Source organism: Mustelus asterias, chromosome 7 (assembly GCF_964213995.1).
Source record: "Mustelus asterias chromosome 7, sMusAst1.hap1.1, whole genome shotgun sequence".
Classification (NCBI taxonomy): domain Eukaryota; kingdom Metazoa; phylum Chordata; class Chondrichthyes; order Carcharhiniformes; family Triakidae; genus Mustelus; species Mustelus asterias.
Genome location: NC_135807.1, coordinates 72064495 through 72208673, shown reverse-complemented (window position 1 = coordinate 72208673; position 144179 = coordinate 72064495). Strand labels below are relative to the sequence as shown.

At 43.8% G+C, this 144179-nt stretch overlaps 3 protein-coding genes across 3 annotated transcripts; all 3 read left to right on the top strand.

The window, feature by feature from the left end:
- The first annotated feature begins 15419 nt into the window (after positions 1 to 15419).
- Positions 15420 to 53710, top strand: ttpa (tocopherol (alpha) transfer protein). The gene is made up of 5 exons (XM_078217084.1): positions 15420 to 15718; positions 38830 to 38983; positions 49683 to 49876; positions 51257 to 51367; positions 51787 to 53710. The coding sequence occupies exons 1-5, from the start codon at positions 15518 to 15520 to the stop codon at positions 51958 to 51960; spliced, it is 834 nt and encodes a 277-aa protein (XP_078073210.1). The 5' UTR covers positions 15420 to 15517; the 3' UTR covers positions 51961 to 53710.
- A 16165-nt stretch (positions 53711 to 69875) lies between these two features.
- Positions 69876 to 101059, top strand: LOC144495482 (gamma-glutamyl hydrolase-like). The gene is made up of 5 exons (XM_078215498.1): positions 69876 to 70068; positions 72953 to 73059; positions 97188 to 97281; positions 100657 to 100794; positions 100938 to 101059. The coding sequence occupies exons 1-5, from the start codon at positions 69876 to 69878 to the stop codon at positions 101057 to 101059; spliced, it is 654 nt and encodes a 217-aa protein (XP_078071624.1).
- Positions 101060 to 109426: 8367 nt separating this feature from the next.
- On the top strand, positions 109427 to 143658 carry LOC144495778 (gamma-glutamyl hydrolase-like). Its single transcript, XM_078216253.1, has 9 exons — positions 109427 to 109638; positions 123488 to 123599; positions 127324 to 127374; positions 127762 to 127846; positions 130088 to 130226; positions 133658 to 133764; positions 138791 to 138884; positions 141442 to 141579; positions 142694 to 143658. The coding sequence occupies exons 1-9, from the start codon at positions 109533 to 109535 to the stop codon at positions 142819 to 142821; spliced, it is 960 nt and encodes a 319-aa protein (XP_078072379.1). The 5' UTR covers positions 109427 to 109532; the 3' UTR covers positions 142822 to 143658.
- The last annotated feature ends 521 nt before the right edge of the window (positions 143659 to 144179 follow it).

Genomic DNA, 144179 nt, shown 5'->3' with positions numbered 1-144179 from the left:
GTAAGGCCCTGTAAAAGGCTGTTGTTGATTACCCATCTAGACCTTGCAGGGACAACCTGGTTCCACTAGGGTGCACTGCAGGCACCTTTGACAATGTGGCCCTTGCCCCTGTGTGCTAATCCATGATATGCCTCCAATAAGGTCTGTTGTATTACTTCTGGGGCTATTCTACCTTCCCTTCTCCATATGCTGTCTCGACTTCTCTGTCCTCCATGTTTTTTCCATTCCTGTTTGTCTTCCTCTAGCGCCATTCCTGTATCTGTTTCACATTGGTGTCTGTGACTTCCCTGGCTTGTACTACTGCCACATTTGCTGTTTGGAGTTCTTTCAAATTCTGTTCTAACCGGGTTTTAGCTGCCTTATTTGCTCTACTGTTTTCTTCTTGGGCCTGGGTGGAAATCATCTGATGGACCTGTATTTTATTACTGCAGTTTCTAAGGAACTGTGAGCTGCCTGAAGTAAATTCCTGATTAGATGTTCATGCTGGATATGTCCCAAATCCCCTTCTTCCCCAAGCGGTCATGTAGTCATGGACTACGCCAAAGGCGTATCGGCTGTCTGTGAACACATTTACTCATCTTCCTTTACCCCATTCTAAAGCATTGGTCAAAGCTAACAACTCTGCTACTTGTACTGAATTGCTCCCTGGGATTTGTTCTCCTGCAATCACTGTTCCTTTCTCATTCGCCATCGCCCATGCTGTGCAAGATTGGCCATTGACATACTTCCTGGCTCCATCTGCATACAGATTGATCACTCCCTCCCCGGTGAGTGGTTCCTTTGCTCACACCCTTCGCTCGCTTCTTCTGTCATTTCCACTATACATTCATGTTCTGTTCCTTGCACTGTTAACCCTCCTGGAGGATTTTCTCTTACATCTCTGCTGATCTCTACATGTTTGTCTCCTGGCAAAAGATTTGCCTCCCACTTTGAACGTCTTCCATCAGAAACTCTTTTGAACCTCCCTGCTTCTAAAAGCTGAACAACTGTGTGTGGGCTGTAGAAAGTTATTTTTCCCATCAAGATAAGTGGCTTGAACACTCTCTCGGCCCAGGAGGCACATGCTAAAGCCCTTACATATAGATGCTTTCTCCTGGCTACTGAATCTATCAATTCCTATGCCGTTGGGTTACTACCGCAGCTTGCACTCCGTCACTCTCCTCACAAAAAATGTGAAATAGCTTTGTAAGATCCGGTAGACCCAGGGCTGGGGCTCTTGCTTTGGCTTGTTTTAAACTGAAAAGGTTTGTGCTTCTGTGTCTCCCCATACTACTTCCTCGCTACTAGCCTTTCCTCCCTTAATCAGGTTCTGTAAAGGTTTGGCAAATACAGCATAATCCTCCCCAAAATTCCTGCAATAGTTAAAAGGCTCCAAGATTTGTCTTACCCCTTCATGATGAGAAGTCTTTGCACATAAAATATAACCTTCTTGAAGTCCTCTGGAATTCTTCTTTTCCTTACTGACTTCTACAACATAATAACATCTTTGAAACAGAAATCAGACCTTTCAATTTGATTCTGGGCAGTAACTTATTTTGGTTGCTCCTTCATCTTCTTGAATAACACCACCATTTGTTAAGAATTATCCCAAGCTCAGAAAACAGTGTTGTGGGCTTTCAACTGTCCATTAGTGCCTATTTTATCTCTTTTTTTTAAAGCTTGTTCCTTCAACCATAGTTAAACTGTGTTTTACTTCTTAGAATCCCTCTAAATGTCTCTTTTTATTCCCAATATTGTTCTCTATATTCACCAAATGAATCCCACCTTTAATCCTATTCTACTCTGTCTATTATCATCTCTTCCATAATGTCTCTTTTATTACCCTGTTCACTCCCACATCTCATCTATACCTCACTTACCTGTTCCTTTCCTTTAAGTGTTCATTTATTCCACTGGATCATTTCTCTCACCTCTTTCTTATTACCAATCTACCAATCATTAAACTCACGCTCCCATTCTACCTTATGTAACTCTTCACTAAATGCCTGAATGCTCTCTTTCCCTCTGCTATATTTTGATTTAAGCTAATGATTTTACTATTTACAAGCTACCCCAAAATCTTAAAACACAAAGATCCGTTCTGTGCGGGACAGAATAGGTTAACTTTCTACTTGCTTCAAAATGGGACGTAGGATATTTTCTCAAATGAATGTCATCACATCAAAACCCCGTACTTCTGAATAAAAGATTAATCCCTATCTTTCCATTGTTAAGATTAATCCAAAACAAGATTTATCATCACTTTTAAATATCCCGATTTTCAACCATACCTGCTAAAAACTATCGCACTCTCTTCACCAACTTACAACTATTCAGACACAATATTTTGCCATTTTTAGACCAATGCAAACACAAAGAGCCCAAATCTCTGCCAAATGCTTGTCCTCTTTTTTAAAGAATGACCTTGGCCATTGATCACCCTCAAACAATCGAGGAACCTGAGAATTTAGTATCTGAAAGTGTTTGTTTTGGTCTTAATTCTGCTGTCATCTGTAATTCCCAAGCATCCACACAAGGGTGCTCTCGCTCTCACCCAAAGCCTGTCGACCGCTCTCTCTCTCTCCAAACCAGATCCCTCTCTGCTCTCATTTTTTAACCCCTTACTTCCCTCTCTGAGAGTTTCTCACTGGATTCTTTCTCTCTATTAGCTCTAGCTCTCTCTCCCCTGTCCTCTCCACAGGCTGTCGGGTCACAGCCTGTTTGACTGTCTGTCTCTCTGTCTCTGTCTCTCTCTGTCTTTCTCTTTCTGTCTCTGTCTCTCTCTGTCTTTCTCTCTCTGTCTCTCTCTCTGTCTCTCTCACTGTCTCTGTCTCTCTCTTTGTCTCTCAAGGGGTCTCTCAACCCCTGGAGTCCCACTCTAAGCCCACCCAGGACTCTCATTACTCGCCTGTCCCTCCCCTCCTTGGGGATTTCTCACTTTCTTTTTTATTTTTAACACCCCTTGGCACAACCTCACCGTTGTGCCAACTTTTTGTTTGAGTCACATCACCTGATGTGGTGCGGTTCCCTCTCTTTTTTGGAGTCTCGTCACCCAATGGTGCGGCTCCCCGTGGGCGTGGCTGTCTCTGGCTCTGCTCCCGGAACAATCCAGGGTCTTTTTCACACCCGGTCCTCCGTATTAAGTGCCCCAAACTCCTTATGTCTTCTCCGGCTCTCAGTAACACTGTGCCCCACAACCCCTCGCAGTGATTCAGGTGAGTCAGCTTACGGTCCTGATGGCCTGACAGGGGCTGCTCTAACTAATTGGGGTGGTCAATATAAAAACATACTCACCCCCACTTAGGAGTCCTGTCCTGCCGTCTGAAGCCAGTGACATCACCCTGCCCTGCAGCGCCAAATTGTAGACGGGGGCTTCCTCTCCAGGCTATGTATAGCTACTAAAGCTAATACAAAGACTCAAAGTACAGTGTATTGATGTTGAAGACATGACTTTATTTAACCAAACGATCGAATGGGAGAATGATGTGAGGAAGCCCTGCACTCAAGGTATAGAATACGGGCAACCAGATATCAGTCTGAAGAACAATGCCCCTGTGAAGGCAATTATACATCCCCAAAATCATATTGCTTAATTACCCAATAAACATTAATACAAATCAGTCAATAATCATCCTGTCATTAACTCCAACCATTAACAATACACATCATAACCTAATGGGATTTCATTTGTTATTAAATTACGGATGTTACCTCCCTACTGTTGCCCAGCAATATGGGATGCTGGACAGTGAAATGGGAGAATGATTCACACCAAACTGAACCCACGTGACTCTCGTCCGACCCTGAGAAATTCTTCATGTCTGCTCGTCACCTGCCTTATCTCTCGGAATTGTATGACCCTATTCATAAGGCTAGCATTGGTAGCTATCTTGTTCCCGACCACTGCAGATAGCATTACTGCTTTCAGTGAATCTATTGTTCCTGCCCTTTCCCTGTATTTTGTCACTGACTGAAGTTTCACAAAATGTAACCAAAAGCAAAACACATCCATCTTGTAAATTCAAAATAAGTGTTTTAAATGAGAAATATTTGTTAATTATGCAGCTATCGTCTATGACAATAGCCCTGGCTGGCTTAGGTTCCCATAATCCAAGATCATTCATTCTAAAGTTAGTGTCGTGTTAGTGCTCCTAAATCTATGGTTATGTGTTCATTTGCCTAATTAGCCCCCCTACATCACTCTCAAACTTCTTTTGTTCTTTATACTGAGCTTTCTTCATACCATATTAGTGATAATTCAACGTTACCAATACAATTGTTCCGATTTGACATCTTTATCCCCGCAGTGTCTCTTTCTCTGCTCGTACGTACACACTAATAGATGCCAAAGGTATCACACCTTGCCAGCACTATTTCTGCAACCCTGTGGCTTTACCATTGCATCGCCTTTCTCAAAAACTGCCATTACAAATGTCAGCAGATAGCCTATCATTCATGATCTCTTTGCAAAACGGAATAATCCATTTCATAATCGCAGCTTTTCTTTAAAACATCCTTTCTTAAAAATATTTCTACTTAAAAGTATCTCTTCTAAAAAATACAAAAATATAAACTCTTCAGCAAACTCAACCTGCACCATCTTTCAGTTTCTCACCTTAATTCGAGCAATCTAGACATATGTTCTTTTCTGCATAGCTGAGTACTTGCAAATTGCCACTAACATCTTAACAGTCACATGTTGACATCTATTAAGCAAGGCCAAGCTTTGCTTGAACTTAATTATGAAAGATCATTAAAAACCCAAAAGAGATAAAAGAGCAACAATTGACGAACCTTACAGTGGCTCACCGCCACCTTCTCAAGGGCACTTTGGGATAAACAACAAGTCACATTCCAGTGAAAGAATTTTTAAAAGGTTTTTTTTGCATCATGGATGGCCAGTTGAAACATATTGCTTGCAATTTCTGCACCATATCAGAACTTCTGGAGACTTCATTGGGTGATCTTATCATTGCGCCCCACCGGCCAATGGGCGAGGCGAGCCGGTAAGATCACAAGATAGCCTAGAAATCAGTTTCACGACTGATTTCACGCCTCTCGGGATCTTACTGGCACTAGATATCTGGCATGTTCAGCCTCATGCCCTAAGTGAGCACGCGTTTGCTTATATTATTTAAATTGATTAAAATCCGCATTTACATGGAATTAGCGAGCCCGGGACGGTATCGTCTGGGCTCACTTGCCTCTGCAGCCTCGCTGGGGAAGGTTCTCTCCGGTGAGGATCATGTATGGTTCCCATCAACGGGGATCAGACGTGATGTCCTCCCCAGTAGAACCAGAGGCCATTGAGGCCTCCCTGGGAGGTTGTGGACAAGAGTGAGTGCCTGGCACCCTGACAATGCCCATCAGGCACGCTTGCACTGCCATTCTGGCACCCTGGCAGTGCCCGCTGGGCACTGGGCAGTGCCAAGGAGGCAGGGCAGGGCCAGAGGAATCTGGGGCAGGACCAAACCAGGGGTGGGCCATTCGGTGGGGGGAACCACTATGCACCCTGCCACAGCGATTGTGGGGGAGGGGGAAACCACTGCGCACTCTGCAATGTGCGCCACTGTGCACTGTGCACAATGATTGATGGGGTGAGGGGACAGCTACGCACTCCGCAATGGTGATCGATGGGAGGAGGCTGGTCATGATTTTTCCAGGCGGGGGATTGCGATCATTCTGACCGAAGGAGGGGGGGGGCGGGGTGGTCACGAATAGCCGTGGGGCCCATGGTCATGGGGGTGGGGTGCCAGGTTTAGGCCATGGAGTCGTGCTGGCTATAGCAGCAGAGGTAGTGACAGGTCTCTACTGCTTTCAACACAGAGATATGCACGTGCACAATGGCACCCTTTGCTGCTATCAGCCGGCTTTCATGTGATTTGGGCCATGCCCACTCCCCCTACAGGTGGAAATTAGATTAAGGGCTTTTTCATTGCACAGAGTGCATATGATTCAAGTGGTGGCTTTGCCAAAAACACGGATCTGAAACTCTACCATTTTACCTCCCGTTCTGGACTTAGAACTTTTTTGGTAAAGTCCCCCCCTCTCCCCCACCGCCCATGTGCCTTGGGTGACCACATGTGCTGGAAGTGTCTCCAGTTGTTTAAGTTGGAGCTCAGTGTATCTGAGCTTAAGGGGCAGTGGAGTCACTGACCAGCATGAGGGTGGCAGAGTGTTGTGTGGCACTACCACTGTGCTAAATGGGATAAATTGAGCATCCATGAGACACTGTGGGTCATCATCAGCAGCAGAATTGTTTTCAACTGCAATCAGTAACCTCATGGCTTGGCACATGTCATCAAGCCAGGGATTAGTGAAGAGCACAAGAGGACATGCTGGGAGTGAACCAGGCATACTGAAACATGAACTGTCAGCCTGATGAAGATAGAATCGAGGACTACTCACATGCCAAACAGTGAATACAGCATGCAATAGACACAGCTAAGTAATCAAACAACCGACAGATCAGATCTAAGGACTACAGTCCTGCCACATCCAGTCATGAATGGTGGTGGACAATAAAGAAACTAATTGGAGAGGGAGGCAGCTCCACCAATATTCCACCCTCAGTGATTGGGAAGCTCAGCACGTCAGGATGGTAGTCTGCCTACCTGGTGCTGGGGTCACGGATGTCTCCGAGCGGATAGGAGGCATATTAAAAGGGGAAGATAAAGGAACGGATGTCATTATACACATTGGTGGAAATGACGTAGATAGGAAGAGTAGGGGGGTCCTAAGAGAGCAATTCAGGGAGTTGGGAAATAGGTTAAAAAGTAGGGTCACTAGGGTGGCCATCTCTGGGCTGCTCCCAATGCCTCGTGCCAGTGAGGCTAAGAATAGGGAGTTGGTTCAAATGAATGCCTGGCTAAAGGACTGGTCCAGGAGGGAGGGCTTTATTTTCATAGACCAATGGGAGGTTTTCAGGAGAGGATGGCACCTGTACAAGAGGGAGGGGTCACAACTAAGTTGGAAGGGCACAAATATCCTGGCTGGGAGCTTTGCTAGTGCAGTTCGGGGGGGTTTAAACTAGTATGGCAGGGGGGTGGGGATCAAACTATTAGGTCTATAAGTGTGGTGGCTGGGGACGAGCTTGGGGCTGGGACAAGGCTGGCAAAGAAGAAGAGCACTCTGGGGGAGGACGACCTCACTGAGCCTGGGCGTCTGGAGTGCTTATACTTCAATGCAAGGAGCGTAGCAGGTAAAACAGACGAACTTGGGGCCTTAATGCGCACGAGGAATTTGGATGTGGTTGCGGTGACAGAGACTTGGTTGAAAGAGGGACAGGACTGGCAGCTGAATATTCCAGGGTACAAGTGTTTTAGGCGAGACAGAGGAGGGGCCAAAAGAGGTGGGGGAGTAGCGGTATTGGTTGGAGAGCATATTACAGCGGTGCAGAGGGAGGACAATTCGGAGGAGTCGTGTAGCGAGTCACTCTGGGTGGAGCTTAGAAACAGGAAAGGCGCAGTCACTATGTTGGGGGTGTACTACAGGCCCCCCAACAGCCCAAGGGAAGTGGAAGAATGGATATGTCAGGAGATACTGGATAGGTGCAGGAAATATAGGGTTGTTGTAGTGGGAGACTTCAATTTCCCTGGTATAGACTGGAAATCGCTGAGGGCAGGGACTCTGGATGGGGAGGAATTTGTAAAATGTGTACAGGAGGGTTCGTTGGAACAATATGTGGACAGCCCAACTAGAGAGGAACATGTGGCAAATAGTGACCACAATTCTGTTAGCTTTAGGATAGTGATGGAAAAGGATGAGTGGTGTCCCAAGGGTAAGGTGTTGGATTGGGGGAAGGCTAACTTTATTGGGATCAGGCAGAAATTGGCAGCTCTTGATTGGGAGAGGCTGTTTGAGGGTAAATCCACATCTGGTATGTGGCAGTCTTTTAGGGAACGGTTGTTAGGGCTACAGGACAAGCATGTGCCTGTAAAAAAGAAGGATAGGAAGGGTAGGATTAGAGAACCGTGGATAACCAGGGAAATTGAGGGACTGGTCAAAAGGAAAAGAGAGGCGTATGTTAGATCCAAGCAGCTAAAAACGGAGGGAGCTCTGGAGGAGTACGATGAAAGTAGGAAAATACTCAAACGGGGAATTAGAAGAGCAAAAAGGGGTCACGAAATGTTCTTGGCAGACAGGATTAAGGAGAATCCCAAGGCATTTTATTCATACGTTAGGAACAAAAGGGTTGTCAGGGAAAAAATCGGACCTCTCAGGGACAAAAGTGGGGACTTATGCTTGGAGCCCAAAGAAGTAGGGGAGATCCTAAATGAATACTTTGCGTCGGTATTCACAAAGGAGAGGGATGTGTTGACTGGGAGTGTCTCGGAGGGGAGTGTTGAACCGTTGGAGAAAATCTCCATTACAAAGGAGGAAGTGTTAGGTTTGTGAGAGAATATAAAGACTGACAAATCCCCAGGGCCTGATGGAATCTATCCAAGGCTGCTCAGGGAGACGAGAGGTGAAATCGTTGGGCCTCTGACGCAAATCTTTGTCTCGTCACTGGACGCAGGTGAGGTCCCAGAGGATTGGAGGATAGCCAATGTGGTCCCGTTATTTAAGAAGAGTAGGAAGGATAACCCGGGTAATTATAGGCCGGTGAGCTTGACGTCCGTGGTGGGGAAGTTGTTGGAGAAGATTCCTAGAGATAGGATGTATGCGCATTTAGAAAGGAATAAACTCATTAACGATAGTCAACATGGTTTTGTGAGAGGGAGGTCATGCCTCACTAACCTGGTGGTGTTTTTTGAAGAAGTGACCAAAATGGTTGACAAAGGAAGGGCCGTGGATGTTGTCTATATGGACTTTAGTAAAGCGTTTGACAAAGTCCCTCATGGTAGGCTAGTGAAAAAGGTTGGATCTCATGGGATAAAGGGGGAGGTGGCTAGATGGGTGGAGAACTGGCTTGGTCATAGAAGACAGAGGGTGGTAGTGGAAGGGTCTTTTTCCGGCTGGAGGCCTGTGACTAGTGGTGTACCGCAGGGCTCTGTATTGGGACCTCTGCTGTTTGTGATTTATATAAATGATCTGGAAGAAGGAGTAACTGGGGTGATCAGTAAGTTTGCGGACGACACAAAACTGGCAGGACTTGCAGATAGTGAGGAACATTGTCAGAGGCTACAGAAGGATATAGATAGGCTGGAAATTTGGGCAAGGAAATGGCAGATGGAGTTCAATCCTGATAAATGCGAAGTGATGCATTTTGGTGGGAATAATGTAGGGAGGAGCTACACGATAAATGGAAGAACCATAAAGGGTGTAGAGACGCAGAGGGACCTGGGTGTGCAAGTCCACAGATCTTTGAAGGTGACGTCACAGGTGGAGAAGTTGGTGAAGAAGGCATATGGCATGCTTGCCTTTATAGGACGGGGCATAGAGTATAAGATTGGGGTCTGATGTTGCAGATGTATAGAACGTTGGTTCGGCCGCATTTGGAATACTGCGTCCAGTTCTGGTCGCCACACTACCAGAAGGACGTGGAGGCTTTGGAGAGAGTACAGAGGAGGTTTACCAGGATGTTGCCTGGTATGGAGGGGCTTGGTTATGAGGAGAGATTGGGGAAACTGGGGTTGTTCTCCTTGGAAAGACGGAGGATGAGGGGAGACTTAATAGAGGTGTATAAAATTATGAAAGGCATAGATAGGGTGAACGGTGGGAAGCTTTTCCCCGGGTCGGTGGTGACGTTCACGAGGGGTCATAGGTTCAAGGTGAAGGGGGGGAGGTTTAACACAGATATCAGAAGGACATATTTCACACAGAGGGTCGTGGGGGCCTGGAATGTGTTGCCGGGCAAGGTGGTGGAGGCGGACACACTGGGAACGTTTAAGACTTATCTAGACAGCTATATGAACGGAGTGGGAATGGAGGGATACAAAAGAGTGGTCTAGTCTGGACCAGGGAGCGGCGCGGGCTAATTGTTCCTTGTTTCTCGTTTCAAGGTTTCATTCTATGATCATCTTGCTGGTGCCAGTACAGAGCGAGACTGCGGATAGTTGGGAACCTGTCTCGGGGGCAGGGAATTCATATGGTGTTCGTGGAAGTGGAAATGACTAGGGTTGGGAAGCATTTTCTGATCAGGGCCATTGGTGATCTCCTGGACTCGTTTCGATCGCCTCAGGGGGTCGGAGAGGAATTTCCCAGATTTTCTTTCCCCATATTGGCCCTGGGGTTTTTCGCTCTGGGTTTTCGCCTCTCCCTGGAGATCACATGGTCTGGAATGGGGGGGTGGGGGTGAGTTAATAGGTTGTAATGAACAAAGCATCGTAGCTGTGAGGGACAGCTCGGTGGATAGGATATTGGTATGTAGATAGGCTGGAAAATTGGGCGGGGATCCTGGATTCAGGATTCAATCCTGGACCGGGGAGCGGCACGGGCTTGGAGGGCCGAAGGGCCTGTTCCTGTGCTGTATTGTTCTTTGTTCTTTGTCAATGTAAAAGACAACACTGAAGCATTTGCAACCATCTTCAGCCAGAAATGTCAGGTGGATTATCCATCTTCAACTCCTCCTTAGTTCCCCAGCATCACAGATCTCAGTCTTTGGCCAATTTGATTCACTTTACATGATATCAAGAAACAGGTGAAGACACTGGATACTGCAAAGGCTATGGGCCCTGACAATACTCCGGCAATAGTAGCTCCAGAACTCGCCGTGCCACTGTTGAGTATTAACTAAACTAGGCACGGTGAGTACTTAATCTTCTAAGCTTTTATTACTTGCTAGCAAGGAGAACAGACACAGTGAATTTCACTGTGATGTTCTAACAGAGTTCGGCAGAACAGTGTCAGTTATAACACTTTTTAGCCAATGAGAGAGAACATGCCAGGTAAAGCACCAATAGCCTTACAGTTTGGTGTCAAGCAATAGAATTTAACATCATTTCAATCCTTCATTTGCATCCTTATCACCTATGCATGCAGTTGTGCAGAATCCTTGACATTTTTAAAAGGCAATGTTCAGTAAACATCATGATTTTCTTTAACCACAATCAGCACTTGGAACATTCTGTGTTTTCTCAAGGACCCACTCATGCTGCAAAACAGACTCTGACCCTTCACCTGCTAACAACTGGTTGCAACTTCCACACACTAGCCAAGCTGTTCCAGTACAGCTACAACTCTGGCATCTACCCAGCAATGTGCAAAATTACCCAGGTGTGCCCTGTAATATAAAGAGCAGGACAAACCAATCCAGTCAATTACCATCCCATCAGTCTATTCTCCATCATCAATGAAGTGATGAAAGGTATTGTTAACAGTGCTATTAAGCAGCACAGGACCACCTTCAAGATTCACTCCATCCACCATTGACACACAATGACAGCAGTGTGCATTATCAACAAAATGCACTGCAGTATTTCACCAAAACTCATTCAACAGCACCTTCCAAACCCACTATCTCTACCATCTAGAAGGACAAGGGTGGCAGATGCAAGTGAACACCACCACCTGCAAGTTCCTCTCCAAGTCACTCACTATCCTGACTTTGAACTGAATCACCATTCATTCACATTTTCTGGGTCAAAATCCTGGAACTTGTTTCCTAACAGCTATGTGGGTGTACCTACACCACATGGACTGCAGCAATTCATGAAGGTGTCTCACCAGCACCTTCCCAATAGCAATTAGGGATGGGTAATAAGTGCTGGCCTAGCCAGCAATGCCCACATCCTGTGAAAGACTTTTTATAAAAGCTGGGGTTGTTCTCCTTGGAAAAGGAGATCGAGGGGAGATTTGATAAAGCTGTACAAAATTATGACATAGATTGATTCCTCCATAGTCTGCTGATGGAGCAAACAGCCTCTGGAAACTTTGGCACATATCCAAACTTTCACCATGTTGCTCCAGCATCTGTTGCCTTGACGATGTCTCCCAAGGCTCAGTATTGCAGGAAAATGAGCATTGCTGGACTAGCCCTCAGTCCTCGGACTGTCCGAAGTTGTTTTACCTCTGCCACCAGCTCCTGTGCACATGTGCAGTGCTCACCAGCTGGTGCCACCCACTCTAAATGCACATAAGTGCGCACTGACATAGAAGAATCTGTGCTGGTGGAAGGTGCACTGGACAGATGTGATGCTGCCTCCTCAGATGGCAGCTCCTACTTCATGTCTCATGTCCTTCAGATGCTATCAGTCTAGCACAATCACCATTAGCTGAACAGGCGAGACAGGAGTATTGTTAACAACTTCTGCCTCGACCCACAGCCTCCTGCCTGTCCATGACCTACAGTTTCCTGTGGTCATCAAGGGCCAGTGGTGATATTCATTAGAAGTTTTGGTGCCCACAACCATCACTTTCTTCACTCTCTCTGCACATGGTGCAAAACATCCAATTTTCAACATATCTTCCTCTATTTACAAGACTAGAGGAATGAAGGGTAGGCCATCTACTGTGCTTCTCTGCTCCCTTGCATTATGAGCATGCTTCTCCTGTAACAACAGTAATACACAATGTCACATGACTCAGCTGAGCTTTTTTGGAACGTCACTTTCAAGGTTCAACATCGCTGTATTCGAAGGACAACTGCAAGTAGCACCAGTGACCTGGGTTCAATTCTGGCCTTGGGTGACTGTCTGTGTAGAGGTTGCATGTTCTTCCCTTATTGCATTGGTTTCCTCCGGGTGCTCCGGTTCCCTCCCACACTTCAAAGATGAGCAGGTTAGGTGGATTGGCCATGTTAAGTTGCCCCTTGGTGTCAGGGGGATTAGCAGGATAAATACATGGGGTTACGGGTTATGGTCTGGGTGGGATTGTTGTCGGTGCAGGTCAATGGGCCGAATGGCCTCCTTCTGCACTGTGGGAATTCTGTGATTCTATGTAAGACATATGAGGTTTCTATCTTGCCATTAGGCATACCACTCGCCTTGCCAAACCTCATAATGTCACTCAATCGCCTTGGGAACTGCTCATATGATCATCCCTTGGCTGCTGACCTCCTCAGGTACCTCTAGCCACACCTTCTCCGTAAAGCTTGCTGGGCTCCTCCTCCTGGAGCATCTCCAGGGGCGGCACAGTAGCACAGTGGTTAACACTGCTGCCTCACAGCGCCAGGGACCCAGGTTCGATTCCCAGCTGTCTGTGTGGAGTTTGCACATTCTCCCCGTGTCTGCGTGGGGTTCTTCTGGGTGCTCCTGTTTTCTCCCGCAGTCCCAAAGACGTGCTGGTTAGGTGGATTGGCCATGCTAAATTCTCCCTCACTGTACCCGAACAGGTGTCGGATTGTGGCCACTAGGGGATTTTCACAGTAACTTCATTGCAGTGTTAATGTAAGTTTACTTGTGACACTAATAAAGAAAACTTTAAACTTTAAGGGAGACATCACTGAGACATGGTGCAGCCCTTCTTCTCGCAGCAGATTTTTCTCCACAGGCTCACGTCCCCTGTCATTTGTGTGCAGCCTTATGAGACTGGTCATTAAACATGGTGCCACTGCTGGTACTAGCTCCCACCCACCACCTGGCATTGGCTGACTATCCTGCCAGCCGGTTTCTGGTTGACTGCATATCGGAAGCTTGCTGATGAAATCCTGCCACCGGCCCATGAGACCTCATGGCCCACAAATGACCCTGGACATCAACTTGTTTGGTAAAATCCAGCCCAGTGTGTGGGCAAAAGGAAGTGAATTCTGCAAGAGGCGTCATGCTACAACCTCCTGAACCTTGTCTGTCCCTGTTCTGAGCATTTATGGCTAACGGATTATAAAGATGAATAAATGGGGAGAAGAGTAACAAGAGGTGGGCAAGGGAAGCAGAGAGGGTCATTGTGATACAAGAAAGAATCTGAAAAAGTGTTGAAAAATCCTAAATCTGTGAAAGTGACATGAGGGGAAAAAATTAAATTAACTAAACAGAGGAGATGACATTAAAGTGTTCTGAACTTATTCCCTCATTCCTCTCGCCGTCTGTCCTCTTGAGCCCCCCGCCTTCACTCCCTCAACATTGTTGCGCCTTTCTCAGCCCGTGTTTTACACTGGCTTCCAGTTAATTGGCCAGCTAGTGCGAAATCCCGATTGAGGATTCGATCACCCAGCACATTGGGTAGGATTTTCCGGTCATGCCCACCCCGAGACTGGAAATTCCAGCCCGAGGTCAATGGATCTGTCAATGGTCCATCAAATTTTCCGTTCTCCCCATGACAATTCCTGCGGTGGGCAGGAATGGATGTCTATTTTCAGGCCCACCAACACATGCCCAACAAGCGAAACATTCACGTGGTATATTTTCATATATTTTTTTAATACATTACAGCTAACAAACATCTTTTAAACAGGCATCTGGCTAAAACAAGAATATAACACTCAACATCCTCATTCCAATGTGACATCAGACACTGAATTGCTACTGGTTTAATTCAGAAAGACCGCACCATGACTAGTCATCGATTACTCACAGGCATAGTAACCATCTTATACAGATGTGCAAAACAAGTATTAGTTTGTGCTTGAATGTGGGTGTGAGAGAGTCTAATTGGGTGCTTTGGATTCAGGCTATAAATTATCAATTGCAATTTCATATCTTAATTCTGTGTTAAAGTTTATTTATTTAGTCACAAGTAGGCTTACATTAACACTGCAATGAAGTTACAGTGAAAATCCCCTAGTTGCCACACTCCAACAGGTACACTGAGGGAGAATTTAGCATGACCAATGCACCTAACCAGCACATCTTTCGGACTGTAGGATGAAACTGGAGCACCCGGAGGAAACACACGCAGACAGGGGGAGAATGTGCCAACTCCGTACAGTGACACAAGCTGGGAATCGAACCTGGGTCCCTAGTGCTGTAAGGCAGCAGTGCTAACCACTGTGCCACCGTGCCGCCCAACAGATAAAAGTTCTTTCAAAGCACTTAGTGAGGCCTGTCTCCAACTGCTAGTGAATCTTAAGACCAGTTGACTTTAGACTGAACCCTGGAGGTCACACACTCCAGGATACCACTGTGGGGTCTGAGAGGTGGGCGCATTCCTGGAGGGGGTGGGTCATGTGCCAATTTCACTAATGAGACTGAAATGCAGTCAATCTCATGCTAACCACCCTCGTGCCCTTTCCGGGCGAGAATGGGCACGAAACAATTCACGACATTGGAAAGGGGCCGGGAGAATTGCAAACTATTTTATGCCAGGTACAAAACAGATTTTTAGGCTCACAAGCTATTCTCCGCCATTGGTGGGATGTAATAACAGCGTGAGGTCGGAAAATCCTATTCCCCTCCGCGCTTTAGCTCTATTCTCTCTCCACAGGTGCTGTGAGACCTGCTGAGATTTTCCAACATTTTGTGTTTTGGCTCTTCTGTTGCTCTCTGCACGTTGGCCAATGCCTTGTTGTAGCACATTTCACCCCAGCTACTAACAACAAAACAATCAGGGTAAATAGAAGTTTAACAGGCGTTTGAACGTCGCCTGGGTTCCGCCCACAAGTTAAGTTCCGGCGTAACTTTCAGATGTTATGGTGCTGAAAGTGTCAGAGGTGGAGAAGGGCCACTAACCGGGCGCTTTCAGAGTGGCTGCTGCCAACTGCACTCTGACAATACTGGAGAACATGTCGGCAGAGTGTAATCCGCAGGAAGGGAAGCCGGATCCGAGTGAGGAGCAACTTTACTGCCACTCGATGCTTGGCTCTATTGCGGAGCTCCGGCTCCGAGCGCTGAAGCAGAGCCCAGACTGGCCACTGGGGCTGGAGAATGAGTTCCTTCTCAAATTCCTCAGAGCCCGGGACTTCGACATCGAGCTAGCGCTGAAGGTGAGGCGACACAAAAAGGGAGAGCAGGAGGGAGGGGAAGGGGTAAGAGTGAGGAGGTGGAGTGGGGGTCCCAGGATGTGAAATGTCCAGCTCCCCATCTCAGCCGTACGGAGCCGCGAACAGAACATTTTGACACCTTCTCTCTGTTTCCAGTTGTTGACACCTGCTTCGGGTGCCGCAGTCCCGAGCTGGGGATAACTTTGAGTACTCTAAATAACAACACTGCTGTTAGACTGCTCCTGGGCAAAAATTGAGCGAGAAATGTCTGTTTGCCCCTTACTCCATTCAAAGAGTTTCCACAACACTGCAGCCCACGCACTATAGACAGTGATGATAGAGGCTCCAATTTCTTTCCAACCATGGCTGACCAGGAATCTCTCCCTTTCCAATTGCCATTGACACACTTTGGAAGAATTGACACAAAATGCACCTTCCTTATCTCAGAACTTCTGGCTCAGAAGCAGGGATACTACCAATTTGTGCCTCAACACCCATTGAGTGCCCTTTAGGAGCTGAATGTGTGTGCTGTGCAAGTTCCAATCACTTCCACAGTCCATAGAGCCTAGAGACTTGGCAATGGTAAAGTTGAAATGATTTCTTTAGACAGTTAGGAACAGCACTGCTTCTCTTTGCTCTTTGCTCCACATAAATAATCTGTGCTGCAATTGCCTGGAGATCCCTCTTACTGCACACTGATTCCCCTTGCCCTACTCTCCGCCCCGTCCCCGCACTGCTAGTCATATTGGCTCAATATTGACTAGTCTTAATCCACCCTTAAGTGATGCATTTTGGAGGAAGCCAGATAAATATATGAGGGAAAAAAAGAATAGGAGGATGTGTTGATGGGGTTAGATGAAGCAAGGGGGCTTTCCTGTAACAGAACCATTGGCATGGGGCTGTTGGACTGCATGGCCTGTTTTTATGCTTTATGTACCATCCGACTATGGAGATATGTAATCCAACAAGCTGCCTCTACCTGGCACCCTGACTCTGTCTGGTCAAGTTAGGTTAGGTGGATTAGCCATGGTAAATTTCCTCCTAGTGTTCCAAGATGTGTAGTTTAGATGGATTAGCCATGGTAACTGTATAGGGTTACTGAGATAGAACAGGGGAGAGGACCTAAGTAAGATACTCTGTCTGAGAGTTGGTGTAGACTCAATGGACTGAATGGTTTCTACTGCACTGTAGGAATTCTATTAATCCTCAAAACAGCAGCTCCTGTTCACCTTGGATATGATTGACAGCCGATGCTGCCAGTGGAGTGGGCAAAAGTCAGCATCACCAGCATGGTTTATTTTTCTGGGTACATGGTTGCCTGGTCTGATGTGGTTGTAAGTCCGATGTTCTTCAAAGCCGAGTGAGGATAGTAGGTACAATTTATCTCTGAATTGGCAACACTATTTAAGTATGATTTCGCAAGTTTGTTCAGTTTTTCTTGACTGGGGGCAAGGGTTAGGCCAGATTTCCAGTTTAATTAATAACAGATCTACAGATGTTCTTTCTTGCTGTGTGGTTTTGTGTAAGGTGTCACAGTATATCCATGCTGGAAGAAAGTTTCCAGTTGACAGTTCTGATGCTCTCCAATGCTTCACCTGTCAATTTTTAGCTCAACATTTTTACTTAGGATTCTATTTGCTAACAGGAAATAGATGAAAATTTTCTATACAGGAAATTACACTAACCTGAACATTCCAATCATGCACAGTTTCTGTTGCAAGCTGTAAAGGGCATCATGTCTGCAGCCATTTCTGCTAAAGTCAAATATCTGAGATATCTCAAACTGTGATCCACGGTCTCTGGGGGTCTGGAGATACTTTACACTTTTCCATGGAATAATGTGATTGGGACCCGTTGCTGTCATAGTGCGAATCGGGTCAAGTTGTTGGCTGTTACTTCAGCTTCCCTCGCCCACTTGGGTGGCGCAGCTAAGAGATCACACACCAAGTTGGATTTCAGGCCACAGGACCTGGTGCCCCCTCATGGTGAGACACTGGTGGGAAAGCTCTGTGGTAGCTCTCCAAAGGGGCACAGAATTAGTACAGCCCCAGACTGAGAATTCTAAAAGGGGACACAAAGCTCGACAGGATCCCCTGGAATGGAGTTCAGGGCTGGTGTTGGGGAACAATAGAAAGGAGACACATTGTCTAGGGGGCTGGATTTAGAGTTGCCAACTGTGATTAAATGTATTCCTGGAGACTTCATCATATGACTTGCTCCCACACTCTGGCCATTAGTTGGCCAACATATCCATCCTTGTGATGCACTGCCTTTTTACTGCCAATTGGAAAGCGAAAAGACTCATTATCCAATCCTGGATGATGCTTGACTGTCAGGCAAATAGCTTTTTAAATCTATTTTCAATATTTTTATATCTGGAGAAAGAGAAATGTTCAAAGAAAATGACATTTAAAAAAAACTTTGTTAATATATCGGTGATATTTCTCCAGAGTGGCATGCAGCCATGACCTGGAGATTTATTTTCAATTTCTGGAGACTGCAGGCTAATCCTGGAAGATTAGCATCCTAACCTGGAATGAAGATTAAGCCAAGCTTCACCCATTAGGTATGCCAGCTGGGCCTGTACCTAGGCCCAAACTAAAACCAAAATTCTGCACACCAGATAGTGTGAAAGATGCTATTCCAGTGCAGCCTGAACAGTAAACAGCAGAGAGGGAAGAACTGTAACCTGGAATACTCAGCTGCTGTGCAGTCAGGAGGTAGGCGAGGAACTAATGAACGTCATCCCACCCTAGAAAGTGCAGGGAGATGTGGTGAAGTATTCAACAGGACATGTTGATGAATTTATAGGTGTACCTTTCAGCTGAAGTGAAAATAACCATTTTCTAACCACCAGTCTAATCAGTGTTAACCCGATTGGACTGCTCTGGCAAAAAAAAAGTCCATTTAACAGGATATTAATGAACTTTACATTCAGAAATTTAAATAGGCAAGAAGTTTATAGTACTTTCATTTAGATGGGGGTGACCTGTGATGCTAATCCATTTGAGAAACAGTCCTTCAACTAAAAAGATCTGAGAAACATGGATCTGAAGTTTTTAAAATACTTTCACTGCTGGTATTCTTTTGAGTGAGCCAGAGGATTATCCTTTGATTCCCTTCATATTTCAGCTCCGGGATGTACTATAGTAAATGAGATTATAAATGTTAAAATAGATGGAGATTTCATCTTGGATAGAATCAGAAATTCCAACATAGATAAGGCCAGATGACATCCAGCCAAGAATGGTTAAGGAGATGGGATTGGCGCTCAGTGAGCCCCTTACCTATATCTAGAGTCAGAATCGTTCCTTTAGACTGGAAGGTAGCTTGTGTATCTCCAGTTTTCAAAAAAGCAGACAAATCAGGGCCAGAGAACTACAAGCCCATCAGCCTAACATCTGTCATAAGCATGGCAGGATCCCAAGAGCTATTTTTGCTGCTTACTGGAAGAGAGAAAAGGCCAGTAGAGATACTCAATAAGGCTTTCAAGAAAGAAGTTTAACTCTGTTTTTTAAAGAAGCTATAAGGTTAGTGGATAAGGTTAATCTGATTGACATTTTCAAAAAACCCTTGATAATGTATCACACACTAGGTTGCCTCACAAATAGAATCTTGTACTGCCAGTGGAATTTGATACACTGGATTAGGAATTGGCTCCAATTTGACAGGATTAAGTTATATTCCATGGCTGTAGATTATCCCAGAGGCAATCCAGGGATTGATATTCACTGTTTTCTGAAATGACCTGAGTAGTGGAGTTGGGCTACGTTCAGCAGGTTTACAGATGATATTTGAATTTTTACAAGTGTTAAATCTGTCTTCTTATGAAAGGAAGATTTAGCTGCACTGGGAGAATGGGACACACAATGGAAAATGATAAAAACAAAATACTGTGGATGCTGGAATCTGAAAAAGACATAAAAAGGCTGGAAAAACTCAACAGGTCAGGCAGCATCGGGAAAGAGGAAAATAGAGTTAATGGGTGGGATTTTATGGCCTCACTCATCCCGAAACCGTAAAATCCCACCTGAGGTCAATGGACCTTTCTGTGTTTTGTAGCTCACCTGCTCCAATTCCCGTGGCAGGCGGAGTGGTAAAATTCCAACCAATGTTTTGAGTCTGTATGACTCTTCAGAGCTGAAGAGGAGTAGAAATGTGATGGATTATAAATTGTATAAGATGGGGTGGAACAGCTGGAGTGGAGTAGAAGGTCAGTGATTAGTGGGAGCTAGACGACATTGCAACAAAGATGCATTGGTCACAGGACAGAGGAAACATTAATGGCAGAGAGAAGGTTCTAGTAGTTACATAAAGGTACAATATAAGAATTTGCTAATGGGAGAATAAAGGTCAGTGCTCAGTGAAAGCAAAACTAAAGAACAAGTGACAGATGGCCCGGTGGGGGAGGGGAGGGGATGTTCACTGGGACAAAAATGTTTTGGATATTAAAAAAGTGGGCCAAGGTGGAGGAGAAAGATCACAGTCTAAAGTTGTTGAACTCAATGTTGAGTCCTGAGGGCTGTAATGTGCCTAGTGGAAAATTATGTTTTAACTGTGGTGCGTGTAGGTAAGACCAAGACAAAATGCACTTATCATTGATAGGGAGCAATACTGAAAGTGGTTGAGTCAATCAACTGGGTTTAGCCATTCATTACCAGATCTGGGTGGGCCACAACAAAGTCTGTATATCAAACTGCCCACTGTTCCAGCATCGTTCTGGAATGTAAAGAAAACCTTCCTTCATCGCCGGCTGTTTTCTTAAACCCTGCTGTTTCCACTCTCAACTTCAACAACAAGCATGACGTGCTCATGGACCATTTGTCACTAAGATTGAGACCATCTGTTCAGCTGCCTCTGCTTCATCCATCCTTTCCACTAACCCACCGGACCAAATATCCCTCAATGTTCCCCACTCTACCCTGCCCCTACACTCTCAACTTTCTTTTTTATTGGGAACATCAAAGCTATTACTGAATTTTCCCAATTCGTTGGAAGCTGGCTGGAAGGTGGGAGGGCTAGTAATATGGTGGGGAAGGTGTTGGGAGCAGAACCAAATATCTTCCGACTGTCATGTCATACTGCCTGCTGTGGAAACCTTGGCAACATGGCCTCCCATTGAGCAGCTGTTTGAGCTACTCAAGTGACCAATTAAGCGTATCTTCCCACCCCCACGGACATTTTGCTCATGTTAGGAAGGCCCACTACCTGACAAGGAGACCATCAGCTAAATCCTGGCAGCCTCCCACCAGGTTCCGGGTAGGGGATACTGGTCCTCCTTGAATGACACTCTATGGTCCATGGAGGGGCCCCTCAGTTGCAATGCCCACACCTACAGAAACAGTGCTACTAGTGCACCACAATTTCCCCCTCACCACCAACCCCCTGACTGCATGGCCTGTGTCTGGTCTTGGCTTGGCCTGGGGCTGTCAAGCTGCCAACTCTCTTTTTGGGCTGCAGTTCTTGAGGATGGCAGCTGTGATGGTGATTGCTAAATCATCTGCTGCCAGCAAAATGCCACTCTATGGTCCTGTCAATCGCTAGAGCATGGGTGGTTTCCATTTTGGCTCCGATGGCAAGATTTGACCATGAAAGACAAAATTCAGCCCATTATCTTTAACCCTGCCACAAACTCTATTGATTCTCCCCCCCCCACCCCCCCAAAACGTGGCTGCTCCCCCCCCCCCCCCCGCCAACTTGGCTGCTGTTTTAAGCTGTACCAGGCTGTTCCCCATCTCTGCCCGGTTTAATTCTGTGCTGGGCTTCTGGCCCCATATACTCACGATCAACAAAGTCACCACTTCCCACATTCATGATATTGTCCATCTCAATCCTTGCCTCAGCTCATTCCCTTGGTGGAGAAACATTAATTTGTGCCTTTCTTGCCTCCAGATTCAAGTATCCTAATGCTCTCCTGTCCGGCCTCCTATTTTCCAACTAAAATAAATTTAAGCTCACCCAAAGCTCTACTGTATCCTAATTTGCAACAAGTTACATTCTCCCGTCACTGCCCTACTTACTGAACTATGTGGGCCTTTGGTAAATTAATGCCTCAAATTTTAAAATTTCTTCTTTGCATTCAAATTCCTCTGTGGTCTTGCCCCTTCATAGCCTCTGTGTTACCAGAGTGCATATCCAATATCCACCAGTCTCTTGTTAAAGATTAAAAAGGCAAATGCTATTGTCTTTTATCTGTTCTATAAACTCTGCATGCTGGCCACCAATGCATCCCACTCTGTCTCAAGTTGAGCCACCAGACTTGGCCCCAATCTGAGATTCCAACCCTGTATACTGTCCGATCACTCTCATCCAGCTCCATAACATCATCCACTTGCACGATGGCCTCCCACCACCTTCAACTGAAATTCATCCATGCCTCGATCATTTCTAGACTCAACTATTCTAAATCTCTCTTGGTCATCCTCATAGCCCCCACCCTCCCCATAAACGCATGAAATCAGCTTGTCCAAAACTCTGCTGTCCTGTCCTGCCCCAAGTCCTGCGCACAGAACACCCTGTGTTGCTAACTTATATTGGCCCCAGCTTTCTCCAACACCTCAAGTTAAAAATTCTAAACTACTTACTGAACTATGTTGGCCTTTGGTAAAGTTTAAGTTCCACCATGGTCTTTTTCCTTTCTAGCTCTGCAAACCCATTAAGCCATTCAATCCTTTAAGCATTCTGCATTCCTCCAATATATGGTTTCTAATGAATCCTTTACTCCCCTTTGTCTCACCTTTGAATGCTATGCTGTACGCTGGAGATCTCTCCACCTTAGTTTCCTCCTTTAAGAACTTCCTCCTGAATGCCCACCTTTTGATTCAAACATTTGGCCAGCCCTCCTACCATCTAATTTGGCTCAGCGTTCATTTTTGAAACTTGCATCGCTGACACATTGACGGACGCAAAAAAGCGAGCCAGTGGCATAAGAGTGACCTTGACAACTACTGGCTGAATCATGTCAATTCTAAAGTTTAGCTCCAAGTCAGATTGCAACATTCAGCGTAACTATATCACAGCTTTCTTGGTGAGTCCTAGCTAATGTATATAACGTTCCTCAAAAAAGTCTAGGTAAGTTAGTCTTTTGTTTTGTATTCTGTTGACAGGCCAATGGTATGTGGGACCAGTGACCTTCTGTTGCACTCTGGCTTCTTTCTTCCTCAGAAAGCACACAACATAAATCCTCTTCAGCCATTTCTTTATACTTCCAGCTAAAATGTTGCAAAATGTTGTCAATGTCCGAGCTATCTCTGACCTCTCTTTTGTACATTCTTGCTACCTTTGTTTTCTGTCAACAAGTCGTACAACATTTACAACTAAATAAATATGCAATTTCTCTGGAATAACAACTATGTGGAACAAAAGGTCAAAGTTTCGTTCATTATTATTCAGAGTGCGCTTTCTGAAATGGGAAAGTGTGAGGACATAAAGATAAGCTTGAAGCTGATCACAGTATAGTACAGTTTATTATTGGACTAGTAATCCAGAGGCCTAGTGTAATAATTTAGACAATTTACATCACAATAGTTTGAGAATTTGAATTCATATTAAAATCAAATCTAGAAATAAGAAAATGGTAACAGTAAAAGATCATAGAATCATAGATTCCCGGTTCGATTCCCGGCTCGGGTCACTGTCTGTGTGGAGTTTGCACATTCTCCTCGTGTTTGTGTGGGTTTCCTCCGGGTGCTCCGGTTTCCTCCCACAGTCCAAAGATGTGCAGGTTAGGTTGATTGGCCAGGTTAAAAATTGCCCCTTAGAGTCCTGAGATGCGTAGGTTAGCGGGATTAGCGGGTAAATATGTGGGGGTAGGGCCTGGGTGGGATTGTGGTCGGTGCAGACTCGATGGGCCGAATGGCCTCCTTCTGCACTGTCGGGTTTCTATGATTTCTATGAAAAGTGACCATGAAGCTATGGGATTGTTGAAAATCTAACTGGTTTCCTGATTTCCAATGGGGAAGGAACATGCTGGTTTACACACGACTCCAGGCCTACACCAAGGTGATTGGTTCTTACTTGTCCCTGAAGTGGATTAGCAAGCACTCAGTTCTATTAAGCTGCGTAAAAATAAATAAGGATAGAACAGAGTGGACAACCTGGCTGCACTTAATATGCAAAGGCATATCTACTTCAGTTGGTTATGCAAAAAATCTCCTTACTATAATCTAAGGATTGGTACCAAAATTGGGAGAGCTGCTGCGTAGACTAGTCAAGCAACAGCTAGATATAGTCATACTTACACAATTATATTAATCACTGTAGCCCATCAGATTTCTTCATCAACATTCCTGGGTATGTTGTGACCCAGTTCAACATCGATCCTGGATTCCAAGAAATATCATTGCTTCAGGTTGAAGACAGCCAAGGAAATTGTTTTACATTTACCACCTACTGCCCTCCCTCAGCTGATAAATCAATATTCCTTCATATTTAAAACTACTTGGAGGATGCACTGGGGTAACAGGAGCACATAATATGCTGCTCTAGGTAGGGGCCCTCACCGAAAGCGGTGTGTTAGTACCACCATTGACTGAATCCTGAAAGACATAGTGGCCAGACTGCACCATAGCTTTCAACAAGTTACAACCAAATAAACATGAGAGATTAACCTTCTTGACCTTGTCCTCACCAGTCTACCGGTTGTACATCTCTCTGTCCTTGACACATTACTTGGAGTGACCACTGCACACTCTGGATGTCCCTTTTCATGGTTTGTCCCTGTGCTAGGTGAGAAAGATGCAGGACCAGAGCTAGTTGTTCAAATCACAGCAACCACAAGGTGCTGTGTGTCATCTGCAGCCGCAGAATTGTATACCAGTATCCTTCATTTATCACTATCAAGCCAACTGACAAGCCCAAATTCAATGAGGAATTTAGAAGAGTATGCCCGAAGCATTGCTCGGCATCCTGAAAATGAGGTATCAACTTGAGAAAGCTACGACGCAGGACTACATATTTTGTGAAACAACAAAAGCAGCGTATGTCAAATAGAATTATTCTACTACCAACTGATCAGGTCAAAGTTCTGTAACTATGAAACATCCAGTTGCGAATGGTGGTGAACAATAAGCAACAATAAGGGAGGAACACTCTATTCCAACAGTGGCACATGAGTTAAAAAGACAGACTTAAGCGTTTTCAGCATCTTTAGCTGGAAGTGTCCAGTGGATGGTATTTCTCAACCACTTTCATTACTTTAAATGATAGAAAGAAACAGTTGAATTCACTGCAACAAAAAAATAAAGACTCAGATTTATATAACATCTTTTAAGACCACCAGCTATCTCAAAGCATTCACAGTCAATGAAGTACTTCTGAAGTGTAGTCACTCCTTTCTATATTCTGAAATACATGAGTGTCAAATATTGGTAGCAACTGCAGAAGATGCATTGTAATGCTACTTTGTATAACTTTTGAGAGTGCTTTATTCAAGAGTGAATGAGGGGCGGCACAATGGTTAGCACTGCTGCCTCACAGCGCCAGGGACCTGGGTTCAATTCCCGGCTTGGGTCACTATCTGCGTGAAGTTTTGCACATTCTCCCTGTGTCTGCATGGGTTTCTTCCGAGTGTTCCGGTTTCTCCCACAGTCCAAAGATGTGTGGGTTAGGTGGATTGGCCATGCCAAATTGCCCCTTAGTGTCAGGGGTACTAGCTAGGGTAAATGTATGGGGTGGGATTGTGATCGTTGCAGACTCGATGGGCTGAATGGCCTCCTTCTGCACTGTATGATTCTACAATATTGCACCTCTATAATATTAAGGTTTCTCATGAGGGCCTGCCCTCTCAACCTTACTCCTCGTTTGAGGTGTGATGACCCTCAGCTTAAAATCAGATGGTGGCCTGGGTAAGATACTCTGTCAGAGAGTTCTTTCAGATTCGATGGGCCAAAATGCTTCCTTCTGCATTGTAGGGATTCTATGGTTAATGTTTTACAACTCACAATAAATTTCAAACAGTTCCTCTTCACAATGTAAACAAAAGGCTACATTAGGTGTGGCACTATTCACTTTTTGTCCTCTTTACATAAAATTAACATACAATATTTCCCAAACTATTTTTAAAAATAAAGACAAAAAGAAGAAATAGTAATGCTGTAAATGTGAAACCAAAAGAGAAAATGCTGAAAGCATACAACCCAGTCATTCAGGATCTGCAGGGGAAACAATAAGAACTGGAAATCACAGCCTATCCTATAGAAATGTTAAAATATTCTCTCAATATTTCCATAATGATTGCATTGAACTGTAGTACGTAGAACTTGGATTGTCTTAGTTTAAATCACATTGCCAAGAGTGATGAACAATGAGATGTGTTTGATACATAAGCATGCACAAAGGAATTTGCAGGTTGGATGCAGCGGAGTGCTGTCAGTGGTTTTTTATGATTACACAGGGTTATACCTGCCATTTTGTGTGGCCATCTTACATTGGTAGGAGATAGTAAGAAATCTCACAACACCAGGTTAAAGTCCAACAGGTTTATTTGGAATCACAAGCTTTTGGAGCAATGCTCCTTCATCAGGTTAGTGACCACCCTATTAGTCTATTCCCAATCATCAACAAAGTGAAAAAAGGAGTGTGAAAAGTGCTATCTAGCACCATCAATTTGGACCACTCCATTCCAGACCACATTATAGTCTTGGGCCAAATAGTCTTGGACCTAAGTTCCAGAGCTGAGGTAAGACTGACTGTCATTGACATCAAGGCAGCAATTGACCAAGTGTGGCACCAAGCAGTCCTAGTAAGATTGAAGTCAATGTGAGAATGTTTGGTTGTCACAGTCATACCGAGCACAAATGATGATAGTAGTGATTGTTGGATGTGAGGTCCAAAACATTGCTGTAAATGTTCCTCATGGCAGTGTCTTCAATTGCTTCAACAATGATCTTTCCTCCATTATAATTTAAAGATTAGACTGGTTTGCTAATGATTGTACATTGTCCAGTACACTTTCAGCTCCTTAGATAATTAAAGTAAAAGTAAGTATAAAGTTTATTTATTAGTCACAAGTAAGGCTTTACATTAAGACTGCAATGAAATTACTGTGAAATTCCCCTAGTCACCACACTCCAGCGCCTGTTTGGGTCAGTGCACCTAACCAGCACATCTTTCAGATGGTGGGAGGAAACCAGAGCACCCGGAGGAAACCCATACAGATACGGGGAGAACGTGCAAACTCCCCACAGACAGTGACCCAAGCCAGGAATCGAACCTGGGCCCCTGGCACTGTGAGGCAGCAGTGCTAACCATTGTGTCACTGTGCCGCCCACAATTAAGTTGTTTTGGCTCATATGCATCAAGATCTGGACAATATCTAGGCTTGCGATGGATGGAAACAACATTCACACCACACAAGTATCAAATAGTGCTCAACTCTAACCAGAGAGAATCTAATCACTTCACATAAACCAGCTCAATACTTTTCAGAACAAACTCGCCTATTTGCTTGGTATCTCCTCCACAATGCTGCAGCGTGGCTTCAATATGTATTATCTATGGATGCATTGCAGTGACTCACCAAGGTTGTTTCAACATTACCTTCCAAATTCAAAACCTTCATGATCTAAAACGACAAGGGCAACAACTACACTTTACCTTCAAGTTCCCCTCCACATGCCATCCTGACTTGGACATATATTGCCATTGTTTCATCGCTGCTGGGTCAAATTCTTGGAACTCCCGACCTAACAGCATTGTGGGATGCCTTCACCATATGATTCAAGAAAAGACCCATCGCAATCTTTGAAAAGTCAACTAGGGATGTGCAATAATTGCTGGCCATGCCAACACAGCCACATCCCAAAAAATTATTTGAATTAAAACAATCACAGGAAAGAAATATTTTTATAAGTATGTTGAGGAAACTGGAATTTGTGACAGCGAAAATGCTTTGTAAGGAAGCACCTCATTATTTACTACAGCTTCAGCTGTAGATACAGGAGCCAGGCAACTACTAGTAATTATCTGTGAGCTGAAATTACAGTAACCAGGGAGGTAAAAAAGTAGATGGCTTACACACCGAGATGGCAGAATTTGCAGCATATCCTGTTTGTGCTCGATCTCCGTCCCCTTTAATTCATAACAAACTCTGACTTGGGAGAACTGGACATGTGTTCCACCCATTTATCACCCCCCTCACAACCTGCCCATCCATTAAGTGTTGGGGATGTGTCTGAGGATCTTCCCGGGCTACCATGGGTATTGCATCAATATTGTCCTCATCAGGAGGCTGCAGATGTCAACAGGGACCTACCATGAGAGCCTGAGTCTCCTGAGGCACCAGTTCTCAGATAGGTTGGAAGAGCTAATCCTCTACCTATAGTCCCGGTATCTTGTCTTCCTGGAGTTGGATTTTTATGTACGTCCCCTCTGTCCAGTGGAGGGAGGGTTGTGCCTGAGGAGAAGGCAGCTGCTATTGTTGGTGCTGGTGTTGCTCCTGGTAGTGTTGTTGTTGTTCTTCTTGCTGCTATTGGTGCTGATGCTGCTGCTCCTTGTTCTTCAATAGAGGTACAAGGGACAGCTGCATAAACTCCTTCCATGCCATGGTAGAGACTGGCAATAGGGAAATGCAGCTGGAGATGAGGGAAGTACAAAACAGATGATGTTTCCAGGAAGTTGGAAATCATAGTGCAAGTGCGTGTTCAGAAAGAGTGCTGTGAGCAGCATCTTCTCACCTGACCATGGCTGCAGCTCATTAGATTCATTGATGAAAGACTTCTTCACTTGTCAGTTTCATTGAGTGATCCTGGCGAGTTGCTGACAGCTCACAAAATTGATCCGTTGTCTGTAAAAGTCCTTGGCTAAAACAGCATTTAATAATCTATTTGAGTTTTTTAATGATTTATCAGACAACTCCAAGGTAGTTCAGCCCTGCTCACCTTCAGTCAGCCCAGGTAAAACTCGGAAGGGGATAGGATGACTCCCAATCTGACATCACTGTTAGGAGATTCAACTCTAACACATACCCAAATCTGCTTCACCTTGCACGTCAAAATTCCCCCCATCCACTTTGTAACCATATATTCCCCTGAATTTGCATCTTCCCACTAATTTTGGGATTCTGTGACCTCATTGTGACATTGACAGAAGTAGACATTTGCAGACAAAGTTCCCTCTCTTCTCAAAGTGCATGTGCAATTTGTTTAAGTATGCACGCCCACCTCCGCCAGCTGCCCCATGACAGCCTGACCACATCCTGACTGTTTATCTCACCCCCACCGTGTATCTGACCTCTCCCACCCAAAAACAATATTTACCTGGCAAACCTACCTTCGCCCTGGCTTGAAAGTGGCTGGACCTTAAAACCTTTCTGATTTACAGCAGCTGGTGCTGTAAAAATAGGATGCATAGCCTCCTCTCCTCTGATCTGGAGTTTGCGATAAAAGGCCCTGGGAATGCACTACCCTTTCTCATCTGGCCTGAGTTGGAAGATCAGGTGAAAAAGGATCAGAAAGACTTCAAGATAAAAAAGTAAAGTTTAAAGTTTATTTATTAGTGTTACAAGTCGGCTTACATTAACACTGCAATGAAGTTACTGTGAAAATCCCCTAGTCGCCACATGCCGGCGCCTGTTCGGGTACACTGAGGGAGAATTTAAGCATGGCCAATGCACCCTAACCCAGCACACCTTTCAGACTGTGGGAGAAAACTGGAGCACCTGGAAGAAACCCACGCAGACACGGGGAAAACGTGCAGACACCGCACAGACAGTGACCCAAGCCAGGAATCAAACCTGGTCCCTGGCACTGTGAGGCTGCAGTGCTAACCACAGTGCCAACGCGCCATCATCTGACTCTGATTGCCACTTCAATGAAACTCAGATCCAAATATCCATCTCACAATTGCTTCCCTGCCTTTCTTTGTACGATCAGCAAATTAGGCTACAATACACCCTAATCTAGTTTGTAAATAGTTGATGCTCCTGCACTGATCCCTATGGCACTCCACTATAGTTACAGTTTACCAACCTGAAATAAAGCCATTTATCCTGACAGTAACTTCATTGTAGTGTTAATGTAAGCCTACTTGTGACACTAATAAATAAACTTAAAACTTATTTTCCTGTTAGTTAGCCAATCCTCTATTGATGCTAACATATCACTCGCTCCACCATGAGCTCTTATTTTGTGTCATACTGAATCAAATGCATTTGGGAAATCCAATATGCTACATACTCTAGTACCCCCCCCCATCCATCCTGCTTGTTACATTTTCAAATTCATTAAGTAAGAATTCTCCCATCGAGGAAGGCTAAAAATTCACCAACTTGACAATGGTCACCCCGGGGATGAATTTCTGTGGTTTTTCCATTTGTCTTCTGCAACTTCAGTAAATGAGTTGGGAATACCCTTAAAAAATGGCATCAACGGTGCTTACGCAGCTTTCCCGGAGCTTTCTTGGCTTTTCTATTGGAGATTTAGCAGATAACCCCCACAAAAATTCACTCCTATATAACTACATAAGATGATACCTTAGCAACTTCTTAATAACCGGAAGAAGTACCTGTAATACTGGCTGTAATCACATTTCAATTACTAAAAACAAATGCATTAGTGTCTTGATATTAAATTTCTATGTCCATTATGTTAAGAAAAGTAGTAATTTGCATGGATGTGGACACATTTGCCTCCATGATCAAATTCCCAATATACCTGCTTAGCATACACGGTCCTTTGTTAATAGTGCAGATTTTTATAATTAAGTGTGGGTTTTGTTTTAAGAGAGCTCCTTAAAATAATGGGCTGACTTCTCCGATGAAAAAAGATGGAAAATTATAGGCCAATTAGCCTAACCTCAGTTGTTGGCAAAATTCTAGAATCCATCGTTAAGGATGAGATTTCTAAATTCTTGGAAGTGCAGGGTCGGATTAGGACAAGTCAGCATGGATTTAGTAAGGGGAGGTCGTGCCTGACAAACCTGTTAGAGTTCTTTGAAGAGATAACAAATAGGTTAGACCAAGGAGAGCCAATGGATGTTATCTATTTTGACTTCCAAAAGGCCTTTGACAAGGTGCCTCACGGGAGACTGCTGAGTAAAATAAGGGCCCATGGTATTCGAGGCAAGGTACTAACATGGATTGACGATTGGCTGTCAGACAGAAGGCAGAGAGTTGGGATAAAAGGTTCTTTCTCAGAATGGCAACCGGTGACAAGTGGTGTCCCGCAGGGTTCAGTGTTGGGGCCACAGCTGTTCTCTTTATATATTAACGATCTAGATGACGGGACTGGGGGCATTCTGGCCAAGTTTGCCGATGATACAAAGATAGGTGGAGGGGCAGGTAGTATTGAGGAGGTGGGGAGGCTGCAGAAAGATTTAGACAGTTTAGGAGAGTGGTCCAAGAAGTGGCTGATGAAATTCAACGTGGGCAAGTGCGAGGTCTTGCACTTTGGAAAAAAGAATAGAGGCATGGACTATTTTCTAAACGGTGACAAAATTCATCATGCTAAAGTGCAAAGGGACTTGGGAGTCCTAGTCCAGGATTCTCTAAAGGTAAACTTGCAGGTTGAGTCCGTAATTAAGAAAGCAAATGTAATGCTGTCATTTATCTCAAGAGGCTTGGAATACAAAAGCAGGGATGTACTTCTGAGGCTTTATAAAACACTGGTTAGGCCCCATTTGGAGTACTGTGAGCAATTTTGGGCCCCACACCTCAGGAAGGACATACTGGCACTGGAGCGGGTCCAGCGGAGATTCACACGGATGATCCCGGGAATGGTAGGCCTGACATACGATGAACGTCTGAGGATCGTGGGATTGTATTCATTGGAGTTTAGGAGGTTGAGGGGAGATCTAATAGAAACTTACAAGATAATGAACGGCTTAGATAGGATGGACGTAGGGAAGTTGTTTCCATTAACAGGGGAGACTAGGACGCGGGGGCACAGCCTTAGAATAAAAGGGAGTCACTTTAGAACAGAGATGAGGAGAAATTTCTTCAGCCAGAGAGTGGTAGGTCTGTGGAATTCATTGCCACAGAGGGCTGTGGAGGCCGAGACGTTAAGCGTCTTCAAGACAGAAATTGATAAATTCTTGATTTCTCGAGGAATTAAGGGCTATGGGAAGAGAGCGGGTAAATGGAGTTGAAATCAACCATGATTGAATGGTGGAGTGGACTCGATGGGCCGAATGGCCTTACTTCCGCTCCTATGTCTTATGGTCTTATGGTCTTATCTCATTCATTCCTGCTCCTGCTGCCAGCAAGAATGGAGAATTTGGCACTCAGCCAAAACTCCATCCACTGCAGCAGCACCGGAGAATCCCAGCCGCGGACGAGGTTGAATGTTTCCAGTGAATGAGTGAGTTTGATAGGGTAGACATAGAAAAACTGCTTCCACTTATTTCAGTATGAGATAGTCACTAAGAAATCCAATAGGGAGTTAAAGTGAAATGTCTTTTTCTGAGAGAGTGATAAGATTGTGGAATTCACCACCGCATGGAATGGTTGAGACAATGGTGTGTTTAAGGGGAAACTACATAAGTGCACAAGGGAGAAAGGAATAGAGTACATTGATAGGGTTAGATGAAGCAAATAGACTGGGAGCAGGTTCATGTGAGGAATCAGTACCAGTGTTGGGCCAAATGGTTTGTTTCTGTATTTTTAGTTCCTATTGAAAATAATAAAATGGAAGCAGGGAAATTTTTAAAAAACAAAAATGAAACACAGCTTAGTTTATGTTTTTAAAAAAAGCAGCAGTCTGGTTAAAGTAAATCAGTACTTTTGTTTGTAGGCCAGTGGTTGTGAAATCAGGGCCAGAGCACTAAAAGTCATTTTGTGTTCTGATTTATACTGTGCAGTTTGAAAACTTTGCTCGGTGAGAGGTTTAGTCCTGTGTAAAGGGCTGTACGCTGTGAAGTTCATACTGTGCTTGGATAGTGTGCACTTTAACAAAGCATCAAATAATTCTATAACCAGAATCCCCATTTAATCAGCAGTTCTGGCAGCATCTGTGGAGAGAAAATTGAGTCTGAGTCAAAAGGACTTGAAACATGAATCGGAATTTTACCGCCTCGCTCGTCCGAGGCTTGTAAGATCCTGCCCAAGGCTATCAGAGAATGCTGTTCTGCGAGCCTCGCCACCCCAATTCTGGGGCAGGTGAGGTGGTAAAGTTCTGGCAATAAACTCTATTTGCTATCTCCACAGATGCTGCGTTTTCCCTGCATTTTTCTGTTCTTGTTTCAGATTCCAGCATCCACAGTATTTTGCTTTTATCCTCATTGAATCAAAGCTTCATTTCCCTCAATACATGCTGTCTGATTTTGTGCCGTAAGCATAGCCAATCAGTGTGGGAGCTTTAGAAACCAGAAGCATTTGAACCTATTCATGATGACAAGGCAGATCCTATGCAATGTAAACTCTTGTAGTTGAGTCATTGTGATTGTTAACATTAAAAAACTGGTTAAACAGGATTGATCATCCGCAGTGTTGGTGTAAATCTTCCATCACAATGTGGTGTAATTGTTTTCAGAAAGTATGTTCTAGCTTTTAATATTTGATATCAGAATGTATCCAGAGTGTGATATTAACACAGCCACATCATGATTTCACAATACAATCTATAATTTTTGGTTAATTACCCTGCACAAGAATGGTAGGGTCTGAGGAGAGCTGGATGTTGGAACTTGGACCTCATCCCCATAGCAATACAAAAGGAGGTCACATAGGTAAGTGATTGGTTGCTGTGAGAATGGTCGAGCTGGTGATGAGGAATTGCATGGCTTGGTGGCTCTTGGGAGCAAGATAGAAGATCTCAAGAGCCCAGAAATTAGCGATTTTGTTCAGAGAGAGATCAAAAGTTGCATTAAGTCCTAAAGGTCAGTGATCTGGGGGCCAATTGGACACCGTAATAGGGCCAATCGGGAGAAACCAGTATTCTGCAGGGAACTCAATAAGTGTTAGGTCCCTTATTTGCATTTGCCAAGTGCTTAACGTCTGTTTCAAACATGGGTGAAGGACACTTCTTGTTTGCTCTTACCCAACAGGGCAGGAAGCACATTTACAGTGTGTGTGTTCTTCCTGCCCACCTTTTGGTAGACTAAGGAGACTGCATGGTGACTTGAGAAGCAATCTAACTCCCAAGCTCCTACATCCAGTAATTAAGTGTCACACTGGCCTTGACAGGTTCAGCTGCAATGCTGTGTTTATTGTGTAAGTGGTTCTGGGTTTATAATTCAGAATCAAATCATGGATTATTCCAGTTCTGTAAAGAATTCAGTTTTGTGTAATATTTTTAAACATATCAGACTAGTTATTGATAAAATGTATTGACCATGTCATTGCTCATTTCTTTTCTCCCTTCTTAAGGCAGTTCCATCATCATTTAAAAACACTTTGTCAAAGTGACTATTCGTTAATCAGCTGAAAAATGAGTGTTGTCAGGTTGCTTAACCACAGAGGAATCCTGTGTTAACTTGCTTTCTTAGTCTTGTGAAAGCTAGTATGCAGAAAACAGTTGAGAAGGCCGTTGGTATGTTAGCCTTTATCTCAAGAGGATTTGAGCGTATGAGTAGCAAAGTCTTGCTTCAATTGTATAGAACCTTGGTTAATCCGCACGTGGAGTACTGTGTGCAGTTTTTGTCCCCTTATCTTAGGAAGGATACTACTGACATAGAGGAAGTGCATCTAAGGTTAACTAGACTTGTTCCTGGGATGGTGAGGCTGTCTTATGAAGAGAAGGGAAACTGGGCCTGTATTCTCTAGAGTTTCAAAGAACAAGAGGTGATCTCATCGAAACCTACAAAATACTTAAAGGCACGGGCAGGGTAGATGCAGGTAAGCTGTTTCCCCAGGTTGGAGTCCAGAACCAGGGACACAATTTCAAAATAAGCTATCTAGGACCAAGATGAGAAGAAATTTCTCTACTCAGAGGGTTGTGAATCTTTGGAATTATCTATCCCAGAGGGCTGTAGAAGCTCAGTCATTGTGTATGATTAAAGCAGAGATTGACAGATTTCTAAATATCAATGATGTAATGAGATATGAGGATAGTGTGGGGAAAAAGGCATTGAAGTGGATGATTAGCCATGATCATATTGAATGGTGGAGCAGGCTCAACAGGCTCTGCTCCTGTGTTCCTATGTTATGCTTCAGTTAGACAGTTGCAGGTTTGAGTGTCACACCTAGAATTAGTGCATAACCCAGGCTGACATTCCTGTGCACTTAAGAATGAACGCTACACTGACGCACCATTTCAACTATCAGATGAAACATTAAGCGGAAGTATCATTTCTCTATTCAATTAAAGATACATTGAGACCACTTTCAATTTGGACATGTTGGATGAAATTTCATTCTAACAATGTAGCTCCCTATAGTGACCGGGAAGTGAACAGAACTTCCATTTGCGCACAACTGGCTGAAGCACTGCAATTATATGACAGCCAACCAAAAAAATATACAAAGGCTAAGATCAATTAGACAGTGGGTACAAGCAGGAAGTTGACGCATCTGCCATCAGCTTGGTGGGATCAGAGTTCTAGGTACCATTTTTAAAGGGCACTTGGACAGTCAGGTGCCTACAGTAGCATTGATCTGGTCGTGGTTGAAAGAGACACCAGCAGCACCACCACGACCTGAACGTTGCTCTGTGGATAAATGTCTCAAAGCAGACAACACCTGGTCCCATGGCTCAGAGATGCTTCCTGACAAGTTCTCCTCCAGACTGCCTGGGAATAGCGGGAGGTGCTCCTCCCACCAACGGCATCAGGACCCCTCCCTCTGACCAAGGAAGCCGGGACTGAGATTGCAATGGAGGCTAGCAGCCATTGGTTCAACAGCTGCACCTGGATGCAATGTAGAAAAGAGCTCAAGGACTTCCGCTGCACTGCAGGGTGTGCAAAATGGTGGCAGTACATCAATATAACTCTCATGTGGGCAACAAGCAACGTGTCAAATCCACAGGAGGGACTTGGCAGGTGGGCAAATGAAGTGTCAGGCAGAGCAGCAGATGCAACACGAGACCTGAACATAAATGGGTAACAGGTAACTGGCTTTTTGTGCCATTGTACTGCAAGTGGTAAGAGAGTGGAGGTAGGTGGGAGGTGGGGGGGGGGGGGGCAGTGTGTAGGGGTGTGGTGTGGGAGGGTGGGGGGAGATTGGGGTCCATTGACCTGAGACTCATTCTCCCTTTCCATCTGCAGAAGAAAATGGCACATTATGTCGAGTAATGGGGATTGCCTGACATACAGATTCCCGATGTGGAGATGCCGGCGTTGGACTGGGGTAAACACAGTAAGAAGTTTAACAACACCAGGTTAAAGTCCAACAGGTTTATTTGGTAGCAAAAGCCACACTAGCTTTCGGAGCTGCAAGCCCCTTCTTCAGGTGAGTGGGAATTCTGTTCACAAACAGAGCATATAAAGACACAAACTCAATTTACATGAATAATGGTTGGAATGCGAATACTTACAACTAATCAAGTCTTTAAGAAACAAAACAATGTGAGTGGAGAGAGCATCAAGACAGGCTAAAAAGATGTGTATTGTCTCCAGACAAGACAGCCAGTGAAACTCTGTGGGGGTTACAAATAGTGTGCCATGAACCCAATATCCCGGTTGAGGCCGTCCTCGTGTGTGCGGAACTTGGCTATCAGTTTCTGCTCAGCGACTCTGCGCCGTCGTGTGTCGCGAAAGCCGCCTTGGAGAACGCTTACCCGAATATCAGAGGCCGAATGCCCGTGACCGCTGAAGTGCTCCCCAACAGGAAGAGAACAGTCTTGCCTGGTGATTGTCTCGACAATTGGGTTCATGGCACACTATTTGTAACCCCCACAGAGTTTCACTGGCTGTCTTGTCTGGAGACAATACACATCTTTTTAGCCTGTCTTGATGCTCTCTCCACTCACATTGTTTCGTTTCTTAAAGACTTGATTAGTTGTAAGTATTCGCATTCCAACCATTATTCATGTAAATTGAGTCTGTGTCTTTATATGCTCTGTTTGTGAACAGAATTCCCACTCACCTGAAGAAGGGGCTTGCAGCTCCGAAAGCTAGTGTGGCTTTTGCTACCAAATAAACCTGTTGGACTTTAACCTGGTGTCGTTAAACTTCATACAGATTCCCACCAGAGGAGGCGATAGTGGAACTGATCGGAGAGCAGTGTAGCCAGATAACCATGGATGGCAATGCAGATGTGCAGTGAGAAGAGAGTAAGGAGGTCTGGCACTTGGTGGTGATCACGGGGGAGAAAGAGGACCCATGTCAGAGAGAGGAGGATCAGGGACTGAGAATAAAGTGGTGCGAATTCTTCTCTAATGCGGGTCACCACTTTCTGAAAGGAAGGCCAATTCCATCACCTGGCAGTCAATCTCTTGAGGATGAGGACCTGGAAGCCTCAGAGGGTGCACAGTCATATGTTTCTGCTGTGCCCTCCATCAGCACAGACGCAGTCACCCCGGTGGGTGTGCTTTCACAGGTAGAATCAGGTTCACATTCTGGTGAGCACATCACAGACAAGTTGGAGCTGCTGATGGAGACTGTGACAGCCTGACAGTCAGAGTATTGTTGGAAGCCAGGCCTATGCTGATCCCTGGCTGATGATGATATAAGACTGTTAATTGCAATCGAGGGTAATTAAGGAAGGGCAACAAATGCTGTGCTTGTCAGTAATTCCCCTGTCCTGTGGACAAATAAAAAAACCCTGCTCTCTCTTGATTGTACTCAGCCCTCCCTCCATCACCGTCAACCCTTCTTTCATCACCTTTGACCGTCTCTCGGTCAAACTTTGATCCTCGCTCCATTATACTCAACCCTCCCTCCATCAATCTGGACCTATCCCTGGTGCCCCATAAGCTGTCCCTTGGTCACCAGTGACCTACTCTCAATCAAACTTGACCATCCCTCTGTCATCCACAACCATCCCTCTGTCACCCACCATCATCCCTCTCTCACCCACCACCATCCCTCTGTCACCCGCCATCATCCCTCTCTCACCCACCACCATCCCTCTGTCACCCACCACCATCCCTCTGTCACCCACCACCATCCCTCTGTCACCCACCACCATCCCTCTGTCACCCACCACCATCCCTCTGTCACCCACCACCATCCCTCTGTCACCCACCACCATCCCTCTGTCACCCACCACCATCCCTCTGTCACCCACCATCATCCCTCTGTCACCCACCATCATCCCTCTGTCACCCACCACCATCCCTCTGTCACCCACCATCATCCCTCTGTCACCCACCACCATCCCTCTGTCACTCACAACCATCACCATCTCTCTGCCACCCACCACCATCCCTCTGTCACCCATCACCATCCCTCTGCCACCCACCATCCCTCTGTCAGCCACCACCATCCCTCTGTCAGCCACCACCATCCCTCTGTCAGCCACCACCATCCCTCTGTCAGCCACCACCATCCCTCTGTCAGCCACCACCATCCCTCTGTCAGCCACCACCATCCCTCTGTCAGCCACCCCATCCCTCTGTCACCCATCACCATCCCTCTGTCAGCCACCACCATCCCTCTGTCAGTCACCACCATCCCTCTCTCAGCCATCATCTGCCTCGGCTGCCCTTGACCTGCAAAATAAAACTTGTCAGTCTCTTCCTCTCCCCTCTTCCAACAAACTTTCCCATAAACACAAAGCAGCTCAACTCATTGCAAATCCACCATGAACATTGCCTCGCCTGCTCCATGCCAGCTTTAACTGGTGAAGAAAGCAAAAGCCTGTGTTTCCCATGTGCCTCTGATTTAATCCCAAAAGTACCATTTAATCTTGAATATTTGTGCTTTAGTCAGTTTTCATTATATGCTAAAGCATTTCAATAAAGGCCCTGCCCTACAACATCAGCACTGCCATCTCGCCTTCAAGTCACTCCCAGGGTAATTTGGTAAGTTTATAGTGACATTGGGAAGTTGAAAATTTTTATTCTATTTCGCAACCCCCCTCCCCATCTCCTTTCATCCACACTTAACTAGCATGAAGTTCCATCTGTTTTCAAGGTTTGTACATGAAGAGTGACCACTTGGGCATTAGCACCGTCAGGACAGGACAGGAATCTGGAATTTTAAAAATAAAAACAAATGTTTGGCATTACCTTTCTAACATTAAGGGTGAGAGGATTCCGACCCATTTACCCAAGTTAGAACTTTTAACATTCTTTTCACAGCTACTGTCCAATTACCATAAATGGAGAGCTGAATGCCCTGAGATAAGTGCGGATCTGAGGCCTTTAACAATCATGGGTCTCCTGGAGGCTGGTTACCATGCGGTCCTGAGGTCTCGTGATTCCAGTGGAAGCAGGGTTTTGATATATAAAATTGGTGAGTACTGCACCTTCCAAGTCTTGCATCTACTTCATCCCCTAATTCTAGCGCTGATTTACAGAGGAGATCATTAACATAGAACATAGAACAGTACAGCACAGAACAGGCCCTTCGGCCCACGATGTTGTGCCGACCTTCATCTGAAACCAAGATCAAGCTATCCCACTCCCTACCATCCTGGTGTGCTCCATGTGCCTATCCAATAACCGCTTAAATGTTCCTAAAGTGTCTGACTCCACTATCACTGCAGGCAGTCCATTCCACACCCCAACCACTCTCTGCGTGAAGAACCTACCTCTGATATCCTTCCTATATCTCCCACCATGAACCCTATAGTTATGCCCCCTTGTAATAGCTCCATCCACCCGAGGAAATAGTCTTTGAACGTTCACTCGATCTATCCCCTTCATCATTTTATAAACCTCTATTAAGTCTCCCCTCAATCTCCTCCGCTCCAGAGAGAACAGCCCCAGCTCCCTCAACCTTTCCTCATAAGACCGACACTCCAAACCAGGCAGCATCCTGGTAAATCTCCTCTGCACTCTTTCCAGCGCTTCCACATCCTTCTTATAGTGAGGTGACCAGAACTGCACGCAATATTCCAAATGCGGTCTCACCAAGGTCCTGTACAGTTGCAGCATAACCCCACGGCTCTTAAACTCCAACCCCCTGTTAATAAAAGCTAACACACTATATGCCTTCTTCACAGCTCTATCCACTTGAGTGGCAACCTTTAGAGATCTGTGGATATGGACCCCAAGATCTCTCTGTTCCTCCACAGTCTTCAGAACCCTACCTTTGACCCTGTAATCCACATTTAAATTAGTCCTACCAAAATGAATCACCTCACATTTATCAGGGTTAAACTCCATTTGCCATTTTTCAGCCCAGCTTTGCATCCTATCTATGTCTCTTTGCAGCCTACAACAGCCCTCCACCTCATCCACTACTCCACCAATCTTGGTGTCATCAGCAAATTTACTGATCCACCCTTCAGCCCCCTCCTCTAAGTCATTAATAAAAATCACAAAGAGCAGAGGACCAAGCACCGATCCCTGCGGCACTCCGCTAGCAACCTGCCTCCAGTCCGAAAATTTTCCATCCACCACCACCCTCTGTCTTCGATCAGACAGCCAGTTACCTATCCAATCGGCCAACTTTTCCTCTATCCCACACCTCCTTACTTTCATCATAAGCCGACCATGGGGGACCTTATCAAACGCCTTACTAAAATCCATGTATATGACATCAACCGCCCTACCTTCATCAACACACCTAGTTACCTCCTCAAAAAATTCTATCAAATTTGTGAGGCACGATTTGCCCTTCACAAATCCGTGCTGACTATCCCGGATTAATCCGCATCTTTCTAAATGGTCGTAAATCCCATCCCTAAGGACCTTTTCCATCAATTTACCAACCACCGAAGTCAGACTAACCGGTCTATAATTACCAGGGTCATTTCTATTCCCTTTCTTAAACAGAGGAACAACATTTGCCACTCTCCAGTCCTCTGGCACCATCCCCGTGGACAGCGAGGACCCAAAGATCAAAGCCAAAGGCTCTGCAATCTCATCCCTCGCCTCCCAAAGAATCCTAGGATACATTTCATCAGGCCCAGGGGACTTATCGACCTTCAGTTTATTCAAAACTGCCAATACATCCTCCCTCCGAACATCTATTTCCTCCAGCCCTATTAGCCTGTAACACCTTCTCTTCCTGAAAAACATGGCCCCTCTCCTTGGTGAACACTGAAGAAAAGTATTCATTCATCACCTCGCCTATCTCTACTGATTCCATACACAAGTTCCCACCACTGTCCTTGACCGGCCCTAACCTCACCCTGGTCATTCTTTTATTCCTCACATAAGAGTAAAAAGCCTTGGGGTTTTCCTTGATCCGACCCGCCAAGGACTTCTCATGTCCCCTCCTAGCTCTCCTCAGCCCCTTTTTCAGCTCGTTCCTTGCTAACTTGTAACCCTCAGTCAAGCCATCTGAACCTTGTTTCCTCATCCCTACATAAGCTTCCCTCTTCCTTTTCACAAGACATTCCACCTTTTTTGTGAACCACGGTTCCCTCACTTGGCCATTTCCTCCCTGCCTGACAGGGACATACCTATCAAGGACACCCAGTATTTGTTCCTTGAAAAAGTTCCACTTTTCATCAGTGCCTTTCCCTGACAGTTTCTGTTCCCATCTTATGCCCCCTAATTCTTGCCTAATCGCATCATAATTACCTCTCCCCCAATTGTAAGCCTTGCCCTGCCGTCCGGCCCTATCCCTCTCCATTGCAATAACAAAAGACACCGAATTGTGGTCACTATCTCCAAAGTTCTCTCCCACAACCAAATCTAACACTTGGCCCGGTTCATTTCCCAGTACCAAATCCAATGTGGCCTCACCCCTTGTCGGCCTATCCACATATTGTGTCAGGAAACCCTCCTGCACACACTGCACAAAAAGTGCCCCATCCAAACTATTTGACCTACAAAGGTTCCAATCAATATTTGGAAAGTTAAAGTCCCCCATGACAACTACCCTGTGACCCCCACACGTATCCATAATCTGCTTAGCAATTTCTTCCTCCACATCTCTATGACTATTTGGGGGCCTATAGTAAACTCCTAGCAACGTGACCGCTCCTTTCCTGTTTCTAACTGCAGCCCATATTACCTCAGTGTGCATATCCCCCTCAAAGTGCTTTTCCGCAGCCGTTAAACTATCCTTGATTAACAATGCTACTCCTCCACCTCTTTTACCAGCTTCCCTACACTTACTGAAACATCTATACCCCGGAACGTCCAACAACCATTCCTGTCCTTGTTCTACCCACGTCTCCGTAATGGCCACAACATCGTAGTCCCAAGTAGCAATCCACGCCCCAAGTTCATCCACCTTGTTCCGGATGCTCCTTGCATTGAAGTAGACACACTTCAACCCATCTTCCTGTCTACCGGTACCCACCCTTGACCTTGATACCTTCCCCAATACCTCACCACCCTCAACACTGACTTCTGGACTACAACTCCTTTTCCCACTCCCCTGACAAATTAGTTTAAATCCCCCTGAAGAGCCGTAGCAAATTTCCCTCCCAGGATATTGGTGCCCCTTTGGTTCAGGTGCACCCCGTCCTGTTTGTAGAGGTCCCACCTTCCCCAGAACGTGTTCCAATTATCCACGTATCTGAAACCCTCCCTCCTGCACCATCCCTGCAACCACATGTTTAAGTGCACTCTCTCCCTGTTCCTCAACTCGCTATCACGTGGCACCGGTAGCGTACCAGAGATGACCACATGTTTTGTCTTTGCTCTCAGCTTCCAGCCGAGCTCCCGAAATTCCTGTTTTAAATCCCCGTCCCTTCTCTTACCTATGTCGTTGGTACCAATGTGTACCACGACTTGTGACTGTTTCCCCTCCCCCTTAAGAATCCGGAAAACACGGTCCGAGACGTCACGGACCCTGACATCCGGTAGGCAACAAACCATCCTCGAGTCTCTTTTGCTGCCACAGAACCTCCTATCTATCCCTCTAACTAACGAGTCCCCAATAACTATTGCCCTCCCGCTCTCCTCCTTACCCTCCTGAGCCACAGGGACGGACTCAGTGCCGGAGATCCTCTCACTGCGGCTCACCACTGGTATGTCGTCCCCCTCAACCGTATCCAAAGTGGAATACTTATTGCTAAGGGGAACGACCACAGGGGATCCCTGCACCGACTGCTTCTTCCCAGCCCCTCTCACCGTCACCCATCTATTTTCATTCCGCGGAGTAACTGTATCCCTGAAGCTTCTGTCTATGGCCATCTCTGCATCCCTAATGATCCTAAGTTCCTCCAACTCCAGCTCCAGTTCCCTTACACGGTTTTGGAGGAGCTGCAGATGGATGCACTTCTCACAGGTATAATCAGCAGGGACACTGACGTCGTCCCTCACCTCGAACATAGTGCAAGAGGAACATTGCACTGCCTTCACACCCATCCCCTCTAGATACCTTGCCAGTACCAGGTAGAAACAGCAAAAAATGAATTAACTCACCCCTGCTCGCCCAAGCCCTGTGAGCCAAAGCCCTACAGCTTTCACTCTGCCTCCTGCTCACTCTGCTGCCCGCTAACGACGCTGCCCGCTCAAAAGTGCGGCCTACTTTTAACCTACAGATAAATAGCATAAAAATGTAATATGAATGAATATCATTGAACTATTTGAACTGTTAGAATTGTGATGTAAATAAATTTATATGCGAGGAAAGTGCAAACACATCCACTTGGTGTACAGAGAAATCGGACGTGATTTTCCTGCCCTGCTATGCTGGTCGACTAGTGTGACAGGGCGAAAAATGTCAGCGAAAGGCCAAAAATGGGAATTGCAACCGGCGTCCGGCCGGGAGAGATCTTCCTGGGCCATTTTATCTGACGTAACCAGCCTCGTGCTGGGGAATGGCGTGAGGCTGATATAAATATTTATATCCTAATTTATATTCTATATTTGGCAAGCCTGGTATGTTATGATCCAGGCTCACTTATGTTTCCAACCTCGCCGGTGGAGGTCCACACCAGTGGGGATCATGTATAGTTCCCGGCAAGGGGGACCAGGAATGATGGTCTTGCTGGTGGGACAAAGGCCACTGAGGCCCCCAGGGGAGTCGGGGGGCAAGGGAGGGTGCCCCTTGGACGGTGCCTGCCTGGCACTTGCAGCCTGGCACCCTGGCCCTGCCAGTCTGGCAAACCAGCAATGCCCACAGGGCACCAGGCAGTGTCAAGGGGGAAGATAGGGTGGAGCCAGACTAGGAGGGAAGATAGGAAGGGTGGGAAGGGGGAAACTCTGCATTGGGGAGGCTGGCTAGTGGTGGGGCTGCCAATTGGAGACCGAGACTATCGGGGGAGTTCGAATGGCAATTGGGGGGGGGGGGGGGGGGGGTGGGGGGGGGGGTGGTTGGGGCCAGTGATGTTGGGGGAGGCTGTTGAGGTTGGCGATTGTGGGGGGAAATCGGGTCCGACGAGGAGAGAGGGCGGGGGTCGGGGTCGACGATGGCCTGGTGGTGGGGGGGGAGGGTGGTTGCTTTGGAGCCAGTAATCGGGAGGCCGGCAATCACGGGGGAGGCATGTCAACTGATCACCCAATATACTGGCAATCGGGCGGGGGGTGGGGGGCGGGGGGGGCGGGAATGGGGGAATTGGCGCATGCGCAGTGGCCTGCTCAGCAGTCTGATGCCAGCCTCTCAAGCGGGATTAGCCTCTGTGAATTGCCTAATGGACTCTGTGTTGCACAGAGTGCCATAAATTCATTTAACTAAGCTCGCCCAAAAAACAGATTGGAAAACCTCTCATATTACTGCCCGTTTGGGCACTTTGAATTTTTTTGAGGTAAAAGCATAACTGACCAAACCGTATTGAACTTTCCGAATAAAGTTGAGGCTAATGGTGTAACATAGAAGCATAGAAGATAGGAGCAGGAGGAGACCATTTGGCCCTTCGAGCCTACTCCACCATTCATTATGATCATGGCTGTTCATCCAACTCAATAGCCTAATCCTGCTTTTTCCCTATAACCTTTGATCCCATTCGCCCCAAGGGCTATATCCAGCCGCCTCTTGAATACATTCAATGTTTTGGCATCAACTACTTCCTGTGGTAATGAATTCCACAGGCTCACCACTCTTTGGGTGAAGAAATGTCTCCTCAACTCCATCCTAAATGGTCTACCCTGAATCCTTAGACTGTGACCTATGGTTTTGGACTCTCCCACCATCAGGAATATCCTCCCTGCATCTATCCTGCCTGACCTGTTAGAATTTTATAAGTCTCTATGAGATCCCCCCTCATTCGTCTGAACTTCAGCCGAAACAATCCTAACCAGTCAATCTCTCCTCATGCATCAGTCCTGCCATCCCCGGAATCAGCCTGATAAACTTTCACTGCACTCCCTCGAGAGCAAGAACATCCTTCCTCAGAAAAGGAGACCAAAACTGCACACAATATTCGAGGTGTGTAGCATAGTTGTATAGTTGCAACAATATATACCCTGCTCCTGTATTCAAAACCTCTCGCAATAAAGGCCAACATGCCATTTGCCTTCTTTACCGCCTGCTGCACCTGTATGCTTACCTTCAGTGACTGGTGCGCAAGGACACCCAGATCCCGCTGCACACTCCCCTCTCCCAGTTTACAACCATTCAGGTAGTAATCTGCCTTCTTGTTTTTGCTTCCTAAGTGAATAACCTCACACTCATCATCTTGAAGACATTGGGTGAGGTCATCATAATAGTGTTACAAAATAGTAGGATAAGCAGTGTCACAAAAAACCACTTCTCCCATTTCCAAGTCAAGCTAGTAATATAGCTCAAAAGGTGTTTGGAAAATTCCAATTTCTATTTCTGATACCAGAGGGATATTTTGATGCTATTACTGGGCAGTCATGCCTTTGATGCGACTATGTTTTGGTGCATTAGAAATTAACTCTTTCCACAAATACTGGCCAAAATTCTCCCATCACTCCCGCCGCGGGAATCATAGCGAGTGAGACAGAAAATTCAGTGGACCATTCAAAGATCCGTTGAGCTCGGATGGGAATTTCTAGTGTTGCGGCGTGCATGGTTGGAGAATCCTGCCCACTAATTTAAATAGATGAAAAATGGGAAACAGGAATTAACTTTAAGAATGGAAAAAATGTGATACAAAGCCTTTTGAGTTGTCCTGTGATGCTGATAAATATGACCAGCTGATTCTTCTTGCTACAATCCTTGCCAAACTAATAACGTATATGGGTGAATTTCCTTGGTTCTGGCTAATTGCGCAAATTACCTTACACTTAAGACAATGAGTTTGCTTCAAGTTTCATCCCTTATTTTAAGATTTACAGGCAACTCATTCATTAAATCAGAACTTCAGCATACAATGTTGATGTATTCCTGTTGGATAGGATCCCATGGACCTGGGGCTTTCTCTTTCCTAGACTTTGTGATAGAACTTCAATTCTTTCATAGAGATTTTTGTGGGAAAATATAGAAACATAACATTTCTTATTGACCATTGATTAATTACGTATCCTTCAAATACAGGCAATTGGGGTACTTTCATCTAATACATTCACCTGTTGCTAGTTGGTGAATATTATATAACGTTAGTTACCCAGGTATAATTGTCAACAGCAGAAATTCAACATACCTTCTGCCCACATGTTTGTATAAAATAAAAACTTGACCAAGTTTGTCCTTTGTAGATTACATGATTATATAAAGAGCCAATAATAATAGTACCAAGTTTTAGCAAGTACACTATATTCTACTAAAATAAGTCTAATCCAGCTCACATCTCTCTGAGACAAGGGAGAAATATATTGATCGCTTACTGAATCTAATCGAATAGAGCAGGAGCTGGGGTAGGCAGATTCTCAGCTCAATCATCATTCTTCTCTGATATTTGACTGCAATCACAATGAGAAATTGAATCCATTGGAAGGAATTTTAATGTCCAAATCAAAGTTCTACCAGTATCTTTAACTCCGACAACCAGTATATCTTCTTCAACCTTGATGTGGAGATGCCGGCGTTGGACTACAGTGGGCACAGTAAGAAGTCTTACAACACCAGGTTAAAGTCCAATAGGTTTATTTGGTAGCACGAGCTTTCGGAGCGCTGCTCCTTCAGCAGGTGAGCAGAGAGTTGGGTTCACAAACAGGGCATATATAGACACAGACTCAATTGCAAAATAATGATTGGAATGCGAGTCTTAAGAGGTAATCAAGTCTTTACAGGTACAAACAATGCAAGTGGAGAGAGGGTTAAGCACAGGTTAAAGAGGTGTGAATTGTCTCCAACCAGGACAGTTAGTGAGATTTTGCAAGCCCTGGCAAATCATGGGGGTTACAGATAGAAACCCTACAGTGCAGAAGGAGGCCATTCGGCCCATCGAGTCTGCACCGACCACAATCCCACCCAGGCCCTACCCCCCACATATTTTACCCACTAATCCCTCTAACCTACGCATCCCACGACACTAAGGGGCAATTTTAGCATGGCCAATCAACCTAACCTGCACATCTTTGGACTGTGGGAGGAAATCGGAGCACCCGGAGGAAACCCACGCAGACACGAGGAGAATGTGCAAACTCCACACAGACAGTGACCCGAGCCGGGAATCGAACCCGGGACCCTGGAGCTGTGAAGCAGCAGTGCTAACCACTGTGCTACCGTGCCGATAGTGTGACATGAAGCCAAGATCCCGGTTGAGGTCGTCCTCATGTGCGGAACTTGGCTATCAGTTTTTGCTCAACAATTTTGCGTTGTCGTCTGTCTTGAAGGCCACCTTGGAGAACACTTACCCGAAGATCGGAGGCTGAATGCCCTTGATTGCTGAAGTGTTCCCCGACAGGAAGGGAACACTCCCGCCTGGTGATTGTCGAGCAGTGTCCATTCATCCATTATCATAGAGTCTGCATGGTCTCACCGATGAACCATGCTCGGGACATCCTTTCCTCCAGCGTTTCAGGTAGACAACGTTGGCCTTCTTCAACCTTTACATCCTGCTGTTGTAGCAGGTAGAAATGTTGGTTGGTGGAATTAATACCTTGCACCAACTTTGTCAGGTGTCTCGGCAATGGGGGATTAATATATGCAAATCTAGAATCATAGAATCCCTACAGTGCAGAAGGAGGCAATCTGGGTGGGACCACAATCCCACCCAGACTCTATCCCTGTAACCCCACATATCTACCTTGCTATGCTCCCTGACACTAAGGTGCAATTTTCCATGGCCAATCAACCTAACCCGCACATCTTTTGGACTGTGGGAGGAAACCAAAACACCCGGAGGCAACCCATGCAGACACGGGGAAAATGTGCAAACTCTACACAGACAGTGACCCGAGGCTGAAATTGAACCTGGATCCCTGGCGCTGTGAGGCAGCAGTGCTAACCACTGTGCCACTATTGACATATTTGGATGGATGTTCCTGCATATTATCCTTTACAGTGGTGTTTAACTACTGATGATAGTACAGGTTATATAATACTTCTGATTTTCTTTGAATTCTGCTTCCTCTATTACTTCCTGCAAGGTCTGATCTTGTGTTTGCACCAGATTGGTGATCCCATATCAGTTACATTGATCATTGTTGGCAATATTTCATGGTGTACACTGTGGTATAAATACTTCATGTGTGTGAATGGTGGCTGGTCTGTTGCTAGGGCCTGGCCTATGCTTGGGACACTCTAATGTCTTTCGTTAACTGTTCTTGATATATTAACAGGAGATGGTTTAAACTCAATTCAACCATTTCAAAGCACTGAAACAATCATAATCAGAAACATCAACATTGACATTTTATGATCTGAGGGCGACAACTTCCATGGAAATAAAGAGCTCAAGGAAATGTCTGGGGGGTGGGGGGGGGGGCATGCACACTAGAGGGAAAACTGAATGCATTTGCTTCAAAATCTCTGTCCATAACAATCAAACGACTCCAATGTTGAGCAGACAACGTGTCTGAAACCATGAATTTTCGTACCTATGTATTTGTCAACAGGTTTGTGGTAGAGACCAGACTGCAAACCACTGGAGACGATTTGGCAAAAACCATCAACCAGTGCACTGCCACGATTGCAATGTCTCTTGATGAAGATCCAAGACTTTGACTGAGATTAGGTACAGGCCAGGTAACTTGATTATCACATCGGATACATTCAGCAGATTGTCTAACCCAGTGAAAACAGAAGATAAATCAGTTAACTTAATTGACATCGAACTCCATATACCAGACATTGATCCAATATATTTTGCACACTGCAAATGCCAGCAGCTACAAGAAGAAACAGTGAAAGATTTTACACTACAGAAACTGTGGAAAACTACCATTGAAGGATGACCTGATTCAATTCAGCATATGAACACGTGAGAATTTCACCTTAGCAGGATGAGCTAGCCATTTCGCTGGGAGTCATTTTTAAAGGCAGACAGGCCATCAAACTGGAACCTTTGCAGCCTGATATTCTTCAACAACTTCATCATTCACACCAAGGACATGGATCGAACAAAAGACTCAAAAACAGTCTCTTAGCTGGATATGAACAATGACATTACAGTCATCACCAAGAAGTGTGAGGCATGTCAAGAACATACAACAAGTCAACACAAAGCACCATTGATTCCACATGATGTTTCTACTCATCTTTGATCCAAAATCGCATCCAACCTCTTTCATGTCTAGGGCATTGATTTTGTCGTTACGGTTGACAAATTTACTAAGTACCCCATTTTGGCAATTGCACAATATTCAGACACAACTGTCATCCATATTCTAAGTGCTATTTTCTTTTCATTTTGTGTAGCTAGAAAGGGGCACAAAAATAAATTAAAGAGCGCCAGCGATGCTCTCTTTAGGGAGACATGGAGGAAAAAGTAAAGAAACAGGGAGGAACGTTTGCAAAAAATTCTATATTTGTCTTAGAATGCAAGCACATCCTGGGGTCACACAAAAACAGAATGTGTTGAGTTGAGAAAAGGGAACAGAGATGTTATAATATTTGGTGGATATTGCAGGTCACCAAAAATGAAGATAGAAAGATGGGGAAATGTCCAAACTATTCAGAGAGGCATGTAAGAACATCAGGGCTAATATTGGGTAAGTGTAACTATCCAAAGAGAGGTTGGGGTAAGGATCATTGACTGTTGTGTTATCACTAATGTGAGTGTTTCTTTTTCCAGGAAACTGGGACCCCAAGCATTTTTCAGCCTATGAAGTATTTCGTGTCAGTCTCATTACATCCGAACTAATTGTGCAGGAGGTGAAAACTCAGTTAAATGGTGTGAAGGTTATCTTTGATCTTTGTGGTTGGCGATTTGCTCATGCTTTGAAGATTAGTCCAACAATTGCCAAACAAATTTCTGCTGTGCTGGTAGTAAGTTTCTCACTTTTCATTCAACTTTAAAAAACAATAGTCTCAATTTCCACTGGTGTTTACCTGATGCTGCCACTGCCTACTGATCAAATCCTCCCTCTGCCACAACCTGCATCCCCTCACAGTATGCCCATATCCTGGACCCATTTCTTTAATCCAACCATACCCCAAAACTCTTTTTATTACTGTTGTAAAAATGATATCCTCATTTCATTTGTTCTTGACTTTGCTAACGCATTCCCAGTGCTCTGAAACTCCACAATATTGGTTCCCTACATTCCACCAGCCAGTTCTGCTGACAGCCTGACTGATCTCCACGGCCAGATTCCCCATATCTGTTCCTGGTGACAAGGTTTATTTCTGAATCTTGAACTTACAATGTTCGCTATTCAGAATGTAATCATTGTGTATATTTGCATTAACCAGTGAAAAGTCACACTTACAGCCCACTGGCTCAGTTTCTTGTTTTCAATAGGTAACAAATCTGAACATTGTAACAATGATCAAATGAGCAATGTTGAGCAATCCCAGCCAGCACCACCACCCCTACCTCCCGTCCCTCCTCCCCCATCCAGAAACTGAGACAACAAAACTTTAAACACTTTGGCTGTTGCTGTATTCTGGGGAGAGAGGCAAACTGAACTCCTTCATGTTCTCGTCCTATGTCTGTAGGCAGTGCAGTATTTCCCTAAACCCTGATTTTACAGGCACATCCACCCTAAAATCGGGGCAAGCGAGGCTCGCAGAACGGCATTCCTCGTTGGCCTCGGGTGCGATCTTACGAGTCTCGGGCAGGCATGCCGGTAAAATTCTGCCATAATCTTTCAGGTTAAACCAGAAGTACTATTTATTCATACATTCTAACCTGGAGTTGGTCATTGTAATAAGCACACAAGAAGGAGATAGGAAAGAAAAATGTATAACTGGAGGATATGGAGAACTTCTTTGCAAAGGTTTCATATTTAAACTATCATCAAGTGCTGACGTTTTATTCTTGAGAGAGAATGCTTTCCTTTACTTTTCTGAGAACTCAATACTTGATCTGATCTCCTGTGGCATTCCCAATGGAGGATGATATCAAAGTGAATTCTCTGAAACTGTAGTAATATGATGTATTGAATTTGTGATAGACACATGGACAAGATGAACTTGGAGAATACATGAATGGACATAGGAGAGAAACTAGAGAAAGGTACAATGCCAGAATGCCAATACAGGATGTTATTAGTTTTAGACTAGCCATTCATTTCTAAACAAATTGATATATTGAAAAAAAAGTGTTCTAGTTGTGTAGGATTATACCTTTAGATGGTGGCAATTTATTAAAATGTAGATAGCATCAAAATGAAATATACTGAGTATCATTTCCTGTCATCTTAGGATTCCTTTCCACTGAAGGTCCGGGGTATCCACATGATCAATGAGCCTGTACTGTTTGATTCCGTCTTTGCCATAATTAAACCATTCCTGCCGGAAAAAATCAAAGAGCGTGTGAGTAACCCTTCATTTTATTATAATTGCAGTGAAAATATTGCTTGTATATCAGTTAAAACAGAAACACATCAGCCGGTTTAGATGGAAATACATTTAGGCTAAGCTGGAGCTGACTTGGGAAAGTTATAGCTGGCAGAGTACCAAGTGATTATTTTGCTTCTCAGCGTGAATACAGAGATGATTACTGTTTCATTCTCCACCACTAACTATTATCTAGATGAACAAAAAGTAACACAGCAAGTACAACATAATAATATTGAGAACCAGTCAAGAGCACCATACTATATTTATTCGGTGGTTCGATTTCAAGTGCAAAACTGTTGACTATATACACATAAAAATGATACTTTTTGAAAACTGGCAAGAGAGAAATTGAAGAGAGATATCTTAAATTGACTGTGTGGTGTCTATTTCAGATTCACATGCATGGAAGCAATTACCGGCACAGCCTTTTCAAATACTTTCCCATTCACATTCTTCCCACTGAATATGGTGGCCAAGGACCTGCTTATGAGGAACTCTGTGAGGAATGGACCAACTTTGTGCAGCAGTCTGAGAAAGATCTGCTCGAACTTTCACTTGTTACTTGATACTTTGTGGCACTGTGTCTGCTGTTTGAAGAACACTGCATTGATTGTGTTACATCAGTGTAACATAACTGCTCAAAATGACTTCTATGGAGCAAGCAAGTGTCGAGATATGCACTATGATGTAGTATAAGTAGAAGTTCCTTTTAAAAGATTTGAATGAAATGTCGGGTATATTTGATATTGCAGATTACTGTAGATAAAGTGTGTTTTACTATGTACTGGGGGTGATCTTGAGCCCGCGCTCGCCGTCCGCGCGAATGGCAGTGGGGGCTCAAGAACTCGTGAAACCCGAAAGTTGCAAATCTCGCCGGCGAGATCGTGACTTCCAATTTTCGCTACCCGTCACCGTTGACGTAATTAGGTTTATGGGAATAATTTCCATACATTAGAATATTAATAAAGACCCCTCGACATAATGTCAGCACAGTTTACAACAGGTTCACGCAGACATGAACCTGTCATGGGGATCCCCCTGGGGGAGGGTAAAGGTGAATGTAGCTTCTGGGGGAGAGGGAAATGCTCCCTGGCACTGCCCCTTGGCACACATTGGCACTGCCAGGTTGGTACCATGCAAATGCCAACCTGACAACACCAAACCGGCAGTTCCAACCTGTGCCAAGGGGCAGTGCCCCAGTGGCAGCCTCATTGGGTTGGATTGATTAATTTGTGGTGGTGAGAGGAGTGGTCATGGGAGCTGGGAATGCCATCAGTTGAAGTCTGGGGAGGGGTTGCCAGCATTGACTGTGTGGGTGAGCGGTTTGGGGGAAGGGGTCTAATGTTCAGGAGAATGAGGGAGGCGTGGCGGGACTGACTATGGGGGGGGGGGGTGCTGTGATGGTGATGGCCGGGAGTGAATGCCAGCTCTGATCGGTGGGGGGAGCTCATGAGACTTCTGTGGTGAACTGAGGGGGAAGTTACTTTTTGGTCTGAATGAAGCACCCTTTAAACATGGTGCCCCGATCTCAGTGCAGTCAGGCCTTGCTGATGTGTCGGGGCATCACCCCTACATATGACGGTGTGACACACGCCAACCTGTTTTTTTGTGACAAAGTGTGGTAAGGTCTTAAGAGAAAACCCGTGGTGTTTCTCTGGAAGAAAATATGGTGTTTTTATTCATCGGAATCAACACTGCCCTTATTTGGTAAGATGTCATCTAGTTTGATTTCCAACTGAATGTCTCAAATTTTAACAATTTAAACTCTAAGAACTGAAGTCTTCTGCTGTGTTCTAATTAACTTGTTCATTCATGTTTAATAGTTATAATAGTTGGAATGGAAACCTTTAGCCATGTGTAAAAAAACATATTGCAAGACTGTTTGTAATATGCAGATCTCTGTAATTTTAATTGCCATTGTGATAACCCCCATGAGATCCACAGGGAGTCACTGATTGATCTCCCTGTGGGGCTCATTGAGTATGAGTTCCCCTTGCAACAGGCAATGGCCTGCCCAGCTGGAACTCATTACCTGAGTCTTTTTTAAGGCAGGCCCAGGACTGGGCCTGCTGAACTGTAGTCCCAGACAGGGTCTATTCTGTGTACACCATGGTTGGGGTTTTATTTTGCATTCTGTAATAAACTATGTTCCTTTCCAGTCAGGCTTCCTGAGTCACTACAGCCATACACAATATTTGAGGTAGTTTTTGTATAAAGAAAATTGCACAATCCATGAATTATATGCAATGTTAAAAAGTAAGTTCGACAAGGCTCTGCTGTTACAAAGAAGGCCTGTTCATTGCGATCCCAGATCAACTCTGAAGGTAAAAGTTCTTGATATCTCTTTTGAAGTATGAGGTGCTAAACTGTGAGCACCACATAATGGTTTGCAAGAAGGAGTTAGATATAGTTTTTGGGCTAAAGGGATCAAAGGATCTGGAAGGAGAGCAGTTACTGAGTTGGATGATCAGTAATGAATGGCAGACCAGGCTCAGAGGGTCAAATGGCTAACTCCTGCTCCTATTTTCTATGTTACATTGACCAGTTCTCAGATCTGTGCTCCGGGGTTTATGTTGACTGCATCACCTTGAAAAATATACCCAAAAATGTCTGACACATAAAGCAAGCAACGTGCCTAAAGGAGGGGAAAAAAGTCTAGGTCCAATTTTAACCGCGAACCAGATTTTAGTCGTTGAGAAGTTGTATGTTAGAAGCTTATCTGCTGCTCCAGAAGTGATGCTTGGGGTACTTTAATTCCTTGGAGCAGGAGTTGGCCACTCAGCCCTTCAAGCCTGTTCTATCACTTGGTCAGACCATGACTAATCTGTACAATAATTCCATTCGATCTGTGGCTCAATCTTTACCTAACAAAATCTATCAATGCAGTCTTTAAATTTCCACTTGACCCAGCACCTGTAGTGTGTGAGAGATTTTAATCACCCTGGCTGACTATCAGAACATTTTAAATGGCGAATTGGTGGCAATTGTTGAAAAGATCCAGCATGCGAGTGGTGTGATAATTTACCAGGCTTCTCTGAAATTGGTGGGTGGTGGAAGGAAGTGAAATCAGAGAAGTTTCATTATTCCTTGTGTTGGGAGGAGCGGGCATGCGGGCTGAGGGAGACCATTCCTGCTTCTTGTGGCCCCACAAGCAAAGTTTTTAAAAATAATTAAAATCTTATCTTTTTGGGCCTCTCCTGCTCCTGATCCATTTCCATACTGGGTTGGTTTGATTTGATTTGATTTATTATTGTCACATGTATTAGTATACAGTGAAAAGTATTATTTCTTGCGACCTACACAGACAAAGCATACTGTTCATAGAGAAGGAAACAAGAGATTGCAGAATGTAGTGTTACAGTCAAAGCTAGGGTGTAGAGAAAGATCAACTTAATTCATGGTAGGTCCATTCAAAAGGCTGATGGCAGCAGGGAAGAAGCTGTTCTTGAGTCGGTTAGTACGTGACCTCAGACTTTTGTATCTTTTTCCTGACGGAAGAAGGTGGAAGAGAGAATGTTCGGGGTGCGTGGGGTCCTTAATTATGCTGGCTGCTTTGCCGAGGCAGCGGGAAGTGCAGACAGAGTCAATGGATTAGAGGCTGGTTTGCGTGATGGATTGGGCTTCATTCACGACTTTTTGTAGTTTCTTGCAGTCTTGGGCAGAGCAGAAACAATACCAAGCTGTGATACAACCAGAAAGAATGCTTTCTATGGTGCATCTATAAAAGTTGGTGAGAGTCGTAGCTGACGTGCCAAATTTCCTTAATCTTCTGAGAAAGTAGAGGTGTTGGTGGGCTTTCTTAACTATAGTGTCGGCATGGGGGGACCAGGATAGGTTGTTGATGATCTGGACACCTAAAAACTTGAAGCTCTGTTCCGTTGATGTAGACAGGGGCATGTTCTCCTCTACACTTCCTGAAGTCGATGACAATCTCTTTCGTTTTGACATTGAGGGAGAGATTATTGTTGCCTCACCAGTTCACCAGATTCTCTATCTCATTCCTGTACTCTGCCCCGTCATTGTTTGAGATCTGTCCCACTAAGGTGGTGTCATCAGCAAACCTGAAAATCGAATTGGGGGCAAATTTGGCCACACAGTCATGGGTGTATCAGGAGTATAGTAGGGGGCTGAGAACACAGCCTTGTGGGGCACCGGTGTTGAGGATGATCGTGGAGGAGGTGTTGTTGCCTATCCTTACTGATTGTGGTCTGTGAGTTAGGAAATTCAGGATCCAGTCACAGAGGTAGGTGCTGAGGCCCAGGCCACGGAGTTTGGAGATGAGTTTTGTGGGAATAATGGTGGTGAAGGCTGAGCTGTAGTCAATAAATAGGAGTCTGACATCGGTGTCTTTGTTACCTAGGTGTTTCAGAGTTGAGTGCAGGGCCAGGCAGATGGCATCTGCTGCGGACCTGTTGCAGCAGTAGGCAAACTGTAGTGGATCCAGGCAGTCCGGGAGGCTGGAATTGATTCATGCCATGACTAGCCTTTTGAAGCACTTGTTTGACAAGAACTGCCACCATTTCCTGCTCATGTCACTTAGTAAAAGATTGTTGTGAGGCCGTGCCAATATCAGACTGTGATATGTTTTATTTATTTTAAAGAAGGACTCGTCCAGTTTTGAAAAGATGTTGCTGTGGCCTGCTAACTGGAAAATTAACTTCTGATTGCTCCAGGATGGATCATTTTGAATATTCACCCACCTGTTTCCCCAAGCAAGTAGAATCATAAAATCCCTACAGTGTAGAAGGGGGCCATTCGGCCCATCGAGTCTATACCGACTCTCCAACAGAACATCTATCTCCTTAGCCCCACATATTTATCCTGTTAATCCTCCTAACCTGCAGATCTTGGGACACTAAGGGGAAATTTACCATGGCCAATCCACCTAACCTGCATATCTTTGGATTGTGGGAGGAAACCCACACAAACACAGGGAGAACGTGCGAACTCCACACAGTCATCCGAGGCCAGAATTGAATCTGGGTCTCTGGCACTGTGAGGCAGCAGTGCTAGCTGTAGCCTGCTAACTGGAAAATTAGCTTCTGACGGCTATAGGATGGATCATTTTGAAAATTCACCCACCTGTTTCTCCCAAGCCAGTAGATTAGATTTGTTGCATAGTTTTTATATTAAGCCAGAAATAGTCTGACTTTACAGAAGTGGAGTAAATGCTAAATTGAGAAAAAAATTAAGTTAAATAAAAATGCTAATTGTTGAATTTTCCCCACCTCTTGTAATTCCAGCAAAGTGGTAGAATAGAAAGTGTAGCCTTGTTTTTACCACCAGTGTTCTGTCAGATGCTCTGTTCTATCTCAACCAAAAGCTGCAAACAACGACACAGCAACCAAAATGCCACTAGAGAGCAGTGAAGTGCAACAATTCAATCTGTGGTCGGATGATTTTGAAATAGTGAGAACTCTGCAAAAAAACTGCTCATCAGGAACAAGGGTTTGAGCTTCAAGGTTACACCGTCGTAAACCTGTCACCTTCAAGTCTACCCCCATGCTAGGAGAACAGGATCCATGAATTTATCCTTGCTTACTGTTGGACTGTGATATTTATATCTTTAGCACTCTGTTGTTCACACTGCAAGTACTGTTGTGCTTCCAAAATGAAATCCTGTACATATTGGGTGTGAGTAATGCTGGACACCTTATTGGTGAGAGCCCACCTCAAATGGGCAGAGTAGGCAGACCACACTGACAGCAATGTGCTGATTTGACACCAATGCTGTCAGTTTGAAGCACAATGCCTGAGCTAATGCTGCCACTTAAACTTGCACAGCTGAATATGCATTCAGCAGCAGTTCCTCCACCAGTGCAATTTAAAAAATCATCAACTACTTTCAGGTTAGCCATGAATTGATTTCTGCTGGCTGTTGCTGTGATTGCAATTGTGGGTTTCTTGTTACTAAGGTCTACAGGGATTGGTGTGAAACATGCTGAAGGACCTTGGCCTGGCTGCAAGGGTTCAGCACAAACCACTTGCTCCTAGACATACCTTCATTCTGCATCAGTCCATTGTGCCATCTACATTTGAGCCATTACAACAAACCAGAGGGTGGTCATTGTGTTACAAAGGCTATCTTTTGATAACAGGGCTCATGATTCTGGTGCGTAACCTGTGCACATGTGGGCAGCATGCCATCAACAGAAGTCAAATGTGATGGACCATTGGGGATGCTGAAACAATGCTTCTGCTACCTGGGCCACCCCTGGAGAAGGTTTTCAGTTCATAGAATCCCTACAGTGCAGAAGAGGCCATTTGGCCCATTGAGTCTGCATTGACTCACTGACAGAGTATTTCAACCAGGCCCTCTCCTCCATCCTATCTCTGTAACCCCATACAATTACCCCGCTAATCCCCTAACCTACACATCTTGTGACACTAAGGAGCAATTTAGCATGGCCAATCCACCTAAACTGCACATCTTTGGACTTAATAGAACATGTGTCAAGGTGGAGTTACTGCAGAATGCCTCCAAGATGAGGGAACAATCTTTGGCACCAATTTTATGGAACCAGCTGAGGAGCAGGTGGAGAAGGAGGAAGAGGAATGTCAGAGGTAACCACACAGACCCTTTTTGCTGGGATCTGATCAAAGTCACAAATGACATCCTGTGTGACTGTGAAAGGATAAAGTACCCTTTCTCATCCTTCTCGACTACAGCATCTGATATCATTGATCACTCCATCCTCCCCCAATGCCTTCACAATCACCCAACTAGATGGGCAGGCACTCGCCTGTTCCATTTCTGATGCATCCAGTTGTAGCCAGAGAATTACTTGTAATGCTTTCTATTCCATTCACGCACAGTTACTTCTGGAGTTCACCAAGGAGCTATCTGTGACTTCCTTCTATTTCTCATCTCTTTTAAGGACATCATCCAAAAACATGGCATTTGGTTCCACATATGTGCTGACGACCCCCAGCTCCAACTTCTTGTGCTTCTTCTATCTCTGAATCATCAGACTGCATGCCGAATATCCAGTGCAGGATGAAAAGCAATTTATTTCAATTAAATATTGTAAAGATCAAAGTATTACCTCTGGTTCCTCACCACAAGCATTGTTCAAGTCACCCACTTTAGCCCTCTGTGTTTGAGGCTAAACAAGACAGTTCTCAATCTTGGTGTCATACTTGACCCCAAGATGAGCTTCCAATCTCACATGCATTCATTCCATCATCCAGACTGCCTCTTTCCACCACCATAACACCAGCTGACTCCACCACAGCCTCAACTCATCTCCTGCCAAAACCCTCATTCATACCTTTGTTATCTCTGGACTAGATGAAATCCTGGCAAGTCTCCCACATTCCACCCTTTGTAAACTTGGTAGCATCCAAAGCTCTACTGCCCATGTCCTATTTGCACCATATCCCATTGATTCATTCCCCTTATGCTTGCTGACCTCCAACAGAGAGGGAATTATGTCAATGAATATGATGCAATGAGTTTGGTTTATTGAGAGTTATGTATTCAATTGGTTGTTGCTGCAAGGGAGATGCAGGGAATAAGTGTGTGTATATGCCCGAGTGACTGGCCATGTGTGCAGGCTGTGAGATGTGGCTGCGAGGCATTCAGTAGTACTAAGGAATGAGGGTGAGATGATGTTGTGTTTGGTATGTGTCAGTGGCGGACTTGCACTTTGTGGGGCCCCACTCTCACTTTCACTTCTGGGCCCCTCCCCCCATGACATTTGCATTTCAAATGCTAAATAGTTCTTGGTCTTACTTTAGCCAATGTTCACCCTTGGCGTAAACAAATCATGCCAGAATATTAAGGGAGAATTCAGTATATGCCCTTGATGAAAGTTTTTTCAAAAAAAAAGAAACAATATTGATCAAACACATCTCATTTCATTAGGCAGTAAGTGCGAGCTTAACATGACATTGTGATTCCACACAAAGTGCTGCCTGCCGGCAGTTTTTAACCTCATCTTTTCAGTATTTATCTACTAAAATGGTATTTCTGGACCTTTTAGTGCAGTTACTCTCACACACACAATCCTCTCAATCTCTCTCCTTCATTCACATACATACACTGTCACACTCACAGTCTCCTCTCAATCTCTTTCATATAGTCACTCGGGCACACACACACGTATTCCTTCCATCTCCCTTGCAGCAATAACCAATTGAATATATAACTCTCAAATCTCAAAATCAATAATGATAATATTACAGGACAGTCTGATAAATCACCAGAGCTATGGTGGCACAGTGGTGAACACTGCTGCCTCACAGTGCCAGGAACCCGTGTTTGATTCTGGCCTTAGGTGACAGTCTCTGTGGCGTTTGCATGTTCTCCTTGTGTCTGCGTGGGATTCCTCCCACAGTCCAAAGATGTGCAGGTTAGATGGATTGGCCATACTAAATGCACAGGGTTACAGGGATAGGGCAGAAGGGTGGTTAGTTTGCTCTTTCATCTGGGATGCAAAAACTAATCCCCGAGAAATAAAATACAGAGAGCCGAGGAAAAACAAAATGCTGCTTGGTTTTTATCCACCCTTGCACTAAGGCACACTTTGGAATTATAAGTCAATGTAAACTTAAAATAGTTTTTAATCACTTGCAAACAAAATTGAAGGGCAGGATGACCTCCTAGAAGATTTCAAACCAGACTATCCCTACTTTCACTGCCAAGTCATTTAATCACATTGTTACAAGGGCAATGGTGCTGTTGGCTCTAAGTTTGGCCTCGTATTTAAAGAAACATTTCACTCCAGAACTTGATGTAGTGTTTGCTCACACTTTAGACCACAATCAACTGAACTTTTGTGCACATTCTCAGTCACTCACACTCTAATATCTCCCACACACACTCAAACTCTCCCTCATACACAATCCTCTCAATCTCTCTCCCTCATTCACATACATCCTCTGTCACACTCACAGTCTCCTCTCACCTCTTCCATACAGTCACTCGGGCACACACACACTTATTCCCTGCATCTCCCTTGCAGCAATAACCAATTGAATACATAACACTCAATCTCAAATTCAACAGCATAGCTTAATCCATTAAAATTGTCTGGAATATTAAAGTATGTAATGTTATTGAAAATGAGGAATAAATGAAAGTTCATAATTCTATAGAGGTCCCCTCTCTGATACAAGGATTCTTAGTTTGAGTGAGATGAGCACTTGTGAAATGCCAACAGCTCATTGTGGTGCCTGATGCGGAAAATGCAAGCAGCTCCAACGGCAGTTGGGGTACAACTCGATAACACCCTCAGAGAGAAGCATGGAGGAGGAAAGATAACAGGAACACCCCCCCCCCCAAAAAATAGCTGAGAGTCCTCTCCAGCCTCAGCCTGCCAGTGCTGAGTGCTCTCTGAATCACACTCGAGGCAGATTTGGTTTTGAGTTAAAAGACAAAACTATGAAATTCTGCTGAGAAAAGCCTCAGGATGAAGAAGTCGCAGCAGAAAAGTTGGGTGCAGCATGCCCCACATGGCCCACTGCAGACTCTCGGCATCCCCAGGTATAAGCCCACCACATGAGCCACATGGGCTTCTACAGGCAGATAACTGCGGGGTGTTGGGTGAAGAGCTCGCTGCTGAACAAGGAGTCTGTTCTCCAAGTGGCATGTAAGTGAATGTGCTGCTTGCTCTTAACACCCTGCAGAGGCAGTCCGGAGTCAGCAGGAAGTGTACCTGTTGTAACCACTGCTTCTCTCTCTCGCACTCTCTTTCTGAATGCAATAATATTGCTGCAGACCCGAGTCTCCCCAAAAACTCTTTTCAATCACTCACACACACACTTCTCTCAATCTCGGTTCCTCACACACACACACACTCAGTCACTCACACAATTCTCTCAATCTCTATCCATAACTCACACAAACACTGTCTTTATTGTGAAGTCTCTGAGTGGGTTTCTCATGCTGTGTTGATTCAGATGATGGCAGCCAGAATGTAATCTATTTCCCACTGTGTTGGCATTACAAGCAGCTTGTTGCCTCTAAGCAAATGTAAACTAATCTGCAAGGGGTGCTCTTTCACACAAAAGAGAGCAAAAAAGACATTGAAGAAGGGGAAAAAGCAGGGAGGGAGGTGAAGGCAGCAGATGCTATGAAGCTGCTCCAAAGCAGATGTCTAATTGTCATTGTTATTTATTCCTTGTTGCTGTTGGCCATTTCATATTTCTAGATTGCCACAGTAAGGTCTCGGCTGCTGAGGAGCAGTTCTTTCCCAGGGGTGTTCGGATGTTTTGGCCCTGATGTCTTTGGGGGATTTGGCAGTGAATTTGGGTACTGGGGGCAATTTGACAGCGGGGACCAGGGTGTTAAGAGCAAGCAGCACATTCACTTACATGCCACTTGGAGAACAGACTCCTTGTTCAGCAGCGAGCTCTTCACCCAACACCCCGCAGTTATCTGCCTGTAGAAGCCCATGTGGCTCATGTGGTGGGCTTATACCTGGGGATGCCGAGAGTCTGCAGTGGGCCATGTGGGGCATGCTGCACCCAACTTTTCTGCTGCGACTTCTTCATCCTGAGGCTTTTCTCAGCAGAATTTCATAGTTTTGTCTTTTAACTCAAAACCAAATCTAAACGATTGCTTTAGGATTTCAACATAAATAACATGACTGTTATTTAAAATTGTCATGAAAAAAGACTTACCACAAACAAAGTCACCTCAATGACTCTGGGTGTGTTTGCCCACTCCAAGGGCACTCAACCAATCAGAGTTTGCCTTGCTCAAATTAGCCTATCAGCAAATCTAGAGTTATTAGGCTCTGATTGGTGCTCCCACAGACACCAGCCAGCATAGTCCACCCCCTCCCCCACCCCCATTACATGTATCTCGAATGTATGTGCATAAGTGCAGTGACCCCCACTAGCAATGTCTATTCTCTGCAGCATCCATTGGGAGGCATTAGCTGCAAAGAAAATGCCTGCACTTCTCTCCTTTTGACTAAGATCGATGAGTCAAATCAAATCTAAGATCAGGTGCAATGCCTTTTTTCGTCAGCTTGGATCTTGTATGTCTCTTTTGTGAGGACCATAAATTGTATTCAATTTGAATTCGTTTTTGGAACAAGCAAGGAGATGGATTCTCGCTTGCCCAGTCCACTCTGCGAATCAGCTTTTTAACCTTAAGAATGGAGTAAAATTTAAAACTATAGGAAATGCCTGCTGATTTCATGACTGTTTGGAGGAAGCAGTTAATTTCATCAAGGCTTGTCCACTGAATTTTTGAATGTTTTCATTTCCATGTGATGAGATAGGCAGTGATCACCATTAACTACTTCTGCACACCGGGGTCCGCTGGCTCTCCCGACAAGTCTTTTCGAGTTGCATGATGAAGTGAGAATTTTTTTATTTGACTCAAAGTTTGAAGTTTGGTGTCTATGGCAGATATTTTCAATCACTGAAATGGTCTCAATCTGAATCTTCAGGGAAAATCAGTGACAGTTGTTCATGCGCAGCGATGATAGAAGTGATGATCAAAACAATAGAGATGTGGGCCTAATGACTTGAGCAGTCAAATTACGACTCGTTTATGAATCTGTCAGTTGGTGGGGTCAAAGGGTAAGAGGGATAGTCAGTTATGGCCCATTGAGTCTGCAACGACCACAATCCCACCCAGGCTCTATCCCCAAAACCCCATGCATTTACCCTAGCTAGTACCCCCTAACACTAATGGATGATTTAGCATAGCCAATTCACCTAACCCACACATCTTTGGACTGTGGGAGGAAACTGGAGCACCCGGGGGAAACCCACGCAGACACGTGGAGAATGTACAAACTCCACACAGACAGTGACCCAAGCTGGGAATCGAACCCGGGTCCCTGGCGCTGTGAGGTAGCAGTACTAACCACTGTGCCGCCCAGGAAATTGAAACTTCCTGGGCAATTCAGTGTAGTGATAATGTAGGCTTCCCCAGCACAGCTTCAGGAGTACAACCATCCAGAGATCAGAAGATCTGAGCTAACATTTTTTCATGCAAATAGTGACAGGTGTGTGGAACTCTCATAAAACGCATGAGCGTATATGCTAACTTAATGCAAATTTTAAATCTGAGATCAATATAGATTTTTGTTAGTCAAAGATAGTACGGCATAGTAAGACATGGTGAATGGAGATTCGGACTAGTCATGAACTCATTGAATGGCACCAAAGCAAAGCTTTAGACCAGGGACTAAATGTCCTACTCCTTATAGAATCATTGAAACCCTACAGTGCAGGAGGCCATTCGGCCCAACAAGTCTGCACCGACAACAATCCCACCTTGGCCTTACCCCCACTACCCCACACATTTACCCCACTAATCCCTCTAACCTACATATCCCAGGACACTAAGGGGCAATTTAGCATAGCCAATCAACCTAACCCACACATCTTTGGAGTGTGGGAGGAAACCGGAGCACCCGGAGAAAACCCACGCAGACACAGGGGGAATGTGCAACCTCCACACAGACAGTGACCCAAGCCAGGCATCGAACCCAGGTCCTTGGAGCTGTGAGGCAGCAGTGCTAACCACTGTGCCACCTATGTTCCTATGTTCTTGTATGTTTTATATCTATTTTTAATGATTCCTCCTCAAATGGAGCAAGCCTATTGAAATAAGCCTGAGCAAATCAACGAGTAGTGGTGTTCCTAAGTTTATGCGATTGCTGGTTTTACCTACGTCGGATAAAAGTTGCCCAGGTTTGCAGCAGGTGATGCAATGTGGAGTTGCTGCCTGCCCCTCTCTGAGCAGGATCTCCCGGACATGTGTGCGGAGTGCGCAAACTCCAGGTGCTGAGCTGGTTTCTATGGTTACTGGGGTGGTGGCAGCAGCAGTGAGGATGGCTGTTCTCCTTCGCCATGTCCCGGGAATGATACTGTGTGTCTCCCTGTATTGGGAGCAGCTCTTCACCGATCCGCTCAACCAGCGGCCCATCATTGGTAAGAGATGCCTTTCGCTGATAGCAGGCGAAAGGGAAAAATCACCTGGGAACAACAGTGCAGCCTAGCTTTACTGAGAGATCAGCGCGCTTTAAAACTCTTTCTATTAGATTGGAAATAACTGGGAGAAAAGGGGCAGCGTTGTGTCACCCGGGCTCGTTAGGTTGGCTAAAAATCATTTGAAATGTTGTGGATCAGTTTTTGAGACTGGCCATGTAGACTGCAGAATCTTTTGTGAATTTGCTTTCAGTTTGTAAGAGGCGGAAGTTTCTACAACAGCAGGAAAAAAAATCACATTTATAAAGATTGTTTAAACATTGCACGTTTATATTTGTCACCTCAGTTGTGGACCTGATGATGTACCTGGATTGACGGTTGGAAAATGTAACTGTAAATCAAGAAGTCTTGTTTTTTAAATATATTTTTATTCTGAGTTCTATGATGTGGAAGGATTACAGTTGTTAAGATATTCATTTACTTTTGTGATCCATCACAAATATTCCTGTTCTGTAAGAAGCTGCTATAGTTAAATAAAACAGAAATAACTGAACTAAGATAATGGTCCAGCTTTTGTTGTGGTAATAATGCATTACTCCATTGAAACTGGTAACAACTTCAAGAGTTCAGACATGGGTTATCTTTGGAAATTAGGGTAGTCATACGTTTCATTTTGTACAGTCCAGATTTCAGTCTGCCTGGCTCAGTTCTGGTGCCAGTACTCCATATCATAACATGGAACACTAAATCATCTGCATCAAAATATTTGGAAATATTTAAAAATAATTTGAAATATGAAAGGCACAGCATGAACCAGAACTAGTACTAGCATAGAACATAGAACAGTACAGCACAGGCCCTTCGGCCCACGATGTTGTGCCGAGCTTTATCTGAAACCAAGATCAAGCTATCCCACTCCCTATCATCCTGGTGTGCTCCATGTGCCTATCCAATAACCGCTTAAATGTTCCTAAAGTGTCTGACTCCACTATCACTGCAGGCAGTCCATTCCACACCCCAACCACTAGAAATCATAGAAATCCTACAGTACAGAAAGAGGCCATTCGGCCCATCGAGTCTGCACCGACCACAATCCCACCCAGGCCCTACCCCCATGTCCCTACATATTTACTCACTAATCCTCTAACCTACGCATCTCAGGACACTAAGGGCAATTTTTAGCATAGCCAATCAACCTAACCCGCATATCTTTGGACTGAGGGAGGAAACCGGAGCACCCGGAGGAAACCCACGCAGACACGAGGAGAATGTGCAAACTCTACACAGACAGTGACCCAAGCCGGGAATTGAACCCAGGTCCCTGGAGCTGTGAAGCAGCAGTGCTAACCACTGTGCTACCGTGCCGCCCCACTCTCTGCGTAAAGAACCTACCTCTGATATCCTTCCTGTATCTCCCACCACGAACCCTATAGTTATGCCCCCTTGTAATAGCTCCATCCACCCGAGGAAATAGTCTTTGAACATTCACTCTATCTATCCCCTTCATCATTTTATAAACCTCTATTAAGTCTCCCCTCAACCTCCTCCGCTCCAGAGAGAACAGCCCTAGCTCCCTCAACCTTTCCTCATAAGACCTACCCTCCAAACCAGGCAGCATCCTGGTAAATCTCCTCTGCACTCTTTCCAGTGCTTCCACATCCTTCTTATAGTGAGGTGACCAGAACTGCCCACAATATTCCAAATGTGGTCTCACCAAGGTCCTGTACAGTTGCAGCATAACCCCACGGCTCTTAAACTCCAACCCCCTGTTAATAAAAGCTAACACACTATAGGCCTTCTTCACAGCTCTATCCACTTGAGTGGCAACCTTTAGAGATCTGTGGATATGGACCCCAAGATCTTTCTGTTCCTCCACAGTCTTCAGAACCCTACCTTTGATCTGTAATCCACATTTAAATTAGTCCTACCAAAATGAATCACCTCACATTTATCAGGGTTAAATTCCATTTGCCATTTTTCAGCCCAGCTTTGCATCCTATCTATGTCTCTTTGCAGCCTACAACAGCCCTCCACCTCATCCACTACTCCACCAATCTTGGTGTCATCAGCAAATTTACTGATCCACCCTTCAGCCCCCTCCTCTAAGTCATTAATAAAAATCACAAAGAGCAGAGGACCAAGCACTGATCCCTGCGGCACTCCGTTAGCAACCTGCCTCCAATCCGAAAATGTTCCATCCGCCACCACCCTCTGTCTTCGATCCGCAATGAGAAGAAGATATTCTATGTTTTGTGATTTGCCTTGTGACCTAATCCTTATGGGGAAGGTTTTCCTCTACTCATGAGTAACTCTAGTCTGACTCGGGCAGGCTGCTTCAAAACTACTTTACTAACACTATACAAGATAGGCTGCAAAGTAGGACAATCTCTCCTAAGTACAGACTGTTCCACCTGCATGTAACAAGCTCCTAGTTGGAGGCCTTAGGACCATATTGTAAATAATTACAGAAATTGTATATATACGAAGACAGAAGATATCAACACTTGAAGAAAGAAAACATCATTGAACAACAAGCTAGAATAGCTTCCAGATGCAAATGGGGTTTAGTGTGGTCAGAATAGTGTATTATTTTGACTAACATATAACAATTTCAGAACATTTGAACTAACAAGATGACGGTATTTTATTTTGCTATATTGATATGTTTACTATGTGTAGTACAATCAGCCCATCAAGATTTGCACAAAAATACATATTTGTAAATGGCATAAACAGATGCTAAAACAGCTGACATATCTAAATGTTTGGTATGTACTCATATACCAATTCATGCAGAAGAGGGGATACCCTTATGTCCAATTGCTTTGAAATGGGCGGATTTGATTGTGTGGGATCAATTGACCCAATTATTTAGAAATCTGAGGGGGAGAAGAGTGAGATTCATAAGGGAATATGAAAGAATAGACTTCTTTAAAAAGAAATCAGGTACAGGAGGACCAGGTTATATGAATAGGTATTCACCTGTATTCAACAAGGCAAAACAAGCTCCTAATTTTAATAGAAACAGAACTTGAAGGACAAGGGATATTATGTATCAAGAACAAAAAGGGTAGTATAGACATTGGAGTTAGTAACTGCAAGGCTTGATTAGATACAAAAAGTAGATTCTGTTTGAATCCACCAGAAGATGATCGTTGTTTCAGAGGGGAACACATATACCCAACCCTTAATGGAACCTATTGGATTTATGGAAACAAAGCTTACCCATGGTTACCCAAAGGATGGAAAGAAGTATGTTACTTGGGATATGTGGTTCCATACATTTGCTACACTAAGCAATTGCCAAAAAAAGAGTACAAGAGAATGATGTGCTTTAGTGAGATTGGATCATTTTTTTCAGAATAATGATACCACCTATTCATGCGTAAGACTGTTGATGGAAATTTTAGCTTACATTTTATAAAAAGTTGCCAATGATACTGCTACAGCTCTATCACAAATCAATGATGAAATGGTAGCAACGCGTACTGTAGTGGATTTTATTTTAGCAGCAAGAGGAGGAACATGTGCCTTAATCGGACCAAAGTGTTGTACTTACATACCAGATACTTTGGAGAACATAACCAACTTGGTCATACAAATTCAGAAGAAAGTGAAGAAATTGGAACGACCAAAGTCATTTTCTTTGGAAAGATGGAAAGATGGATAACCGGCTGGATTGGATCGATGTGAGTGAGCATACTACAAGAAGTCACATATCTTCTCTTCTACATCCTGATAATTATTGTGACTATAATTCTATTCAAGTATTTCTGTTCCAAGCCAACAAAAGCAATGGCAAAGATAACATTGATTGAAGAAAAGAAGAATGAGATGGCTATGACAACAAAGCCTCCAAGTGCTCCAATTTATGAGAATGAGTACACAAAAGCTATCTTCTAAAAAAAAGAATGAAATTACTTTTAAACTGAATTATTAATACCTTATTTCTTTTTAGCATCAATAAGAATCAGTTAAGATGCAATAACACTTTGATTATAGGAAAAATAATCGAGGAGAGGAGGGGAAATTGCACTGACAAAGTTTACTTAATCATCTTTTGGCCTTGTATTGCTGTTAGCCAGTAAGCCAGAGGAGGGAATTTGTCGAAGGGGTTTATAGGCATTAGCAAGCTAACATTTAGGAGTTAGAGAGGCACATAATCAATCTTACCCAACGTGAGGAAAAACGAACAGCTGAATTTATACTAAAAAGATTTAAAAATGAAATTAAATCATGATTTATATGTTTTATATAAAAAAACATTTAATGTGTTTTAAATTGAAATGTATTAATTTAAACTATGAAAGCAGAAATATGCAAACTGTCAGCATTGTGATCAAAGATATCAGTAGTTTTAAAGAAAGTATGCAATATGCAGCAACAATTGTTATAATTGGTGTAATTTGCATTTAAGAAACAATGAGTGCAGGCGAATTTATTGAGATTATATCAATATGGAAGGAACATTTTACAATACATTGTATAAGGTTCGCTTGCCTAGGTCTGGAGCAATTTCAAGTGATGGGCCCTCATTTGGCATTGTACCAAGACTCGGTGTTTAGCCAGTGCTGACTTGTGCAACATAAGGTTTTTTGGATGCCATAGCAACAAGAAAGCGATCTATGCCAAGAGGCAGAATTCCGCTGATCAGAAAGGACTAATGGAATAACTAAATATAAGGTGGCAGTTTGCAATTCAATTTAGAATACTGTCATGATTAGATTGACATATTGAATAATAAATGAAATCGTACTAGGCTAATTGTTGGGCTGAACTATTGATAACAAAAGTGTATAATTAACTTTCTGGCATGAAAAACGGGATCTTCTGAGAAAGCTTTGTGGTACTGTTGTGCCATCAGGCATATCTGAGGTCTCCCTTCAGCCGAAGTTATTGTTTTGTCATGTTTGACTTTTCTATGTTTTAATAAAACTAGTTTTTAAATAAATTTATTACGCTTATAAACTGAGTCATTTTACCTTTGCGAAAGTTTGCATTTAGAATTACTGTTCAGACTTTCTAAAGAAATCCGGCCACCGAATTGAAATTCCCCACTGCACTGCATTAAACTCCATCTGCCAAATTTGGCCCATTTTCCTAACCTATCCATATCCATTTGTAAACTTTTTATTTCTTCATTGCAACTTATTATCCCACCTATTTTGGTGACAGCTGCAAATTTGGCTACAGTACCTTCTGCCCCTGCATCCAAGTCATTAACATAGATTGTAAATAGTTGGGGCCTAACGACCAAACCCTGTGGCACCGCACTAATGACACCTTGCCAACCATTTTCCCAACTCTGCTTTCTGTCAGTTCGCCAATCCTTTATCCAAGCTAATAAATTACCTCATAACCCCATGTGATCTTGTGTATTAACCTTTTATGCTGCACCTTATCAAATGCTTTCCTGAAGATATACTAGATCTAGATATACTACATCTACAGGGTCCCCATTATCCATGTTGCTTGTTACATCTTTGAAGAATACTAGCAAATTAGCCAAACATGATTTACCCTTCACAAAATTATATAGTGAATAAAGTTTCCAATTGTCACATTCATAGGGTGAATATTCAATATGGACCTCCCAGATGTTAAATCTGTCTTTATGTACTTTGTTACTTTCATTTTAATTTTTATGTTTGCGAAAGGTGTGCTGGCTGTGGAAACGGGAGAAGCTTTTAAGCAATTTGGCAAAAGCTATATTCCTGCTTCATATGTGAAGTTTCTAGAATCTGCTGGTGCAAGAGTGGCACCCATAAGGTTGGTTTGTAACCCTGAGATTTCACTGTTCATCCAATACAGAGCACATTTCCTAATACATGATCAAGCTGTTTACCTGAACTCTGTAAGAATTTCCTGTTAGACTTACTGTCGGACAGGAATTTCCCTGTACCCACCTTCCATGGCCATTTAAAGACCTCCCTCCCACTATTATTTTAGCAGGGGATGCCCACACCACATGGTGAGGTCACCATGGGAACTTTGATGGCCTCCCTGTAGGCTAGGATTCCCCCATTTGGGCACCCTATTCCCTGCAATGGTTTCCCATCTCAGACTCCCCATCCCCGCTGGTTCTCAAACAGTTGTGGAGTCATAGGTGATTTTAAAGTAGTTTATTAAGCTTATTAATACACAACAGTTTAAAAATGATACATAAGCTATGTAGACAGAATAGGTAGTTTATTTATTTTACTTAAAGTTTATTATTAGTGTCACAGGTAGGCTTGCATTAACATGGCAATGAAGTTACTGTGAAAATCCCCTAGTCGCCACACTCCTGCGCCTGTTTGGGTACAACTGAGGGAGAATTTAGCATGGTCAATGCACCTAACCAGCACATTTTATAGACTGTGGGAGGAAACCGGAGCACCTGAAGGAAACGGGGAGAACGTGCAGACTCCACACAGACAGTGACCCAAGCTGGGACGAGACCCCGGGTCCCGCTATCCCCAGAATCAGCCTGGTAAACCTTCACTGTACTCCCTCGAGTACTCCCTCCTTCCGCAGGAAAGGAGACCAAAACTGCACACACTACTCTAGATGTGGCCTCATCAAGGCCCTGTATAATTGCAACAACACATCCCTGCTCCTGTACTCTAAACCTCTGGCAATGAAGGCCAACGTACCATTTGCCGCCTTTACCGCCTGCTGCACCTGCATGCTTACCTTCAGTGACTGGTGCACAAGGACACCCAGGTCCCACTGCACACTCCCCTCTGCCAATTTACAACCATTTAGGAAGTAATCTGCCTTCTTGTTTTTGCTTCCAAAGTGAATAACCTCTCAATTATCCAAATTATACAGCACCTGCCATTGATACTCAACCTGTCCAGATCATTCTGCAGAATCTCTGCATCCTCGTCACAGTTCACCCTCCCACTCAACTTGGTATCTGCAAACTTTGAGATGTTACATTTTGTTCCCTCATCCAAATCATTAATATATATTGAGATATGAAATGTTGCTTTCTTAACCACACATCATCAGAGATCTCACTGAGGGAACAGTGTTTTATTTCTGACTGCAATGACTGCTTTCTCCTTTTGGTGTACTATAGGCATATTCTGTTTGCCTCTGTGATTTATTCTTTTCTCTTGCTGCTTCTGTTCGGCCTATATCATAAAGATGTATGTGAAAGTGTCCAATGTGAACCAAATAAGGAATCCAAGACGGAAAAGAGGAAGCGAAATATTTATTTACCTGGAACAGCTGAAAGGCAACTTTCAAAATCCTTTTCCAGTTACACACTTAAGGAAATATTTTATAAATTGTTTTAGTCACAGCTGACGTTCCAGAATGTAAAGATTCAACATCTGTGAACTCAATCACTTCCTGGTTTGACAAGTCATGTAGAAGGCACCTCTGTCTTCTACAAGCGAAGTTAACCCCATTGCAACTCTGAAATAGATTGTCAAATTTCTGGGACAGCAGCTTTGGTCCAAATTATACTATTGTTTCCTATATGAGGCAGATACTTCCTGGATCATCGAAGCGCTGAGTTGATGACTGTGTGGATGAGTCAGAGCCTGTACATCAGCAATGCATTGTGGTTTGCCTGCTTGCCTTCCCCTGTACCATGCTATATGGTGGAAAAAGCTGCCATTGCCATCGGCGGCCTCAACATCGCGTTTCCTGCCCAAATTTGGTATTTATCTGATATTGGAGAAAATCTCACCCCGAGTGTCCAATTTAAAAAAAAAGAAATGCTGGGATTTGCCACTCCCCCACGAATTGGGTGGGTTTGGTGGCGCGAGTGGAAAACGTCATGAGAAGACCACCATCTCGTTTCAGGTTGACATAAAAGCAGAAAGTGATCATCCTGTCCTCCCATCAGTGGTGGGTTGCATTTCCCAGCATTCAATGTTGGGAACTTCATTATTGGGCCCATAGGCCAGATTAATAGATTAATACACCCACATCAAAATGTGTTTCCACGGCAGTATGATGTACAACTGGTGTCAGAAAGCGTGCACCTGGTGAGCAGTGATCTCAGGGGAGCTTGGAAGTGAGTGCAGTGTGGCTCTGTGCTCAGAGGGGGAAGAGGGTAGTACCAAGGTGATACTGGGGTTGCCAGGGAGACACCACAGGGTACACCTGGGTGAAGATTGTTTCCTGTTGTGCTTGCTGTTTGCTGGGACTGCCTTTAAAAATGGTGTCCGGATCATCAAAGCACTGAGGTGATGGCAAGGCAGACAAATCAGAGTCTGCCTGCCAGTGATCTGTCTTGGAATTCCTGTCTGCCGCCTTTTTGCATTAAGTCCTGCAGCATAGGGTGTAAAAAGCCACATTGCCATTAGGGGGCTCAACACTGGTTTTCCCACCCAACATCGGACTTTGCTGATATCAGAGAAAACTTTGCCCAAAGATTTGCACTTATGTAGTATCTTGCATGACTTGAGGACGTCCAAAATACTTTACAACCAATTAAGTAGTTTTGAAATGTTGATACAGTTAAAATTATGGAACTGCCAATGAATGCAAAGCCTAGTCTCACAATCACTAATGTGTTAAGGATCAAGTAATCTGTTTTGGTGATGCTATTTGAGGAATAATTACTGGCCAGGAGTGACCAGAATTCAAAAAATGAAAAATTCTTAAATGTTCGAAGGTGGCTGAATAAATGTTAGTTTCACTTTACATTGTTTTGTTTAGATGCTCTCCATAGTCGAATGTTCAAGAACTTTCCTAAATATCTGTTGCAAGCATTACAAGTCAAACCTCTGGCAGGACACTACCACAACTGGAGCATTTCTGTAAAGGTAAGATTTAGGGAGCTTTTTCAACTAACATTCTTTTATTCAATATGCTTTGAGTAATTGTAATTATCCTTAAATTGTAGTTACACATCTCTTTAACATATAATTTTCAGTTTAAAAAGTAGAAACACAAGTCAATAGCTTTTTTGTTGTCTTTTTGAGAGATTTCAATTTAAGTTAGAATTAGAAAAAAAAACATAGGCCAGAATTCTCACGCCAGCGAGAACTTGCGGTCTTGCTGGCAGCGGACCCCCATGCTGTGGGTTTCTCAACAGCAGGGGGTGCATACAGCGGGGAACTCCATTGACAGTGGTGGGACCAGAAGATCCTGGCACCGGCCAATGGTAGACTGCCTCCGCTGCCGCAAAACGCGCTGGAGGAGATGGGGGTGGGGATTGATATATTTTGTCTTGATCTAAGTTTAAAGCTGGTTTGAAAATTGATATTGAAGACAAGGGAAAAAAAGCCATTTTTAAACTGTGAAACATAATTTAAAAAAACAAGTTGAAAGTTAGTTAATGGAGGGGAACGGTTAAGACCCAGGCCAGAAACTCGAAGATGTTTTATGAAGTTAGCCTCGACCCTAAGTTTTTACATTTGAATTTGGCATGGGTGAGCATAAGGTATTTCACTCTAGGTCACTCAAGTGATTCACTTGGAAGCTTTTATCAAACAAAGTTTATTTAAGAACACAGTTAAAATATAACAACAAAAATTAGCATAACTTTTAACAATTACAAGATTCAAACATGATACAGTATAAACCTTAACAGCTAGCTATCTATGTTGTTCCAAGTCAAACGCCATCCCACAAACATACACCCCTTTCCAGACATGGCACAAAAAAACATGTGTTCTCCTGTGATGCTGGGCTTTCAGCTTTGAACACTTGCTGTGAATTGCTCCGTTGAATGTGGAACAAATCTCTGAAGCTTCGCAGTCCTTCAACTTTCAGCATGCCTCTGTGGAGAGAGAGAGAGACTGAGACACTGCCTTTTTCCACCAGCTTCTAACAGCAACTAAAAACCTGTCCTCAGGCATCACCTGACCTGTCCATCATCCCCAAATCAAGCTCCGCTCAACATTCCCCAAAGGATCATAAAACCCTAGAACACTGCATTAGTCCAGATTAAAATCAATATGATGTCCATTATGTTGCTTCAGTAACACTTAGAGGACACTGGATGCAGACATCTCGCCAGCAATAAAATCTTGCAAAAGAACATGATTAAAATACATTTCTTAAAGGCACAGGATCATCACAGGAACCAAATAATTTTCATATTTGTCACTCGTTGTCAACATCACACAGAATTCACCATTTAAATAAAGAGAAAATTAGGTTCTGGTAAAAATCCTTTTACTCTTTCAAAAATGTGACTCAGCTACAACTTGAAAGAACATTTACCATGGGGCTTGATTTGCCCTTACCACCTTATTCCATTTAAAATTGCTTGATGAGGGAGAAGACTTTCTGTTATTGCCCCAAATTGAAATGAAATCCAAAATAAAAACAAAATGCTGGGAAAACTCAGCAGGTCAAGCAGCATCTGTGGAGAGAAACAGAGTTAATGTTTCAGGTTGATGATCTTTCATCAGAATTGAAGAAAGGCAGAAATGCAAGAGCTTTTAAGTCAGTGGAAGTGGAGAGGGGGACAGAAAGGACAAAGGAGAAAGCCATGGCGAGATTAAATAACAAAAGATTTCATGATGCAACAGCCAAAGAGAATGGTAAAGTATAATAAAGAAATACAGGTTATGTCCAAATGAGATGTGAATAACTACATAAAAAGCATCTGAATGCTGCATGAGGTGACAAAGAAAGAAACCAAAACCAATCAAATAAAAAAAGAAACACACAGAATGGAAGGCAGAGGCTATAATATAAAATTGTCAAACATGACGTACAGTGTTGAAATTTAAGGTGCTGTTCCTCGGCTTTGAGTTGAGCTTCTCTGTAGCAAGTCGTTTGGTCTTTTGTGTTTTGTCTCCAATGTAGAGGAGACAATATTGTGAACAGCGTAACAGATATTTGAAAGTAGTGTAAGCTGTTTCATTTGAAAGGAGTGTTTGTAGCCTTGGATTGTGAGAAGGGAGGAAGTGAAAGGAGGTGTTGCATCTCCTATGCTTGCATAGGGAGGGGAGAGAGTGTTAGGGGGGTGACTGAGGAGTGTACTTGGGTCTTCATGGAGAAAATGAAACTGTAATGATTCTGTGGCTGCTGCTCAGAAATAACTCAATTAGCCCATTATTTCTGCACCAATTTTTTTTGTCCACATGAGCTGTGTAAATAATCCCAATCTTCTGCTTGCTCCTATTCCTTTAACATTTCTCTTTAAACAATGATCTATTTTTAATAAGCTATTTCATGACTCTACTCCAACACTCTCAAATTATGCTAAACTTGTACTAAACCTTCATTATACATACATTGCAGTACTGGGCAGTTCTGGGTTGCCTTATCATTAAAAATCACATAGTCACGAGACAGAATATTTTTCAGATGATTTCAAAATTGTGGGATTATACTCATCAGGAAAGGCTGGACAGACTGGGTCTCTTCACTCTTGGAAAATGAAGGCTATGGGGTGATCTAATAAAATTATAAAAGGCTTTCACAAGTAGACTCAGAAAATATTTCCAGTTGCGTGGAAGAGCAAATCTAGAGAGTATCAATATAATTAGTCACCAAGAAATCAATTATGGAATTCAGTAGAAACTTCTTTATCCGAGAATGATGAAAATGTGGAACTCACTATCTCAGAGAATAATTGATGCTTTTGATATAGAAGCATTTAAGAGGAAAATGGCTAAACATACGAGTGAGAAGATAAAAGAGACTTAAGCTGATATTGACATGAGAAAGGATGGAGGAAGCTCATTAGAGCATGAGAAACAGGAGTAGGAGTAAGATGTTAGGTCCTCGAGCCTGCTTTACCATTCTGTAATATCATGGCCCATCTTTGACTTCAACTCCACTTTCTCACCCAATCCCTATATTTCTTAATTTCCTTAAAAAGAGCACAAATAATTAGCAAGGTGCATAATAACTGAACATCCATAGCCCTCTGGGGTAAAAAGCCATCTAAGTGTTGAAGTTTCTCCTAAATGGTTGATCCCTTATCCTGAGCCTGTGCCCCCTGGTGATAGACTCTCCAGCCAATGGAAACAGCCTCTCCGCATTTGCCCATATAATCTTACATCTTTCAATTATACTCAATCTCTTCACATAGAACAACTTTGATAGGTTAGAACTCTTCATTTACTGGGACATTGACCCAGTTTTAATGATGAATGTCAGGCCACCAAACCCTCACCCCTGTACTGACTCTCATATCCTGGAGTTCAGTTATTAGTGGTGTACCGCAAGGATCTGTTTTGAGGCCACTGCTATTTGTCATTTTTATTAATGACCAAGATGAGGGTGTGGAAGGATGGATTAGTAAATTTGTGGATGACACTAAAGTCGGTGGAGTTGTAGACAGTGCGGAGGGAAGAGGCAGGTTACAGAGGGACATAGATAAGCTGCAGAGCTGGGCTGAGAGGTGGCAAATGGAGTTTAATGTGGAAAAGTGTGAGGTGATTCACTTTGGAAGGAGTAACAGGAATACAGAGTACTGGGCTAATGGTAAGATACTTGGTAGTGTGGATGAACAGAGGGATCTGGGTGTCCATGTGCATAGATCCCTGAAAGTTGGCACCCAGGTTGATAGGGTTGTTAAGAAGGCGTATGGTGTGTTAGCTTTTATTGGTAGAGGGATTGAGTTTCGGAGCCAGGAGGTCATGCTGCAACTGTACAAAACTCTGGTGTGGCCGCATTTGGAGTATTGCGTACAGTTCTGGCCGCCGCATTATAGGAAAGATGTGGAAGTGTTGGAAAGGTGCAGAGGAGATTTACCAGGATGTTGCCTGGTATGGTGGGAAAATCGTATGAGGAAAGGCTGAGGGGCTTGAGGTTGTTTTCGTTAGAGAGAAGAAGGTTAAGAGGTGACTTAATAGAGGCATACAAGATGATCAGAGGATTAGATAGGGTGGATAGTGAGAGCCTTTTTCCTCGGATGGTGATGGCTAGCACAAGGGGACATAGCTTTAAATTGAGGGGTGAGAGATATAGGACAGATGTTAGAGGTAGGTTCTTTACTCAGAGTAGTAAGGGCGTGGAATGCCCTGCCTGCAGCAGTAGTGAACTCGTCAACATTAAGAGCATTCAAATGGTTATTGGATAAACATATGGATGATATTGGAATAGTGTAGATTAGAGGGGCTTTTGATTGGTTCCACTGGTTGGCGCAACATCGAGGGCTGAAGGGCCTGTACTGTGCTGTAATGTTCTATATCCATCATGTCCTGTCTATGCCCCTCATACCCCTTCCATTGCCCTATATCTCCCAATGCTGCCTCATATCACCTCCTTGTCTGTTTATTCCATCTCTATGCTACTTATGCCACCTCTCTGCCACTTATATCACCTCCTTGCCCCTAATACCCCATTCCCCCTTATAATCCTGAGACTCTCCATGCTTCCATGTATTCTCTTTAGCCACTTGCACAGTATCCACTCTAGACATACTTTATGATGTCTTTGAAATGGACATTAAAAGCAAATAAACATTGAATATTCTAATCTCACACAAACACGCCATACTGAAAAAACTCTCCTTCAAAAATAACTATTAAATCCTCTCAAATGCTAAATTCTCCCTCAGTGTACCTGAACAGGGCCCGCAATGTGGTGACTAGGGGATTTTCACAGTAACTTCATTGCACTGTGAATGTAGGCCTACTTGTGACTAATAAATCAACTTTATACTTCAAACTTTAGTGCAGTTCCATAGGGATCTGTGCTAGGACCCCAGCTGTTCACGTTATAAATTAATGATGTGGAAGAGGAAACTGAATGTATTATCTCCAAATTTGCAGATGATACAAAGTTGGGTGGCAGGGTGAGCTGTGAGGAGGATGCAGAGATGCTTCAACGTGATACGGAAAGGCTGTGTGTGTGGGCATCTGCATGGCAGATACAGTATAATGTGGATAAATGTGAGGTTATCCATTTTGGTAGCAAAAATAGGAAGACAGATTATGACTTTGAAGGCTGTGTAACAGTCAATATGGCCTGTGCGAAGAAGCGGGACTCCGAGTGTGGAATCGTCCCATGGTGAGAATGTCTCTCAGGCAAAGAGACATTTTGGGAGCTAGCTACAACCATGAGCATGCGAAACAATTCTTATTAATAAATCCTCCTTGTGTTTATCAATAAAGACTGCAAAACATCTACAACAGCAGATATCTCTTCCTCGGTTTATATATAACATGTAAAATTATGAAATAAAAGAAATATACTAATTAAATTATAAAAGCCTTTTAGTCTTTATTTCTCATTCCTTCTCCATGTTTTATAAGCATGTCATCCAGAGAGCAGAATTCATCAGCTGTAAGGATATGTTTAAAAGGCATTGGCAGAGCCTGAACCTTCAAGCTATGTCTCTGTGGCAGATATCACATCCTCGGTTGATATGTAATTTGAGTTGTAAAATTATGAAATAATTAAATAAAAGGCTCGTCTTTATTTCTAATCCCTTCTTCACGTTTTATAAGCACGCCAAAAAAGGCCCAAAATCTGCCAAATACACAAATCCAGGATATGTTGGATCCCAGACATCCCAGGTATGGGGGTCTGGTATCTGCACATTGTAAAATCCTGTTCCATCTGTGAGAAATGCAGCATTTTCCTGCCATCTTCTCCAAATTTCCTTGATTGGTGATTGTGGATTTAAAACTGAATCTAACGGTGTCCGTGTATCTGAGAAGAAAGATATTTTTGAAATACTGTTGGCGTTTGTGAAAGACTTCACTGTGCTTAAGCCAAGCTGTTGGATGAAGATGATGTTGAAGATTCTGTAATATTGGCAGCAGTGCTCCAATTCACTTCCAGCTTGTACACAATGAATACACTCCATGGTCTTGAAAAAGAGAATGAGAGTGGTGATGATGAATTTAAATATGTCTATTGACAGGTGAATAAGGATTACGGAACAATTGATTCATGGCATCGATCAGAAGAGCTTCATTACAGAGCAGCATATTATGTAGGTCTACAAAATACAAAGAGGTGTTTCTGAAAGAAAACCCCATGTACTTGAAATGATTTAAGGTGCAGGACATGTTTAAAAGACATACAACAGATTCTGAACGCTTAATTTTTACAACCTGTGTCTGTATGGCAGCTGTCTCTTCCTCAGTTGATATATAATTTGAGTTGTAAATTTATGCAAAATAAATGTACAATAATGAAATAAAAGCCTTGTAGTCTTTATTTCTCATTCCTTCTCCATGTTTTATAAGCGTGCCAAAAAGGGTCCCAAATCTGCCAGATCAGCCTGAACCTTCAATTTTCACAGCATCTGGCTGTTTGGCAGCTGTCTCTTCCTCGGTTGAAATGCAATATGTAAAATTATGAAATAATAAAAGTATAATAATTAAATCATAAAAGCCTTTTAGTCTTTATTTCTCATTCCTTCTTCATGTTTTACAAGCACACCATCCGGAGCCCAAAATACGCAAATCTGGAACAAATCTTGTAGCCAGCACCTCCGATATGGGATCCAGTACCTATACAATGTAAAACCCAGTTCATTCTGCACCCAGTGCAGCATTTTCCTGTTGCCTGCTTGAGCCCCGGTGATTGCGGGATTATTTGCTTGATTTCTGTACATCATCCTAAGTTGTATTTAGGTGTCAACAAGCTGTGTACTAGGCTGCAGAAATGATCAATGATGAGAAGCCACTTGGGTTGTGGAAACCAAATCGATGTGATCTACAGAGTTGTAATATCAAAATGTCTGAAAATTGTATCATGCCTTAAGATATTTTACTGAGACCGATGTCCTTAACGTCATTCACCTTGATATGCACTTCCCAACTGTCTCACCACAGCACAGAAGCACCTTGAACTCCTGATGATGACATGTCTGAGCACCAGGTCCAAGCAATAAAGCTTAATCAGGAGGCTCATACTTTTGTGGCAGGTCTTGCTGACGTCTGCAGCCCCTGGTAACAAGGCCTCCCCCACAGTGGACCAGGAGGGCATGCATTGCCAGTGCTTGTCAAGGTGCCTGTCACTGGAGCATCATATCCTCTTCTCTGCTTTCGTGTAGTTCTGCTCACTCTTCAATGAAAGGGATGAAAATAGCGGATTGTGAGTGTGAGAAATACATTGAATGAAGTGAAAACAAAGACAGTGTTTATGCAGGGTGAGGGTGAGACATGGTTGTGAAGGAACAACAATGTGGCTGAGTGAGCATTTAGTTTTCAGGTGAGGATGTGAGGTAGTGCCTGATAAACTGATGCATTGTAAAACTTTATTCATTCAGCATTCAGTAGTTTCCTGTTGGCTGTTTGTCGGTCCTTGTGGGAAGTATTTGATAAGTTTGTTTATCAATCTGGGTTGCATTTAGGCGTCAACAATCCGAGTTTGAGGGTGTGCTCTAAATTAACAATGAACAGGAGCCACTCAGGCTGGGGAAAACATTGGTGAGTGTAGGAATTTGAACTCACATCTTCCGATTATTAGTCCAGTCCTCTGACCACCACGCCTGAGGTTCAGGTCCAACTGAAATAAAGGATGTTACAGTTGGCATTTTTAAAAGATAAATTTTGGAAGTTTTTTCTTCAATCTGTAATGACACAGAAGTGGGAAATCTGGACAACCTAACAACAGCTTTCAAGTCATTGATGAATGTTTGGGAAGCAGCTGCTTAGACTGAACAGTGGGAATTGTTCGAACACAGGATCTGAGACCCTGTGTTCAGATGACGGCTGCAAAGTAGGAGTGGAGAAGCAATCACCTTGTAATGCATGGAACTCACTAGAATCAGAGTGATCCCCTGGACTAGTTTTCAATTGCCTCTGGGGATCGGCGAGGAATTTACCAGCAAACCTTTCTTCCAAATTAACCTTGTTTATCAATCTGTTTATTCACCTACTCTGGTTGAACTGGAGAAGTCTATATACTGTGCTTCACAAGGCATTGCATTTGAGTGAGGCAGGTTGGATGCACCAGAGTGTTTTTCTCCGTTTTCCCCATATGTTTTAAGCATCATATTATTTCAATAACTTAAATGTAAGAAGTTTAACTTCTGGAAATAAACATGGAAGGAAAATGAACTAACTGTGTTTTCTGATTTATACATAGCTCATAGCAAGGTTTTGAAATTCAGACACACTCTGTGGAGCAGCACTGAGTGTGGCTTTCGACAGAATGTGGAAGTTTGGTGAGAAGAGGGAGTTCAGTCAGGAGGGGAGGGCGCTACTTCTTTGCTTCTCTAACTTCTTCACCCTGTAGGAATTCTCTACAGGGGAGGTGGCGAGCTGTTGGTGAATATCCAGTAAGTGGTCAAGATCTATTTTCCGAAGGTTGAAAGTTGTCCTGCACTTTGTGATTAGATTAATTAATATCTAAAGTAAGTAACTGAATAAAATTATTAAGTAATTAGTTAAAGATCATGAGTATGTCAGGACAGTTGATGTGTTATGCCTGCAGCATGTGGGTGCTCATGGATACTGGTGTTATCCAGGGCAAGCGTGTCTGCGGCTTGAGGAGCTTTGGCTCAGTCATTGAGCTGGAGTTTGAGCTGCGGACGCTGCGAGGGAGGGAGAGAGTTACCAGGAAGCTTTGTTTCAGGAGGTGATCACACCCCTTCAAATATAACCTTCCAGTTGGGAAAGTGGTCAGGGACAGGAGGGCGTGTTTGCTGCTGAGATAGGTAAGGGCACCCAGAGGGCAGGAGTGCAGAAGTTTCAGCCACTTCAATTGTTCAAATTGGAGGTTCTTCCAGCTGGTTCAGATGAGAGTAGGAAATGAAGGGTGGATGGATTATAAAGGTTTACAGCATGGAAATAGGCCCTTTGGCCCAACTTGTCTATGCCATCCAGTTTTTACAACTAAGCTAATCCCATCCCAATTGCCTGCATTTGGCCCATATCTCTCTATACCAATCTTATCCATGCAACTGTCTAAATGCCTCTGGCAGTTTGTTCCAGATAGTCACCACCCTCTGAGTGAAAAAATTGCCCCTCTGGACCCTTTTATGTCTCTCCCCTCTCACCTTAAACCTATGCCCTGTCGTTTTAGACCCCCTTACCTTTGGAAGAAGATGTTGACTATGTACATCATCTATGCCCCTCATTATTTTATAGACCTCTATACGATCACCCTGAAGCCGCCTCTGCTCCAGGGAAAAAAGTCCCAGTCTATCCAGCCTCTCCTTATAACTCAAACCATCAAGTCTGGTAGCATCCTAATAAATATTTTCTGCACTCTTTCTAGTTTAATAATATCCTTTCTATAATAGGGTGACCAAAACTGCGCACAGTATTCCAAGTGTGACCCTACTAATGTCTTGTACAACTTTAACAAGACGTCCCAAATCCTCTATACAGTGTTCTGACCAATGAAACTATGCATGCCGAATGGCATCTTCACCACCTGTCCACTTGTGACTCCACTTTCAAGGAGCTATGAACCTGTACTCCTCGATTCCTTTGTCCTATAACTCCCCAATGGCCTACCATTAACTGAGTAAGTCGTGCCCTGGTTCGATCTACCAAAATGCATCACCCCACATTTATTTAAATTAAACTCCATCTGCCATTCATCAGCTCACTGTCCTTATTGATCAAGATCTCATTATAATCCTAAATAACCTTCTTCACTGTCCACTATGCCAATCTTGGTGCCATCTGCCATGCCCCATAAATTCTCATCCAATTCATTGATATAAATAACATATAACAGTGGACCTAGCACGGATCACTGAGGCCCACCGCTGGTCACAGGCCTCCAGTTTGATAAACCCTCTACAACCATCCTCTGTCTTCTCTCGTCAACACAGTAAGAAGTCTAACAACAATAGGTTAAAGTCCAACAGGTTTATTTGGTAGCAAACGCCACTAGCTTTCGGAGCGCTGCTCCTTCGTCAGGTGAGTGGGAGATCCGCTCACAAACTCAATTTACAGAATAATGATTGGAATGCGATTCTTTACAGCTAATCAAGTCTTAAAGGTACAGACAATGTGAGTGGAGAGAGCATTAAGCACAGGTTAAAGAGATGTGTATTGTCTCCAGACAGGACAGCTAGTGAGATTTTGCAAGTCCAGGCAAGTCATGGGGTTACAGATAGTGTGACATGAACCCAAGATCCCGGTTGAGGCTGTCCCATCGTATCGGGCAATGGGACCCTGTGCGAGAACCTCTCCGGCTATGGCGAGGGCATCCTGAAACCCATTGTACAAAGAACCCCCAGCTTTTGTCGCGACACTCAGCACACATGGAACAGTTGAACCAGGAGGACTCTTCGTCACAATGGATGTCTCGGCACTCTACACCAGCATCTCCCACGACGATGGCATTGCTGCAACTGCCTCAGTACTCAACGCCGACAACTGCCAGTCTCCAGATGCAATTTTACAACTCATCCGCTTCATCCTGGACCACAATGTCTTCACCTTCAACAACCAGTTCTTCATCCAGACACAAGGAACAGCCATGGGGACCAAATTCGCACCTCAATATGCCAACATCTTCATGCACAGGTTCGAACAAGACCTCTTCACCGCACAGGACCTTCAACCGATGCTATAGACTAGATACATCGATGACAATTTCTTCCTTTGGACTCATGGCGAACAATCATTGAAACAACCATATGCTGACATCAACAAGTTTCATCCCACCATCAGACTCACCATGGACTACTCTCCGGAATCGGTTGCATTCTTGGACATGCATCTCCATCAAGGACGGTCACCTCAGCACTTCACTGTACCGCAAGCCCACGGATAACCTCACGCTGCTCCACTTCTCCAGCTTCCACCCTAAACACGTTAAAGAAGCCATCCACTATGGCCAAACCCTCCGTATACACAGGATCTGCTCAGATGAGGAAGATCGCAACAGACACCTCCAGACGCTGAAAGATGCCCTCATACGAACAGGATATGGTGCTCGACTCATCAATCGACAGTTCTGATGCACCACAGCGAAAAACCGCACCAACCTCCTCAGAAGACAAACACGAGACACGGTGGACAGAGTACCCTTCGTCGACCAGTACTTCCCTGGCGCGGAGAAGCTACGACATCTTCTCCGGAGCCTTCAACATGTCACTGATGAAGACGAACATCTTGCCAAGGCCATCCCTACACCCCCACTTTTTGCCTTCAAACAACCGCACAACCTCAAACAGACCATTGTCCGCAGCAAACTACCCAGCCTTCAGGAGAACAGTGACCATGACACCACACAACCCTGCCACAGCAACCTCTGCAAGTCATGCCGGATCATCGACACGGATGCCATCATCTCACGTGAGAACACCATCCACCAGGTACACGGTACCTACTCTTGCAACTCGGCCAACGTTGTCTACCTGATACGCTGCAAGAAAGGATGTCCCGAGGCATGGTACATTGGGGAGACCATGCAGACGCTATGACAGCAGATGAATGAACACCACTCGACAATCACCTGGCAAGAGTGTTCTCTTCCTGTTGGGGAACACTTCAGCGGTCACGGGCATTTGGCCTCTGATCTTCGGGTAAGCGTTCTCCAAGGCGGCCTTCACGACACATGACAATGCAGAGTCGCTGAGCAGAGACTGATAGCCAAGTTCCGCACGTGAGGACGGCCTCAACTGGGATCTTGGGTTCATGTCACACTCTCTGTAACCCCCCACGACTTGCCTGGCCTTGCAAAATCTCACTAACTGTCCTGTCTGGAGACGATACACATCTCTTTAACCTGTGCTTAACGGTCTCTCCACTCACATTGTCTGTACCTTTGAGACTTGATTACCTGTAAAGACTCGCATTCCAACCATTATTTTGTAAATTGAGTTTGTGTCTTTATATGCCCCGTTTGTGAACAGAACTCCCACTCAACTGACCAAGGAGCAGCGCTCCGAAAACTACTGCCTTTTGCTACCAAATAAACCTGTTGGACTTTAACCTGGTGTTGTGTGACTTCTTACTGTGTTTACCTCAGTCCAACGCCGGCATCTCCACATCATGACTTCTCTCATCAAGCCAATTTTGTATCCAGTTGGCTACCTCACCCTGGATCCCATGAGATTTAACCTAGTGCAAAAACCTACCATGCGGTACCTTGTCGAAGGCTTTGCTGAAGTCCATGGAGACGACGTCGACTGCACTGTCCTCATCTACCTTCTTGGCTACCCCTTCAAAAACCTCAATCAAATTCATGAGACATGATTTTTCACTCACAAAGCCATGCTGACTGTACCTGAACAGTCCTTATCTTTCTAAATGCCTGTAGATCCTGTCCCTCAGAATACCTTCTAACAACTCCCCTACTACAGACGTTAGGCTCACCAGTCTTTAGTTCCCAGGCTTTTCCCTGCAGCCTTTCTGAAACAAAGGCACAACATTTGCTACCCTCCAATCTTCAGGCACCTCACCTGTGGCTGGTGATGATTCAAATATCTCTGCTCGGGATCTGCAATTCCTCCCTAGCCTCCCACAACATCCTGGGCTACATTTCATCAGATCCCGGGGATTAACCTACCTTGATGTGCTTTAAGACTCCCAGCACCACCTCCTTTGTAATATGCACACTCCTCAAGACATCACTATTTATTTCCCCAAATTCCTTAACATCCATGCCTTTCTCAACAGTAAATACCGATGAGAAATATTCATTTAGGATCTTGCCCATCTCTTGTGGATCTATATATAGATGACCTTGTTGATCCTTAAGAGGCCCTACTCTCTCAGTTTCTCTTTTGCCCTTTATGTATTTGTAGAAGCTCTTTGGATTCTCCTCTGCCAAAGCAATCTCATGCCCCCTCTTTACCCTCCTGATTGTCTCTTAACTCTACTCCGACAACCTGCATATCCTTCAAGGGATCCACTTAATCCCAGCTACCTATGCGTGTCAAAGAACAAAGAAAATTACAGCACAGGGTCAGCCTTTCGGCCTTCCAAGCCTGCACCGACCATGCTGCCCGTCCGAACTAAAACCCTTCCGAGAGCCATAGCCCTCTATTCCCATCCTATTCATGTATTTGTCCAGATGCCTCTTAAAAGTCACTCTTGTATCTGCTTCCACTACCCCCCCCCCCCAGGCACCGAGTTCCAGGCACCCACCGCCCTGTGTAAAAAAAAAACTTGCCTCGTATATCTCCTTTAAACCTTGCCCCCTAGTAATTGACTCTTCCACCCTTGGAAAAAGCTTCTGACTATCCACTCTGTCCATACCCCTCATAATCTTATAGACTTCCACCAGGTCGCCTCTCAACGTCTGTCATTCCAGTGAGAAAAAAACAAGTTTTTCCAACCTCTCCTGGTAGCCAATGTCCTCCATGCCAGGCAACATCCTGGTAAATTTTTTCTGTACCCTCTCCAAAGCCTGCATATCCTTCTGGTAATGTGGCAACCAGAATTGAACACTATATTCCAAGTATGGCCTAACTAAGGTTCTCTAAAGCCGCAACATGACTTGCCAATTTTTAAACTCAGTGCCCCGGCCGATAAAGGCAAGCATGCTGTGTGCCTTCTTCTCCACCTGCATTACCACTTTCAGTGACCTGTGTACCTGTACACCCAGATCCCCCTGCCGATCAGTACTCTGAAGGGTTCTGCCATTTACTGTATATTTCACATCTGTATTAGACCTTCCAAAATGCATTGCCTCACATTTGTCCAGATTAAACTCCATCTGCCATCTCTCCACCCAAGTCTCCAACCGATCTATATCCTGTAGTGTCCTCTGACAATCCTCATCGCTATCTGCAATTCCACCAACCTTTGTGTCATTTGCAAACTTACTAATCAAACCAGTTACATTTTCCTCCAAATCATTTATATATATTATATATTATATTACAAACAGCAAAGGTCCAAGCATTGAACCCTAAGGAATGCTAGTCACAGCCCTCCATTCAGAAATGCACCCTTCCACTGCTACCCTCTGTCTGTATCCATCTTGCCAGCTTAACTCGGATCCTGTGTGACTTCACCTTCTGTCATATTTAATCTAGACCCATTTATGCCAAATCTTCGCTTCCTATCTGCCACCCAGCTTTCTATCCATCTGAAGACATTACCGGTATTCCCATGTGCCTTAACTTTACATAGTAGTTGGTTATATGAGACCCTGTTGAAAGTCTTCTGTAAGTATAAATAAACCACATCCACTGGTTCTCCTTGGTCAACTCTACTAGTTACATCCTCAAAAATTCCAATATATTCGTCGAGCATGATTTCCCTTTTGTAAATCCATGCTGACTTTGTCTGATTATACCACTGCCCTCCAAATGCCGAGTTATGAAATCCTTGATAATAGACTCTAGCAACTTCCCCAGTACCAAAGTTAGACTCACTGGTCTGTAGCTCCCTTTTTTCTCTCTACCTCTCTTTTTGAATAGCAGGCTTCCATTAGCTACCCTCCAATCTGTAGGAACTATTCCAGAATCCAAAGAATTTTGGAAAATACCCACCAATGGATCTACTATTTCCAGGGCCACTTTCTTAAATTCTCTGGGATGAAGATTATCAGGACCTGGAGATTTATCCACTTTCAATCCCATCAATTCCCCAAAATCATTTCTCTCCTAATGCTGATTTCCTTCAGCTCTTCACTAAAACTTTTTTCTCTCAGAACTTTTGTTACATTATTCATGGCCTCCTTTGTGAAGATGGAAGCAAAGTACAAATTTAATTCCTCAGCTATTTCTTTATTCCCAGAAATGAATTTTCCTTTCTGACTGTTAGGGGCCTACATTCGTTTTTGTCAATCTTTTTCTCTTTACATATCGATAGAAAATTTCATAGTCAGTTTTTATGTTCCCCACTAGCTTACTTTCATAATCTATTTTTTCACTTCTTAATCAATCCTTCGGTCCTCTTTTGCTAAATTTCAAACTCCGCCCACTCCTCAGGCCTATTCCTTTTTCGTTTCAATTTGTATGCTTCTTCCTTGAATCATAGAAATAGAAAGAATCATAGAAACCCTACAGTGCAGAAAGAGGCAATTCGGCCCATCGAGTCAGCTCCGACAACAATCCCACCCAGGCCTTATGCCCGAAACCCCACATGTTTACCCTGCTTATCCTTCTAACTTACACATCCTGGGACACTAAGGGGCAATTTATCATGGCCAATCAACCTAACCTGCACATCTTTGGAATCTGATGCTATCTCTAATTTCCCTTATAAACCATGGATTGGCCACAATTCCCTTACCACTCTTGCGCCAAACATGAATAAACAACTTCTGAAGTTCACCTATTTGTTCTTTAAATGTCTACTATTGCCTGTCCACTGTCCTTATGGGACCAGAGAGAGAAAGACAGAAAGAGAGATAGATGGATTTGAGAGATCACTGCACTGATGGGGATCACGGGGATCAGGGGTAGTATACAAATTTCTGAACAATAGATTAGTTAGAAAGAGAGAATAGTTAAAGTTATAAAACTTAAGTCACTTACTGTTCAGAATAATGCTGCAAATTGGTTACTTACTATAAGTTTGTATGTGTAGTCCTTTTGCCTGATAATATGCAGAGGTGTTTGGGTATAACCAATTATATACAGCGGTGGTTGAGTGAGTCCGCAGTGTACTAGAAATACCCAGGACAACAGATTTCACAACAACCAAACAAGAGTTTTTCATGCTAAGTCTAGCTTTCAATTCCTGTAGAAAACTAAGGAGGAACAGAGCAAAACTGAAATTCTCCTCACATCATCGTCCTCTGTGTCCCAGTCCTTTTCTCAGTGCCAGCTCTACATCCTTTAATTTATTTTTAATTGACGGTCAGCAATTACCTTCCCACAGACTTCTATCTACATGCTGTGTTACTGGGAATGGTTGAGGAATGAGAACATTGCAACTTTTAAGGGAAAGCTAGAAAAATATTTGAAGTAGTAGAATTTGTTAGTTAAACTGAAAAGGTTGGAAATAGAGAATTGTGAGAGTGAGAAATGCATTGAGTAGGGTGAAAACAAAGTTAGTGTTTGTGTAGAGTAAGGGTGAGACATGGCTTTGATGGCACAATGATGTGGCTGAGTGAGCACTTTGGCTTTTCAGATGAGGATGTGAGGAAGTGTCTTGAGAGACAGGAATGAATGGAGGTGTAGGGCATGTTATTTTGTGGAGCTGAGCTGGGATATGTTGAAAAAGTCAGAGTGTTGACTTGGGCTCCTGAACAAGTTATGTCACGAATTTTCCTCACTTCCTGCAGTCCTTGAACTTATTGGGACACTTTTCCCATGTTTGAGAAACCACAATGTTCCCTGCTTACTTTCTCGTCCACTTCCATTCAGAGCTGCTGGTTTCCAGAGGCTGGGCCTTTCCTTCCGTCCTTGGCAGATATTACCACATTTCAATCTTTAGATCCCACAGCAAGAGCTCCATCCATCTCAATGTCTGAGCCACGTGGGATGTGAAGGGGGATGTTGGCATGGCCTTTCCATTTCTCCTCTGCATTCCAGTGGTTGATGAAGCCTCAGGAGTGCATTGTACAAGTCAGCCATCAGAACCTATATTTGAATGAGGTTAATCCCCCTTGTAAATTGGTACAGGGACTAGACCCCATATCTGGCGTCCCAGAAACTGGAGGGTCCCAAAGACCGGTTACACTTGATGATGATGCCACATAGTACAATTTGTAATTGGTGCACGGGGTAATTTGTCAAGCCCCAAATTCCCATATCCAAACGCAGTTTAACCAATGCTTGAACATGTCTCTCTCTCTATAATTCTAAACTTCATTACTTCTGGTTTCATGTCAAAAAGTCCCACGGCTGACAGAAGCACCAAGACAAAAGGTCACTGACTATTAAGCAGAAAGTAGAATTACTAGTGCGCCTGGAGAAAGGCATCTCAGGAAAAAGATTAAGTCAATAGAATGGTGTTGGTACATCAACCATTTATGATCTGAATAAGCAAATGGAGAAGTTAATTATATGTTATGCTGACTGTGATGTACCCAAATTAATGGATCATAGGAAAACCCTCCACTAGTCAAAGATTGTCCATGTAGACAATGTGTTATTAGAGTGGATCGGATATTGTCAGAGTACAAAATATTCATTGGATGACTTCATCACCATGGCCTAAGCGAAAGTGTTGCATAAAGAGCTCGGGCTAACAACACCATGTTATTAAGTGTCAGGATGGCAGAACACATTTACAAACTGCCATGATGTGTGTGCTGAAAGTATATGATGAAAAACCCTCCACAGACCATGAAAATGCAGAGGCATGCCTGGATGAATTTTCTATGATAATATTAGAAGAAAGTCAAACAGCAGGGCATGTGTACACTGCTGATGAAACCTCATTATATTTGGAGGTATGCTCCCCGGAAAACATCGGAAACAGTGGATCAGTCAGCACCAACAGGGTTCAAAGTTTGTAAGCAATGATGTACTGCACTCGTGAACTGCAGCAGTTCAAGAAGGCAGCTCACTGCCACCTTCTCAAAGAAAATTAAGAATGAGTAACAAATGCTGGCTTAGTCAGCGAAGCCCATGTCTCATACATGAATATGAAAAGAAAATGGATGTTCACATGTAACTGGTACCCACAGCTGTCAGTTGCTTGTTATTGGTAAAGTTAGAAGCATAAGTTTTTCAAAGGGATCAGAGTCTTCCCTGTTGTTTACAAGGCCAATCAATAAGTGCACATGGATGACTCAACAATTTTCCTTGATTGGTATGAGAGCCATTTTGTCCCTGAAGCCAGGGCTCATTGTCGGTCTCTGGGAGTTCCTGGGGGCTGCATGGTTATTTTGTCCTCATCAGCAACAATTTTTTCAGAATTTATTTTCCGCCCAAATGTACGTCCCCCATTCAGCCCAAGCATCAATGCATTTTGTGGGCAATCGTGACCAGAAACAAGGCTGAATTCATGCACAAAAAGCTTATTAAAAGCAAATATATTTTTCAGAAACACATCACAGATAATTAATTCTTTAATTACCTCTTAAAAATTGTCAGTCAAAATGTCTATACGCCCCCTGTTGAAATAAGTGCTTCAGGACCTACTGAAACGTAGTCAATTGTTCATAGCCATAGCTGTTTTAACAAACCTAGCCTTCAGACAATGGAGCCTGCTAAATTGTAAAACAGATGGACCCGTTTTTTTCAAGGAACACCAGATGCCCCATCAATCAAATTAGTCTGGAAGCTTTTTTTCTATAACCGACAGGTTTTGAAGTTTTGTTTACAATTTAAACACTGGGGTGCACCAGAGATTCCAATCATGGCTGTACTAACATATTGTGGAGAATCATAGTTGGTTACCACTATGAGTGCTGAGCCATGGATGGTCAGCACTATGGGTATTTGTAGATATGTTACTGTAGTTACTGTTGGTGTTAGGGTTGGGCTGTTCTACCTGTTGATATTGTTCTGTGGTACACTCCAGTTGGCTCCGCCTACCAGGGGAAGTATAAAGGTCACTGCACTGCCTGGTGACCCTTTAGTCTGGGATTGTATTGTATATAGTGTGCTCCATTCTGGTCAGTAATAAAAGCCTTTATTTCCCGGGTACAATCTAGCCTCCCGAGTGATTTAATCGCGCATCAATTTTATTACTGACAAAATTTTTAAAAAATAACCACGGAGCAAATGTTGAAACCCGATTGGCTTACTTTAGATCCACGTGCGGCAGGAGCGTCGAACACTTTCGACCATTGGTTAAAGTGTTTTCAAGACTACATCGATGCTTCAACAGCCATTCAAAACGACGCCGATAGACTGTAGGTCCTCCACGCGAGGGTAAGCGACACCGTATACTGGTCAATCCGTGATGCCCAAGACTACAAAGGGGCCATCGAACTACTTAAACGGTACAACAAACCGCCAAACGAGATCCATGCTCGACACCTTCTAGCCACTCGACGGCGGCAGCCCGGTGAAACGACAGAACAGTACCTGTGTGAACTTCAGCAGCTCGCCAGAGCCTGCAACTGCAAACCAGTGTCGGCGGCCCAGTATACGAACGACTTGATTCGCGATGCATTCGTGGCGGGAATCGGCTCGTCGTACATTCGCCTTCGGCTGCGAGAGCAAGGTAATCTAGACCTCGCTAAGACAGTAGAATTGGCTGACGCTATGGAGACGGCCTCCAGAAGTCTAGAAACGTACCCCACCGACCACGTGGGAACATCGTGGCAAGTACAGCCACCGACTCTACTTTATTCAGCGGCTCCGAAAAACTGCGCGATTGTGTTTCCAACCTCGGACCTGACGACGGCAGCAGCTCCAGGAGGCCCGCGGTGTTACTTCTGTGGATTAGCGAAACACCCTCGGCAGCGATGTCCAGCTAGAACGGTATTGTGCTCCGCGTGTGGAAAGAAAGGGCATTATGCCAAAGTCTGCAGGACCAAACCACTCTCCAAACATAGCAGTGCGGCGTGTGATTCTCCTGAGCCTGTCTCCTTGTCTCCAGCATCTTCGAGGTCTTCCACCACGTGCGATTCCAGAGCGCCACCATTCCTGACGATGGAGACCCAAGACACGTGCGACCTGCGGGGGCCGCCACTTTTAGCGCCACCGACCATGTGCGATCCATGGGCGCAGCCATTTTGGTCGGCACTGACCGCGGACGACCAGCAGGGGTCATCATCATCAACCATCTCAGCTGCCTGCAGTGGCACCCAAGACCCAATGGTGGCGTCAATCATCCTGGACCAGGGCAAGTCTCACAGACTCGACAAGTCCATGATGGACATAGAAGTAAATGGACGCCAAATTCATTGTTTGTTTGACAGCAGGAGCACGGAGAGCTTCATTCACCCTGACACCGTGAAACGGTGCGGTCTCCGAGTACGGACTGTCAGACAGACAATTTCGATGGCGTCGAGGTCCCGGTCTGTTACCGTGCTAGGGAGCTGCGTGGTCAACCTGACGGTGCGGGGCACAGTTTACGAGAACTTCAGGCTCCTTGTGTTACCACACCTTTGCGCTCCGATGCTCCTGGGACTAGACTTTATGGTCCACCTGAGGAGTGTAACCCTGCAGTACGATGGGCCACTCCCTCCACTTTCAGTGGGAGAACCGCAGCCTCCAAATTGCCCAGCGCGCTCCACGTGTAGCCTCTCGGCACTCAGAATTACCCCACCATCTTTATTCGAGAATCTCGTGCCAGGCTGCAAGCCGATCGCAACCAACAGCAGGCGTTACAGCGCTGAGGATCGGATCTTTCTTCGATCTGAAGTTCAGCGGCTCCTCAGGGAAGGGATCATCAAACCTAGCTCTAGTCCATGGAGAGCGCAAGTAGTGGTGGTTAAAACTGGAAACAAACCCCGGATGATCATAGACTATAGTCAGACCATTAATAGATATACGCAGCTGGATGTGTATCCTCTCCCACGCATATCTGACATGGTCAACCAGATTGCGCAGTACCAGGTGTTCTCCACCATTGACTTGAAGTCAGCTTACCACCAGCTCCCCATTCGCCCAGAGGACCGAAAATACACGGCCTTTGAGGCGGATGGTCGTCTTTATCACTTTTTAAGGGTTCCCTTTGGCGTCACGAATGGGGTCTCGGTCTTCCAGCGTGCAATGGACCGAATGGTGGACCAGAACGGGCTGCGGGCTACCTTCCCGTACCTGGATAATGTCACTATCTGCGGCCATGACCAGCAGGACCATGATGCCAACCTCCTTAGATTTTTACGCACTGCGTCTCGCCTGAATCTGACCTACAACAGGGAGAAGTGCGTATTTCGCAAGCGCCGCCTAGCAATTCTCGGATACGTGGTGGAAAACGGGGTCCTTGGCCCTGATCCAGACCGTATGCGTCCCCTCCTTGAACTTCCCCTGCCCACTAGCATCAAAGCACTGAGAAGATGCTTAGGCTTCTTCTCATACTATGCACAGTGGGTTCCCAATTATGCGGACAAAGCCCGTCCGCTCATCAAGTCTACCTCCTTTCCCCTAGCAACAGAGGCTCGCTTAGCCTTTGAAGGGATAAAGGCCGACATCGCAAAAGCCACGATGCACGCTGTTGATGAGTCCATCCCCTTTCAGGTGGAGAGTGATGCATCTGATTTCGCCCTGGCCGCCACACTTAACCAGGCGGGCCGGCCCGTCGCCTTTTTCTCCCGCACCCTCCAAGGCCCCGAAATTCGGCACTCTGCGGTGGAAAAGGAGGCCCAGGCCATTGTGGAGGCCGTTCGGTCTTGGCGCCATTACTTGGCGGGAAAGCGATTCACCCTGCTCACGGACCAGCGGTCCATGGCGTTCATGTTCAACAACACGTTACGGGGTAAGATCAAAAATGATAAAATCTTGAGGTGGAGAATCGAACTCTCCACCTACAATAATGGTATCATGTACCGTCCAGGGAAGCTCAATGAGCCCTCAGACGCCCTGTCGCGTGGAACATGTGCAAGTGTGCAGGAGAATCGATTACAGGCCCTCCACAATGATCTCTGCCATCTGGGGGTCACTCGGCTCTTCCATTTTGTAAAGGCCCGGAATCTACCCTACTCAGTGGAGGATGTCAGGTCCATAACCCGAAGCTGCCAGGTATGTGCTGAATGCAAACCGCACTTCTACCGACCTGACAGGGCACACCTCATTAAAGCCACTCGCCCTTTCGAAAGACTGAGTGTGGACTTCAAGGGCCCCCTTCCTTCGACAGATCGGAACGTGTACTTCCTCAATGTGATTGACGAGTACTCACGATTCCCTTTTGTCATTCCCTGTTCTGATACGACTACTGCCACGGTTATCAAACATTACGGGATCTTTTCACCCTGTTTGGTTACCCCAGCTATATCCACAGTGATAGGGGCTCGTCATTCATGAGTGACGACTTGAGGCAATACCTGCTCTCAAAAGGGATTGCCTCAAGTAGAACTACGAGTTACAACCCTCGGGGTAACGGACAGGTTGAACGAGAAAATGCTACAGTCTGGAAGGCTGTCTTACTGGCGTTGAGGCCTAAAGGTCTTCCAGTCTCCCGTTGGCAAGAGGTACTCTCTGATGCGCTCCATTCTATCCGCTCACTCCTGTGTACGGCAACCAATGCTACTCCACATGAGAGAATGTTTTCATTCCCTAGGAAGTCTTCCTCTGGGACCTCATTACCGTCTTGGTTGACGTGCTCTGGATCTGTCCTCCTGCGGCGGCATGTTAGGACCCGCAAGTCCGACCCTTTGGTTGAACAGGTCCATCTCCTCCACGCCAACCCTCAATATGCCTATGTGGCATATCCTGACGGGCGAGAGGACACGGTCTCTATTAGAGATCTGGTGCCTGCAGGGGACTTGGAAACCCCAGTCGCTTCCACACCCCTAGTTAGGGACTCCCCGACCTTTATCTCCCCTCCTGACACGGCGCGGGCAGTATCGGGACCGCCACTTAATCCTCTTACTCCTGTGTACAGCTTGCCTGAGTCCAGGAGATTGTCACCACCTCGAGGCGTGCTCGAGTCCAGCAGATTGTCGCCACCTCGTGGTCCACCTGTCCGTGAGGAACTGGAGGAGTCACTGGACACCGCCTTGGAGAGAAGGTCACCACGGTTACCAGAACCGGCGTTACCGCCAGTGTTGAGGAGGTCGCAGAGACGGTGCGGTCCTCCAATACGACTGAACTTGTGAATATATGAACAGTTGTTCTGTTTTTTTTGCCCCGCTGGCCTTTGTTTTAAAGGAGGGGTGAATGTGGTGAACCATAGTTGGTTACTACTATGAGTGCTGAGCCATGGATGGTCAGCACTATGGGGTTTGTAGATATGTTACTGTAGCTACTGTTGGTGTTAGGGTTGGGCTGTTCTACCTGTTAATATTGTTCTGTGGTACACTCCAGTTGGCTCCGCCTACCAGGGGAAGTATAAAGGTCACTGCACTGCCTGGTGACCCTTTAGTCTGGGATTGTATTGTATATGGTGTGCTCCATTCTTTTCAGTAATAAAAGCCTTTATTTCCCGGGTACAATCTAGCCTCCCGAGTGATTTAATCGCGCATCACATATCTAATTACTGAAACTGAAATATATATTTTCTTGTTTTTCAAAGCCCGTCAATGAAGGAATTCCAGGAGCAAGTGATTTTTTGTTTTAGTTCCCCATGTGGTATCTCCCTTGGTTCATGTCTCTCCTGAGGCCGTGAACTGCATCTACTTGCTGAAAGGCCCAGATTCCACTAACATTGTTAGGGCAGGGGAAAGAGTTTAAACTGCCCACCCTTACATTGGAACCAGCAAGGAGCAGACTGCTATATGCAGGCTGGTTACCTGCACCCTTATCCCAGCAGAAATTGCTGGAAATGGGAATGGGAGCAAGAAACACAAAAATGGTTTCCTTTTGTCCCTGAACTGTTCTGTCTTGACAAAAATCCAGAATAGAGTATTTTACTTCTGTTCGACCATTTCCCTTTGGTTTCCCTTGATTCTTCCATTCTGTTATTTCTTTCCACATTTAAGTTTTCCTTGCTTGGAAAACAAAACATTAAGGAGTCCTTATGTTGCACTTTGGGGATACAGTGAGTTAGAACTCATTCTGCTTCTTATTGGTAATTCTAAGGAAATTAAGTTGAAAGAAACAAATAAGAGTAACAGGAGGAAATAAACCTTACAGGGAGGATTTGGATAAGTTGCAGTGGGGCTTCTTGCATGTAATTTGTAGAGTTGAACATTAGCACAAGGCTTTAGCATGAATTTTAGTGCAAGTTGAAGCTCGTGAACATTTCAGGACCTATTTGCATAGAAATTTACAATTGAAATACTTCTACAAAAATCATGTTTTACCAACTTCACTGAACATCACAATAAAAAAAATATATTTTGGAAAATTCACAGCAGCACAAATAGACAAGAGAATAATTTAAATGTATTTATTTGAAATTGGGGGCCATTACAACCCAGCAACTGGGATAGTTATTTTCCAATGATTGGTTATCAATCTTGAGTCAAAATATCAAAGACAGATTTTACATTTATTATAGAATCAATGTCATTTGTAAAAATACAACTTCCATTTCTTGTACAAAGGCATACTTTTAAAATTTGATTCCACAATATAGATACTGTTACAGGAATGGTTTTGATCATTTATTTCTTTATGTCTAGTTAGAATTCTTTTTGTGATAAATTTTAGAGTTTTACAGACAACAAGAATTTGACTAATTTCTACAAAATCCTGACTACTAATATGGACAGCGAACAAGTGGAATTTGTGTCCACCATGGAAGGTAAATAAAAATAAGTACCACTGATCTGAAAATAATCTTTGAATTAAGTATATAGAATATATAGTGTGCTGAACGGATGATCCATCACTGCCTCCTCTGGAGGCACCTCGGCATCACAGGTGCCAGCCTTCATCCAGTTCAATTCACTCCACGTGATATGAAGAAATGGCTGAAGGTATTGGATACTGCAAAGACTATGATAATATTCTGTCTTGTGCACCAGAACTTGCCTTGCCCTTAGCCAACCTGTTCCAGTACAGCCACAATATTGACATCTACCTGGCAGTATGGAAAATTCCCCAGGTATGTCCTGTATGCAAGACGCTGGACAAATCCAACCTGGCCAATTAACACCCCATCATTCTACTCTTGATAATCTGTAATGGATTGTGTGTGTGTGCAAGGGGGGGGGGAGGAGGGGGCTGGTCATTAATAGTGCTATGAAGCAGCACTTACTCAGCAATAACCTGCTCACTGATGCTCAATTTCTGCCAGAGTCACTCAGCACCTGACCTCATTACAGCCTTGGTTCATACATGGGCAAAAGAGCTGAACTCCAGAGGTGAGGTGAGAGTGATTTTCCTTGATATCAAGACCGTATTTGACCGAGTATGGCATCAAAGCGTCCGAGCAAAACTGAAGTCAATGGAAATCGGGGAAAACTCCACTAGTTGGAGTCAGCTAGCACAAAGGGCGATGGTTGTGGTGGTTGGAGGTCATTCATCTCAGTTCCAGGACATCACTGCAGGAGTTCTGTAGGGTAATATCCTAGGCCCAACCATCTGCAGCTGCTAAATCAATGACCTTCCTTCCATCATAAGGTCAGAAGTGGGGATGTTTGCTGATGACTGCACAATGTTCAGCACCACTCCTCAGTCCTCATGTAAGCACTCCATGTCCAAATGCAACAAGGCCTGAACAATATCCTGGCTTGGGCTGACAAGTGGCAAGTAACAGTCTAGTCACACAAGTGCCAGGCAATGACCATCTCCAACAAAAGAAGATCGAACCATCACCCCTTCACATTCAATGGCATTATCATTGCTGAATCCCCTCAGAAATTATGGCAACCCTGGAGGTTTCCATTGACCTGAAATAACTGGAATAACCATATATAATATATATATATATATAAATATACACACACACACTGTGCTTACAAGAGCAGGTAGGCCAGAAATCCTGCAGTGAGTAACTGACCTCCTGACTCTGCTTACAAGGCTTCCTAATTCTAACATCGATTTTTATTACTAATTTTTTCTGCTGTCTCCTGGAGAAATTGACTCTTTATGATACTACAGTTCTAAAGGACATAGGAATCCTGGTGTTGACTTGTACAACTGGGCAATATTTAAGTTTGCAGTTAATGGAATCTTGCTGTGCACAAATTGATCACAGTGTTTTATCTAAGTAATTTATTATATGCGAACACTTGAAACATTTTAACATACAATAAAGCACTATACATATTGAAGTTCATTCGATCCAAGCCATCACAGAGAATGTCAGCAAAACATTCAACCTTGAAGACATCACAGTGTCTCACAGAAAACATCATGATGCCCTGTGGATCCAGAACTGGCTTGCCCAAAGGAGGCAGAGAGTGTGTATAGATGAGTCTTTTTCTAATTGGAGGTCGGTCACCAGTGGTGTGCCCCAGGGATCTGTTCTGGGACCCTTGCTGTTTGTCATTTTCATAAATGACCTGGATGAGGAAGTGGAGGGATGGGTTGGTAAGTTTGCCGACGACACGATGGTTGGTGGGGTTGTGGATAGTCTGGAGGGATGTCAGAAGTTACAGAGGGACATAGATAGGATGCAAGACTGGGCGGAGAAGTGGCAGATGGACTTCAACCCAGATAAATGTGTAGTGGTCCATTTTGGCAAGTCAAATGGGATGAAGGAGTACAATATAAAGGGAAAGACTCTTAGTACGGTAGAGGATCAGAAGGACCTTGGGGTCCGGGTCCACAGGACTCTAAAATCGGCCCCGCAGGTGGAGGAGGTGGTTAAGAAGGCGTATGGTGTGCTGGCCTTTATCAATCGAGGGATTGAGTTTAGGAGTCCGGGGATAATGATGCAGCTATATGAGACCCTCGTCAGACCCCACTTGGAGTACTGTGCTCAGTTCTGGTTACTTCATTACAGGAAGGATGTGGAAAAGATTGAAAGAGTGCAGAGGAGATTTATAAGGATGTTGCCTGGATTGAGTGGCATGCCTTATGAGGATAGGCTGAGGGAACTCGGTCTTTTCTCCTTGGAGAGACGTAGGATGAGAGGAGACCTAATAGAGGTATATAAGATGTTGAGAGGCATAGATCGGGTGGACTCTCGGAGGCTTTTTCCCAGGGTGGAAATGGCTGCTACGGGAGGACACAGGTTTAAGGTGCTGGGGGGTAGGTACAAGGGAAATGTTAGGGGGAAGTTTTTCACACAGAGGGTGATGGGCAAGTGGAATCGGCTGCCATCAGTGATAGTGGAGGCAAACTCAATAGGGTCTTTTAAGAGACTCCTGGATGAGTACATGGGACTTAAAAGGATGGAGGGTTATAGGCAGGCCTAAAAGGTAGGGATATGTTCGGCACAACTTGTGGGGCCGAAGGGCATGTTTTGTGCTGTAGTTTTCTATGTTTCTATGTTTTCTCATCTCCAGAGCCAAAGTACCCAGATGCTAATTGTAGTGCTTCTACTGATTGAGATCAGGTAACTAAACAAAAACTTGGAACTGAAGGCCTTCCTGCTATGTACATCTTAGATACTCTGTGATTCTGTACCTTGCTGCATAAACTTCTGAACTGTTAAGGGAATTCTGAATGGATTTACAGTATAGATCTTGGGAGCTTACTAGGCAACACATAGGCTTTGAAAAGCGGAAAGCATGAAGGTAGAAAAGCTCCATTTATAATTGTAACGAGCAAAAAGTGGAAATTTGTAAATATCAGTTTGCTGTTGGTTAAAAAAATTGCTTTATATGTAGTAATGTTATATTTTTATACTTTTTCATAGTGCTAAAAAGTGAATATCTTGTGCTTAAAATGTCAAAACTTTATCATCATCATCCACTCCATAGATTTTGTGCTCCTATACAATGAACTGTTATAAATGGATCTGACACATTTTAGATTCACTTTCAGTGATCACTATAATGGGACAATGCCCTACAATGACTATACAGTTTAAAACATTGGTGTCTCTGACCAATCTTAATGCGTTTTTGCTATTATATTTAGATGTGTTTGTGCTGTTTAATCTTGGATATTTTCATAAGTTTTAGCCCCTTCTTTTAGTGTGCACATTGTAATTGTAATCTAATAGTTGAAACCATGTTGGAAGTGAAAGTACTACTTGATTTGATTATTTGTTTTTTAAATGTAGCTTTTAGGTACCTTATTTATGCATTTCAATGGCACCCTGAGAGAAGCCCTTATGAGTGGAATGCAACATGGGATATCCCACACTCATCTGAAGCTGTTCAAGTTGCTTGGTATTTAGCTGATTTATTTGTTAATGAAGGTATGATAGATTACAGCTTTTAGGATTTACTTTCAGTGTCTATCCTTTTGTTCCAACTGATAACATTTGTTTTAAGTGCAAATTTAGAAAATCATTAATAAGATCACCTTTTCCCCAAAAAATAATTAAAATTTCTTTTTCAGCAAGGGAGAACTCGTGTCATTTTTCTAATACAATGGAAGAAGAGAAGGCTTTGATTTATAATTATCCACCCATTTACAGTGGAAACATTTCTAAGTTTGAGCAAATTCATTTAATCGATTAGAATTACTTCAACTAGACTTGCATCAGTCAGACCATTAAATATAATACAACCACTTTGTTGTAGTTCTTGCATTGTGTTACTTTAATACAAACTGATTATCTGGTGTATGTGGGGGAAATGCTTTTTACTGCAGAGCATCAACAGTGAACTGAAAATTAGTAACTTTCATTTTCACTTGTAACATCATTCAAGATTATGTTGATATTTTCCAAATGCAATTCAAAACTTAAGTTCCTGCCTACATTTATTTTGAGTGGTGATTTTTGGCAAGCTGCCCACCTCCTCAACTTTGCTCCATCTCTCCAGCAAAATTCACTATAGGTCTTCATAGCACCAAATGTTGCAGACTTGGAGGCACTGCATTGCTGCTTCCACTTTTGTTGTAGCCTTTTTATGGATATGCCTTTCCTTTCCGAACGCAATGCACATTCTAACAAAACCAGGAACTCACCTCAGCACCTCCAAGAACAATCCAGAATACTTCCAGATGGTTGGCAATATGGTCGTAATCACCTTACCTGCAATTTGGCGGCCCAATCCTTGAAGGAAAGCTACTGTCCGGCCCGCCATGTCCTGCATCTGTTGTTTGCAGCACGATGTTACCTGGAACCATGTGGTTCAAATTTGGTATCCTGGCACATCTGTTTAAGCCGTATGACATTGAAATAACATTGCAAAACAATCTTCTGCCAACGGAGGTCTCAGCCATGTATGTGCTCTTTCACTAATGAACTGTTACATGGGTTGCACAGGAAATGGTTGGCACTGCATTACAGCCCAGCAAAATTCACTATAGTCTTCATAGCACCAAATGTTGCACCCGGTGTTTCTTCACTGTATAATAATTGAAAGCAGACAAATTATTTTCACACTGTTCTCACTAATCTTCTCTTCAGTGTCAAGGATTTGCCAAGCTGCAACAGTGACAAGAATTTAAAAAGGCCTGAAAAATAAAAAATCTGGGCATTCCAACGGTATGAGAGCATCTAAAGATGATCACGTGTGAATTGCTCTAGGGGTAGGAACAGGTTACTTAGATGACTGCTATAGAAATGTTGTTCCCCAAGCAGAAACAGTTCAGCTAAATGACTGGGTAATTCAGGGCTATAAAAATGCTAAGCCTCTCAAAAGAAAAAATAGCTGATTCTCAAGTCTGAAATAATAAAAGGGAAACAATATAACTGTTAACCCCTCAGAAGAAGACAGGGCAGTCCATACCTCACAGACAGAAGCCAGTCTGCAACTAACAGTCAGGAGGCTAAAATCCATTTCACAGCCAAAGAGTCCTGTAACGTATTTTACTTTTCAGAGATGCTATAGTGTTACATCTAAGTTCTAGAGCCAAGGCATTTCAAGAAACCTTCATATAAAGGCTGTTTAAATATCTTTGCAGGACCAGGAAAAGATGTTTCCCAGACTTGATCATCAGCGCTGTATTGTGTGGTAACTATAAGCTGGATTTGACTTATAGATTTACTTCATTTGGGTATTGTTTGGGAAAGGGCAGTTGTTGTGAATTCAAGGATCATAGATGTATTTTGGAACAAGGGGTAATTTTACATTAACTGTGTGTCTTTAGTTATTCAATGTAGTGGGGAATTCTGTTTCGGTGGCCAGATTAATTTAGAATGTTCTAAAAAGCAACTTTGATCTTGCAAAGGTAAATGTTTTTAAAGCCTAATAAATTTTATTTTTAAAACCAGTTTTATTAAATCATAGAAAAGTTAAAAATGAAAAACATATAATCGACAAACAAAGACTTCGGCTGAAGGGGAATCCAAGATGGGTCCAATGGCACAACAGTACAACTGAGCTTAGCATGCCAAAAAATACAATTAATTATACAATTTTGTTATCTGTAAGTCAGCCCAGTAATTAGGTGAACATGATCTCATTTAGTATTTAACTTGTCAATCTATTCATGACAGCACTCTTAAATCGAATTAAAATCTGACACCTTAAATAGTAGTTTAGTCATTTGTTCATTCAACTGTTGGAAGCACTCCTCTTAAAATGGCTTCCTGGTTGCTTAGCAATGCAAAACTAAAATTTTAGCTTGTTCAGCTTTTGGCTAACTTGTCAAAGACTGGTTCATTGCGAGATGAGAGCCCATTGTCTGGCAAGCTTCCCAGCCTGGACATACCAGGCTCGATTTTACCATTTTCATTTTAAGTGCTGAATCTGGGCGCAATTCAGATCCAACTTGGAAATCTGCTTTTAGGTGCCCCCATTAGCACATAGACCCGCAATTTTTTTTTCAGGCTGAATCGCACTGTGGGCGGGGCTTAGCATGCCCAAAACAATCAGAGCTCTGAACTGCGCATGCGCAGTTAGAAATAAATGTGAAAAACGCACCACTGTCACATCGCCCCCAGGCCGCAAAAAGCGGATAAAGCGGCCCGGGAGCAAAAAGTGGGAGCGATGGCCCTCACAGACATCGCCCCACTCCCACAACATAACTGTCCCCCTTATCCCCCCCCACTACCCTTACTGATCGCGACCCACCTGCCCCCTTCCCCCACAACGATCGCTCGCAGAGTGGCAGCAGTCCCCCCTCCCCCCCCCCACTCACCAGAGAGCGATTGGGCCTCCCCTCCCCCCCCCCCTCACCACCAGAGATACATCTTACCCACCTCCCTCCCCGCCCCCCCTGAGAATGATCAGGCCCACCCCCTCCCCCGCCACCAGACAATGATCTGGCCTCCCCCACCACAGAGGTACATCTGACTCACCTCCTCCTCCCTCCCCACCCCCTCACCAGAGAATGATCTGGCCTGCCTCTCCTCTCCTCCCGCCACCCCCCCCCCACCCCCCCACCCAACCAACCAGACAATGATCTGGCCTCCCTCAGCCCTCCCTCTCCGCACCCACCCCCCCTCCCCCCCCCCCCCCCCCCGGCCACCAGAGATACATCTGACCCGCCTCCTCCTCCCCCCCCCACCAGAAAATGATCACGCCTCCCTTCTCCCACTCCCTCACCAGAGAATGATCTGGTCCGCCTCCCACCCCCCTCCCCACCACCGATCTGAGTCAGAGAACCGTTGGAAGCTCTGAACTTACCTCTTCAGAAGCTGGAGTGCCCGAAACAGACATGCTCGGCAAAGGTCTGTTTCGCACCAAATCTGGACGGGCAAATGCGATGGTAAAGGGGAAAATGCTGGTAAAGTTGGGCAGGTAGCCAATTAATTCAATTTAAATGCATGCAAATTCATTTAAATCACTGTTGTGCACGTTTTCGGGCATGAATCGGATCGCGGCCATTTTCGGGCCTTGGTAAAGTGGGCATCAGCGTGGGCGCAGATCGCGTTAATGGCCTCACGCCCGACTTTACCAAGTTTTCGTGCAATGGTAAAATAGGGCCCACTGTTTCCAATACAAAGTTTCACTAATTGTCCTTTTAAATTCTGAACAAAAATGTATGGCTTCATTGTTTTAGCAAAGAAAATTACACATTTTATGTTACAAAGTCTTGTATTTTGCTGAACCATTGATACAGATAGACCTTGGGTTAGAACATTTTCAATTAATCATTATACTGAAGATACAGTCTTGCTGTAATATATTTTCAAAATACAATTTAAAAGTTATTTGTATGCAAAAACATGTATTGAATATGATTCCATTTCATTCTAAACATTTTAGTATAAGATTTTAGCTGCTAAATATGCCTATTTTGGGTATTATCATTATTATTGTGAGTCTCTAATTCCTAATTTATGTTCACCACTCTCCTGTGTGTTAATTGCTAATGCCTACACATTGAATAATCATTTCTTCATTCATGTACTTAAGTGTCTTAGAGTATTGCAGTCCTTTCATTGTGTATTTTACTTTTAAATTAATAAATAATCGTTGATAACAGTTTATACCAACAACTGGACTGATTTCTCACTGGGGTTGTACATGACTCATTACAATATTCCCAAAAAACTATACACCATCACGAACTAGTGTTTCAAGTTGGGACAGCCTCGCAGGTAACATCAGTATGGTTTGCGACATCAGTTCCTTCCTCCTGATCCATTCAGAAGATATTCACTCCTTGCTGAAGGAGCGCTGTACAGCGCTGATGATCCTGGCAGGACTTGCAGATAGTGAGGAACATTGTCAGAGGCTACAGAAGGATATAGATAGGCTGGAAATTTGGGCAAGGAAATGGCAGATGGAGTTCAATCCTGATAAATGCGAAGTGATGCATTTTGGTGGGAATAATGTAGGGAGGAGCTACACGATAAATGGAAGAACCATAAAGGGTGTAGAGACGCAGAGGGACCTGGGTGTGCAAGTCCACAGATCTTTGAAGGTGACGTCACAGGTGGAGAAGGTGGTGAAGAAGGCATATGGCATGCTTGCCTTTATAGGACGGGGTATAGAGTATAAAAGTTGGGGTCTGATGTTGCAGATGTATAGAACGTTGGTTCGGCCGCATTTGGAATACTGCGTCCAGTTCTGGTCGCCACACTACCAGAAGGACGTGGAGGCTTTGGAGAGAGTACAGAGGAGGTTTACCAGGATGTTGCCTGGTATGGAGGGGCTTGGTTATGAGGAGAGATTGGGGAAACTGGGGTTGTTCTCCTTGGAAAGGCGGAGGATGAGGGGAGACTTAATAGAGGTGTATAAAATTATGAAAGGCATAGATAGGGTGAACGGTGGGAAGCTTTTCCCCGGGTCGGTGGTGACGTTCACGAGGGGTCATAGGTTCAAGGTGAAGGGGGGGAGGTTTAACACAGATATCAGAAGGACATATTTTACACAGAGGGTGGTGGGGGCCTGGAATGTGTTGCCGGGCAAGGTGGTGGAGGCGGACACACTGGGAACGTTTAAGACTTATCTAGACAGCTATATGAACGGAGTGGGAATGGAGGGATACAAAAGAGTGGTCTAGTTTGGACCAGGGAGCGGCGCGGGCTAATTGTTCTTTGTTTCTCGTTTCAAGGCTTCATTCTATGATCATCTTGCTGGTGCCAGTACAGAGCGAGACTGCGGATAGTTGGGAACCTGTCTCGGGGGCAGGGAATTCAGATGATGTTCGTAAAGCAGAAGTGGAAATGAATAGGGTTGGGAAGCATTTTCTGATCAGGGCCAGTGTGATCTCCTGGACTCGTTTCGATCGCCTCAGGGGGTCGGAGAGGAATTTACCAGATTTTTTTTCCCCATATTGGCCCTGGGGTTTTCACTCTGGGTTTTCGCCTCTCCCTGGAGATCACATGGTCTGGAATGGGGGGGTGGGGGTGAGTTAATAGGTTGTAATGAACAAAGCATCGTAGCTGTGAGGGACAGCTCGGTGGATAGGATATTGGTATGTAGATAGGCTGGAAAATTGGGCGGGGATCCTGGATTCAGGATTCAATCCTGGACCGGGGAGCGGCGCGGGCTTGGAGGGCCGAAGGGCCTGTTCCTGTGCTGTATTGTTCTTTGTTGTTCTTTGTTTGCTAGAATATGATTCCACATCTGCTGTTCAGCCTCTAATACATCAACCAATTGATCATTGATGCATTTTACATTTTGAACAGAGTTTCAGCAGATTAATAGACCCCAGAGGATGGAATAAAGCAACTGGATGAGTGCAGCTCCAACAACACTCGTGAAGCTTGACACCATCCAGGACAAAGTAGCCTGCTTGATTGGCACCACATCCGCTCACTCCACCACCGATGCTCAGCAGCAGCAGTGTGTACTATATACAAGATGCAGTGCAGCAATTCACCAAAGATTCTTAGACAGCACATTCCATCAAGAAGGACAAGGGCAGCAGATACATGGGAACACCATCACCTGCAAGTTCCCCTCTAAGCCACTCACCACCCTGACTTGGAAATATATTGCCACTTCTTTGCAGTTGCTGGGTCAAAATCCTGGAATTCCTTCACTAACGGCATTGTGGGTCAACCCACAGCACGTGGACAGCAGTGATTCAAGAAGGCAGCTCACCACCATCTTTTCAAGGGCAATTAGGGATGGGCAATAAATGCTGGCTAGCCAGCGATGCCCATGTCCCAAGAATGAAAGAAAACATGAATATTCCATGTGGTGGTGCTGGATAGCAATCAGAAATTAGAATTTTTGCTTCTTCTCCATAATGGAAGCACTGAATCCAATTTATAGTGCCTATATTGATGACCTGACTGAGAGCAACAATTCAGCAAGGATCAAAGGTAGAATTTTCTGGTTTGCATGAGTCAGATAAACTTGTTAAGTCTTTAAGGAATGATGTTCCATAAAGCACATTACCAAGAAGACAGTTATCAGTTTCAAGAAAAGATTTTTATTCTTTAGGTAGCATTTTGCTATTTGTTCTCATGATTGAAACTTGCAATACTCTGCAGCTTTCTGATTGCAATTGAAATTGGTCTTTGATAACTGTCTGAGTTGAACAAGACTTAGCAACTTTGGTGCTGAGATAAGCTTCTTGCCACATATACGTTCCATTAAAAAACTGCCCCTTTCCAGCTCCGTAAAATCTCTCATTTCCACCTTTGCCTCAATTCACTTGTTGCTGAAAATGTTATCCTAGGCTTTGTTACTTCTAAACTTGGCTATTCCAATGAATTTCCAGCCTTTCACATCTTCCATCATGCATAAACCGAAGCTCATCCAAAACTCTGTTGTCTGAAGCCTAACTCATGTTAATTTGCATTCCCTCCCCGATGAGCTCACCAATGTACCCCTCTCTGTTGAGCTCATTGCATTCTCTGCCTGTTTTGTGTAAGAGGTTAGCGAGGGCATGCCTTCCACCCCAGAAGCCTCAGCAGAACCCGTATCCAAGGTCACCATTGCAGACATCAGATCAGCCCTCTTGAAAGTCAGCCCAAGGGAAGGGACTGGTCTGGATGGGGTACCCGGACGAGCACTCAGATCCTGCACAGACCAGCTGGCGTGGTATATTTAACCTCTCTTTACACCTATCTGAAGTCCCTATCTGCTTCAAGAAGATAACCATCATCTTTGTACCAAAGAAAAGCCAGGCAGCATGCCTTAATGACTTTCATCCGGTTGCTCTGACATCCATCATCATAAAGTGCTTCGAAACATCATGGCATCAATCAATTCCTGCCTCCCAGATTACCTGGATCCAGTGCAAGTCCACAGCTGACACCATTTCCCTGGCCCGACACTCAACCCTGGAACATCTGGATAACAAAGATACCTATGGTAGACTCCTATTTATTGACTACAGCTCAGCCTTCAGCACCATTATTCCTACAAAACTCATCTCCAAGCTCTGTGGCCTAGGGCTCAGCTTCTCCCTCTGCAACTGGATCCTGAGCTTCCTAACCCACAGACCACAATCAGTAAGGATAGGCAACACCTCCTCCATGATCATCCTCAACACCGATGCCTCACAAGGCTGTGTCCTCAGCCCCCTACTATACTCCTTATACACTTATGACTGTGTGGCCAAATTCCCTTCCAACTCGATTTTCAAGTTTGCTGATGATACCACCGTAGTGGGTTGGATCTCAAACAATGACGAGACAGAGTAGAGGAAAGAGATGGAGAATCTGGTGAACTGGTGCGATGACAATCTCTCCCTCAATGTCAGCAAAATGAAGAAGATAGTTATCAACTTCAGGCAGCACAATGGAGGACATGCCCCTGTCCATTAACAGGGATGAAGTGGAAATGGTCAAGAGCTTCAAGTTTCTAGGCCCTAGAGTTAATGAGAACAGAAGAAATAGCAGGAATAGGCTATTCAGCCCATTGAGTCTGCTTTGCCACTCGGCTAGATTGTGCCTCGCCTGGTGTGACCTTAATTCTACTTTCCTGTTTGCTCCCCATAGTCCTTGACTCCCTTGTCAATCAAAGCTCTGCCTAATTGTGCCATGCATTGAAGATGACCCAATCACCACTGCTTTCTGCGGAAGAGAATTCCAAACACTAACCCTCTAAAGAGAAGAAACCCCTCATCATCTTTGTCTTAAATGGGAGACCCCTTAATTTTTAACTGACTAAATTGACCTCTAGTTCTAAATTCTACCCTCCCCCCCCCCCCCCTTCCGCACTCCCACCCCTCCTTATACCCTCAACATACTCCGGACTTTCCTCCCTTTCTGCCCCTCCTTACCTCTCGCCCCCTGCCCTCTGTACCCTCACGCTGTGCCGCTATGAAATCCCAAGTGCGATGAGGGACCCAAACAGTGAGGTCAATGCAGTAACTTTGGATATTTCATGTGATCTGGTCTCCTATATCCTGTGGGAATCTCCCGGGGAAGCCTCCAGTTGCAGCTGAGTCTCTCTCTCTCTCAGCTTTCACTGGGTCCTTTGGCAGAGCCGGGCTGGGCTATGCTGCGCTATCTCTAGACAGCAGCCGGGCTGGGCTGTGCTGCGCTTTATCTGTACAGCAGCAGCAATTCCCCAACTACAGGATCCAAGGTCGCCGCAGACGTAAAACTACAACAGGAAGTCGCTGCCATTGCTTCAGTGTGTGTTGGTGAGTGAGAGCGGACTGGAATCAGAAGTTGTGACATTGAGGATGGCGATTCCCCGCTCGCACAGCTATGCGGTGGTGCTGTGTGTCTCCTTCTCCCTGTTCTGGGAACAGCTCTCCAGCTCCCCGCTGAACCAGCGGCCGATCATTGGTAAGAGGGCTCTCTAACTCTGGCGGTAGAGAAAAGGGTTGAAGGTTCTGAGGGGTGTTACTCCGAGTAGAAAGCACAATTTACCGAGAACAGAAGTCCAGTGTCAATAGCAACCAGGCTCATAGATCCTCACCTAAACTACCATTTAGCAAGCTGGTTTTCATTGACATTTCATGTTTTTTGGGAGTTCATGCACTGAGCTGTTGACAAACACAAGTTTATTTTTATCGACAGATAATACAGTCTTGGAATCTGAAGTGCAGATTTATCAGCATGATAGGGGCCTAAAAGTACTAAATTACGAGGGCCGAGTTTGCAAAGATTAGCTTTGTGTTCCTTTGAACACAAAATCGGGATTTAAGCAGGATATAAATCAGCTAGAGACCTGGGCCGAAAGATGGCAGATCATAGAAATCCTACAGTGCAGAGAGAGGCCATTCGGCCCATCGAGTCTGCACCGACCACAATCCCACCCAGGCCATATCCCTACATATTTTACCCACTAATCCCTCTAACCTACGCATCTCAGGACACTAAGAGGCAATTTAGCATGGCCAATCAACCTACCCCGCACATCTTTGGACTGTGGGAGGAAACCGGAGCACCCGGAGGAAATCCACGCAGACACGAGGAGAAACTCCACACAGTGACCCAAGCCGGGAATCGAACCCGGGACCCTGGAGCTGTGAAGCAGCAGTGCTAACCACTGCGCTACCGTGCCGCCCAGATGGAATTTAACCCGGACAAATATGAGGTGAATTGATTTGGAAGGCCTACTGCAGAAGGAAAATATACAGTAAATGGTAGAACAATTAAGTTCCCTGAAGGTAGCAACTCAGGTGGACAAGGCAGTCAAGAAGGTGTATGGTATGCTGGCCTTCATCGGGCTTTGAGTATAGGAATTGGAAAATCATGTTGCAGCTGTATAAGACTTTGGTTCGGCCGCATTTGGAGTATTGTGTACAATTCTGGTCGCCACACTGCAGGAAGGATGTTGATGCATTGTAAAGGGTGCAGAAGAGATTTACCAGGATGTTGTCTGGTTTGGAGGATATGCACTATGAAGAAAGGTTGAACAAACTTGGATTGTTTTCATTGGAGCGTCGGAGGATGGGGGGGGGGGTGGGGGGGACCTGATAGAGGTTTATAAGATTGTGACAGGCTTGGATAGAGTGGATAGTCAGAGTCTTTCTCCCAGGGTTGAAGGGTCAATTACTCAGGGGCCTAGGTTGAGAGTGAGAGGGGAAAGTTTAAAAGAGATGTAAGGGGCAAGTTTTTCACACTGGGTGGTGAATGTTTGGAACGTCCTGCCGGAGAAGGTAGTGGAAGCAGATTCTGTAACAATGTTCAAGAGGCATCTGGATAGGTACATGAATAGGCAGGGAATAGAGGGATATGGATCATGTAGAGGCAAGAAAAGATTAGATTAGAGAGGCATCTGTGTCGGCACAGACTTGGTGGGCTGAAGGGCCAGTTCCTGTGCTGTACTATTCTTTGTTCTTTTAATAGACAATTAAGTAATGACCTAATTGGAGTGTTTCAGATTGTAGATGCTATGGGTTCCTTGAATCTAGTCTTTTTTTGATGAGCTCCTCATGTTCATGTACCCGGCTGACCTGCGGAGGATGTGCGAGTGCTAGGCCATGTACTCTGCTGCGTCCTCTGCCAGGATCAACTAGGCCAAGTGCTCTGAACTCCTGGTCGGTCCGTGGCAGATGGACCCCTCCCTGAGGAGCTCAGGCCTTTCACCTGGAACAGGACCAGTTTCCTCCTCTTAGGAGTCCATCTTTGCCCGGCTGAGGAATCCTGGCCGGCAAATTGGCAAGAGCTGGATGTCAAGGTTACCATTTGTCTGAATTGCTGGACAGGATTGCTCAGAGTGCTGTCTTACAGGGTGCGAGTTCTCATCATAAACCAGCTGATTGCCTCCATGTTGTGGTACCGGCTGGTCACTTTGACCCCTCCTCGTGACTTTGTCACAAACATCCAGAGAACGCTCGTGCAGTTCTTCTGGGACAAAAGACTGCACTGGATCACTGCTGTGTTTCTGAATCTCCCGCTTAGGGAGTGCGGTCAGGCACTGGTGTGCCTTCGCACCCAGGTGGGTGACCTTCTGCCTTCAGACCCTGCGGCAATACCTCTACGTTAAGCCCCCTCCTCGATGGTGTGCCCCAGCGACGTATTTCTTCCGCTAGGTGCACGGTCTGAACTATGACTTGCAGCTCCTGTTCACAGACCTGAGTGGCCTTCGTGGCTCCTTGCAGGTGTAGCCCGTCTTTTACCAGGACCTTCTGAAAGTCTGAGACACGGTTGCCTCGTGCCAAAGCTCTCCCCCGTCAGGAATAGCGGCTGTCGTTCGGGAGCCGCTGCTCGGGAATCTGCTCCTCCACCAATACAATTTCAGGTGGCTGGCGGAGAGGAAGGCTGTGGCTGCCGGGATCATGATGTGGAGATGCCAGCGTTGGACTGGGGTAAACACAGTAAGAAGTCTTACAACACCAGGTTAAAGTCCAACAGGTTTATTTGGTAGCAAATGCCATTTAACCTGTTGGACTTTAACCTGGTGTTGTTAAACTTCTTACTGCCGGGGTGACCAGGGTTGGGGATGTGCTGAGTGACAGAGGAGTGAGCAGGATGACATCCCACCAGCTGGTCTAGCGTGCGGAAGTGGACGTTCAGCTCGCAGCCAACGTCATCCATGACCTTAGAACTGTCGTGCTCGGACCCAACGTCACATGTGGTCTCGAGGAAGCTAAACTGTGTAGTAGGATCCTGTCTGAGCATACCCCTGCACAGACAGAATTTCACATTGGCTCTAAGCCCCTTCCCCTTCCCGGGTCGGACGTTCCACTGTTTGAACTGCCTTGCGGAAATGCCCTCCATGCCCTTAGCCACTGCACGGAGGGGTTTCTTTTATGAGCTGCTGCTGCACATCTTCCACTACCATGTCCTCGCCTGTCGCCCGGACACAGCTTTGTGCACCTTGTTGCTGTCTGGTGGCAGAGATCCCCAGTGGAGCTCCATCTATGGAGGGATCCTCACCCAATACATCGGGGACCTGGGGTGGAGGTTAGTGCACACAGTAGTACCATACAACAGTAAATTGTACCGGTTCATGGGTTTCCAAGAAACCTGCTCTTTTTGCAGTCTTGTAGCGTCTGTGGACCATGTTTAAGTTCAATGTTTTAGACTGCATTCCTTTATTTATTACCTGAAAAACCTTTTATTGATGTTCCTTTTGCACTTCAAGTCCCACACTCCTGATCTACGGGCACCTGATGTGGAGAGCGGCGGGGAAGGTGGAGGACCTCCTCGTGAACTTGTTCCTGGGCCTGGCCAGACTCGCCATAAACAGGTTCAGGCAGCGGGCAACCGATCGGGTCGTCCGACCCGACTGTCTGCCTCTGCAGTGGCTACTTTCATGGCCGGGTGTCCCTGGACAGGGACAAGATGCGGAGTCCATGGGCACCATCGAGGCCTTCCATACCCATTGGGCCCCGCAAGGGCTAGTGTATATTGTTGACCCCTTTAATCACGTTTTGATTTGATTTTTTAAGTTTCCTTTACACTTTGGTTTATTTTGCTCTGGGCGGTTTCCCCTCTTTTCAAGGGGCCACCCTTTTTACTTTGTCCCTCAGTTTATTTGATTTAGTTTATTTGGTTTGCCAAAAAGATGCCTTGAATTGAGCCTTGCTTCCGAGGACATTCAGCTTCGTGGGCTTTGATAATGTGAGGCCAAGCCATCTCTCGGTTCCAGCTCGGCCTGATGTCCTGTTCATGGTGTACCCCGTCAACCTGTCATTGTCTGCGGAGGAGTAGCCACATCAAGGAACACTTTACTATTATCCACTTTTTATTATAGCTCTATTGGCACAGAGCTTAGTATCAATGCAGTGTAATGCCCATTGCTATGGCCTGTAAAAGGTGCAGAATTTTGTTGCATTTTGCATAAGCAAAATTTGATAATATCACCGAGATGTTCTTTAGGCAGTCTAAGCTGAATTCAGCAGGAATAGTTTGTCTCGAATTACACATGTGTCAAGATTTATTTTGTCATTTGTTTCTTGAATTGTGTGACAATTTGTCGTTGCTGTTTACCGAGAATGTTGAAAGCCTGTGAATTCCCTTCACATATTGTTTTTATGTACCTTCTAGAAAGCTATTTAAAAAAATAAGTATTTCAAATGTTTAAAAGAATCACTGACAACAAGCACTTTCAACAAATATTCCTTAGCTCCACCACTACTTCAACACTTGTGCTCTGTCCGTGTCTCTGGGATAACCCCCGTGTTCCTGCCATGTGACCTCTTATATAGCCGCATCATCATGTTTTCACATGACCACAGTCTATCGCTTCCTCATTTTATCGGAGCACTTGGTGGAATGAGATATAACAGTGGGCACAATAGGAAACTATGTACAGACCATTTTGTGACATGTAGTTATACAAACTAACAATGCATAATTATTTACATAAATATTGAGGCACTGAGCTGTATCAACAGGTGCACAGCCCAACACATCTCCTTCTCCACCCCTTTTTTGTTGGGAAGAAAACTGAAATTCAAAAGTCAGTCCTAGGTCAAGTGGTAATAAAGTCCTGGAATCTTGTGTTTGGCCTGCTCAGGCACCCTGAGCATGTGATTACACTGATTGGTGGTGTTATGATCTTTCTGTGGCCAGCGTCCTCACTGGGGCGGCACGGTAGCACAGTGGTTAGCACTGCTGCTTCACAGCTCCAGGGACCTGGGTTCGATTCCCGGCTTGGGTCACTGTCTGTGTGGAGTTTGTACATTCTCCTCGTGTCTGCGTGGGTTTCCTCCGGGTGCTCCGATTTCCTCCCACAGTCCAAAGATGTGCGGGTTAGGTTGATTGGCCATGTTAAAATTGCCCCTTAGTGTCCTGGGATGCATAGATTAGAGGGATTAGTGGGTAAAATATGTAGGGATATGGGGGTAGAGCCTGAGTGGGATTGTGGTCGGTGCAGACTCGATGGGCCGAATGGCCTCTTTCTGTACTGTAGGGTTTCTATGATTTCTATGATTTCTATGGTAGCAACACGGGACATTTCATCTGTGTGTTCGTCAGGGGTAGGATTCGCTGCATTGACCTCAATTAGAGTCTGCATGTCCACTAGTGCAGGGGGCTGGTGCCATAGGCCAGATGACTGAAGTGCTGTGGTATCTGTTAGTGCTGATATACCTTCAGAACGTGATGGTGAATAGTGCTATGCACTATTGTCAACTGGTCATGTGGTCTGAATCCTGACCATTTGACCTGGTGTCAGAGGGCCGAGTCTATGAGTATCTTGATCATAGTACATTTTGCTTCTCAATATGCATTGCAGGAGGGTATCATCCATGTTGGCTTCAAGTTTGGGCTGTAGCAGAACTCTAGCAGTAGGAATCGTAGTCCTAGTGTGTCTGGAAAAGAGTTGTTATACTGATGAGGGCAGGCTCTGTTGTGGTAGGTTTTGCAAGCTGAGGGGTGCAGTATAGTCTGTGCAATCCCATGCACATTTCTCTAGATAACTGAGCGTACCACCCGTTTCGCCAGGTTGTTTGACTATGGACAAAGGAGGCTGCTCATGATATGCTCAAAGACCCTTCTGTGTGCAAAGTTGGGAGATTCAGTGGAGACAAATTGGTGAGCGTTTGTAGTCATGAGTCTCTGAGAGACGTCATGTGTGGTGAAGTGTCTCTTATGTTTGATGATTACTGTGTTGCTTGTCATACCATTGGGACTATGAATCAACTAAGACAAATTGTTGTTTGCCACTCCACTCGAAGATGTCAACTGCTGTCAATGACCATGAGAGGTCTGGGACCTCATGTAAATGCAGTGGCTCCTTTGCTTGATGCAGCTTGAATGCATTGCACAGTGCGTTTCTGGAGATTTCCCTTTCCATGTCTGCATACATGGAGGGCCAGTACAGTGATTCCTTGGAGTGATCCCAGCCTGGGGTGATTTTGGTGATGTTGTTATATGTAGTACCTCTGGAGGACAGTAGGGATGACTAATCATTGGCAATGCAGTATAGTCAGTTCATCTCCAATGGCGAATAATGTGTGGAGCTCATGGGGAAGCTCCATTGAAGATTCATGATGATGTCATGCAGTTGTCTGCATGTGATGTCCGCCTCGAAGGCCTGTTTGAGTTCTTGAATTTGACGAAAGGACACCACCTCTATTGCCATAATGTCTAAATCTTCCTTACAATCTGCTTGGTTTGTGGTGGGTAAGAAGGCCCTGGGAGGACATCAGCCAAGTACAGCTCCTTGTTACATTTGTGGACGACACTAAGGTTGTAATTGAATCATCTAGACTCAGATGGTATACAACTGGTAGCTTACCTATGGTGTCACAGTTGAAGAGGTTATATGCTGTCATCTCTTGGAATTGTAGAGACTGTGTTTCTGGACAAAGTTGAATGAGCACCAATGCAATGCTGTCGTGAAGCCCTAGTAGTGGCTTTTATGTTCTGGTCAACTATGTGGAATTTGAAATTTCCCTGTACACAGTGGGGGGTTGCTACATGTTCGGCGTGGTTTTTCTATCTGCCTACCACAAGCCACGAGGTTGTCTGGATGCTGAGATCTGGTGCTGTATGTGGGTCTATTTCCTGAAAACTTTGGCTGGATAGCCTTTGCTCCTGTATCAGTCTTGACTCTGAGTCTGCCTTTAATGCAATATTGAGGGTGGTGAAGCTCTCGCCCTTTTCTGTGACAGCGCTGACACTCGGATAGAGTGTCGTTGGAGGCTCTGTAGCTTCATTACTTTGGTTGAACTTCACATGACTTGCCAATTTTTAAACTCAATACCCCGGCCGATGAAGGCAAGCATGCCGTATGTCTTCTTGACTACCTTCTCCACCTGCATTGCCACTTTCAGTGACCTGTGTACCTGTACACCCAGATCCCTTTGTCTATCAATCCTCTTAAGGGTTCTGCCATTTACTGTATATTTCCTATCTGTATTAGACCTTCCAAAATGCATTACCTCACATTTGTCCGGATTAAACTCCATCTGCCATCTCTCCGCCCAAGTCTCCAACTGATCTATATCCTGCTGTATCCTCTGATCGCCCTCATCGCTATCTGCAAATCCACCAACCTTTATGTTGTCCGCAAACTTACTAATCAATCCAGTTATATTTTCCTCCAAATCATTTATATATATATATATAACAAACAGCAAAGGTCCCAGCACTGATCCCTGAGGAACACCACTTGTCACAGCCCTCCATTCAGAAACGGTGAAGGAAGTAGACAAAAGGCGGGTAACTACAGGCCGGTTAGCTTAACGTCCGTAGTTGGGAAGATGCTAGAGTCCATTATTAAAGAGGAAATAACAGAGCACCTGAATAAGAATGGTTCGATCAAGCAGACGCAGCATGGATTCATGAAGGGAAAGTCGTGTTTGACGAATCTACTGGACTTTTATGAAGATGTCACTAGTGCGGTTGACAGAGGGGAACCGGTGGATGTGGTGTTTTTAGATTTCCAGAAGGCGTTCGATAAGGTGCCTCACAAAAGGTTGCTGCAGAAGATTAGGGTACACGGAGTTAGGGGTAAGGTGTTGGCGTGGATTGGGGATTGGCTATCTAACAGGAAGCAGAGAGTTGGGATACATGGGTGCTTTTCTGGTTGGCAGTTGGTGACCAGTGGCGTGCCGCAGGGATCGGTGTTGGGGCCTCAATTGTTTACCATTTACATAGATGATCTGGAGGAGGGGACTGAATCTAGGGTATTCAAGTTTGCTGATGACACGAAGGTGAGTGGGAAAGCAAATTGCGTGGAGGACGCGGAAAGTCTGCAGAGAGATTTGGATAGGCTGAGCGAGTGGGCGAGGATCTGGCAGATGGAATATAACGTTAGCAAATGTGAGGTTATCCACTTTGGAAGAAATAATAGTAAATTGGAGTATTATATAAATGGAGAAAAATTACATCGTGCGACTGTGCAGAGGGGCCTGGGGGTCCTTGTGCACGAATCGCAAAAACTCAGTCTGCAGGTGCAGCAGGTGATCAAGAAGGCGAATGGAATGTTGGCCTTTATCGCGAGGGGGATAGAATATAAAAGCAGGGAGGTCTTGCTGCAACTGTACAAGGCACTGGTGAGGCCGCAACTGGAGGTAGTGTGTGCAGTTTTGGTCCCCTTATTTGCGAAAGGATATATTGGCCTTGGAGGGAGTGCAGAGAAGGTTCACCAGGTTGATACCGGAGATGAGGGGTGTGGCTTATGAGGAGAGATTAAACAGATTGGGTCTGTACTCGTTGGAGTTTAGAAGGATGAGGGGTGATCTTATAGAGACATATAAGATAATGAAGGGGCTGGATAGGGTAGAGGTGGAGAGATTCTTTCCACTTAGAAGGGAAACCAGAACTAGAGGGCACAGCCTCAAAATAAGGGGGGGGGGGGGGTTCAGAACAGAGTTGAGGGGGAACTTCTTCTCTCAGAGGGTAGTGAATCTCTGGAATTCTCTGCCCCATTGAAGTGGTGGAGGCTTCCTCGTTGAATATGTTTAAATCACGGGTAGATCGTTTTCTGATCGATAAGGGAATTAGGGGATATGGGGAGCAAGCGGGTAAGTGGAACTGGTTCGCTTCAGATCAGCCATGATCTTGTTGAATGGCAGGGCAGGCTCGAAAGGCCAGATGGCCTACTCCTGCTCCTATTTCTTATGTTCTTATGTTCTTATGAAACGCACCCTTCCACTGCTACCCTCTCTTCTTTGACCGAGTCAGTTTTGTATCCACTTTGCCAGCTCACCTCTGATCCCATGCGACTTCACCTTCTGCACCAGTCTGCCATGAGGGACCTTGTCAAAGGCCTTACTGAAGTCCATGTAGACAACATCCACTACCCTACCCTCATGAATCATCTTCGTTCACACATGAAGTTCACGTTCACACATGACCACTTGGCCGACACATCATAAGAAGATTTGGTAGGTCAGCTAGAGGATGGAGCTGCGGGGGAGAGTCAAGAACAAGCTCTAACTTATAAAATTATACAAGGTTAGAACAAGACTATTCAGGGCTGATGCCAGGAGGGTATTCACATAAAGGATAGTGCAAGTATAGAAAACTCTATCCCAAAATGCTGTTGAGGCAAGGTCAACTGAAAGTTTGATAGGTTTTTATTAGGCAGGGTAGTAAGAATTACAGAACCAAGGAGAGTTAATGGAGTTAAGATACAGATCAGTCATCATCTATTTGAATGGTGGAATATGTTTAAGGGGCTAAATGACCAATTCAAATGCTCCAATTCCTGTATCTTGAGCAAGTGATCTGATTATGTCCTGAACTCGATGTCTGGTATCTTTAGTCCAGGTTGTCCACAAGGCATAGAGATATCTAAATCTTTATGCTCTAATGAACAACTTGTGTCACCAGATGAGCCTCTATCTTCATGGTTGTGCCCAGTGCAAAATTAAAGTTGCATATTTATAAATCTATCCAGGAGATATGGAGGTCATATGCTTAAGGTAGATTGGTCCAATTAATCATGTTAATGAATTAAAACATTACTTTGGGTAGTTTATCTTTTATTCATTCTTTAGTTTACATTGTAATTATGATCAATCATCAACTGATACATCTGCTCCCATTTCTGAGTACATCATCTTACATTCCCTTTTCCTGCTGGTTTTGTTCACAAACGTGCTTCCTATCTTTTCTGTACTGTGTCAACAAACGTCCTTTAGGCAATGTGACTGATGGAAGTCACTCTGGTTAACTTCGTCCAGCCTGATGTCTGTGTTAGCCATTTACTGTTTGTGTCTCTAAAACCCACAAGACGATGGGATTTCAGACCCTGTAATTAGGATAAATTAAAAGAGAGCCATTGGAAATGAAATCAAAAGGAAACACCGAGATTTAAGAAGTGTAACGAGGATATGGTAACAAGCTAAATATAATGAAAAAAACATTAGTGCAGCATACAACTAAGGTAGAAATCATAAGATGTGTTTGATATCCTGTGCACACAAATAAGGTTAAAAATATACAAACTTATTAGAAAAATATGCAAACTTACTAGGGCAGATAGAATGGAGACAAAAATGGAAATTTCTCTAACTCAGCAGGTCTGACAGCCTCTATGGGGAAGTAAAATAGAATTCACATTTCGACTCAAAAATTACTCTTCAGAACCGAAGGAAGATAGAAATATGATGGGTTTATGCCACTGAGGGGAATGGAAGGAGGAGGAAGAACAAAAGGGAAAGTCTGGGTTAGGGTAGAAGGCAGGAGAGATCAAATGAAAAAAAGTCATGGAACAAAAGGCAAAGGGAGAGGCAATGTTTGTAAGTAAAGGAACAAAACATTTGTCTGTAGTGAGTGTAATGACGAAATAATAAACCGCTCTCTCTGAAAGCACAAAAATGAAAAACAAGATTCAAACTAGCACATAAAAGGTGGGATTCTCCCAAAAAATTCTAAGTGCCGAATTTGTGTAAAAACTGGAGTAAATCCTGCTGGTTTTTTCAGCGGGATTTTCAAATGAATCTCCTACACTCTGTGCATCGCAGAGAGCCCGAGTGTGATTTACACTAAAAATCTATGGGCGGGGCCTATTACCACTGGAGAGGCCAGCAACACAGCACTGAGCGGGCCATTGCGCATGCGCTGAACTGTCATAGCGCATGTGCAGTAGCCCCGCACTGTTGGCCTCCCGATCGCTGGCCAGCTCGACCCCGCATCACTGGCCATGCGACCATCCAATTGTTGGCCTCTTGGATGTGTCTGGGCCAGCCCCGCTCTGACCCACCTTGTTCTCCACCCCTACCTCCTTCCCCAGCCCCCCCCCACCGCCTCCCTCTGCCAAAGTGCAAAGTAGCAGTGGGACCCCGTGCCCCCGATGCCTGGTGGGCAGTGCCAAGGTGCCCTCAGGCAGTGCCACTTTGCCTCTTGGGCAGTGCCAGGGGGCCAGGCTGACACTGCCAAGCTGGCAATGCCCAGAGGATATCCCCCCTTACCCCCGACCTCCTGGAGGGCCTTCATGGCCCCCACTCACTCCGGCGCTATCGGGCCTCCAGTCCCTACAAGTGGGGAGCTGTTGTAAACTCCGCTGGAGTGAAACACTCCTGGCAGCGGGGAGACACTAGCGGGCCCGGGGGCTTCAGTCCTGGGCCCACGAATGAAATGCAAATCGCTACTTACATAATTTATTCAACTCTGTGCCAATTTGTGATGCAGAGCTGACGACACCGGAAATCTGGCAGCCGGAGACACGCAGAGGCCGTGGTGCCCAGCGGGAAGTCCGTTACACAACCTCCGCTTGTGTCTCCCTGTCTGCTGCGCTGCCCCCAGAGAGTTGAAAAATCTGAAACTGTTGAACTGAGTCCAGAGAAAGGCTGTTAAGAGCCTGATTGGAAGATGAGCTGCTGTTCTTTGAGCTTGTGCTGAGTTTAACATTACAGCAGGCGAAGGACAGAAATGTGAGCGTGGGAACAAGGTGAGGAATGAAAATGACAAACAACTAAAGTTCAGTGTCAAGTTTACGTGAGTGAATGAAGGTGTTGGAGACTGCAATGTGAGCAATGAATGCAGTGTACTCAAGTGAAAGAAGGACAAGTTATTATGAAGATGTGCTTATGTCAAATATTGATTTTTAATTCATTAGCTAGAAACTGGAATTAGACTTATAAAAAGATAGATTTTTGAAACAGACTAAATCAATTTCAACCGTCAGCAAGATGGCTGGATTTAATTTTCACCAAGACGGCCAGTCTACAAATCTCATTATAAACAATGATATCCCCTGGGAATTGTAAACAACCCTCTTCTTGACTTTTGAAAAGCAGCTTAGACAGCCATCTAGTATTCAACAGCTGAAGATGGACCATTCGAAGGTTAATTGTTTGGGGAAAAAAAACCTTCTTGTATTTTTAAAGGATAGCTCTCCAGAGGCAGGTGGCATGGTGGCACAGTGGTTAGCACTGCTGCCTCACAGTGCAGGGGCTGGGGTTCAATTCTGGCTTCGGATGAATGTGCGGATTTTCCACGTTCTCTGTGTCTGTGTAGGTTTCCTTCGTAAGGAGTCTAACAACACCAGGTTAAAGTCCAACAGGTTTATTTGGTAGCAAATGTCACTAGCTTTCGGAGCGCTGCTCCTTCGTCAGGTGAGTGGGAGATCTGCTCATAAACAGCAAACAGGGCATCTAAAGACACAAACTCAATTTACAGAATAATGAATAATGAGTGGAATGCGAGTCTTTACAGCTAATCAAGTCTTAAAGGTACTGACAATGTGAGTGGAAGGAGCATTAGCACAGGTTAAAGAGATGTGTATTGTCTCCAGACAGGACAGCCAGTGAGACTTTGCAAGTCCAGGCAAGTTGTGGAGGTTACAGATAGTGTGACGTGAACCCAAGATCCCGGTTGAGGCCGTCCTCTTGTGTGCGGAACCTGGCTATCAGTCTCTGCTCAGCGACTCTGCGCTGTCGTGTGTTGTGAAGGCCGCCTTGGAGAATGCTTACCCGAATATCAGAGGCCAAATGCCCGTGACCGCTGAAGTGCTCCCCAACAGGAAGAGAACAGTCTTGCCTGGTGATTGCCTGGTGATAGGTTACCTTACACAGTCCAAAGATGTGTGGGTTAGGTTGATTGGCTGTGGTAAATTACCCCTTGGTATCAGGGTAAATGCGTGGAGTTATGGGGATAGGGCCTTGGTGGGATTGTTGTCGGCACAGGCTCGATGGGCCAAATGGCCTCCTTCTGCACTGTAGGGTCTCTATGATCCTATGAGCTATTTGAATTATAATTGGGACTGTACAATTATTGTTTGAATTTCCGTCAGCTGTAGAGTAAAGGCATGTGATCAGTCAAGTGTCTGGTGTGTTTTTTAAACAGGTGCTTTGACAATATCAGCAACAGTTTACTGAAGGAAAACCTCCTTTCCACTTCTCCCTCCAAATCAGATCTGACTTTTATGACTGTGACTCCATTCTGTAGTAGACAATGATTTCTTAAAAGAAAGAAACCAATTCTACAGCTGCATCTCCAGAGGAAATATCAATTCAGTCATATCCATCTTGAAATTGGAAGCATCAAGGCCATCAGATCCTATTTGCAGCTAGCAAACGTTGGACTGTGAGCTTTTGTTTGTTATGAATGCTAATTTGGCCAAGCCAATCCTCCCAAGTCTGTAATCTGTATTTGTGTGTGTGGTGTCCTAGTATATGTGTGTGCATGTATGTGTTGCAGAAGTCAGGACATATTATTAATATTTTACCTGAGTCACTTTTTAGTGTAAACAATTTTTTAAACTGAAGAAACCCTAATTCTTTATAATCGCAGTTAATTACACACTGAATTGACAAGTATAACAGTTTTAAATAAAATCGCTGTTGTGGTGAAACAAAAAGAGAGGAACCATTTGACTACTCCTCACCTGGTGGTAACAAAGTCAACTGTTGTTTCACTTTGATGGCCAGATCCATTCTCACCCCAATGAAGTTGACTCCCCCAATTGATTATTCTTACTCTGGATTGTCCCTTGTCCTTTTCCATACTTAGCCTAAACCTTATGCTACCCTGACCGTTGTCCCCTAAATGTTCCCCTACTGACCCTTGATATACTTGGCCCAACTCATTCCCAAGAACCAGGACCAGAAGTGCCTCCTTTCTTGTTAAATTGATAACAGTTGGTATGAACTAACCTGCATTGGAATCTATGATTCAAAGAGTCATTGACCCGGAATATTAATTTTTTCCTCTCTTCACATGCTGAGTATTTCCGGCATTTTCTATTCTTATTTCAGATATCCAACATCCACAATATTTTGCTGTTATGCTGTTTGTTTACTTAATGTTTACTGAGTTTGAACTATTTTCTTGGTTTTAGGCATTCTGGCTCAGGAAGCATCATATAGTTTCGATAAACTTGGCAAAAGCTACATTGCAGCATCATATGTAAAATATATCGAATCTGCTGGAGCAAGAGTCGTACCCATAAGGTAGGTCTGGACTACCCTGTGCACTACGAACACAGTGTGGAATTTAGTGCACTTCCGGTGGCAAGTTTGAAGATGAGGGGCATTTAATTAGTGGGTGGGGAAGGAACAGGAGACCCCATTGCATTCCCTCCTCTGCCTGATTAAGTCTGAGGCAGAAAGGCTCATGGACGATCTGTCCTCTCTTATGACTTCCATTACCAACTCTCAGCCTCACCAACCAGCAGCGCCACCAACCTACCCTCCTTCACTTGTGGCCTGAGTTTGTTGTTGATCCGAGGCCTTTGGTGGGTGCATTGCCAATGGCACTGATGGGCAATGGAGAGCTGTCATCCTGTGACATTATTTCTACCTGTAAGTTTTTAAATCCTGCGGCAAGCTTACTGCTGGCCAGTTATGAGCACTTAATTCCAGCAGGCCTCTACCAATGGAGGCAGTGCGGAGCTCTCACCAGTTCTCCAGCTGGTGGGCAAGACCCCCATCACCAACATTAATTTCTGCCCTCAACACGAACCTTGATTTTTGCACAGCAGCAACTTTGGTAGTAAAGTCAGACCTGAGGTCTCCATGTTTAACAATTTGAATAATATCCTGTGGTTTAAAGGATTACCTGTCTTTTGAGTGGTTATGAATATAAATCGGTTTATTTTGATAAGGGATTAAGTACTTGGTGGTCATTTGAATGGGCTTCATAAATAGGTACTTAAAAAAAAATTATAGGGCAAGCTATAATAGACATTGAGGTCTTTTCCCTTTTTATATACTTGTGGAAGTTCTTACTGTCAGTTTTTATATTTCTTGCTAGTTTCATCTGTGATAAGTCATCTTTTGCTGGTTTCTAAAGTTTTTCCAACATTCTGACGTACCACTAATTTTCACAACATTGTGTGTCTTTTTCAATTATATATCGTTCCTAACTTCCAGATGGTAGTCTTTCTTTCAAAGAATATATCTTTGTTGAGAGTTATGAAATATTTCCTTAAATGTCTGCCATTGCTTCTCTATCATCTTGCTTTTGGATCTATTTTCTCAGTCCACTTCGGCCAACGCTGTTTCATACCTTTGTAATTGCCTATATTTAAGTTTTAAGATGCCACTTTCAGACCCAAGTTTTTCACTCTCGAAGTGAGTGTGAAATTTTGCCATGTTCTGATCAGTCTTAGCTCAGACATTCTTTACTGTGAAGTAACAAATAACTAATAACACATTACCAGGTCTAAAATGGAGCACAAAGGTTGTTCTAAGAAACTGTTCCAAATATATTCTATGAACTTGTCCTTGAGGTTACTGTTGCCAATTTGATTTGTTCAATCCACAATTTTTGTAGTACCTGTCTTTCCAGCCCCCATTATTTCTGCTAGGGGCCCTGTAAACTTCTCCCACCAGTGCCTTCTTTCCCTTGCTATTTCTGATTTCCACTCAGACTGATTGTATATCTTGATCTTCCGAGCCTAGATCACAGAGGGTGGGAGGGGCGGATTCCCTGGCCTCCCGGCAGCATATTTCTCGCAGGAGAAGGTGGTGCGCCATTTGCCAGTGGCAGGATTTTCTGGTCCCGCCACTCTAATGGGGTTCCCCATTGACGCCACCTCACGCCACCGGGAAACCACAGTGGGGGTGCGCTGTCGGCAGGACCAGAAGATCCCACCGGTGTGAGCAGCTGGAAAATTCCAGCCAATATCTCACTACTACACTGATCTCATCCTTTAAAAGCAGAACTGCGAACCTTTTTGTTTTTCCTATTATTCTAAAATGTCCCATGACCTTGAATATTCAGTTCCCAGTCTTGGTCACCTTACAACTATGTCTCTGCAATAGTTATCATATCATAACAAATTATTTCAGTTTGTCTTATCAATTGATCCATCTTGTTGTGAATTCTGCATGCATTCAGAAAAAGAAAATTTCATTCTGTCTTTTTCCCTACTCTTACCCTATTTGCTGATGCGTTCTTCTGTTTTTATGCTCTGCCCTTTCCTGTCACATTCTGGTTATTATTCCCCATATCACTGCCCTGGACTATTGCTCTGTCCTTGTTAACTTTCCAAATTTATCCTCATGCAAACTCTTCCCCCTCCCCCCCACCGACTATTCAGTTTAAAGCCCTCTAAATTTTAATTATCTTTCACCTTCTTCCAGTGAATCTTCATTTAATTGATTTTCTTTAACTAGCTGTCATGCCTAAATTGGAGTTGGTGCAGACCACAGATTCTGAATTTTTTTTAAACTTTGTGCTCCTCAGCATTCAGTTTTGTAAACCTGTCCCACTGGGCAGAATTTTCCGGTCGCCCCAAGACCGGAAATTCCAGCCCGAGGTCAGTGGACCGTTAAATGGTCCGTTAAATTTTCCATCCCACCAGCAATTTTTCCTCTTGTAGGTGGAACCAGAACATTTACCCCACTGTTTTTTCAGGTTTGTGCTAATACGTGGCAAGTAACATTTGAACAACACAAATGTCAGGCAATAACCACTCCATTTAGGAGTGTGATAGAACACTCTCCACTTGCCGAGCTGAATGCGGTTCCAACAACACTCAACAGATTCAACATCATCCAGCTCACTTCATTGGTACCTCATCCAGCACTTAAACCTTCACTTCTCCACCACCAGCGTATCACGGCAGCAGTGACCACCTACAAGATGCACTTCAGCAACTCTTTGTCCCATCTGGTTCACTAATGTCCTTTAGGGAAGGAAATCTGCCGTCCTTATCTGGTCTGGCCTACATGTGACTCCAGAGCCACAGCAATGTGGCTGACTCTCAACTGCCTTCCAAGGACAATTAGGGATGGGCAATAAATGCTGGCCAGCCAGCAACGCCCATGTCCCATGAATGAATTAAAAAAAATCTTCCAAGCCCAAGACCTGTACCCAGAACAAGAGCAGAATGCACTCCTGCAAGTTTCCTTTGATGTCTCACACCACTCTGACTTGGAAATATATCACAGTTTCTTCATTGTTGCTGTATCAGCATCTTGGAGTTCCCTCCCTAACAGGACTGAAGGAGTACATTTACCACATGGACTGCAGTGAGTCAAGAAAGCACCACAACACCACCTTCGCAAAGGGCAGCTAAGGATAAGAAACTTAAAAACATTCCAACGTCCTTGCAAAATCTGTTGTTACCTGATTGTGATTAGCTTGCACCACTTGTCAATGTGATAAAAGCTTGTCAATTCAGTTAGCACTGTCATTGGCTAATGACAGCTTTGAGCCAATAAGATGAGCTTTTCCCAGAACTGAGTTACCCAAGAGCCATGATCATTTTGGAAGTGACATTTTTGTTTTCCAAGTTCAGCAGGGTTAGAGGATGGGTAATAATGGAGCCAATGTGGGGGGCAAAGAGTTGGAATCTTGCTCAGTGGGTCAGGTTAAAGTGTCAAAATCACTGATAGGAGCCAAGGCTCTTTATGATGAAGTTCAACAGCATAAATTATTTTGTTTAGTTTTCAAACTATTTAACAAAAAGAGATAAGTTGTGATCAGGTTTGTGGCTGCTTTGGGTTTTTTAGTACTCCGAATGTATAACTAATTATAAAGTGCTGATAAACTATTTATTAGATAACCAATATTATCAGTTTTAGTTATATTTATATAATATTTAATTCTTAAACCTGTCATCCTCCAGAACTGAAATCAAGTTTTATTTTACTGAAGTGGAATTGTGTTATACATTTTGAAATGTAATAAAGTTAATCTAATGTGGATAATTTTCTTCTCCTACAGCATTAGCCTAACTGAAGATCAGTACCAAAAACTATTTTATTCTATAAATGGGTAAGTGGTTTATTAAATTGCGGCAGTCTTGATTTTTCACTTTTACAGTGCATTATTGAAAGTTTGGTAATTCTGCTGATGATGGTCCACTGTGCCTTATGGATGAGCAGTTAGATCCCTTTTAATCTATTCCATTTATTATGGTGGTAGTGCCATATAACACGATGAAGATCGGCATGAATGTGAAGACAGGATTTGACCTCCATGAGAACTGTGAATGCTCATCCCTAACAGTGCTTTAAGGGACAGGTGTGTCTTTGACAGGTAGATTGGGGAAGATTGCATCAAATTTCTTCATGTAGGTTGAGCCAGTTCAACATAATTCTTCCTCATTGTTATAATAAAATAATGTTTTGAATTGATAGTGTCATCTCTGATTATTTTCAGGCTGCTTCTCCCAGGCGGTGGAGCAAACCTTAAAACATCTCAATTTTCAAAGAATGCAGCATTGTTTTATAAACTTGCACTTCAGGTAACTGCACGGAGTTTATGTGTTCAAGAGCTTAACAAGGAAGACCTTATATTACATGCTGTCTATCTTTATCACAGTCTTGAGAAATATTACATGTATGGATTTTCAAAAGGCATTTCATAAGTTTGTGCATTGTAATTCTTTTGCTATAATTACAACATGCATTTGTAAAGGGAAAGAGTATGGCTGGATTTTGGTTGAAGAACAGAAAACAAAATTGTTTGTTGCGGGATTTTGTTTGGACTGAGGGATCATGCTTTTGGGTGTTTATTCCATTGTGTGTTTACAGGTGGTGCAATATCAGTATTTACAGACATAAAAATTATGGTTAAGCATCAAGTGGACTGTAAATGATTGCAAGAGATTGTGAATATAAACGTCAAATGTAGAGAAGTGTGGAATTATTGGAAACCATGATGGATTCTATTTGCAAATTGATAAATATTTGAAACTTTTTTATAGTCCTCACAGTTCACAATGCTTCAAAATTTTCCTAGGTTCCGACCTGCTCTTGTAGCCACCGTGTTTAATGGCTAGCCCAGTTCAGTTTGTGGTCAGTGGTGACCCACCCCAGAATATTGATAGTAGGGTATACAGTGACAGTAATGCCAATGAATGTCAATGGGTGATGGTTAGATTCTTTCCTATTGGAGATGGTCATTGCCTGACCCCCATGTGGGGCAAATGTTACTTTCCACTTGTCAGTCAAAGTCTGGATATTGTTCAGGTCTTGCTGCATTTAGACATGGACTGCCTCAGTATTTGAGGAGTCAATGAATGATGCTGAATGTTTTGCAATAATCAGTGAACATCCCCACCTCTGACCTTGAGATGGAGGGAAGGTCATTGATGAAGTAGTTGAAGAAGATTGGATCTAGGACACTACCCTGAGGAACAGCAGCCTTTGCTACACTTTGATCAAACTCCAACTACTTATGCCATTCACAGCTTCAAATACAATCCTCACCATTTACAAAGTCAGTGCCATTAATAAACATGCGCTTCCACCATTTTTAAATTCACGACAATTCTTTCCATTTGCAGTTACCACAATCAAAACCAGTTTAGGCACATAAATACTGTGCTGATTGTTCATTGTCAGTAACTGCATTGTTTATAGTCTTTGAGCAGGTTTTTGAAAATAGAGAGAGAACTGGCCGGCTCAACAGAGTGAACTGTGTAGTTAGTTTTAGGCGGAGAATTGGTGTGCCTGATTGAATGTGGACTATTTTGAATTCATGCTGGGGGTGGGGTGAGCATATGATGAAGGAAGTTGGGAAGAAATCCCAAAGGCCAGGATGTAGTGAGGCCATGGTGAGCTTTGGCAGCAACTTGGGATCCAGTATAGCTTGGCAGACAAGGGAACCCAGTGTTTAAATGTGAGTGAGGATGCGAGCTGTGACATTTTAGACAAGTGATCTTTCCACAATGCACTTATCAGGTATATTCATCATGCAGAGTGCATCTAAACTTTAACATAAATTGCTGCCATCAGCTATAGTCTAGCACTGCTGCCTCACAGTGCCAGGGACCCGGGTTTGATTCCCGGCTTGGGTCACTGCCTATGTGGAGTTTGCACGTTCTCCCGTGCCTGCGTGAGTTTTCTCTGGGTGCTCTGGTTTCCTCCCACAGTGCGAAAGCCATGCTGATTAGGTGCATTGGCCATGCTAAGTTCTCCCTCGATGTATCTGAACAGATGCGGACTGTGGGGATTTTCACAGTGACTTCATTACAGTGTTAATGTAAGCCTAATTGTGAAAGTAATAAATAAACTTCAAGTTAAATTCTCCCTCAATGAACCTGAACAGGCGCCGGAGTGTGGCGACTAGGGGATTTTCACAGTACATTCATTGCAGTGTTGATGTAAGCCTACTTGTGACACTAATAAATAAACTTTAAAATTACCATCAGATACAATACCAAGTGAAAAAGACTGTTGCATCAGGGACTTATCCTTATCATATGAGGACTGTAACATTGTTTATATTCAACAATGTGACGGAAGTTAAAAACAGTGGAAGGGATCGGATGGAAGTGACCTGCCTAAATAGGAATAGCTTGGCGTGACAGCATCATTTTGTTTGTTAAATGCAATGGACCTGTACCACAAAACCGTAGACTGATCTGTCAACACAACTTAGGCAAGATGTAATGAAATACAAAGCACTGGTTGTGCTGGTAGTTGGGAGCATTGTTTCTTTCAAACTTGGGTATTAAGTGCAAATTTTCTGATTTCAATAGGCCAACAATGATGGGACTCACTTCCCAATATGGGGAACTTGTCTTGGATTTGAAGAGCTGACTGTTATTACCAGTGGAAAAAAGCTTCTGATTAATACAGACACTTCAAATGTGCCTCTTCCTTTGAACTTCACCAAAGGTAAAAAAAAGACTGAGAATCTGAGAGTAATTTTGACTTTAGAAATGAAAATGAGGAGACATTTTAAAAAATGGGCAGCAAAGCTGGAATGTACCCCCCCACCCCCGCCAATGCCTTCAGCGTAGCCACCTCACTGGAACATCATGACCATTCTTTAATATACAGGAAATGGTTCAAAGATGAAATGGATATGTTTCTGACATCTGAAAGATATCATTGTTATTAAGAATTATAAACAATAGAAGTAATCACCTGGAAAGGCAAGAGTTGGCTTTGGACTAACATTTTTGTCTATTACATTTCTGTTCTGTAACTTTAAAGTTTCCTGTTCATCCACGTGCACTGGCAATTTGTTCCATACACCTGTTATAATTGACTTTCTCTTATTTTCACTTTCTGCAATCTAGTTCAGGTCGAATCCTTCATCTGAGAAAGGAAGGCTTGCTGAATTGCAAGGGGCAAAACACAAAGCTATTAAATTAACCAGCATGGAGAAGAATAATTGCAAGACTGTTTATGTTAAGAATCAAGCCCTGAACCAGAATGTCAGCAAAAAACATAAACGGAATCACCAATGCAGAATTGAGGAAGTGCTAGATTGTGATGAGTTAGGCAATGAACTTTGTTATCTGTTCAGATAGATATAGGTGAAAGGTGTGGCTCAGTTGGTAGCATTTGTGCCTCTTGACTCGGAATGTTATGGGTTCAAGTTCCAATCCAGAACTTGAGCGCAAAAGTCAAGGTTGACTCACCAGTGTTGGTACTGAGGGAGAGCTGCACTGTTGGAGATCCTGTCTTTCAGATGAGACTTCATCTGCTCTCACTGGTAAAGGATCCCAAGACACTAATTTGAAGAGCAGGGGAATTATTCCTGGTCTTCTGGCCGATATTTATTACAATAACATTACCAAAACAGATTATATTGTCACATTGCTATTTGTTGGAGTTTGCTGTACACAAATCGCTGTGTTTCCTACATTGCACCAGTGACTAGCATTACAGAGGGAGGTTAATTTAAACAACACTAATTTCTCCTCTCACCACCATCCGTAAACAGAGAGGCTGATTTCCCACTTTATAAGCGATGGCATAATTCCCCAACCCCTCGGTTTATGTGCAATCCAACTTTCGATTAATAACCCCACAGATGGATATATCATACCGGAGGATTGTCCTGAATTTTAGTGTGGTAGTAGCTCCATTAACAAACTTATTGAAGGAAAACATAAAATTTAATTGGACAGGGTCTTGTAAGAGTACCTTTGTGAGGTTGAAGAGCATATTAATAAATGTTGGTTGCTTTGAATTTCAATGAATCATTCAAAATCACTATTGATGCTAGTGATGTAGGCATAGGAGCAGTGTTGTTTCAACAGAAGGATACTGGTACAGAGTGTCCGGTCAGCTTTTTACTCAAGAAAACCTAAGACATATCAAGAAAAATACTCCACAATTGAGACGGAAATATTATGTCTCATCTTGACTCTTCAACAATTTGCAGTTTATATTTCAAATAATCAATAAAGAGAGACATTAATTCACATTGATCATAATCCACTGGTGTTTTGGAAAAATTCCACCAAAGAAACATCTTCAATTGTTTCTCTGGAGGTTGGTATTGCAGTCCTGCAACAGAAACTCCGAGCATTACTGGGAAAAACTGTAATTGCTGAAGTTCTGTTCGGAGTTTAAAGAAAGGGTTTAGGAGAGAAGGCAGGTTCTGAGGTATGACAGTTCTGTGATGTTTAAATCCTGCTAACCCTAGTTGTGACATTTACTTCTGCTTTGGTTAAACCGTAATAATTTTGTAAATATGATGTGCAATTGTGAAATATGAGGAGGTTACCAGTATGGTGTGTAATAAACTACTTGTTAAAATTTGTATGATAATTAGAGCTTGCTGCATTTAAAACTATTATAAAGAAACCTCCAGTCCAGTGCTGCTTTATTTTTCCCAAGGGTGTGATGGAATCTATGCTTTTAAAATTTGTACTTTTTGAGGTAGACCTTAAATGAAAACAGAAACTCGGAGGGGAAAAGGAAACTGATTCTAAGGATACAAAAACTGAAGCTGTGATTTGGAAACCAAAACCTCTGGCAAACTGAAACTCTTTGAGGCTATAGAAAGGGATGCAAAGCCATCCAAAGCAGGAGGTAGCAGTTGATGTGAACTGTGGTGCAGTATAGGCAAGGTAAAGAAGACAGACTCCAGATCCAGAGCTGCGAATAAGTTGCTGCAGCATTTTCTATTACTTGAAGGTAGCGTTGGAGCATCTATGCCGAGTTGAGGAAGTCTGGAGACCTGTGCCATTTTTGGTGAAGAGTGTGCTCATGGATTTCAGGTTGTGTGCTGCTGTCGACTGCAGATCAAGCTATGCATTAGGAGAGCAACTAGAATTCTTCGTGAGGAAGGCAGAATTTTGTAGGACTTTGTGACTGAGATTGAAGATATATATTTGTATATAAAAGCAAATGGAATGGGATGCTGCTTGACCTGCTGGGTTTTTCTAGCATTTTATTGTTCGTATTTTATAATGATGACATATATGCTGTGTGGACTGCTGAACCATTGATAAGATCTTTAAGTTAATGTGTAATTTATAGTTTATAACTGAGCACAATTTCTCTGGTTAATTCGTGTTTAACAGTTGTTGATTCTGGATATTAGGATATAGCAACTTATATAAGATAGCATTTAATGTTTGCTTTGTTTGACTTTTTATCGTAAATATTCTTCTGTTTTAGACCAGGGAAGCTTGTGGTTTTATTCTTTTAGTGAATTACTAGGATTTCAAGTTGCTCCCTTTTCAAAAAAAAGTTACTGGTCTCTACTGAAATTGTAACAAGTAGAATAAGCTTCTTCACCACCAGTAAGTTAGATTATTATCAGAAGTATTGTAGATATAATCCATTTGAAGAAACGGAATTACGTTAGGCACTTAATTTAAAAGAAAGCTTATGAAATGTAGGCACGTATAACAGAATTGAGATAGCAACTGAGTAAAAGGAAAATTGAGTAGCTGTGGCACTAAGCATTATTCATACAGAACATCAAGAAGTAATGTTGTAATATGGTTTATTAAGGTAAGTAACTATGTGCAGAGAATGATATAAAGGCTACTGTGCTAAAGACTACCAAGACTCCAGACTCCTAACTGGCAATGAAAGCCTGCGCTCAGTTCCAGATTTCTCTCATTCCAGTCCAATTAGCTGAACAAGTCACATGACCCTCCACGATCTTTCCCTTTAAAGGGGCATGCTACCACAAATGTATGTATTAGCAAACTTAACTGAACGCTAAAAATGTCATTGCGTGATTTTGGTTAGAATGCAAGCTTAAGGATGTAATATGTGAAATTCTGATAATCTGAAATAAGCTTATTTGATAAATGAAGAAATAGATCTTATAAATGGCACTTCATATTGTTCAGATGCAAAGGACAGTCGGATGTTTAAGGACTTTCCTGTGGATCTAATGAAGGCATTGGCTGTAGAACCCTTAACTCTAAACTCCCACCGCTGGAGTCTCTCTGTGAAGGTATGGTGATTTGCGTTTTTAGCCATGGAGATCTTATACTAAAGGGTTAGTGTGAAACATTTCAACAGGCTGGATATGTAAATATGTATTATTAATCATTTTTACATATGCACTTCCTGTCCACACACTATATTTTGTTGCAGCTTATGTCAATATACTTCATTTCCCATGTAAGAAATTGCTTGTAGGTTATTTGTTGGTAAAGCAAAATTTTCATCTGCATTTTTTTCTCAATGACTGAAATTTCAGAATTCCAAATTAAGAGTATGGAGAAAATACATTTTTAAAAATAGAGTGGCCGGACCTTTCCATCGGTGGGATCTTCTGGTACTGCTGACAACGCACCCTCGTTGCAGGTTTCCCAGTAGCGAGGGGTGCATTTGATGGGAAATCCCATTGACTATGGAGGGACCAGAAGATCCCACTGCCGGCCAATGCTGGACCGCCTCCTGCTGCCGTGCACCACATGGCAGTGCACGGTAAATCCTGGCCAGTATCTGAATAACATAATTCAATTTATCTGTAGATGTGTTTTAAATACCATAATTTTTTTTTTAAAAGGCTCAGGTTCACCAACTTGGGGCTTGGATTTGATATTCCTTCTGAGTGGTGATCTGTTAGCTGCAACCTAATCAGGTGAAGTGTTTATAGATTCTCACAATGCATCTGCAGCGTCTAAGCTAACCGAATCATATAAACTGAGAGAAGCATTCAAACAAAATCTTTTTTCAGACTTGTTTGAAGTATGCTAAATAACAAATTTCAAAAGTTTTAACGGTGAAATGGCGAAAGTTCTTTTTTAAAACATGGAGAGAAAAAGAAGAACATGACATGTTGCAGTGGTTACACAAGTGATTGGGATTTAGTTGCAGTTTGGTTTTTAACTGTCAACAGAAGTGGGGGAGGGGTAGTTCAGGGGAGGGGTGGTGGTGAGAGGTGGTCAAGTGCTTTAGTGGCACGGGGTGAACATCGGGGAACAGGAAGCTGCTGTAGGGACTGGGATTTTCAGGAGGCAGGAGACCATCTCTGGGGAACTGAGGGAACCGTCTTTGGCAGTCGGCTAAATGGAAATGAGGAGGCAATCACAGTCGGGGAGGCAAGAGCGGGTAGAAGAGACAAGGAAACATTAAAATATTGTTCACATCTGGACGAATTTCACAGCAGCTTTCCCTGAATTGCTTGGAGCCACACTCGGCTCATTCTTCCGAGGATAACCATTTACATTTGGATAAAAATTATATCACCGCTTCCTGATTTCTCCAGTTTGAAGAGGATGTCAGAAGGGGACATCTTCTGTCACTCGTGCTGTAATGCCTTGGGAGAGAAGATAATGAGGATGGTGCAGGAAGAGTTAGCAGAGAGATGTGGCTGCATTATAGAAGGTTGTAGCATGTGGAACTTCAGATAGCCACACTCATAGCCAAAACAAAGGAAGAGCTAGAGACAATGGCGGGCCTAGTCAAAGGTAGGCTGACATTTTGCTCTCAAGTCGGGAGTGCAACGCCTGAAAAGTTCCAGACTCTGCAAACCCGACTCAGGAGGAACTTCCCAAATATATGGGTTTCGTTCTGGGGAAGGGTCTGACTGAAGCTGGGTCCACCCTGGAAGTAGTAGAGAGGCAAAAGAGGTAGGCCCAGCTTGGTTAGGCAACTTGGTTAGGGTTAGAAGGCGAGCTGCTCAGGAGATCCTGTTGTGTGGCAGGAAGTGATATGTAGGTGCTGCACTTGCTTGGTGGAGACATCAATCAAGAGTCAGGTGAGCACTAACTGTAATACTCGCCTGACACTAGAAGAAATGATTCATCATTGCAGCGGTTTAAAGAGGGTGATCAACCACCTATTTAAGGGACCCCCAGAAGGCAACCATGGACTTGTGTCGGTGTCTGAAAAAGCAGAGGTACTTAGAAATTGCTCAGATAATTGAATTGTGGCAGCTTGTAGGGTACCGTTCACAAACATGCAGGAAAGCCTTGGTAAGATCACACATCATCTGCACCTTCAGGGAATGGAAGGTTTCTTGGTTCACAAAGGCGTTGGGGCCCTATTGCGACGTGAGTGCAGTAGATAGCTCTCCATACCTGCGGGAAGCCTGCTAATTCTGGTCGCCTGCTGAGCCTTGGAAAGAGTCAACTGCATAAAAAGTCAGAGCCATGATGACATTGAGAGCCACTGACAAGGCATGTGGATCTGCAGACGGTGTTCAGATCTTGTTGGACCATAGCCAATACCCAGGTTACCATAAACCGCCTTCTGTGTTGGTTGTGAGGTGTGATAACTGCAGCCGGTAGATCCTTGCCCCAGGATAAGGACCGGAATTCAAGGAGGAGAATTTGGTGCTCAGCCAAATCTCCATTCATTGCAGCAGGATCAGAGAATGCCGCTGGCGTGAACAGCCGGAGAATTCCGGCCAAGATCTGGTTGTCACCCTCCTTCTTCGGCCTGGTGTGCACTGCACTGCCTCTAACTCCTGCTTAATCCTCTCCCTCATGGGGAGTCATCCTTGTGTTCCTCTATGGTGGGAATGTGCGAAGGTCCCATCCTTAATTTACAGTTTTTTTGCCTTGACACACTACTTGGGTGTCTGAATCGCAGGGGGCAAAAATATCTTCCACTGTCCTACCCTCCACCACCCCTTGGTTTCCACCACAGGCCTGTGATTAAATTTGTGGGAATTCTGTGGCATTCTCAAAATATTTAAAGCTCTCCAAAAGGGTACCCGACCTCTGCAAAGACCTCCTGTAAATGTAGACTTTCTCTTTTCAATGTGTAAAGCCTACGAATCGAATAGGTGACTAAAATTGCCTCTAAGCGTCGGCAGCTGTGATGTTAAATGCCAATGGCCCCACTAAGGCTTTGATGAAAATGAATGAACGAACCCTGACTTTTGAATATCTATGAGGTCATTGACTGTCTGCGATGTGTACATTATACCTCCTGAAAACAAAGTTGATGCAAACGGAGAGGGAATTTCTCTGCCCCAAGCCTAACCACTCAACATGTTCCATTCTCGTTAGGCTCTTGGGGGTTGATATTGTGGTTTCTGTTCACTTCAGAAGCCAGAAAGAGTGTGACGGTGATCAATGGATGTGCAGATTTGAGTTCTTTTTGTATTTAAAAATATCTAGTTGAATATTAGCAGTGCTGTGAGCAGAGCTGAACACTGGAGTTATCAGCTAGCAGCCCCACACCTGACTTTGATATAAGGAAGATCACTGAAGAAATGGATTCAGGTGGTTGGGTCAGGAGGAATGCTTGCAGCCAAGTCCTGGGACTGCAGTGATTGGCTATAATAACCACAGACATACCTCTATTTCTTGGGTATAATTTACGCCAGTTTTAAATTGGTTTGGATCACTTAGAAAATACAGCAAAGAAAAAGTCTGTCAGCACCATTCAGGCCACTTAACATCCAAATAACACTCAACAGTTCATTTTGATGGAAAGTCCAAATTTGCTCAAATTGTGTACAAAAATTGGCCTGATAGTTATAATATCACATTAGAGCAAAAAGTTTTCATTAAGACCTTTCATATACCACATATTTACTTTAGAAAAGCAAAGTTTATCTTTCCAACTCTCTATTTCTCTATACTTCTTTGGTTAAAAAAAAAGTTAGGTGCGCAGAATGATGTTGAGTGAAGAGTCATAATAATAAAGCAAATTTAATATAACTTTGCCTCTGTTATCTCATTTCTACAGATTCTATTCATTTTATAAACTATTATTATGGGATCCTTTGATTGTTCCTTCTAAAAACATGTACTGAGAATGTCGCTTTTTTCCCTAATGCTCATGTGATATTTCTGTTAACATTTAACTTGCAATAAATCTCTTCAGTAAATCATTGCCGATGTTTTGAAGAAACATTAATTGGTTACATTTTTAAATATGGAAGAGAAATGACCTTTCAACAACAATCATCTTTACAAAACAAAGTGGTGCTAGGAAACCAAACATATGTATTTACCTGATCTGTAGGCTCAGCATTGGCCTCCTGAATAAAGTGACAGATGGTGCAGTTGTCCTCTAACCACTGATATAGTTCACTGTGCAAAATGCTCCACAGTTTATTCTGCTGTGAACTTTAGGATCATCTTTTTCTTTCTTTCTAACAGAGTTGTTATTTCTGACCAGAATAGTCATTGTCCTTTGTCCAATTGATTATTTTTTGTATTTGTAGCTTATTTTTATCTTAATGTTAATCTTTTAACATTGATCAATTACAAACTTGAGTGGGTATTTTTGTTATTAAAAGTAGCTTTTCATCACTTATGTTGAATTTTGTTTTTAGCTAATCTGATTTTGAGGCGAGAGGTGAAAACACATACTTCAAAACTGAATTTCTCCTTGTTGAATTAGAAATAATATAATTGATAGATGAGAAAGTGCAGAGTCCACTTGTCTAATATTCAATGCCATTCGCAACTATGGCAGTGATTCTTGTCAAATTGTCAGCAATGTTGAAATGCCTTTAAGGCAAGTTTTCTTAGTCAGTAGAAATCTACAACTCTTAGTGTGAACACTTCTTCCCGATATCTGTACAAAGCGCCATAAAAGTTGCCAGAATTGATTTGCCTCATCAAGCATGATGTGAAAATCAGTAAATATAATTGTCGATGCAGGTCGAGTATCCTGTATCCGAAGACCTTGGGCTGATTACATTTCAGTATTCAGATATTTTCAGATGTAGTATAGCTACTATATATATGTTAGGCCTACTTACATTGCATGGTTTCCTCTGGGTGCTCCGATTTCCTCCCACAGACCAAAGATATGCAAGTTGGGTGGATTGACCATGCTAAATTGTCCATTAGTGTCCAAAGATGTGTAGGTTAGGGGGATTAGCGGGAGTGGGCCGGGGCAAGATACTCTGTCAGAGAGTCAGTGCAGACCCGATGGGCCGAATGTCCTCCTTCTGCACTGTAAGGATTCTATGATTTTATGAAGCCACATTTTCATGATCTGCTGTATAATATAGAAAATTATATATTGAATTACATTAGAATCTTTTTGTGATTTAATTCCAGAATTTTACAAACAATACAGAACTAAGAAACTTCTACAAAATCTTGTCGACTAATATGGACAGCCAGGGTATTGAATTTATATCCACAATGGAAGGTACTTGCAAATAATAGTAGCTATTCAGTAAAAGTGAGGCACAACGTGTTGTGCTATGCTCTTATTACTTGTGAAGATTTCCTAGTCATCATACTGTGGCTCCTGGTCTGTGACAATGCGAAATGATATTCTTAGTTCAAATGTACAGAGAAACAAATGGAGATTAAGAGAGGTGAGGTTTCTCAAGCTGAGCAATTCTTCTGTAACTGCACATTAAGTTTCTAAACTGCCTCAATTGGCCTAGAATGGCCCTAAATGTGCTTGCCACTTTTACAGGGTTTCTTACTTCAGTACAGTGCAGTCTTCCAATGTCTAACCTCAGAACGCAAGGGTTGTCATGGAAGAGCTCCAGTTCTAAATTGAAATCAATGGAGAATTAAAGCTGTTCAGTAGCTTGCTTCTGATTTGACATCCCCAGCATTACGTTAGATTATCAAACACATTTTGAATTTCTTGGAGAGATATTTTAGTTCTTTGAGCATTGTTTCTTGAATGTCCATCTCAACTGATTTATTTTCCAAAGCTCTACACCTTTCTGCTGTTGACACTTGAGTATTTGTGCAGCAACAATGGACTGACTGCCCAAAATGGAACTGTACTAAACCAAGCAGTCTGCACTCTCTTCCTGAATTCTCAGACAAACAGTTCCTTCCTTCAAACTCCCCATGTAAGCCTGCAATAGGTGATATGGGTTGATGCCAGTGAGTGTACATAATAGTTATTTGCTGTATAGAAAAATTGTACACCTTTAAGGAAGTTCGGAAAATCCCGGTATATCCACATAGAGATATGTCATCCCACCCGATGCAGCAGAGGTTTGTTAAACGACTATATGTACATGTACACATACATGTGCAGTATACTGTCTTCAGGCCTACCTGTAAATGCCAGATTAAGAATGTTTACTGCTACTACATTAGTTTTTTCTTTTTAACGAAATGTATTTTAATTGTGTCTTCAGTGTTATTTTAATTAGTTTAGATGTTATCCCATTTTAATTAGTGCTTTGTTTATTTGTGACTTTTAATATATTTTTATATATCTTCTGGTTTTGCTTAAACATGGATGATTCTTTAATGCTACCCATCCCTACTTCCTGACAGAGTATAGGTACCTTCTGCAGAACAATTTGTGGGTGGGAAGATGGTGGTGTGGTGGTAATGTCACTGGATTAGTAATCCAGAGGTTCCAGCTAATGTTCTCGGAACAAAGGTTCGAATCCCACCACATCATTTGGTGGAATTTAAATTCAATTAGTGATCTGAAATTGAAAGCTAGTCTCAGTAATGGTGGCCATGAAACTATTATTGATTGTCGTTAATCTGGTTCGCTCCTTTAGGGAAGGAAATCTGCCATCCTTCCCTGGTCTGGCCTACATATGACTCCAGATCAACAGCAATATGGTTAACTCTTAACTGCCCTTTGAAACTGTGTTGGGAGCCACTCAGTTCAAGGCAGGTAGGGATGGGTAGAAAATGCTTGCCAGAGACACCCACATCCCATAGAGTCATCGAGTTTTACAGTGCAGAAAGAGGCCCTTTGGCTTATCAAGTCTCTGCCCCACATCCCATTTTCTAGCACTTCTTTGTATGCTATGGCATTTCAAGTGCTCAGCTAAACGCTTCTTAAATGTTGCAAGGGTTCCCGCCTCTTACCACTCTTTCAGGCAGTGAGTTCCAGATTGCCACCACCCTCTGGGTGAAAAGGTCTTTCCTCAAAATACCTCTAAATCTCCTGCTCCTTACCATAAATCTATGCCCCCTGGTTTTTGATCCCTCTACTAAGGGGAAAAGTTTCCTCCTATCTACCCTATCTATAACCCTCAGAATTTTGTGCACCTTGATGATGTTCCCCCCTCAGCCTTCTCTGCTCTAAGGAAAGCAACCCCAGCCTATCCAGCCTTTTTTCATAGCTGAAACACTCCAGTCCAGGCAACACCTCGGTGAATCTCCTCTGCACCCTTTCTAGTGCAATCACGTCCTTCCTATAATGTGGCGATCAGAACTGCACACAGTAATCTAGCTGTGGCCTAACGAGCATTTTGTACAGCTCCATCATAACCTCCCTACTCTTATATTCTATGCCTCAGATAATAAAGCCAAATATCTCATATGCCTTCTTAACCACCTTATCTACTTCTTCTGCTGCCTTCAGCGATCTTTAGACATGCATCTCAAGGTCCCTTTGGTCCACTATATGTTTACATTACAGTTCTTCTGCAAATCAATGCCCAACTAGAGATTTGTTTCAATAAAGTTTGCATAGGCTATTCTGTTACTTTTCTGTGGAGCTCATATACATGCTGCAGTATGGGAGAGACAATCAGCTGTCTACATGCATTGATCGACAGCATGTGTCACTTTAGGAATATACTTACAGATGAAATATCAAACTGTAGTTAGAGGACCTGCATGTATTGGAACATTTGTTCCTGGAAAATATTACAATTAACTTTTAAGTAGGTTATCAGAAACTTGGAGAGCTTTAATAATCAGATTTGTTCATTGATGAGTTAAAGGTAGAATTAAGGAAATGATGGTTGTTTTCTTTATTGCAGCACTCAATTACCCTATTTATGCAGTTCAGTGGCACCCTGAGAAAAACAGCTTTGAGTGGAGCAGAAAGAAGTACATCGCACATACCCCCAATGCTGTGAAAGTTACGTCCTATATGGCAGAATTCTTCGTTAATGAAGGTATGGACAATGAAGTAAAATAATTAACCTGTGTTGTACAACGCAAAGAATTTTAGTTTTATGTCGATTGTCATTAGCAAAATGATTTGCATCAATTTTAGGTGTTAGAGTCTTCCTTGTGACAATTTTCAGAGTTGAAACTACACAAGAGGAATGCTTGTGCTTACTGCTTATACTGGCACCTTACTGCAGTTATAGAAACTAGCTTTAATGAGTTGTTAAATCAATGTTTCATCTATCAATGTTTGCCCTCAGAAAATGGCAAGTAGCGCTAAGACCAGAGTATCTACACATTAAAAACCTGTTAAGATTTCTTTCTTACTCCCCCCATCAATCTATCCTATTTAAACCAATGTACAACCATGGCCATTTGTTAGAAACAGCGAATGGACAATTAAATTGTTCGCATGTTTGCTTTTATGACCTGACTCTCACAGCTCCATTACCCACACTCCCAAAATCATTCTTTTCTCCAATAGCTCATTGAAAGTTGCTGCTATACTTATGTCTCCCAGGGCATGAACTTTTCAATGACATTATCCAAATAAAGACTTTTATTTATCATCTAGCCCAACAATGTAATTCTTCTGAAAATTAAGTTCATATCCATCAGAATTAAATCATTACATCCGCTTGTCAGTAGCAAAGCTGTTTATACTTCCAGGTTTTTGCCTGCTATTCTCAGCAAAAATAAATTTTCATTTGGGGAAGTGCATGTCAGAAAATTACAGAAGTGCTGACCACATTTTGTGTCCCTTTGAAAGGACAAATAGAATACCATTAGTAATACCCAGCTGATTTTGTGATGTGTGGCCCCAGTGTAAAAGTTCCTGCAAATGATAATATATCCTTTTTCTTTTTGGACTTTAATGTGGGAAGGCTCCATGTAGCTTGCTAGCTAGTATCTACGAGCAGTGGACTTGTAAACTCAGATTTTATTGGCTTTGAACTTTATAGTTAGAGCTTCCTGGCAGTTGAACTCTTTACCACATAAATGAAGCAATTTCCTGTATTAACTCATTTTCTATGGTTTGTTTTCTTGTTCATTTCATAATCAAAGATTTCAAATATCAGTAATGAAATTCTTAAAAACTATTACTTTCCTATTTTTCAGCTCGGAAGAATTGGCATCAATTTTGTAACGAAACTGAAGAAAAAAATGCCTTGATTTATAACTATGCACCAATTTACACTGAAAATATTTCTAGCTTTGAGCAAATTTATATAATTGATGGCAACTGACCTAAAGTGTAATTTTGTGTCTCTGTGTCCCGGTGGGGGGGGGGGGGGGGGGGGGGGCGGGGGGGGGTGGTATGTCCTTTATCTTTTTGGGCTTTAATGTGGGAAGGCTCTGTGTAGCTTGCTAGCAAATGGCATTTAAAATTTACTTTAGTACATTTAAACAAAAAACGGAATTAAGAACAACACAGAGCTTTATTTTCATATGTGTGATGTTCCCCGACAAAAATAATTTCAATCTTGGCAAACTTTAAATGGGCCGGCCACTTAGAAAATGACCAAATGCAGCAATTCATTGCTGCATTTTCAAAGAAAAGCTTTGAATGCTAGAATTAACTGAACCGTGCCTTTCTGTTTGTTGCAATCAAAGGAGATATAATGAATCTTCAGCGTTAGCATGAGAAGCAGAAAGAAAATTGTGGAGCATGTAAAATAAGTTGCCGGTTTGCTTCTGGTCTGTGTTACACTGCCTGCCCAAGAGCAGTGTTACACCCAACACCTTTTATCTGGAAATTGGGCTGTTGTGACATAGCATTGACCAAGACAAGTAAATTGCAAGGCAGTGTAATATAACTCAACCTTTTTAAATGCTCTTGTGTAGCAACATATAATTTTACATTTCAGTGTTTGATTATTTTTGGAGGAAGCAATTGTCTGTGAAGGAAGTAGAATTCCATTTATTTTTGCAAAATGCATTGCACCTGATCAACTGAATATCAAAAGAGCTGATTTCCTAATTCTACAAATCACTGCTACTTGTCGACAGTTCACGTTGTACCAAGACCTTGGAATTTGAGATTTTGTGATCTCTGATAAAATCTCAATAAAATTGGAAAATTGGATTTTCGTCCTTATTTCCTTGACTGATCCGGTGATGCACTGAGTGGTCTGTGTATATTCGATTTCGAGTACAGAATGCATCTGAGTAGGTCAAACAATGGTGAAGCCAATCTGTCAAATCCACTTTAGTTACCATACTTACCATTCTCGAAAGGACCAATGTTTACCTTAGCCATTCTTTTTCATTTTATATATTTGTGGAAAGTTTTGCTGTTTGTTTTTATATTCTCAGCTAGTTTACTCACATTCCTAATCTCCACACTCTATCTTACTTTCCTTTGTAGCTTTTTTTGTGGCTTTCTGTTGATCTTTAAAGATTGTGGTCAGCCTCCGGAATTGGGGTTGCCCAAATTAGCATGGCTGTCATTGAGAAGATTATCTGTCCAGAATGTGTGCTACTTTTGTACAGTTATTTAGTGTTTGTTCAGTATACTCCAGTTTCTGATACTTCTGCTGTGAATCCTCCTAAATCAAGTCTGCTCACAAAGATAATTTAACAAATTAAAAGCAGACTTATCTTG

Excerpts from the sequence above, each read along its gene's own strand:
- LOC144495482 (XM_078215498.1), top strand. The coding sequence starts at position 69,876 with ATGGACCTCCCAGATGTTAAATCTGTCTTTATGTACTTTGTTACTTTC. Across the intron at positions 70,069-72,952 it reads GGCACCCATAAGGTTGGTTT|ATGCTCTCCATAGTCGAATG; the intron begins GTAACCCTGAGA and ends TGTTTTGTTTAG. Across the intron at positions 100,795-100,937 it reads TGATTTATTTGTTAATGAAG|CAAGGGAGAACTCGTGTCAT; the intron begins GTATGATAGATT and ends TTTCTTTTTCAG.
- LOC144495778 (XM_078216253.1), top strand. The coding sequence starts at position 109,533 with ATGGCGATTCCCCGCTCGCACAGCTATGCGGTGGTGCTGTGTGTCTCC. Across the intron at positions 123,600-127,323 it reads GCAAGAGTCGTACCCATAAG|CATTAGCCTAACTGAAGATC; the intron begins GTAGGTCTGGAC and ends CTTCTCCTACAG. Across the intron at positions 138,885-141,441 it reads ATTTATATCCACAATGGAAG|CACTCAATTACCCTATTTAT; the intron begins GTACTTGCAAAT and ends TCTTTATTGCAG.
- ttpa (XM_078217084.1), top strand. The coding sequence starts at position 15,518 with ATGTCGGCAGAGTGTAATCCGCAGGAAGGGAAGCCGGATCCGAGTGAG. Across the intron at positions 49,877-51,256 it reads AAATTTCTGCTGTGCTGGTA|GATTCCTTTCCACTGAAGGT; the intron begins GTAAGTTTCTCA and ends CTGTCATCTTAG. Across the intron at positions 51,368-51,786 it reads CGGAAAAAATCAAAGAGCGT|ATTCACATGCATGGAAGCAA; the intron begins GTGAGTAACCCT and ends TGTCTATTTCAG.